General features: G+C 46.3%; 2 protein-coding genes and 1 non-coding gene across 4 annotated transcripts; 1 reads left to right on the top strand and 2 right to left on the bottom strand.

Annotated features, from left to right (window-relative positions):
- Positions 1 to 4,850: 4,850 nt before the first annotated feature.
- On the top strand, positions 4,851 to 4,988 carry LOC119924597. Its single transcript, XR_005449302.1, has one exon. It is a non-coding gene; the product is annotated as a small nucleolar RNA SNORA7 (small nucleolar RNA).
- Positions 4,989 to 36,025: 31,037 nt separating this feature from the next.
- Positions 36,026 to 95,006, bottom strand: ZC3H12D (zinc finger CCCH-type containing 12D). Its single transcript, XM_038760659.1, has 8 exons — positions 94,859 to 95,006; positions 88,510 to 88,837; positions 80,346 to 80,506; positions 72,488 to 72,891; positions 46,611 to 46,750; positions 41,575 to 41,809; positions 40,654 to 40,760; positions 36,026 to 37,485 (listed from the first exon to the last, which is right to left on the bottom strand). The coding sequence occupies exons 4-8, from the start codon at positions 72,793 to 72,795 to the stop codon at positions 36,443 to 36,445; spliced, it is 1,833 nt and encodes a 610-aa protein (XP_038616587.1). The 5' UTR covers positions 72,796 to 72,891; positions 80,346 to 80,506; positions 88,510 to 88,837; positions 94,859 to 95,006; the 3' UTR covers positions 36,026 to 36,442.
- Positions 95,000 to 140,952, bottom strand: PPIL4 (peptidylprolyl isomerase like 4). Of its 2 annotated transcripts, XR_005454917.1 has the most exons (15): positions 140,883 to 140,952; positions 133,526 to 133,593; positions 133,383 to 133,447; positions 130,384 to 130,501; positions 129,129 to 129,271; positions 128,062 to 128,158; positions 126,201 to 126,317; positions 124,212 to 124,336; positions 122,300 to 122,366; positions 115,636 to 115,747; positions 111,794 to 111,890; positions 108,724 to 108,862; positions 95,909 to 96,534; positions 95,230 to 95,358; positions 95,000 to 95,074 (listed from the first exon to the last, which is right to left on the bottom strand). XR_005454917.1 is itself a non-coding variant. In XM_038760675.1 (13 exons), exons 1-13 carry the CDS (start codon positions 140,950 to 140,952, stop codon positions 96,289 to 96,291), a joined length of 1,464 nt encoding a protein of 487 aa, XP_038616603.1. In that variant the 3' UTR covers positions 95,881 to 96,288. The 2 variants fall into 2 exon arrangements, 1 of the variants encoding a protein (XP_038616603.1); XM_038760675.1 differs by lacking the exons at positions 95,000 to 95,074; positions 95,230 to 95,358 and having other exon boundaries at positions 95,881 to 96,534.
- Positions 140,953 to 144,179: the final 3,227 nt, after the last annotated feature.

Here is a 144,179-nt window from a genome sequence, read left to right as displayed (position 1 = left end):
AATAGATAAGAGCAGAGCTCTGGGATTCAGAAGGTCATGGGTCCTGATCCCTGCTCGGCCACTTGTCTGCTGTGCATTTTACTAAGCGCTAGATAAAAGTGAATCAGGTTGGACAAAGGCCCCATTTTACAGATAAAATAACTGAGGCACAGAGAAATGCCAAGGTAACAGCAGATAAGTGATGGAGCAGGATTAGAACACAGGTCCTTCTGACTCCTACGTCCTCTGAGCCATGCTGCTTCTCTCCCCCATCCACCCTCTCTTCTGCATCAACTATGCACATGGCGGTGTACCTCTTAAGTCCTTTGTTGTTCCCCACAGCACCTAATGAAAATAATATCCTTACGCTTTCCTATTTCTCCGACCTGTAATTCATTTCAACGTGAGCAGGGATTGAGATTTCCAACTCTATTATATTGTAGTTTCCAAACTGCTTATACAGTGCTCTGCACGGTTAGTGCTCAATAAATTCCGTTGATGGATTGGCAAGACTTCGCATTGAGGAAACCGCTCTGTGTGAACCTCCCCCATTCCCATGCCTTGTGTGTAGTTGATTTTGATAATGTATCACTGAGTCCAGATAATAATAATGATGGCATTTATTAAGCGCTTACTATGCGCAAAGCACTGTTCTAAGCACTGGGGAGGTTACAAGGTGATGAGGTTGTCCCATGGGGGGCTCACAGTCTTAATCCCCATTTTACAGATGAGGGAACTGAGGCACAGAGAAGTTAAGTGACACAGCTGACAGGTGGCGGAGCCAGGATTTGAACCCATGACCTCCGACTCCCAAGCCCGTGCTCTTTCCACTGAGCCATGCTGCTTCTCTTTCTCTGTCTTTCTCCGTCTCTGGCAGGGTCAGAGTGCAATCGGTTATTTAGGGTTAAAAGGCCCATTTCTGGCAGTTTATATAATTGTCCTTGGGGTGGTTGTAAGAAACTGGCCCTAAACTATGTTTGTGATCAATTAATCAATCAATCGTATTTATTGAGCGCTTACTGTGTGCAGAGCACTGTACTAAGCGCTTGGGAAGTACAAGTTGGCAAGTTGGCAAGTGGTCCTCAGAGAAGCTCTATCCTGCTCAAGAAGCTGCCGTCAGCATCACTGCTTCTTGAAGGATTCATTGAGGAAGTGCTGCTCGCTGATTTTAATGAGGGCTGGAAACACCACTGCACAGAGGAGGGGGAGACTTTGCGATTCTAGAGCATCAACTCTTGCACTGCCCATTGAACACTCATGTCCTGTGCCAGGTTGCACTAGGGAACCTCCATAAGCAGCCAAAAGGTGGTTTTGGCAATAAAAAAAAACCCCAGAAGCCGTTAGGCCTAGTGGAAAGACTCCCACGGCCTTGGGAGTCTGAAAGACCTGGGTTCTAATTCCGGTTCCATCATCTGTCTGCTGTGTGACCTTGGGCAAGTCAATTAATTACTCTGTACTTCAGTTCCCTCATCTGTAAAATGGGGATTAAGATGTGGGACATAGACTTTGTCCAATCTGATAAACTAGTTTCTACCCCCGTGCTTAGTACAGGGCCTGGCACACAGTCAGTGCTAAACAAATACCATGAAAAAATCAAAACTGAAGAGCTGTCCCCAAAGCCTGCTTTGTCAAGTAATATACTGAGAAGGAGAGAATTAGATTAAGAAATCCAAGATCCTATTTCTGTATGTGAGCAGTGTGTGTCTGCGTGCCAGTCTAGCTGCTATATCTTGGATTGTAAAATCTTTGGCAGGGATTACGTTTTCTCTAGACTGTAAAATTGCTATGGCTACCATAGCCTGCTGAATGATATCACTGGCAGCTTCATCTTCAAAACTGAATGGCAGCTATGTATGTGGAGGGATCATCCAAAGGGCACTTATATTTAATGGATTTTTGTAGAATCTTTGTTAAGCAGGTAGCAAAGTGTCAACTTGGTTGGACAGAAGGCAACACTGAAGCTGAACTATTGTGGTTTCTTATCTTTAGGGTCTAAATCTTCTTGTGGGCAGGGAATACATCTACAAATTCTGTATTGAACTCTCCCAAGCCCTTAGTACAGTGCTCTGCACACAGTAAGTGCTCAATAAATATCATCGTTGATGACGATAAAGAAGTCAGCATCCAAGCTGGAATCGGAGCTGTAAATTTCCTGATTGTTGCCTCACTTTAGTTCTTTTGGAAAGACATAACTTATATGTCTTAGAAGCCAAAGTCAAACAGTTTGCCACATTTTGACTCTGAGGAGAGCAAGTTCTTTATTAAACTGAGTATCCTGGACATCCGATCCTACTCGGGAAGGCTAGAAGAAACCACGATAATTTAGCTTCACATTGACCTTTGCTGAGTCAGAATTTGGGGCGCTCGTGAATGAACTAGAGCTGACATCCTTACCAGTGGTTACTGTTCTTCATTCTGGTCAAAGAAATTGTTTTACATTTATTTATAAAGCTTGTATTGAGAAAATCTTGGTCCCAGATGCTCACTCTCAACTAATCAATTGCCACTGATCTCAGCAGTGCATACCAGAAAAGATCCCTGAGGCCTGTGTGCCCTCCTCCTCTTCCCTTTCCTTCCCCTTCCCCTCCTCCTCTCCCTTCTCCCCCTCTTCCTGCCATTTCTCCTCCTCTGAGCTCCATGTGGGACAGGGACTGTGTCCAACCTGATTATCTTGTATTAGTACTTAAAACAGTGCTTGGCACTTAAAAAATGCCATAAGAATAATAATCATCAATCGTATTTATTGAGCGCTTACTATGTGCAGAGCACTGTACTAAGCGCTTGGGAAGTACAAATCATCATCATCATCATCATCAATCGTATTTATTGAGCGCTTACTGTGTGCAGAGCCCTGTACTAAGCGCTTGGGAAGTCCAAGTTGGCAACATATAGAGACAGTCCCTACCCACCAGTGGGCTCACAGTCTAAAAGGGGGAGACAGAGAACAAAACCAAACATACTAACAAAATAAAATAAATAGAATAGGTATGTACAAGTAAAATGAATAGAGTAATAAATATGTACAAACGTATATACATATATGCAGGTGCTGGGGGGGAAGGGAAGGAGGTAAGATGGGGGGGATGGAGAGGGGGACGAGGAGGAGAGGAAGGAAGGGGCTCAGTGTGGGAAGGCCTCCTGGAGGAGGTGAGCTCTCAGTAGGGCCTTGAAGGGAGGAAGAGAGCTAGCTTGGCGGATGGGCAGAGAGAGGGCATTCCAGGCCCGGAATTCCAGCACAAAACAGTGCTTGGCACTTAAAAAATGCCATAATAATAATAATAATATCCTAATGCTTAGTACAGAGCAAGGCACTTAGTAAGTGCATAGCAAGTACTATCATCATTATTCTAATTATCATTATTATTATCACAATGGTCTCTCTCTCTCTTTTTCAGTGCCAAGAGCATCTGAGATGCAACTCCACCAATCGGTCCTCCTCACCTCTCCTCTCGTTTACCCTCCAGCCTGGAAAAACTACTTGCTGACCTTCAAACATGTTTTGCCCCCTCTCACTGCTAAGCCATCATACTTGTTACCCTTCCAGGAATGCTCTCTGCTAAACCATCTCCCTGCCCCCCTTGAGCACCTGCTAAATATTTGCTTCCATGGAACCTCTCCAGACTCATTCTTCCCAGCTTCAGGCTCTCCACTCACAATGGTAACTAACCACCTTCTTGTTCCCCACCCTTGTCTCTCTGATATATTGTGTTTATTGTGTTAATGATCACTTCTTTGTGTGTGTGTTTGCCCTGTTTACTACAGTATATTTAAGCTCCTGAGGCCAGGGATTTTTTTTTAGAAGGTGGAGGAGGGTTAATTTACCCCAAGAATCAATACATTCAGATTCCACTGATATAAAATTGTGACATTTCAGACCAATATCTGATTTCTGATCTCTGATAGAGAAGCAGTGTGGCTCAGTGGAAAGAGCCTGGGCTTGGGAATCAGAGGTCAGGGGTTCAAATCCCGGCTCCACCAATTGTCAGCTGTGTGACCTTGGGCAAACCACTTAATCAATCGTATTTATTGAGCGCTTACTGTGTGCAGAGCACTGTACTAAGCGCTTGGGAAGTACAAGTTGGCAACATATAGAGACAGTCCATACCCAACAGTGGGCTCACACCTTCTCTGTGCCTCAGTTACCTCATCTGTAAAATGGGGATTAAGACTGTGAGCCCCTTGTGGGACAACCTGATCACTTTGTATCCCCCCCACCCCGTGCTTGAAACAGTGCTTTGCACATAGTAAGTGCTTAACAAATGCCATTATTATTATTATTATTATTATTATTATTTCTTCCATTCCCCTGTCTACTGCTGCCAAAGGCAAGCAGGCTTTGGTCTAAAAGGGATGTTTGATCTACAGTGGGGTCCAAGTCTGTGTTAAAGTGCAAACAGCAGGAGATATGTAGGAGCAGCAGAGAGACACTGGGCACTTCAATCTCCTGATGCATTTTTTAAAAAGAGAAATTGAGAAGGAGATGAAACAGTAAGGACACTGGGAAGCACCTCCACGAGGAGGATACATTTAAAAAAAAATTTTTTTTTTAATTCCTCTTGGAATTTTTCACAGTAATACCCTGAACCCTTGGGATTCACTGCAACACCTCTGGCTCTCAGTCTGTGCTGAGAAGAGTGAGATCAAAGATGATGCATGCAGGAATAAATTGAAAGTAAGTCAATCAGAATTTATACGACATGACAAGGTACTAAGGCTAGGGAGAGCAGGAGTACTGGGTAAGGGAATAAAGGGAGATGAGTATCTGCTGCTGCCGTTCTTTATGTGGCAGTTGTGTTACCTTGAAGCCTGAGAGACAGTTGTGAGAAGGTGTGTATCTCTGTATATTTATGTGCCAATCTTTCTATATCGATCCCCTCTTGGGATCCCACCTGGAGAGTTTCCAGTTCTCTACCAGTCTCAGCTACGGGAGAGAGAGTCAAGCAGAGGCCTACCCATTCCATTCCTAGCTTGGGCAGTGGCTAGCAAGTGGAAGGCAACCTGCTACAAGTCAGAACTCACCTGTGCTGGGCAGCAGTGGCAGGGGTGGGATTTAAGGGCAGAGACTCAAGTTGATTGCGCTGAAGGAGGCAATGGTAAACTACTTCCTTATTTTTACCAAGAAAACTCTGGATATACCATCGGAACAATTGCAGATGGAGGAGGGGCGTTCTGGGAGAGAGGTGTCCAGGGAGTTGCTATGGGTTGGAGACAACTCAACAGCATAAGACAAGACAAAATCTGTAGGTAGGTAGGCACGTATATGTTGAGAGCACACTGACCTCCACGTTCAAGGTTGTTAGTCTGGTTAGATCCTGACCATATCCATGATTGCTCACGTATATTACATTGAAAAATCCAGATAATCACTGCTTTCCCCATTCTTATTTACTAGTGTCTGTTAGTCTGGGCTGTATTGCAAAAGAATTAATCCAATTTCCTGATGGAGTTGGTCAGTGGACTGCAGTGAAGAAAAGCAAAAACTTTCCTTCTTGCTAGCCAAAAGGGCCGGCTTAACACGCTCTCTGCAACCAGAAGAACTGGTCTGAGTGAAGCAAAGCTCTCAATTCTCCTGTAGGGCCCATGCAAGGGTTGCACTCAGTCCTTTGCTCTTGTGGGTCAAAACCTTGTTCCCTGAGGCTACGCGGTGAGTCTTCCTGGTTAGACCACTTAGCATCAAGTAGTTTCTGGGTTTTTGCATTGTCTTAGCTTTTCCTTTTGACTTCCAGGCCTGTTCTGAGTAAATGTCCTCTGACTAAATTAGTGTTACTTGCAAATATTTCGTCTGTTAATCCCCTCTTCAAATTGCTCCCCGAAAAGCTTTGCAGCTGCCTAAAAGGGCTGCTCAGGGTTGCAGGTTGACTCCTGCTCAGATTTCTAAATCTGTAGTTCTTTTGACCGTCTCGAGTGGAAGGAAACTTTAGCTTCTCCTTCAAGGTCCTTTGTAACAGATCTCACAGTGTCTCTGACTGGTTGGATTGGGATTCTGGAGTGTCTACACTCCCCTCCCTTGCACCTCCCCTCACACTGCCCCCACCCTCACCACTGGGATACTCCTGGGGTAGGAGGGACCCTCAAGGCTCGGTGGAAGACTTCTAGACTGTGAGCCCACTGTTGGGTAGGGACCGTCTCTATATGTTGCCAACTTGTGCTTCCCAAGCGCTTAGTACAGTGCTCTGCACACAGTAAGCGCTCAATAAATACGATTGATTGATTGATTGATTGGAAGAGGCTGGCCCAAACCCCCTGCCCCCACACCCCACACCCCCAGGCTGTGGGGGGAATCATTCTGGATGCAGGGGGAGAGGTGGAGAAGGAAAATGGCTCCTTCTTGAAGGTTTCTGTTCCCCTACTTGACAGGTAAAGGATGGAGTGTTGGGGGCTTCTACTCTTCAACCCCCAGTGCTCTCATCACATGACGTGATGAGAGAGAAGCAGCGTGGCTCAGTGGAAAGAGCCCGGGCTTTGGAGTCAGAGGTCAGGGGTTCAAATCCCGGCTCCGCCCCTTAATAATAATAATAATGGCATTTGTTAAGTGCTTACTATGTGCAAAGCACTGTTCTAAGCGCTGGGGTGGGGGATACAAGGTGATCAGGTTGTCCCACGGGGGGCTCACAGTCTTAATCCCCATTTTACAGATGAGGGAACTGAGGCTCAGAGAAGTGAAGTGACTTGCCCAAGGTCACACAGCAGACATGTGGCGGAGCTGGGATGCGAACCCACGACCTCTGACTCCAAAGCCCAGGCTCGTTCCCACTGAGCCACGCTGCTTGTCAGCTGGGTGACTTTGGGCAAGTCACTTCGCTTCTCTGGGCCTCAGTTCCCTCATCTGGAAAATGGGGATGAAGACTGTGAGCCCCCCGTGGGACAACCCGATCACCTTGTAACCTCCCCAGCGCTTAGAACAGTGCTTTGCACATAGTAAGAGCTTAATAAATGCCATCATTATTATTACTATGACGCTGCAGGTCTGCCGTTATGTGGGTGACATCATGGGCACCCAAGTCAGAAATATTTAATAGTTTGAGCTCTGGCTTTATGTGACAATCTGAACAATTTCCTTCCTCCGTTGTCATTTTCCAGGTCCGGGCTGCTCCTTCCCAGTCTCCTGTCCCTTCCCTCTGCTCTCCACAAGCAGCTGAGCTCCCCGAGGTGAGGCAACATCTCCTCCCCTGGGTTGTGTTGTTGTAGTGTTATCATTGTTGTTTTTTTTGTTTTGAAGAGCAAACTACTGGCCACCGCAATGCTTCCACCCTTTCCATGGTCCCTTGTTGTCCCTGGGAACGGGCCTGTGAGATCCCAGTTTGCCAGGGGCTTCCAAAATAATAGTGCCGGCCAATTTAAGCAAATCACTTAGATTTGATCGTTCAAAAGTATTTTTTGAGCATCTGTTGGTGCAGATTGGGAAACACAGTAGAGGTAAAAAGGATTTTCATTCAATCGTATTTACTGAGCGCTTACTGGGTGCAGAGCACTGTACTAAGCGCTTGGGAAGTACAAGTCGGCAACATATAGAGACAGTCCCTACCCAACAGCGGGCTCACAGTCTAGAAGGGGGAGACAGAGAACAAAACAAGTAGACAGGTGTCAGTGCCATCAGAATAAATGGAATTATAGCTATATGCACATCATTACACACATGTCTTGCACAGTCTTTTAGACTGTGAGCCCACTGTTGGGTAGGGACTGTCTCTCTATGTTGCCAACTTGTACTTCCCAAGCGCTTGGTACAGTGCTCTGCACACAGTAAGCGCTCGATAAATACGATTGATGATTAATAGAGTAGTCAATATGTACAAGTAAAATAAAGTAATAAATATTTTCCCTGCCCTCAAAGAGCTTACAATCTGAGGGGAGGCACAAAACGATTTGCAATTTAAGAGATAAAACTGGTTAGAACAAAAGAATGGACAGATGGATGTGGCAGCGTATGTAAATAATAATAATAGTTGCGGTACTAGTTAAGCGCTTACTGTGTACTAAGCACTGTACTAAGCACTGGGATGGTTCCAAGGAAATTGGGTTGGACATAATCCCTGTCGCACGTGGGGCTCACAGTCTCAATCGCTATTGTACAGATGAGGTCACTGAGGCACAGTGAAGTGACTTGTTTAAATTCACAGAGCAGACAAGGGGAGAGCGGAATTTGAACCTATGACCTTCCAACTTCCTGGCCCGTGCTCTAGCCACTAAGCCATGCCACTTCTCCTAACAGTCAAGTACTGTAAATATGCAACTACTAAGGAAGTAATTGGGAGGATTTAATAATAATAATTATAATAATAATGGCATTTATTAAGCACTTACTATCAATCAATCAATCATATTTATTGAGCGCTTACTGTGTGCAGAGCACTGTACTAAGCGCTTGGGAAGTCCAAGTTGGCAACATCTAGAGACAGGCCCTACCCAACAGTGGGCTCACAGTCTAAAAGGGGGAGACAGAGAACAAAACCAAACATACTAACAAAATGAAATAAATAGAATAGATATGTACAAGTAAAATAAATAAATAGAGTAATAAATCTGTACAAACATATATACATATATACAGGTGCTGTGGGGAAGGGAAGGAGGCAAGATGGGGGGGATGGAGAGGGGGACGAGGGGGAGAGGAAGGAAGGGGCTCAGTCTGGGAAGGCCTCCTATGTGCAAAGCACTGTTCTAAGCACCAGGTGAGATACACGGTGATCAGGTTGTCCCCCGTGGGGCTCACAGTCTTAATCCCCATTTTACAGATGAGGGAACTGAGGCTCAGAGAAGCTAAGTGACTTACCCAAGGTCACACAGCAGACGCGTGGCGGAGCCGGGATTCGAACCCATGACTTCTGACTCCAAAGCCCGTGCCCTTTCCACCGAGCCACGTTGCTTGGACCTGTCTGGAGAAGAAAATTAATTGGGAAAAGTCTTCTGGAGGAGGTGGGATGTCAGGAGAGCTTGGAGCAATGATCCAAGTGTTTACTGAGCACTCACTGTGTGCGGTGCACTCTACTGAGCACTTGGGAGAGTTAGACACGATCCCCGCCCCCAGGGTGGGCTTCCTTAGTCACGTTCCCCATGGTGGGTGTTAAAATCGGGGATTCAGATCCAGGATCCACTTGGGTGGCCCCGAGTGTAGACGCTGTCTGTGGAGCCAGGGTTACAACCCAGGTCCTCCAACTCCCAGGCCCGAGTTGTGATTGTCATTACTACCGTTACTACTTGGAGAAGCAGCGTGGCTCAGTGGAAGGAGCCCGGGCTTGGGAGTCAGAGGTCGTGGGTTCTAATCCCGCCTGGCTCCACCGACATGTCAGCTGTGTGACTTTATTTATTATTTTATTTATTTATTTTATTTTGTTAGTGTGTTTGGTTTTGTTCTCTGTCTCCCCCTTTTAGACTGTGAGCCCACTGTTGGGTAGGGACTGTCTCTATATGTTGCCAATTTGGACTTCCCAAGCGCTTAGTACAGTGCTCCGCACACAGTAAGCGCTCAATAAATACGATTGATGATGATGATAGTAAGCGCTCAATAAATACGATTGATGATGATGACTTTGGGCAAATCACTTCACTTCTTTGGGCCTCGGTTCCCTCATCTGTAAAATGGGGATGAAGACTGTGAGCCCCATGTGGGACAAGCAAGGTGAACACTTGCATGTTGCTCACAAGGGTGTGATAACCTTTTTCTTTTTTAACGGTATTTCACAGGCTGATCAGGTTGGACACAGTCCCTGTCCCACGTGGGGCTCACAGTCTTAATCCCCATTTTACAGATGAGGTAACTGAGGCACAGAGAAGTGAAGTGACTGACTCCCAAGCCCGTGCTGTTGCCACTAGGCCACACACCTGCCCTTCCTTCAGTCAGTCAATCGTATTTATTGAGCGCTTACTGTGTGCAGAGCACTGTACTAAGCGCTTGGGAAGTACAAGTTGGCAACACATAGAGACGGTCCTTACCCAACAGTGGGCTCACAGTCTAGAAGGGGGAGACAGAGAACAAAACAAAACATATTAACAAAATAAAATAAATAAAATAAAATAAATAGAATAGATATGTACAAGTAAAATAAATAAATAGAGTAATAAATCCGTGCAAACATATATACAGGTGCTGTGGGGAAGGGAAGGAGGTAAGGCGGGGGGGATGGAGAGGGGGAGGAATAAAATAAATAAAATAAAATAAATAGAATAGATATGTACAAGTAAAATAAATAAATAAATAAATAAATAGAGTAATAAATACATACAAACATATATACATATATACAGGTGCTGTGGGGAAGGGAAGGAAGTAAGGCGGGGGGGATGGAGAGGGGGAAGAGGGTCACCCCGTCTTCCCACTGAGGCTGCGGCTCCTGGCCTCTCCTCCTTGGCCAGACGACTGGGACAGGACAGGTGAGCATGTTGGGGTTATTATAAAAATAATAACATTTTTATTATTATCACTGGCATTTATGTAGCACTTAGTATGTGTTAAGTACTGGGATATATACCAGGCTATAATTGGATCCCTATACCACATGTGGTACAAGCCTCTGTCCACAGTAAGCACTCAATAAATACGACTGACTGACATGTGAACCGCAATCTACCTTTTCCCCATTTTGCTGATGAGGAAACTGAGGCCGAGAGAGGTTAAGTGACTTGCCCAAGGCCACCCAGACCCCTGGTGGAGGGGGGACCAGGGATCGAACACACTCTGCAATTTACTTGGGGTTCTCAATCTAATTGGTAGAGAACAGGCATAATAATAATTGCGGTATTTGTTAAGCGCTTCCTGTGTGCCAGGCACGGTACTAAACTCTGGGGTGGATACAAGCAAATTGGGTTGGACACAATCCCTGTCCCACAGGGGGCTCGCGGTCACAATCCCCATTTTACTGATGAGATCACTGAGGCACAGAGAAGCTAAGCGTCTTGCCCAAGGCCACACAGCAGACAAGTGGTGTAGCCGGGCTTTTGACTCCCGGGCCCCTGCTCTATCTACTTACTAGGCTATGCTACTTCATCTCCCCATTTTACAAAGGTGGAAACTGAGGGACAGAGAGGTTAAGTGGATGGCCCCAGTTCACACTATCCAGAGATAGGACTCGAACCCAGGTCTTCTGACTGTTAACCCCCTGCCTCTTTCTACTAGGCCATGATGCTCCCATTGCCTCAAGCCACACTCCAACCATCATCAATCATCAATCGTATTTATTGAGCGCTTACTGTGTGCAGAGCACTGTACTAAGCGCTTGGGAAGTACAAGTTGGCAACATATAGAGAAGGTCCCTACCCAACAGTGGGCTCACAGTCTAAAAGATAATAATGGCATTTATTAAGCATTTACTATGTGCCAAGCACTGTTCTAAGCACTGGGGAGGTTACGAGGTGATCAGGTTGTCCCACGGGGGGCTCACATCAATCCCCATTTTACAGATGAGGAAACTGAGGCCCAGAGAAGTGAAGTGACTTGCCCAAAGTCACACAGCTGACAACTGGCAGAGCTGGGATTTGAACCCACGACCTCCGACTCCAAAGCCCGGCCTCTTTCTGCTGAGCCACCCTGCTTCTGTAGGAGTCAGAAGGTCATGAGTTCTAATAATAACGGTATTGGTTAAGCGCTTACTATGCGCAAAGCACTTTTCTGAGTGCTGGGGGCTGCAGTGTAATCAGGTTGTCCCACGTGGGGCTCACAATCTCAATTCCCGTTTTACAGATGAGGTATCTGGGGCACAGAGAAGTTAGGTGACTTGCCCGAAGTCAAACAGCTAATAAGTGGCGGAGCTGGGATTCGAACCCATGACCGGTCTCTTTCCACTGAGCCACGCTCAGCACCAAGCACCAACGTGTCACCTCAACAACTACAGAAATAGAAACAAAATTCACCCCGAAAAAGCCGACTCCCAACCGCCCCAAGCATATAGTAATGACACGCCATTGAAATCCCCGCCTAAAACCTCTACCCCTCCTAAAATCCAATAAATCGTAATTAATTGACCCCTAAATCAACTTCCCCAGAAAACCCCTATCAAACTACCCCTAATGTCCCAACCAACCACCCTCCAACCAACTAACCAGGGTCGCTGGTTATTTTAGTAGCTCTGTTTTCTGTGCATCCTTGATGTCTTCTGGGTGAAAATGCAAAGTCAAGCCAAGGGTCTCTTTGCTTTCTCCTGTGGAACAAATGAAAATATTGGGCGCCAGAAGAGGGTTTCCTTAGTTTCGTGTTCAACTTTACAAGTCTCATTTGATAATCAGTCATATTTGTTGAGCGCTTAATAATAATAATAATAATGATGGCATTTATTAAGCGCTTACTATGTGCAAAGCACTGTTCTAAGCGCTGGGGAGGTTACAAGGTGATCAGGTTGTCCCACGTGGGGCTCACAGTCTTCATCCCCATTTTACAGATGAGGTAACTGAGGCCCGTGATGTGCCCAAAGTCACCCAGCTGACAATTGGCAGAGCCGGGATTTGAACCCAGGACCTCTGACTCCAAAGCCCGGGCTCTTTCCACTGAGCCACGCTGCTTCTCTGATAATAATAATAATAATCTAATAATAATAATGATGGCATTTATTAAGCGCCTACTATGTGCAAGCACTGTTCTAAGCGCTGGGGAGGTTACAAGGTGATCAGGGTGCCCCACAGGGGGCTCACAGTCTTAATCCTCATTTTACAGATGAGGGAACTGAGGCCCAGAGAATAATAATAATAATAATAATGATGGTATTTGTTAAGCGCTTACTATGTGCAAAGCACTGTTCTAAGCTCTGGGGGGGGGATACAAGGTGATCAGGTTGTCCCATGTGGGGCTCACAATAATAATAATAATAATGGTGGTATTTGTTAAGCGCTCACTATGTGCAAAGAACTGTTCTAAGCGCTGGGGAGGTTACAAGGTGATCAGGTTGTCCCATGTGGGGCTCGCAATAATAATAGTAATAATAATAACAGTGGTATTTGTTAAGCACTTACTGTGTGCAAAGCAGTGTTCTAAGCGCTGGGGAGGTTATAAGGTGATCAGGTTGTCCCATGTGGGGCTCACAATAATAATAATAATAATGGTGTATTTGTTAAGCGCTTACTATGTGCAAAGCACTGTTTGAAGCGGTGGGGGAGATACAAGGTGATCAGGTTGTCCCATGTGGGGCACACAATAATAATGAATAATAATAATGGTATTTGTTAAGTGCTTATTATGTGCAAAGCACTGTTGTAAGCGCTGGGGAGGTTACAGGGTGATCAGGTTGTCCCATGTGGGACTCACAATAATAATAATAATAACAAATGTTATTTGTTAAGCGCTTACTATGTGCAAAGCACTGCTCTAAGCGCTGGGGGGGGATACAAGGTGATCAGGTTGTCCCATGTGGGGCTCCCAATAATAATAATAATGATGGTATTTGTTAATTGCTTACTATGTGCAAAGCACCGTTCCAAGCGCTGTGGCCTTGCCCAAAGTCACACAGCTGACAATTGGCAGAGCCAGGATTTGAACCCGTGACCTCTGACTCCAAAGCCCGGGCTCTTCCACTGTTCTAAGTGGTTGGGAGAGTGATACAGTCGGTAGGCATGCACCCTGCCCACAATGAGCTTACAGTCTAGAAGGGTAGACAGACATTTTATAAATAAATAAATGACAGCCATGTACATAAATGTCGTGGGGCTGAGGGAGGGGTGAGTAAAGGTGCAGTGATGAGCAGCTAAAATGTTTCCCTTTCAATGTGTAGGCTAGTGCTAGGTCAATCAATCAATCAATCGTCTTTATTGAGCACTTACCGTGTGCAGAGCACTGTACTAAGCGCTTGGGAAGTCCAAGTTGGCAACGTATAGAGACGGTCCCTACCCACAGTCTAAAAGGGGGAGACAGAGAACAAAACCAAACATACTAACAAAATAAAATAAGTAGAATAGATATGTACAAGTAAAATAAATAGAGTAATAGATATGTACAAATATATATACATATATACAGGTGCTGTGGGAAAGGGAAGGAGGTAAGATGAGGAGGTCCCTATCAGAAGTCAAATCCGTGTTTCCCTGACACATCTGCTGCACTCTGGGGAGTGGTTATATGTTGCCAATTTGTACTTCCCAAGCGCTTAGTACAGTGCTCTGCACATAGTAAGCGCTCAATAAATATGATTGATTGATTGGTTATGTTGAATCCTACTAAGGAATTTCAAGGTGTACTAAGGCTAAGGACAAGTGACTCGGAGTGGGGGAATCAATCGTTCAATCAGTGGTATTTATGGAGTGTTCACTGTGTGCAGAGCACTATACTAAGCGCTTGGGTGAATTCAATACTAGAGAATTAGCAGACACGTTCTCTCCCCAAAACAAGCGTACAGACCAGAGGATGCACTGAGCTTGTTATCTCCAATGTCCCTACTTTGGTGGCCTTATCGTTCCCGTGAAATAAGGACCGACAGCTTCTCAACTTTCCCCAAATCAGAGAATTCCGGCTCTGGCTAAAATGTTTCCCTTTCAATGTGTAGGCTGGTGCTAGGTCCCTATCAGAAGTCAAATCCGTGTTTCCCTGACACATCATCATCATCAATCGTATTTATTGAGCGCTTACTATGTGCAGAGCACTGTACTAAGTGCTTGGGAAGTACAAATTGGCAACATCTAGAGACAGTCCCTACCCAACAGTGGGCTCACAGTCTAAAAGGGGGAGACAGAGAACAAAACCAAACATACTAACAAAACAAAACAAATAGAATAGATATGTACAAGTAAAATAAATAGAGTAATAAATGTGTACAAACATATATACATATATACAGGGTAAACTCCAAAATCCCAGCAAAATCTCAACTTTCCCTCTAAATCCTGATTTTACTAGAAGCAGCAGCTTGGGAATTTAAAAACAGTGCATAAAAAAGTTCAATCTGAGACATTAGAGAGGCTATAGGTAATGACGTTTTTTTCCATTGGGGAAGATTACATTCTTAGAATCCCAAGTGGGAAGTGTGGGAGGAAATCCCATCTGTCAATCACTGTCCCAAAGCCCAAATCGTCTGTTTCAACCCCAATCTATCTTCAACATTTCCTTGTCCTAACACCCAACATCTGCTGCACTCCGGGGAGTGGTTATGTTGAATCCTACTAAGGAATTTCAAGGTGTACTAAGGCTAAGGACAAGTGACTCGGAGTGGGGGAATCAATCGTTCAATCAGTGGTATTTATGGAGTGTTCACTGGGTGCAGAGCACTATGCTAAGCGCTTTGGTGAATTCAATACTATCATCATCATCATCAATCATATTTATTGAGCGCTTACTATGTGCAGAGCACTGTACTAAGCGCTTGGGAAGTACAAATTGGCAACATATAGAGACAGTCCCTACCCAACAGTGGGCTCACAGTCTAAAAGGGGGAGACAGAGAACAAAACCAAACATACTAACAAAACAAAACAAATAGAATAGATATGTACAAATAAAATAAATAAATAAATAAATAGAGTAATAAATATGTACAAACATATATACATATATACAGGGTAAACTCCAAAATCCCAGCAAAATCTCAACTTTCCCTCTAAATCCTGATTTTACTAGAAGCAGCAGCTTGGGAATTTAAAAACAGTGCATAAAAAAGTTCAATCTTAGACATGAGAGAGGCTATAGGTAATGGCGGTTTTTTCCATTGGGGAAGATTACATTCTTAGAATCCCAAATGGGAAGTGTGGGAGGAAATCCCATCTGTCAATCACTGTCCCAAAGCCCAAATCGTCTGTTTCAACCCCAATCTATCTTCAACATTTCCTTGTCCTAACACCCAACATCTGCTGCACTCCGGGGAGTGGTTATGTTGAATCCTACTAAGGAATTTCAAGGTGTACTAAGGCTAAGGACAAGTGACTCGGAGTGGGGAATCAATCGTGCAATCAGTGGTATTTATGGAGTGTTCACTGGGTGCAGAGCACTATACTAAGCGCTTGGGTGAATTCAATACTATCATCATCATCATCAATCGTATTTATTGAGCGCTTACTATGTGCAGAGCGCTGTACTAAGCGCTTGGGAAGTACAAATTGGCAACATATAGAGACAGTCCCTACCCAACAGTGGGCTCACAGTCTAAAAGGGGGAGACAGAGAACAAAACCAAACGTACTAACAAAATAAAATAAATAGAATAGATATGTACAAATAAAATCGAGTAATAAATATGTACAAACATATATACAATACTAGAGAATTAGCAAACACGTTCTCTCCCCAAAACAAGCTTACAGACCAGAGGATGCACTGAGTTTGTTTTCTCCAATGTCCCTACTTTGGTGGCCTTATCATTCCCGGGAAATAGGGACCGACAGCTTCTCAACTTTCCCCAAATCAGAGAATTCCGGCGCTGGCTTGTCTGTGCCGGAGAAATGGGTGGAGGTGCTAAGCCTGCTGGCCTGTTTTAAGCCCCTTTACACTTCCTCCCTTCTCCGGGAGACTGTTCAGAGAACTTAAACCAACAGCGGGAAGAAGGTGGAAAGCTGAGAGGCCAACGCTAGGGAAGCTTGGGAGCTAATTCCGGGATCAATTGAGAGAAGCAGCGTGGCTCGGTGGAAAAAGCACGGGCTTTGGAGTCAGAGGTCATGGGTTCCAATTCTGGCTCTGCCACATGTCTGCTGTGTGACCTTGGACAAGTCACTTCTCTGAGCCTTCGTTACCTCATCTGTAAAATGGGGCTTAAGACTGTGAGCCCCCTGTGGGACAACTTGATCCCCTTGTATCCCCCCAGCGCTTAGAACAGTGCTTTGCACATAGTAAGTGCTTAACAAATGCAATTATTATTATTATTATTATTATTATTATTATTATTATTATTATTATTATTATCCTGAGTGTGAATTAGTCCTCAGCTTGGCAGGCTGATTTAGATCCGAAGTCCTGAGGGCAGTAGGTACACATGACACCGACCCTTTATGGAAAGCGGCTCCAGTTCCGCAGCATGGCCCGGTGGAAAGAGCCCGGGCTTGGGAGTCAGAGGTCACGGGTTCTAATCCCGCCTCCGCCAATTGTCAGCTGTGTGACTTTGGGCAAGTCACTTCACTTCTCTGGGCCTCAGTTACCTCATCTGTAAAACGGCGATTAAAACTGTGAGCCCCCCGTGGGACAGCCTGATCACCTTGTCACCTCCCCAGCGCTTAGAACAGTGCTTTGCCCATAGTAAGCGCTTAATAAATGCCATTATTATTATTACCATTCATTCATTCATTCAATCGTATTTATTGAGCGCTTACTGTGTGCAGAGCACTGTACTAAGCGCTTGGGAAGTCCAAGTTGGCAACATATAGAGACGGTCCCTACCCATATGTGTCACGGTCTATGTCCCAACTAGCACCTTGCATCAGAAACATTAAGCATAAAGGATTGTGCAGCCCAGAGCCAAGCTCTGAATCCCATATGTTTATTTTGTGGGGCAATAATGAAGTCTTGGCTGCCAGCGTGGGCCTCCCGCAGGTGATTAAGCTGGTTTTTTTTTACAGCATTTGATGACCTAACACTGCTGCTGTTCTCAAAACTGAAACCATCCTTGCAATCGATTCACACACTGGAGCAGTCTACAGAAATTCAAATTACACTACTACCATAACCTCGTGGATTGTATCAAACCCCCCGCTCCCACCAAAGGCTCCCTTTACCAAGAGGTTTTCAGGCCGTGCCCCCCGGCCGCGGTTGGAGTGAATAACCGGAGCCGCTGCCCAGCCAGAATCGTCCGCTTGTTAACGCTCTTATTTTTCATCCGCCGTTGGAATTCCCCAGCCCCCTATTTGGGTGTAACAGGGCAGACAAAATATTTTGAAAGAGCATAATGACTAATTGGGTACCAGAACGTCATACAGTGCCGTCCCGATGTGACGACTCGGAAATGAAAATGGCAGAGAAAGGAAAAATGTAGACACTCTGTCCGTTACGTTGGATTTCCATATTTTAGCGGCCGTGGTAGAGCCGTAGTATTTATTAAGCACTTGCTGTGGGTAGAAAACCGTTATGGTTCTCAGGGGGCTCACGATCTGAAAAGGAGAAGAGAGGATTCTTCTCTCTTCAGATGAAACAAAACTATGTCCAGCTAGTTATAGAGTAACTGAATAATCTCAGGTAGTTGTGACTCTTATCAAATTATTCCACTTTTCCTCGTGTGTTAAGGGCTTTGATATTAGAATTGACACTGGAGTTCATCCACGACAGCATCTTTCATACTGTGCTAACTCTAATGTGTTGTTATTTTTAATAATAATAATGATTTTATTTGTTAAGTGCTTACTATGTGCAAAGCACTGTTCTAAGCACTGGGGGGATACAGGGTGATCAGGTTGTCCCACGGGGGGGCTCACAGTCTTCATCCCCGTTTTACAGATGAGGTAACTGGGGCCCAGAGAAGTTAAGTGCTTAGAACAGTGCTCTGCACATAGTAAGTGCTTAACAAATGCCATTATTATTATTATTATTATCATTAAGTGACTTGGCCAAAATCACACAGCTGACAATTGGCGGAGCCGGGATTTAAACCCATGACCTCTGACTCCAAAACCCATGCTCTTTCCACTGAGCCACGCTGCTGTAGTAATAATAATAAATACGATTGATTGATTGATTGATTAATAACATGGGTGTTTTAAGGAAACTGCAGGATAATTTGGCATGTTGGGGTGAAATAAACATCGCCCAAAGGATACGTGTCCATCTTTCAAAAACCCGACAACAACTGTGTTTGTCTTTTAGACTGTGAGCCCACTGTTGGGTAGGGACCGTCTCTATATGTTGCCAACTTGTACTTCCCGAGCGCTTAGTACAGTGCTCTACACACAGCAAGCGCTCAATAAATACGATTGATGATGATGATGAACTGTGTTTTGGGTTCCAGATGAAAACCCGGTAAACAGTGGAACGAAGAAGCCACTTAGTGGTGCTTCTGTGGAGAGAAATTGGGTGTCCCCATTGCCATTTTTTTCTGCAAAAGGGTGAGGGGAACCGTGGGCCAAGCTCCCAATTCTGCGGCCAGTCCCCTGCCGTGGTGCTAGGGCAGTTGGGCTATCTCTTTGGGTGGATGTGGAGTCTATTTTCACCAAAAATGGACTCTGCCTTCCAGAGGCAGACCTGCAGTTTGCCCCCTGAAGATGAAACGCCCTTTTTGTGTGAGCCCCATCCACTCTGATGACGATGGTGGGTTTTCCCGTGGATAATAGTAATAACGATGATGGCATCTATTAAGCATTTACTATGTGCCAAGCACTGTTCTGAGCTCTGGGGAGGTTACAAGGTGATCAGGTTGTCCCAGTCTTAATCCCCATTTTACAGATGAGGTAACTGAGGCCCAGAGAAGTGAAGTGACTTGCCCAAAGTCCCCCAGCTGATGAATCTCAGCGTTCGGGCCCGAGGCCCTGCGTGGAGGAATCGAGTTAGTGGCTTGTGCATTCCCTGTGGTCCCCACCAAAAATTGAGCAAGGGCACCCCCACTACATGCCCTGCGGTGGCAAAGATCGAATCCCTTTGACCTGTACTCGCCTGGCAGTATGAGGAAACTGTAGTGGGAAGTTCTGCGTAGTCCAGGAATAATAATAATAATAATAATAATGGCATTTATTAAGCGCTTACTATGTGCAAAGCGCTGTTCTAAGCGCTGGGGAGGTTACAAGGTGATCAGGTTGTCCCACGGGGGGCTCACAGTCTTAATCCCCGTTTTACAGTTGAGGTAACTGAGGCCCAGAGAAGTTAAGTGACTCGCCCAAAGTCACACAGCTGACAATTGGTGGAGCCGGGATTCGAACCCATGACCTCTGACTCCAAAGCCCGGGCTCTTTCCACTGAGCCACGCTGCTTCTCGTGTCAGGAAGTCAGTCAGTCAGTGGTATTAATTGTTTACCTGTCTCTGTATGTTGCCAACTTGTACTTCCCGAGCGCTTAGTACAGTGCTCTGCACACAGTAAGCGCTCAGTAAATACGATTGATTGATTGATTGATTGATTTACCGTGTGCTTGCTGTGTGTACTAAGTGTATGAGGAAACTGTAGTGGGAAGTTCGGCATAGTCCAGGAAGTCAGTCAGTCAGTGGTATTAATTGTGTACCTGTCTCTGTAGGTTGCCAACTTGTACTTCCCAAGCGCTTAGTACAGTGCTCTGCACACAGTAAGCGCTCAGTAAATGCGATTGATTGATTGATTGATTTACCGTGTGCTTACCGTGTGTACTAAGCGTATGAGGAAACTGTAGTGGGAAGTTCGGCATAGTCCAGGAAGTCAGTCAGTCAGTGGTATTAATTGTTTACCTGTCTCTATATGTTACCAACTTGTACTTCCCAAGCGCTTAGTACAGTGCTCTGCACACAGTAAGCGCTCAGTAAATATGATTGATTGATTTACCGTGTGCTTACCGTGTGTACTAAGCGTATGAGGAAACTGTAGTGGGAAGTTCGGCATAGTCCAAGAAGTCAGTCAGTCAGTGGTATTAATTGTTTACCTGTCTCTATATGTTACCAACTTGTACTTCCCAAGCGCTTAGTACAGTGCTCTGCACACAGTAAGCGCTCAGTAAATACGAGTGATTGATTGATTGATTTACCATGTGCTTACCGTGTGTACTAAGCGTATGAGGAAACTGTAGTGGGAAGTTCGGCATAGTCCAGGAAGTCAGTCAGTCAGTGGTATTAATTGTTTACCTGTCTCTGTATGTTGCCAACTTGTACTTCCCAAGCGCTTAGTACAGTGCTCTGCACACAGTAAGCGCTCAGTAAATACGATTGATTGATTGATTGATTTACCATGTGCTTACCGTGTGTACTAAGCGTATGAGGAAACTGTAGCGGGAAGTTTGGCATAGTCCAGGAAGTCAGTCAGTCAGTGGTATTAATTGAGTGTTTACCGTGTGCGGAGCATTGTACTAAATGTTTGGGAGAGTACAATATAACAGACACATTCCCTGCCTCTTGTCTGAGGGAACACTGCTGGCCCTGTAACTTTATTATTTTAAAGGTTATGGAGTAATAAAGGGAATTTGAAACCCAGAGGCAGGTCATGTTCTCCAGTCATGGCGCTGGCTATCTCCAGTCTCCAGAACTGGCTATCTATTCCCAAATTGAGTCACCGTGTGATTTCCATGACTCTGAGGTTCACTGTCTCTCACGTGAAGGACTGGGAATAAAAATTCTTCCCTCGTTGGTGAACATGGTCGTGGCCCTGGGTGGGGGAGCGGCTGGGCCTGGGTGACAGAACCTGGTAATAATAATAATAATAATGGCATTTATTAAGCGCTTACTATGTGCAGAGCACTGTTCTAAGCGCTGGGGAGGTTACAAGGTGATCAGGCTGTCCCACGGGGGCGGGGCTCACAGTCTTAATCCCCATTTTACCGATGAGGTAACTGAGGCACAGAGAAGTGAAGTGACTTGCCCAAAGTCACACAGCTGACAATTGGCGGAGCCGGGATTTGAACCCCTGACCGCTGACGCCAAAGCCCGTGTTCTTTCCACTGAGCCACGCTGCTTCAAGGCCTGGTGACAGCAGGCCTCCTCCCTGTCATTCATTCATTCACTCAGTCGTATTTATTGAGTGCTTACTGTGTGCAGAGCACTGGACTAAGTGCTTAGTACAACCGACTTCAACCTTTGTTTCCTCGTCATTAGGTCCTGTGGGCTTTCCCCACCTGCTCCCAAGAGAGAGTGACAATCCTGCAGTCCCCTGATTGTATTTCCTCAGATCTTTCCTGATTCATTCATTCATTCGCATTTATTGAGCGCTTACTGTGTGCAGAGCACTGTACTAAGCGCTTGGAAAGCACAAGTTGGCAACAGAGACAGTCCCTACCCGACAGCGGGCTCACAGTCGAGAAGGGGGAGACAGACGACAAAACAAACCATATTAACAAAATAAAATAAATAGAATAAATCCCTCCTCCCCATCTTTCCTCCCTTTTCCTCAGTGCTGCCTTTGGACACGGGATTGGCCAGAAACTCCCGACACTAGAAGCCGTCATCTCAATAGCCACCGGCGTCCGTGCTGCGGAATTATTTTGTGTACGGTGTTCGGGGCTTACTGGGTGTCTGACACGGTAACAAGTACTGGGGTAGATATACAAGTTAATCAGGTCACTGTCCCACTTGGGGCTCACGGTCTTAATCCCTGTTTTACAGATGAGGCAACTGAGGCACAGAGAAGATTGCCCAAGGTCACACAGCAGACGAGTGGCAGAGCTGGGGTGAGAATATAGGATTTCTGATTCTCAGGCCCATGTGCTTTCCACCGGTTCGTGCTGCTTCTCGGCATCTGAGCCTCAGCCTGGGACGGATCTGATTGCAGTTTCAAGGTAAGCCGGCTAATTAGTCAATTATTCAATTATTTATTGAGTAATTACTGTTTATAGAGCACTGTACTAAGTGCTAGGGAAACTACAGTGCAATAGAGTTGGTTTATACAATACCTGCCCCGACAGAGCTTACGGTCCGGTGGATTGTCACTTATCTTTTTCATGGTGCCAAAATAGCAGTGATAGTATTTATTAAGCGCTTACTCGTGCGGAGCACTGTGCTAAGCACTGTACACAGGTGGGAATGAGGCACGATTCCTCTCAGGGGGATAGCAATCGAAGACTAGCGTGACTTTTCGGAGAGGTCAAGGTATGTTCTCTTGGGCTTCAGTGAAACGTCATTTCTAGAGCACCTCGAGCAGGGCGAGTTTTTAGAGGGCTCCGTAGAAGATGGTGACTTTGGGGAGAGCCGGAGGTGCCCTTCATCATCATCAATCGTATTTATTGAGCGCTTACTATGTGCAGAGCACTGTACTAAGCGCTTGGGAAGTACAAATTGGCAACATATAGAGACAGTCCCTACCCAACAGTGGGCTCACAGTCTAACGCCCTTCTTCACAGTCCCCCAGCTCTTTTCTCCCCTCCCACTCCCCTGAGCCCCCACAGAATTCTCTGTTGTGCTTTTTCATTCATTCATTCATTCATTCAATCAATCGTATTTATTGAGCGCTTACTATGTGCAGAGCACTGTACTAAGCGCCCAGGGACCTGTTTCTCACAACTGCAAGAACGTCAGCATCTCCTGCTGTCAGATGCACCCCTTCTCGATGCCCGTCTCGAGACTGTCAGTTTGTTGAGGGCAGGGAACATGCCTACCAACGCGGTTCTACTGGACTTCCCCAGGTGCTTAGTACAGCGTCCCGCACACAGTAAATGCGATTGATCGAATGCATGTTCTTCTGAAAGGGCAGGAACCGAACCCACCCAGACTGTTCCCTGCATGTCTGCAATGCTTCACTTCTCCCCTCCCACCCACTCCAAGTTAAGCACCTGTTGACCCTCCAAACCTGTTGTGATTCCTCTAGAGGCTACCCTCGATCCCTCAGACTGTAAGCTTGTTGTCGATAGTAGGTCTGCCAGTGTGTTGTACTCTCCCAGGCGCTTAGTGTAGAGTGCTCTGCACACAGTAAGTGCTCAATAAATACCACTGATCGATTCACTCGGGTGAAAAGATAGACGAACGGATACAGGATAAAAGAAAATTAATTGTTTTCATCCGACTGTGACCTAAGGGATACTTACCCAGGACGCAGCAATCCAGATAAGACAGCGAGGATGGCTCAGTGCAAACCATCACCATTACTGCAAAACGACTCAAGCAAGCCCATGCCCCGCTGACGGTAGGACGTACCTTTCCCCTTTTAACCTTCGATGTCTAAGCGATGCTGAGCTGAGTGCCAGGGGACCACGAAAAGCTCCCCCGCCACCCACTATATTTTCGAGGACACAGTGTGCATGAGATATCAGTCAAAGATTCTCCATCCATCATCAGGGTCATGGATTCTCTCTTTTATATTAGGAGGATTTCAATACCTTCATAAGTACAAGAGATTTCACAATACCCATGGTAATGAAAATTCTTCTTCAGAGACTAAGACCCAGCTGCCTCTCTCTGTTGTTTATTCATTCAATCGTATTTACTGAGCACTTATTTTGTGAGGGAGATATGTGGGCTTGCTATCATAGTTTGTTTATAGCTGGTCAAAAATCGCCTCTAACATCTTACGCTTTTGCTTAAGACTTTCTAGAATGTTAAACAGTTTTCAAGTGTTAGTCTAACCTCTTTTTTCAGCCCCTCTGGCAATGCCAATTTGTACTTCCCAAGCGCTTAGTACAGTGCTCTGCACATAGTAAGCGCTCAATAAATACGGTTGATGATGATGATGATGATTTGAATGTGAGAAACATATGCATCGGAACAAAGTCTTGATTTGCACTGACCTCGCCAGTGGTGTATTGGGAATGTATTTGCCTTTTTTACTGATCCACCTTGGAATCTGGTCTTCCTGTTCCTTTCCTAAAGCGGGGACTTTTCAGGGTGAGCTTTGACGATGGGCGGCCGCGGAGTGCTTGGAGATGCCGGTGGGGGTGCTTGCTTGGGAAGAGAAAAGGAAGAGATGCCCAGGGAACTAGTTTGGGAGTCTGACTCAATCAATCAATCAATCAATCGTATTTATTGAGCGCTTACTATGTGCAGAGCACTGTACTAAGCGCTTGGGAAGTACAAATTGGTATCACATAGAGACAGTCCCTACCCGATAGTGGGCTCACAGTCTAAAAGGGGGAGACAGAGAACAGAACCAAACATACCAACAAAATAAAATAAGTAGGATAGAAATGTACAAGTAAAATAAATAAATAAATAAATAAACAGAGTAATAAATATGTACAACCACTCGGAGAGGATCCTGTCAGGGTGGGTGGGTGGAACACACAGCAGGGTGAAAGAGCTCTTGTCTGAGCAGCTGAGTGAGGGTGAAAAAGAGAACGTGGTTATCATCATCAATCGTATTTATTGAGCACTTCCTGTGTGCAGAGCACTGTACTAAGCACTTGGGAAGTACAAGTTGGCAACATATAGAGACAGTCCCTGCCCAACAGTGGGCTCACAGTCTTAAAGGGGGAGACAAAGAACAAAACCAAACATACTAACAAAATACAATAAATAGAATAGATATGTACAAGTAAAATAAAGAAATAGAGTAATAAATATGTACAAACATATATACATATATACAGGTGCTGTGGGGAAGGGAAGAAGGTAAGATGGGGGGGGATGGAGACGGGGGCGAGGGGGAGAGGAAGGAAGGGGCTCAGTCTGGGAAGGCCTCCTGGAGGAGGTGAGCTCTCAGTAGGGCCTTGAAGGGAGGAAGAGAGCTAGCTTGGTGGATGGGCAGAGGGAGGGCATTCCAGGCCCGGGGGATGACGTGGGCCGGGGGTCGATGGCGGGACAGGTGAGAACGAGGTATGGTGAGGAGATTAGCGGCAGAGGAGCGGAGGGTGCGGGCTGGGCTGGAGAAGGAGAGAAGGGAGGTGAAGTAGGAGCGGGCGAGGTGATGGAGAGCACCTATGATGGAAGCCGAGGGTGAGGAGTTTCTGCCTGATATGCAGATTGGTAGCCACTGGAAATTTTTGAGGAGGGGAGTAACATGCCCAGAGCATTTCTGGACAAAGACAATCCGGGCAGCAGCATGAAGTATGGATTGAAGTGGGGAGAGACAGGAGGATGGGAGATCAGAGAGAAGGCTGATACAGTAGTCCAGACGGGATAGGATGAGAGCTTGAACGAGCAGGGTAGCGGTTTGGATGGAGAGGAAAGGGCGGATCTTGGCAATGTTGTGGAGCTGAGACCGGCAGGTTTAGGTGACGGCTTGGATGTGAGGGGTGAATGAGAGAGCGGAGTCGAGGATGACACCAAGGTTGCGGGCTTGTGAGACGGGAAGGATGGTAGTGCCGTCAACAGAGATGGGAAAGTCAGGGAGAGGGCAGGGTTTGGGAGGGAAGACAAGGAATTCAGTCTTGGACATGTTGAGTTATCATTGCAAACTGAATGCCACAGCTCAGCTAGACCAGTCGCCGAAACCTCCTCCCCTCACCCTGCTGTACACCTAATCTTTACCCGGGATTGTTCTCAAGTAGCTTGCCCGAAGTCACACGGCTGACAAGCAGCGGAGCCAGGATTAGAACCCATGAAGCGGCGTGGCTCAGTGGAAAGAGCCCGGGCTTGGGAGTCAGAGGCCAGGGGTTCAAATCCCGGCTCCGCCGATTGTCAGCTGGGTGACTTTGGGCCAGTCATTTAACTTCTCAGTGACCTCATCTGTAAAATGGGGATTAAGACTGAGCCCCCCCAGGACAACCTGATCACCTTGTAACCTCCCCAGCGCTTAGAACAGTGCTTTGCACATAGTAAGCTCTTAATATGCTATTATTATTATTATTATTATTTTATTATTATTACCTCCGACTCCCAAAGCCCAGGCTTTTTCCACTAAGCCACGCTGCTTCTATCTGTTCTCTTCACCCGCTATTCCCCAGGTCTTTGTCTTTACTGCTGCCAAGCCAACCTTCTGGCTGGGCCTCGCCCTCGACTCTACTGCCTCCATCCCCTCACTCACGTTGTTCCCCTAGCATGGAACTCCCTCCCTCCCCTCATCAGACAGACCACAGTTCTCCCCACATTCAGATCCCTCCTAAAATCCCACTTCTCCCAATAAACTTTTCCTGATTATTATTATTATTATTAGCAATAATAATAATAATGGTACTTGTGAAGTGCTTAATATGTTTAAAGCACTGTTCTAAGCACTAGGGTAGATGCAGGTTAATCAGGTTGGACACAGTCCCTGTCCCACATAGGACTCATTTTCTTAATCCCCATTTTACAGATGAGGTAACTGAGGCCCAGAGACTAATAATAATAATGATGATGGTATTTGTTAAGTGCTTACTATGGACAAAGCAGCACTGGGGGGATACAAGGTGATCAGGTTGTCCCACGTGGGGCTCACGGTCTTCATCCCCATTTTTACGGATGAGGTAACAGGCCCAGAGAAGTGAAGCGACTTGCCCAAAGTCACACAGCTGACAACTGGTGGAGCCGGGATTCGAACCCGTGACCTCTGCCGCCAAAGCCCAGGCTCTTTCCACTGAGCCACGCTGCGAGTTAAGTGACTCGCTCAAGGTCACACGGAAGACCCGTGGCAGAGCAGGGATTAGAACCCAGGTCCTTCTGACTTCCGGGCCCGGGCTCTAGCCACTATGCCATGCTGCTTTTCAGCGCCCTGAGTGACAATATCCCTTGGGTTAACTCTAGCACTTATGAACGTATGTACACCTTCCTTAGCACTCGTGTGTATATCTGTTCAATGTTTATATAGTGTATATATAGTATATAGTGTATATATAGTGTATATCTGTTCAGTGTATTTATTTCAATAACTCTAGTTATTGTTTAATGTTAATGTTAATGTTTAGAAGCAGCGTGGCTCAGTGGAAAGAGCATGGGCTTTGGAGTCGGAGGTCATGGGTTCAAATCCTGCCTCTGCCACATGTCTGCTCTGTGACCTCTTAACTTCTCTGAGCCTCAGTTCCCTCATCTGTGAAAGGAGGATTAAGACTGTGAGCCCCACGTGGGACAACCTGATCACCTTGTATCCCCCCAGCGCTTAGAACAGTGCTTGGCACATAGTAAGCGCTTAACAAATGCCATCATCATTATTATTATTATTATTATTATTAAGAGAGCTAGCTCTCTTCCTCCCTTCAAAGCCCTACTGAGAGCTCCCCTCCTCCAGGAGGCCTTCCTAGACTGAGCCCCCTCCTTCCTCTTCCCATCTCCCCCGCCTTACCTCCTTCCCCTCCCCACATCACCTGTATATATGTATATATGTTTGTACATATTTAGTACTCTATTTTACTCATACATATTCTATTTTATTTTGTTAATATTTTTTGTTGTCTGTCTCCCCCTTCTAGACTGTGAGCCCGCTGTTGGGTAGGGACCGTCTCTATATGTTGCCGATTTGTACTTCCCAAGCTCTTAGTTCAGTGCTCTGCACACAGTAAGCGCTCAATAAATACGATTGAATGAGTGAATGAATGTTCTGTCCCAACCATTAGAAGGCAAGCTTCTCATGGGCAGTGAACTTGTCGCGTGGCTAGACTGCATTTCCCAAGAACCTGGTACAGTGCATCACACCTAAAACGCTACTACTCGGGGGAGATTTGGGGAGCTTGCCCCTCCTATTATCAAGGTCATCACGTGCAAGAGAGGGAGGTAAAGATCTGCAAAAGTGGGTGCGGGCACTAAGCATGGCCGTTGATGGGGATGGAGATATATGTATATATGTATATATGGTTGTACATATTTATTACTCTATTTTACTTGTACTTATCTATCCTATTTATTTTATTTTGTTGGTATGTTTGGTTTTGTTCTCTGTCTCCCCCTTTTAGACTGTGAGCCCAGTGTTGGGTAGGGACTGTCTCTCTAGGTTGCCAATTTGTACTTCCCAAGCGCTTAGTACAGTGCTCTGCACATAGTAAGCGCTCAATAAATACGATTGATGATGGAGAAACATTGCCGGGCGGAGGAAAGGCCAGAGATAAAGCAGGGGAGGATGAGATTGAGGTGGACGAGGCCGGCCCGGTGTCCGGATTACCGCCAGCAGCACTCTGTGGCGGGCGCACAGGAGTTGGGGAAAGCGTAATGTAAGCAGGGCAGTGCCGTTTGATCCTCATCCTTGCTCACCGTACTGTTTTCATTTAGATTTATAAACCCTTATCTGCCCTTTATCTTCGAAAGTGGCACTACCGACACTGAGTCCTACCCGTGTGTGCCAGAGGGGCTGAAGAGACTGGTGGGCATCGACGCAGCCTCCCGCGCTCTTTCCGGGGACGCCGTTCTTGGACCGAGGCGTCGGCCACCAGCGGGTCTGGTCTTCTGCTGTTGCACCTCACAGAGCCTACGCATGGAGAAGCCACTCGGGTCTCACACATCAGAGGTAAAATGACCACTTTCCCGAACCACCTACTTCCAGAGGAGTTTGGTTTTCGGGTTGGTGAAAGGGCTGTTTGTCGGTGCGCTTCCCGTTTTCCAGTAGGACGTGGGTTGTCTTCCTGCGGTGGTGATGCTGTGAGTGGCTGTCTTTCTCTCCGCCCCATCCATGTTCCAAAGCAGCAGGCGCTGCAGGATGGCTGATCGGGTTTAGGGGTGCAGTCTGGGGTCAGAAGGGAGAGTATCTTCTGGGTGCCTCCGCAGCGGCAGGTGCCGCGGTGCCCTGGTTTCCTTTTGCCACTTTGAGTGTGGCACTCACGTCCCCCCCACCAAACCACTGTAGTTTTCTTCATCCATGAATGTACTTTCTTTTTATCATCTTGCCAGGAGCCCATTGAAAAACAGGGGAGAGCAGGGATAGTGGAAGTGTAGCACGGTGCTTGGAGAGGAGGAGTGGAAAGAGCAAGAGATACAGAGAGCTAGAATTTCAGAGGTCTGCACACTATTCCTCACTATTCCTTCTCCATTGCAATTCCGCTTTAACCTTCCAGGCCCCCAAGTCCGCTTCCTTGGAGTGTGTGTGTGTTTGTGTTTGTGAGGGAGGTGATGAGGATGTACCCCCACCAAAGAGTGGGACCAGGACACCCCAAGCCTGGGCTTCCCCATACCAGGCCAGACACCCCCTCTCACACTTCCCCAATACAGAAACCCCAGTTTATCCCTGTCACAGCTCTTATTTATTTATTTTGCTTATACATATCTATTCTATTTATGTTATTTTGTTAGTATGTTTGGTTTTGTTCTCTGTCTCCCCCTTTTAGACTGTGAGCCCACTGTTGGGTAGGGACTGTCTCTATATGTTGCCAACTTGGACTTCCCAAGCGCTTAGTACCGTGCTCTGCACGCAGTAAGCGCTCAATAAATACGATTGATTGATTGATTGAGCGCTTACTGTGTGCAGAGCACCGTACTAAGCGTTTAACCAGGGAAGAACCATGCCCAGAGCGGTGGAGGGACTTGTCCAAGGTCACACAGTAAATAAGGAGCCGAATTCTGTCCCAGCACTTAGAACAATATTTGACGCGTGGAATCAATCAATCGTATTTATTGAGCGCTTACTGTGTGCAGAGCACTGTACTAAGGGCTTGGGAAGTCCAAGTTGGCAACATATAGAGACAGTCCCTACCCAACGGGGGGCTCACAGTCTAAAAGGGCATAGAAAGCATTGAACAATTTTTTTTTTTTAAAAAAAGGGAGCCCTAGCAACAAATTGGGTGGGACATCTGGTCCTTTGGCCCCTTGGGGGGGAACGCCGGAGGCCCTGGGATCAGCGCTGAGTCACCGAGAGCAAGGTTATCTTCCGATTATCTCCGGAATGGCAGAAACCACTTCCTCTTGCCGGCAGCCGTTGCTCGGAGGCTTTCCAGCTGCCGAACGGTCGCCCGGGCCAGCCCGGCAGGGCGACGGCGGGGACGAGTGGCGGTTGTCATCATCATCATCATCATCAATCGTATTTACTGAGCGCTTACTATGTGCAGAGCACTGTACTAAGCGCTTGGGAAGTCCAAATTGGCAACGGCGGTGGGGGCCTGGGACCCCCGCTGCCACCTCCGGCGGGGTTCAGGAGGCTGAGCCTGCAGCCTTGCAGGGCTCAACCCCAACACCTGAGAGCAGATCCTAGGGGTCAATCAGGACCATTTACTGAGCACCTACTGTGTGCGCCAAGCACACCACCTTGTAACCTCCCCAGCGCTTAGAACGGTGCTTTGCCCGTAGTAAGCGCTTAATAAATGCCCTCGCCATCATTACTAAACGCTCAGGAGTAACAACAGTGATAATTTGTCGTATTTGTCTTCTTGCTTCTGAGGGACTCTAGAAGACCTTACAGTCCGACGGGACCCAGCCACTCAACCTCTTGTGGGAGGAGGAAGAAGAGGAGAAAGGGCTACGGAGAAAGGAATCGGCATTTTTCCCAGAAGACTTCCCGAGGGGGAAACGGGAGCAGCAAGGATGCAGGAAGCCTTAAACATTTCGGCTGGAGGCCTTTCCTTCGTGCTGCTCGTATCCCGCCTGCACCTGGGCACTGCCTTCGTCTCCGGTAACGGCCCCTCCATCTGGTACAGTGCTCTGCACATAGTAAGCGCTCAATAAATACGATTGATTGATTGATTGGTAGGCCCGCCTTTTACTACTTTATCGGTGTTGGGGTGGATCATTGAGGCCTGGCCTAGTAAGGTTTGGACTCTCTGTCCTTTTGTTGTTGTTCTCTGAATTTCCGTTCCCTGACTGTCGTCCGTGAGCGTTGCGTTCGGAGGTGGCCTCGTTCCAAGTGTGTCGTGGAAGGTTCACAGCAACCTAGAGCCATTTTAGAGTCTCTGTCTCGGAACCGGGATTTCAAATAGCGGAGATGTTTCAATCATTCATTCAGTCGTATTTATTGAGCGCTTACTGCGTGCAGAGCACTGTACTAAGCGCTTGGGAAGTACAAGTTGGCAACGTCTAGAGACGGTCCCTACCCAACAGGGGAGTCACGGTCAAATCTAGCACCTCCCATTTTTTGGCTCCTTGAGAGCCGGGGCTAAACCCAGCACCCATGCCCACCCACAGTGGGGCTCAGGGTAGGGACCTGATCTGCCCCGATGGCAGCACGATTGCTAAATTTCAGTCATCATCAATTGTATTTATTGAGCGCTTACTATGTGCAGAGCACTGTACTAAGCGCTTGGGAAGTACAAATTGGCAACATATAGAGACAGTCCCTACCCAACAGTGGGTCGCAGCCACAGTGCTGACAGCTCTGGCTGGGGTGAACGGTTTGAAATGGGGGTAGCATTTTGGAAGCCAGAATGGCAACCCCCACCTTTGGCTTCAAATCTTCCTTCAAAGACCCATCAATCAATCAATCAATCAATCGTATTTATTGAGCGCTTACTGTGTACAGAGCACTGTACTAAGCGCTTGGGAAGTACAAGTTGGCAACATATAGAGACAGTCCCTACCCAACAGTGGGCAAGGCTTCCAGTCTTCCATGTGGAAGAGCTCCCCAGGGTCTCTGGTTATGTTGCCAACTTGTACTTCCCAAGCGCTTAATGCAGTGCTCTGCACACAGTAAGCGCTCAATAAATACGATTGAATGAATGAATGGTTGGCTAAGAGATGGCCCCTGGATTCCGAGCGGGGTTTGAACAAGAGGATCCATTTTCATGAGCCTTCCATGAGCAGAATACCCAGTTTTTCTTCCAATAATGTGAATTCCCAAGTGCTTAGTACAGTGCTCTGCACACAGCAAGCGCTCAATAAATACGATTGAATGAATGAATGCTGAGAGCTCACCTCCTCCAAGAGGCCTTCCCAGACTGAGCCTCCTCCTTCCTTTCCCCCTCCCCATCCCCCCCCGCCTTCCCTCCGTCCCCCTCCCCACAGCACCTGTACATATGTATATATGTCTGTACGTATTTTATTACTCTTTTTATTTATTTTATTTGTACATATTTATTCTATTTATTTTTTGTTAATATGTTTTGTTCTCTGTCTCCCCCTTCTAGACTGTGAGCCCGCTGTTGGGTAGGGACCGTCTCTCTGTGTTGCCGACTTGTACTTTCCAAGTGCTTAGTACAGTGCTCTGCACACAGTAAGCGCTCAATAAATACGATTGAATGAATGAATTAAAAATGTGTAGGAACCAGGCTGGCCTAGCCACCTGCTCTCGAGCCTCAGCGGCCCTTTAGGAAACGGGGAAGCTTTTGCCCTGAGAAAATAATAATAATAATAATAATGATGGCATTTATTAAGCGCTTACTATGTGCAAAGCACTGTTCTAAGCGCTGGGGAGGTTACAAGGTGATCAGGTTGTCCCACGTGGGGCTCACAGTCTCAATCCCCATTTTACAGATGAGGTAACTGAGGCCCAGAGAAGTTAAGTGACTCGCCCAAAGTCACACAGCTGACAATTGGCAGAGCCGGGGTTTGAACCCATGACCTCTGACTCCAAAGCCCAGGCTCTTCTCCACTGAGCCACGCTGCTTCTCCAGAAGCAGCTGAAGGGGAGAAGGAGATGGAAGGAAGAGAAATGGAAGCTACTGCAGTTGCTTTTCAGCAAGCTGGAGGGGTAACAAACATCCCAAAGGACTGAGTGGGAAAATAAGGTTGGAGGGGAGGGGTCAGGGCAGCAGGAAGATGGGAGGAGTGGCCACCATCTGTTCTATTGTTCTCTCCTAAGCGCTTAGTACCATGCTCTGCATACAGTGAGCGCTCCAATGCCATCGATGATCGATGACGATCCACATGCCAGGAGCTTTGATCCCCCTGCCCCACTTTCCAGGAAAGGCGTCGGGGAAATAACCAGCATAGAGGGGTAAATGATATATTCGCTTAAAATACAGTAACGGCCGAACAGCACGGGACCCTTCCTTGATCAGAACCATTCTTAACTACGTGTCACAAAGACATACAGAAACTTTGGAAAAATTCCAAAGGGGATTTGACACACTTCTTTAGTCGAGAGACTTTACGAAATAGCTTTACAGCTTACCCCCCCCAAAAAAAAAAAAATCAAACCTGTTCCTTTAAGGACCCAGTTTAAACACTCCCTCCTCTAAGCCGGGGCTACTGGCATCCCCCCAGAAAAACCACACCGTCACAATGGGAAGTATGAGCTTTACAGTCGTTCTCGTCCGACACGGGGGCCAAAAGACATCAGCGGTTCCTTAGGGATCTTTTTACATAATCAGCAAAGGGTTTTAAGCAACTGTTACACAGGAGGAAGAACCGCCTGTCTATCTAGCAGCTGGTAACAGTTATTGTACTACTGCAGGATGGGGAGAAGCTAACACTGTTCGACGCATGCCCTGTGCTGAAACCAGGAATGCATATAATACTGATTGTGGTATCGATTAAGCACTTACGGGGAGCTGGGGTATCTAGACGATCAAGATAGATCTCGAAGATCATCAGTTCAAACACAGTCCCTGTCCCTCATGGGGCTCACAGTAAGTAGGTGGGAGAACAAGCCCCTACTGAGAGCTCACCTCCTCCAGGAGGCCTTCCCAGACTGAGCCCCTTCCTTCCTCTCCCCCTCTCCATCCCCATCTTACCTCCTTCCCTTCCCCACAGCACCTGTATATATGTTTGTACATATTTATTACTCTATTTTACTTGTACATGTCTATTCTATTTATTTTATTTTTTAGTATGTTTGGTTTTGTTCTGTCTCCCCCTTTTAGACTGTGAGCCCACTGTTGGGTAGGGACTGCCTCTGTATGTTGCCAATTTGTACTTCCCAAGCGCTTAGTACAGTGCTCTGCACATAGTAAGTGCTCAATAAATACGATTGATGATGATGATGAGAACAGGCATCAAATCCCATTTTTACCGACGAGGGAAATGAGGCACAGAGAAGTTAAGTGACTTGGCCAAGGTCCCACAGCAGACAAGTAGTGGCACCGGGATTAGAACACAGGTCCTCTGACTCACAGGGCCATTTCTTTTGGTGGTGGTGGTGTTTTCAGTGGTATTTTAGTGCCCACTGTGTGCCAGGCACCGAACTAAGTGCTGGGGGAGATACAAGCTAATGAGGTTGGGCACAGTCCATAGTCTACATTCTACAGCCACAGTCGTAATTCCCATTGTACAGGTGAAGTAACTGAGGCAGAGAAAAGTGACAAGGTCACACACAGGAGCCACGTGGCAGAGCCAGGGTGAAAACCCAGGTCCTCTGACTTCCAGGCTGGTGATCTTTCCACTAGGCCCCTCCGTTGTTTGGCACAGGACTGTTTGGAGAAACGGACGCCTCCTCAGCAGCCCTTTTCCGGGCAAATAAATTCCCCTCACACCCGTGCCACGACTAGACGCAGCGGTGCTGAGTGTTTCTTTCTATCCTCAGGCCGAGCTTCAGCGGTTAAGCCCTCTTTCCAACAAGCAAGGCCGACGTCCTTAAGTCCCTTCTACTGACCGCTCTGCTGCCCCTTCTGCCCTCTACACCCACCAAGGGAGCCTAAAAGATCCTCCTGACTGAAGCTGGCAGCCAATCAATCAATCAATCGTATTTATTGAGCGCTTACTGTGTGCAGAGCACTGTAGACCAACAAGTCTCCAACTACACAAGGCCTCCAGGTGAGCTGGCTCCTCACCCGCTTCACTCGTGTCTGCTTAGAACAGTGCTTTGCACATAGTAAGCGCTTACAAGATGCCATCATTATTATTATTCCATTTCTCCCACCTTCAAATGAGCCGGTACAGGGGGAAGGGGGGAGAAAGACGAGCCCACCAGCCCGCAGTGTCCTGGGGAGACCTCGGTCGAAGCAGACGGTGGTATCTGCTTCGGTGGCATCCGATGGGTCGCCCGGCTAAAGAGGAAGGACAAAGAAACTCACCGACTTGATCATTCCGTCTCAGGTCAGCCCAGCAAGCCTGGAATATTTCAGGCAGGGTGCCCTAGGAGACTCCCCTCCTCCGGAGCTCCCCGAGTTCGGCACGGGTGCAAGGAAATAGAACTGAAGGAGTGAAAGAGTCCACATGCGAATCATGTATTGCTCAGTCTCTGTTACCGAGAGGGGGGCACCCGTCGGGCGGCTTCACCCGCACAAGGAAGGCAAAACTAGTTTTCTTCTGAAAAATTATCCCCAAACACGTCCCCGCCCTGTGGTGCAAACGGGTCTTTTGAGTCCTCGGGGCACGCGGAGCTTCTTGGGGCCGCCTCGCTTTTTCACCTGTAAAATGGGGAGTGGGCAGATACTAGGCACGAAGGCACTCAACCCGTTGCGGAGGCTGCTGCCGAGGAGGGGGATGTTATGATGACAAACGCTGGAAAGAGCTAGGTAAGAAAGGGGTTTGGTTAATGGGGGTGAAAGGCTACAGGGGGAAATCAGTGACGGGGGCTGGGCAGGGGTCAGGCTAGAGAAATCCCTCCGAGAGACCCAGGCCCCACTCAGGGGCCGAGGATGGTTCTCAGGGGGTGTAAATGAAAAGGGAGCACGTATACAGCATTCAGTCGAGGGCCACGACTAAGGAACTGAAATTGGAGCCTGGGAGGAGATAGTCCAGAAAGCAGGACTTTTTGTCGCTCAGCACGGGTCGCCAGGGAGCAAATGGAAGCTCGGCAGGGCAGAAAAAAGCACCGGCCCCCGCCTTTCCTTTGCCTTGGTTTCCACCCACGTCTGCAGTAGTGAGGGGAGTTCTCCAGACCAGATCCATCTTTTAGGCTGTCAGCGGACAGGGACTCCCCTCTGCCTTCTCTCTAGCACTGGCTCAAGCACCATGACGACAAAACGCAACAAGGCGAAAGACATTCGGAGTTGAACGATATAATCCGGAGACTCAGGTTCGGAGATGAGAAGGTGCAGGGATGACCTACGGAAACTTAAGAGGAAACCGGTTAAAACTACGGCCTGTGGGAAATAGGCTAGAGAGGAGGAATGAGGAGTTAATGGGGGGGAGGGGGTTACATGGGAGGCTGCGGAAAAGTCGGTAAGAGCAAGATCGAGATCCACTAGACTGGGGTCGCTCCGATGTTGCCCAGCCTCACAAGGGAAAACCTTTTCCAGCTCAGCTCAATGATGGGGAAGCTCTAAAAAACGATACCTCCAGCCTCAGCCGTCCCGAGGTGGGGGATGACAACACCGATCCCTAAATGTCCTAGGAAAACGATTGCGACCGTGGGATTTCAAATGCATTCACACGGACGCCCCGCCGCCCAGCCCCCGAACTATTCTTGGGAGGTCCCCATTAAGCGGGACGAGCTCCCGTGCTCCTGAATCAGCTCAATGATACTAGTCACGTCGATGAGGTTGGGACGCGAGGCCATGGCCCGGTCCACCTCCTGGTGGGGAAAGAGGTTGTAGAGAGCGGTGCGGGCGCGCTCCTGGGCCGGCGCCGTGGAAGCGAGGTACTCGTACTCCACGGCAGGCGAGGGGTCGTGCCCCCAGTTGGCCTCCTTCAAGAAGGCCATCCCTGGAGGCTGGACGTGCCCCGTCTGGTCGTCGGCTCGCCGCTGACCGGAAAACAGGTCCAGCAGGAGCCCGCGGGAGCCGTACGGGACCTGCGGCCGTGGAGGGCGACGATGCCACCGCCGCCGCTCAGCCGGCACTCCTGCTTTGGACGAGAGGCACGTGGCGACCAAAGAGTCGGCCTGGGCGGCCGGGCCGGGACAGGGAGCCCAACCGGGAGGGACCCGTCGGCAAGCGCCCGCAGCGGGTTGGGGCCTGCTTCGGAGGAAGCAGCTGCAGTCCGGGCCGGGCCTCCGAGGGAAGGGGGCTTGGCGGTTGCAACCCGGGGCGCCGTCGTCTAGCCCCAGAGGAGTCCCGGGGCTCGGCCGGCACCGCCCGGGGCCCGCCGCCGCGTCGCTCAACTCCAAGCGGGACAGCTGCAGTTCCACGAGCCCGAGATCTCCAGCGTGCGACGGCGGGGACAAACCCCGCTCGGGCTCCCATCTCCCTCGGGCGCCGTCCGCCCAGGTGCCCGCTGCCGGCGCCCGGCACCTCTCCTCCGTCCAGCCGGGCCCCAGGCCGCCGCCGCCGCCAAGACTGCTGCCGCTGCTTCCTTGGGAAGCCCAGGCTCCTGGCGGGTGAGTCCCGGGCAGCAGGCTGACCGCCTCGGGCTTGGCCGCCCCGTCGCCCACCGGCCGCTCCTCCTCGGCGCCGGAACAGGCCTTTGTTTTGGCTCGGAGCTCGTCCGCCACCGACAGCTGGGCTTGATTGAGTCTCTCCGGGTGGTAAAACTTGCACTTGACACCATAGGTGCACTTCCTGCCTGAAACAAGGAGGGGAGGCGACCTGAGATTTACATCAAGGACCCATTGGATCGGCCTCTTTGGCCCCCCGTTTCTGGCAGAGTGACTGTGGCGGGGGCCACGGGTGGTCGGCCTGGCGGGAGGTAAAGTCCCAGTGAACCTCACGTTATAATAATCATTATAATCGTGGCATTTGCTAAACACTTACTATGTGTGAGGCACTATACTAAGGGTCGGGGTGGGGCTCACAGTCTTAATCCCCATTTTACAGACGAGGGAACTGAGGCACACAGAAGTGAAGTGACTTGCCCAAGGTCTTCTCTGTGCCTCGGCTCCCTCGTCTGTAAAATGGGGATTAAGACCGTGAGCCCCACGTGGGACAACCTGATCCCTTGTATCCCCCCCCAGCGCTTAGAATAGTGCTTTGCACATAGTAAGCGCTTAACAAATACCACTATTATTATCATCTTCTAGACTGTGAGCCCGCTGTTGGGTAGGGACCGTCTCTATATGTTGCCGACTTGGACTTCCCAAGCGCGCTTAGTCCAGTGCTGTGCCCACAGTAAGCGCTCAATGAATCATCATCATCATCAATCGTATTTATTGAGCGCTTACTGTGTGCAGAGCACTGGACTAAGCACTTGGGAAGTACAAATTGGCAACATCTAGAGACAGTCCCTACCCAACAGTGGGCTCACAGTCTAAAAGGGGGAGACAGAGAACTAAACCAAACATACTGACAAAATAAAATAAATAGAATAGATATGTACAAGTAAAATAGAGAAATATGTCACAAACAATGAATATGATTGAATGAATGAAAAGCAGACCAGTGGCGGAGCTGGGATTAGAACCCAGATCCTTCTGACCCCCGGGCCCTTACTCTATCCACTAGACCACGTATGTTATAGAAAACTCAAGGCGTAAAAACTCGAGGTACATTTCTGTGCCTCTTACCACATCACACTGTATCCATGTGCTCTGGCGGGGGAGAGAGTTCCCCACTTCCTCAAGAGTGGTCTCCTCCCCAGACGTATCAATCCATCGTATTTACTGAGCGCTTACTGTGTGCAAAGCACTGTGCATATTGAAAACATAGGTTACATAATTCCCTTTATTGGCTTGTGGGACTGAATTAGTAACTGTCTACCCCCACTCACGCTGGGTGGAGACCTTGTATTTAGCCCGGGGCCGAGCCCATCGCGGCTTTATAAGTGTCATAGTTGCCCTCTGCTCTGCTTTTTCATCATTCCCTTTGACCCCCTCGACATTTCAAGGCTTAGGAGCCGCTGGCCCCAGGGGTGGTCTACAGGTGGGGGAGCCTTGTCCGGCCTGCAGCGTCACCCTAGCATGGAGGGGACCACTGCCACCCTGGGCCTTGTCACCGACGGGGCCAGGAGGAAACCGTGAATTTACACCCGCACAGACCCAACAGCTCTGTTCTGGCCGCGGGCCTGGGTTTCCAAGGAAGCAGCTTGGTGAAACGGACAGAGCACGGGCCTGGGACTCAGAAAGTCATGGGTTCTAATCCTGCCTCTGCCACTTGTCTACTAGGTGACCTTGGGTGAGTCACTTCGATTCTCTGGGCCTCCTCTGTAAAAGGAGGATTGAGACTGTGGGCCCCACGTGGGACGGTGACTGTCCAACCCGCTTTATATGTGGCCAACTTGTACTTCCCAAGCGCTTAGTACAGTGCTCTGCACACAGTAAGCGCTCAATAAATACGATTGATTGATTGGATTTACTTGTATCCACCTCAGTGCTTAGTACAATGCCTGACACACAGTAAGCGGTTAACAAGCACCACAATTATTATTAATTATTATAGTTAAGGTACCCCACACAAGAGAAGAGCCGCAACGGAATGGGAAAGTTAGAGAAAGATAAAAGAAGGAAATACCGAGGAGGATAGGGAGGTAGGAAAAAAATAAGAGTGATAGAAAAAGTGAAAGGAGGAAGATTAGGAACCACTGAAGAAGGTAATGTTAAACAACTTCTGTATTTTTTTTCCAAGAAAACTCCACGGATACACACGCCAGAACAACAAGCAGCTAGATCATCATCATCAATCGTATTTATTGAGCGCTTCCTATGTGCAGAGCACTGTACTAAGCGCTTGGGAAGTACAAAATGGCAACATATAGAGACAGTCCCTACCCAACAGTGGGCTCAGCTAGATGGATGGAGACCATGACTACGCTGCCAGAGGAGCCTTTGGTGGGCTGCGGATTATAATAGAGGATGGGACATTGTGGAGATGATTGTGGGATCACCTTGTAACCTCCCCAGCGCTTAGAACAGTGCTTTGCACATAGTAAGCGCTTAATAAATGCCATCATTATTATTATTATTACTTATAAAGTCGCTCTGACTCGGACACGACTCGACAGCAGTCGAGAGAGAGAGAGAAACAAAAAGAGGTGGGAGAGAGTGTGACAGTTGGGTTGCTGGCGTGGGGGTGTGAGGGTGGGATGGAGAGAGAGAGGGTACAGTCCCCTTTTAGACTGTGAGCCCACTGTTGGGTAGGGACTGTCTCTATATGTACTTCCCAAGCGCTTAGTACAGTGCTCTGCACATAGTAAGCGCTCAATAAATACGATTGATGATGATGAGGGAAGTGAAATAGGAACCTGGGTGGCTTTAAAGGTCAGGGGTAGGTATTAGAGGCGCTTAGGGTTCTTGTGATACCGGACTTGGCTTGAGATGGCGGATTGCTTAGCCACTCCTTAATCCCTACCATGAATCCATCTGTATTTTGCTATTATCCCTACACAGAAGCCCTGCCCCGAGCCCGTTCCTGCAGAGGAAGCCGCCGTAAAGGGGCCTTCGGTCTATGAGAAGCTCAAACCACACTGTCAACTCACCGGTTTTTCTCTCTCATCATCAATCGTATTTACTGAGCGCTTACTGTGTGCAGAGCACTGTACTAAGCGCTTGGGAAGTACAAATTGGCAACATCTAGAGGCGGTCCCTACCCAACAGTGGGCTCACAGTCTAAAAGGGGGGAGACAGAGAACAAAAGCAAACGTACTTAGCGAGTCCTCGCTGCTCTCAGCTAGCGTGCAGCCACCCGCTCTGACGCTCCACTGGCCGTACCCACCACCCACCCTGCAGACCCCTCAGCACCCCCCAACCCCAGAAAGTACCAAATCCGAACTCTCGGCGCTACGGGTATCTTGTCAACCTACCATATGGGCAGTGCTGCCAGGAGGGCTCAGGAAGCTTTGGCTTTCTGCTCAGAAAATTGGTGAGCGTGGGTCCACGGCGGCCTAGGGGATCATCAGGAGGCATGAACCTGAAAAACAGATGCCCCCCCACCAAAAAGCCACCCTTAGGGGGTCAATCGGTCCCCACCCTCGCTAGCCCGGGATCACTCCCAGTGAGAGCCAGTCTCTTTGTCCATCATCATCATCATCATCATCAATCGTATTTATTGAGCGCTTACTATGTGCAGAGCACTGTACTAAGCGCTTGGGGACGTACAAATTGGCAACATATAGAGACAGTCCCTACCCAACAGTGGGCTCACCGTCTAAAAGGGGGAGACAGAGAACAAAAGCAAACATACTAACAAAATAAAATAGAATAGATATGTAGAAATAAATTAGAGTAAAAAAAATGTACAAACATATATACAGGTGCTGTGGGGAAGGGAGGGAGGTAAGATGGGGGGATGGAGAGGGGGACGAGGGGGAGAGGAAGGAAGGGGCTCAGTCTGGGAAGGCCTCCTGGAGGAGGCCACAACACACGTTTTGGCCCCCTCGCTCTCCAGCGTCCACAGAGCGTTCTCGCCCAAGGCAGCTTGGCCTGGTGGAAAGAGGCCCCTCCTGGAAGTCAAAAGTTTCTGGGTTTCCCTCTCGAAAGGGCTCGTCGCCCTCCCCTCCGCTCAGGCTCTCGTCTCTGACCAAGCAGATCTCCTTGCCCCCTGCTTCTGGCTCTTCCTTTTAGACTGTGAGCCCCCCGTTGGGTAGGGACGGTCTCTATATGTTGCCAACTTGGACTTCCCAAGCGCTTAGTACAGCGCTCTGCACGCAGTAAGCGCTCAATAAATACGATTGATTGATTGACTGATTCTCCACCCCGGCCCGGCCCTCGGCGCCCCTGCCTACTTGTCGTTGACGAAAGAGTACATGAGGAGCCGCTGCTCGATGAACCACTTCCACTCGGGGTTCTCGCTCTGGAGGTCCCGGTAGTTGTCGTTGGAGACGATGACGCCGTCCTTCTCGTAGGCCACCTTGACGATGTAGCGGTCGTCGTAGCAGACCACCCGCTTCCCGTTCACCCTGCGGGACGGGGTGTACACCAGGATCGTCTGTTTCTCCAGCTCCTCCAGCACGTGCTGCTCTGAAATCAATCAATCCATCAATCAATCGTATTTATGGAGCGCTTACCGTGTGCCGGGCGCTGTACTAAGCGCTTGGGAAGTACAAGTTGGCAACATATCATCATCAATCGTATTTATTGAGCGCTTACTGTGTGCAGGGCACCGTACTAAGCGCTTGGGAAGTACAAATTGGCAACATAGAGAGACAGTCCCTACCCAACAGTGGGCTCACAGTCTAAACACATAGAGACGATCCCTACCCAACAACAAGCTCACAGTCTAAAAGGGGGAGACAGAGAACCAAACCATACGAACAAAATAAAATAAATAGAATAGATATGTACAAGTAAAATAAATAAATGAAAGCAAGGAGGTGGGAGGGAGGGACAGGGAAGTACCTGAGTGACAGACCCACTGATGGAGTATGGAGTCCGATCGTACCAGGTCTTTAATAATCACCGTGGTTATTGTTAAGCGCTCGCTCCGGGCCAAGCGCTCAACTAAGTGCTGGGATAGATATGAGATAATCAGGGTGGACACCGTCTCTGTCCCACATGGGTAGGAGGGAGAACAGGTATCTCATCCCCGTTTTTATTTTTTTAATAGAGCGGGAAGCCGAGGCCCAGAAGTCCGATGTCTTGCCCGAAAGTCACCCGGCGGGCAGAGCCGGGATCAGAAGCAAGATCTTCCGAGTCCCAGGCCCGGGCTCTTTCCACTAGGCCCCACTGGGACCGGAGGCAATCAATCAATCAATCAATCAATCGTATTTATTGAGCACTTACTGTGTGCAGAGCACTGGACTAAGCGCTTGGGAAGCACAAGTTGGCAACATATAGAGGGGCAGTTACGGGAGGACACAGCGTGGCGTAGTGGAAAGAGCCTGAGTCGGAGATCGTGGGTTCTAATCCCGGCTCTGCCACTAATAAGCTCTGTGACTTGGGGCAAGTCACTTCAATTCTCTGTGCCTCAGTTGCCTCATTTGTAAAATGGGGATTAAGGCTGTGAGCCCCACAGGGGAGAACCTGAGCAGTGCTTGCCACATAGTAAGCGCTTAAAAAATACCATTATTATTATTATTGTTGGCCGCCCTAATCCTGGCTTTGCCTGAGCCTCACTGAAGCCACAGTGGAACTGATGGTCTTTTCCTCATCGGGGCTGGTCATCCTCACCAGGCATTAGCCTCAGAGTCAATCAATCAATCAATCAATCGTATTTATTGAGCGCTGACTGTGTGCAGAGCACTGCACTAAGCCCTTGGGAAGTCCAAGTTGGCAACATCTAGAGACGGTCCCTACCCAACAGTGGGCTCACAGTCTAGAAGGGGGAGACAGAGAACAAAACCAAACATACTAACAAAATAAAATAAATAGAATAGTCAGGTTCTAGGGGCAGCAGAATTTAAAGGGGATGTTTGAGGGCACCAGTGAGGCCACCTCCCTCCGCACATCCACCAAGCTAGCTCTCTTCCTCCCTTCAAGGCCCTACTGAGAGCTCACCTCCTCCAGGAAGCCTTCCCAGACTGAGCCCCCTCCTTCCTCCCCCTCTCCTTCCCCTCCCCATCCCCCCCACCTTACCTCCTTCCTCTCCCCACAGCACCCATATATATGTATATATGTTTGTATGTATTTATTACTCTATTTTATTTGTACATATTTATTCTATTTATTTTATTTTGTTAATATGTTTGGTTTTGTTGTCTGTTTCCCCCTTCTAGACTGTGAGCCCACTGTTGGGTAGGGACCGCCTCTACATGTTGCCAACTTGTACTTCCCAAGCGCTTAGTACAGTGCTCTGCACACAGTAAGTGCTCACTAATAATAATGATACTAATGATGGCATTTGTTAAGCACTTACTATGTGCAAAGCACTGTTCTAAGCGCTGGGGGGATACAAGGTGATCAGGTTGTCCCACGTGGGGCTCACAGCCTTAATCCCCATTTTACAGATGAGGGAACTGAGGCTCAGAGAAGTTAAGTGACTTGCCCAAGGTCACACAGCAGACATGTGGTGGAGCCGGGATTCGAACTCATGACCTCTGACCCCAAAGCCCGGGCTCTTTCCATAAATATGATTGAATGAATGAATGAATGAATACTGAGAGCTCACCTTCTCCAAGAGGCCTTCCCAGACTGAGCCCCCTCCTTCCCCTCCCCCTCCTCCCCCTCCCCCTCCCCCCGCCTTACCTCCTTCCCCTCCCCTCAGCACCTGTATCTATGTATATATGTTTGTACGTATTTATTACTCTTCTTATTTTATTTGTACATATTCATTCTATTTATTTTATTTTGTTAATATGTTTTGTTTTGTTGTCTGTCTCCCCCTACTAGACTGTGAGCCCGCTGTTGGGTAGGGACCGTCTCTATGTGTTGCCAACTTGGACTTCCCAAGCGCTTAGTACAGTGCTCTGCACACAGTAAGCGCTCAATACAATTGGATGAATGAATACTGAGCGCTCACCTCCTCCAAGAGGCCTTCCCAGACTGAGCCCTCTCCTTCCTCTCCCCCTCCCCATCCCCCCCGCCTTACCTCCTTCGCCTCCCCACAGCACCTGTATATATGTACATATGTTTGTATGTATTTATTACCCTTTTTATTTATTTATTTTATTTGTACATATCTATTCTATTTATTTTGTTTTGATATGTTTTGTTTCGTTGTCTGTCTCCCCCTTCTAGACTGTGAGCCCGCTGTTGGGTAGGGACCGTCTCTATGTGTTGCCAGCTTGTACTTCCCAAGCGCTTAGTACAGTGCTCTGCACACAGTAAGCGCTCAATAAATACGACAATGAATGAATGAATACTGAGAGCTCACCTCCTCCAAGAGGCCTTCCCAGACTGAGCCTCCTCCTTCCTCTCCCCCTCCCCGCCGCCTTACCTCCTTCCCCTCCCCACAGCACCCGGATATATGTATATATGTTTGTACGTATTTATTACCCTTCTTTTTTATTTATTTTATTTGTACATATCTATTCTATTTATTTCATTTTGATATGTTTTGTTTCGTTGTCTGTCTCCCCCTTCTAGACTGTAAGCCCGCTGTTGGGTAGGGACCGTCTCTAGGTGTTGCCAGCTTGGACTTTCCAAGCGCTCAGTACAGTGCTCTGCACACCGCAAGCGCTCAATAAATACGATTGAATGAATGATTGAATGAATGATTGAATGATTGATTGATTGATTGATTGATTGAATGAATGAATGAATGAATGAATGAATAAAAACCAAACCTAACAGGGCCTTTGGTCCAATAGTTTCCATGAACAGTAAGTACGGGCTTCCCCCCGGTTTTACTTCCAACTTTCTGCTACCACCTCAGGGAGGAGGACAATTCCTGGCTTTCCCAGAATTCCTGGCTTTCCCGCCCAGGACACAAAGCTCAGGGTTTGGCGGGGAAGGAAGCGGGACAGCACTGGGCCACTTCTGCAGGCCCGCGGACTATGGAGAGGACGCCCAGCTCCCTCATTTTCTCTTGGGCTTTGTCCCGGTCTCCTCTGCTTGCGTGCGGGGCCACGGGTCCCCACAGCTACAGGACTAACTCACCAAGCCGGGGAGCTGGAAGCTTCGAGACGCACACTTGGCCAAATATAAATCCTGTTGCTAAAATTTGCTTTTACTAAAAATTTTGACCAACTTGATGTCGGTTAGCAGCACGGGCCTGGGAGAGTCAGCAGGTCAATCAATCAATCAATCGATCGTATTTATTGAGCGCTTACTGTGTGCAGAGCACAGGACTCCAAGTTGGCAACATGTAGAGACGGTCCCTACCCAACAGTGGGCTCACAGTCTAGAAGGGGGAGACGGAGAAGAAAACCAAACATACTAACAAAATAAAATAAATAGAATAGATATGTACAAGCAAAACAGAGTAATAAATATGTACAAACATATATACATATATACAGGTGCTGTGGGGAAGGGAAGGAGGTAAGATGGAGGGGATGGAGAGGGGGACGAGGGGGAGAGGAAGGAAGGGGCTCAGTCTGGGAAGGCCTCCTGGAGGAGGTGAGCTCTCAGTAGGGCCTAGAAGGGAGGAAGAGAGCTAGCTTGGCGGATGGGCAGAGGGAGGGCATTCCAGGCCCGGGTTCTAATCCCGGTTCTGACATTTGCCTGCTGGGTGACCCTGAGCAAGTCACTTGACTTCTCTGGGCCTCAGTTCCCCTATCTGTAAAATGGGGACTAAGACTCTGAGCCCAATGTGGGACACAGAATGTGTCCAATCCGACTATCCTGTATAATAATAATAATAATAATGTTGGTATTTGTTAAGCGCTTACTGTGTGCAAAGCACTGTTCTAAGCACTGGGGAGGTTACAAGGTGATCAGGCCCACTGTTGGGTAGGGACTGTCTCTATATGTTGCCAGCTTGTACTTCCCAAGCGCTTAGTCCAGTGCTCTGCACACTGTAAGCGCTCAATAAATACAACTGATTGATTGATTGATCAGGTTGTCCAACGTGGGGCTCACAGCCTTAATCCCCATTTTACAGATGAGGGAACTGAGGCACGGAGAAGTAAAGTGGCTTGCCCAAGGTCACACAGCTGACAAGTGGTGGAGCAGGGATTCGAACCCATGACCTCTGACTCCCAAGCCCTTGCTCTTTCCACTGAGCCACGCTGTCTCTCTGTGTCTACCTCAGCACTTAGTGCCTGATACATAGTAAGTGCTTAATACCGTAATTTTTTTTTTTTAATTACAGAGCCTTGGGATGTTTCAGGAACGGAAGTATCTTACAGGTCTACGAGTAGTAGCCGTAAGGCTTCGTTATTGCAATTTTGGGCCCACCCCTTAGTCCCGAGAAAATCAAATCACGTTGGCCGCAGGATACCTGTAATGGGGGTATCGGAGCGTGGGGGGTCCTTTCTCCAGGATGGGACAAACACCTTGATGTAAGTGTGTCCTCTCTCCTTGAACCAGTCCACGGCCAGCTGAATTCCACGGCAAGAGAACGCTTCCTTGTTTCCGTGACTAGCGGTAGAAAGCAAAGACAGAGGTGAAGAGTCCGCGGCAAGTTCCTCTGTCCAATCAATCAATCAGTCGTATTTATTGAGCGCTTACTATGGGCAGAGCACTGTACTAAGCGCTTGGGAAGTACAAATTGGCAACGTAAGTAGAATAGTCGAATCAGCCTGAACGGCAAATGGTTTGAAGTGGAAGCAGCGTAATCCAGAGGAAAGAGCAAGGGCCTGAGAGCCAGAGGACCTGGGCTCTAATCCGGCTCTGCGACCTTGGGTAAGTCACGCAAAGTCTCTCTGTGCCTCAGTTACCTCATGTATAAAATGGGATTAAATACCTGTTCTCCCTCCTACTTAGACTGTGAGCCCGGGGCCATGTCGAACATAATTAAATTGCACCTACCCCAGCGCTTAGAGCGTGACAAGTGCTTAACAGATACCTTAAAAAAAAAGGTGAAGGGATTGATGTAAATGTGAACCTAATACGGCCTCTGAAAAAGGAAATGTTCCACAGTACCATCTGTTATTTTGATTCTTTTGTAGGTCACTCAAAAGATTGAGCCCGCTGTTGGGTAGGGACCATCTCTATATGTTGCCAACTTGTACTTCCCAAGAGCTTAGTACAGCGCTCTGCACACAGTAAGCGCTCAATAAATACGATTGAATGAATTACAACTGAGAGTCGCCGTTCTGGACAATTACCTCCCCATGGGCATTTTTCTGAGGCCACTTGTGGATGGGTTCACTGTACTACAGGGGTGAATACAAGCAAATCGGGTTGGACGCAGTCCCAGTCCCACATGGGGCTCACGGTCTCAATCCCATTTAACAGATGAGGTAGCTGAGGCCCAGAGAAGTAAAGTGACTTGCCCAAGGTCACGCCGCGGACATGTGGCAAAGAGTCAGGATTAGAACCCACGACCTCCTGACTCCCAAGCCCGGCTTCTATTACGTCACACTTGCTTCTCAAATAACAAATACCACAATTGTTAAGTACATGCCAGAACAGTAGGGGAGGAGGGACATACCTACAGTCAGGTATAGGAAAAGGAAAATGTTGAAAATCATAGTTCATTCATTCATTCAATCGTATTTATTGAGCGCTTACTGTGTGCAGAGCACTGGACTAAGCGCTTGGGAAGTACAAGTCGGAAACATATAGAGACAGTCTCTACCCCACAACGGGCTCACAGTCTAGAAGGGGGAGACAGACAACCATGCAAAACATGTAGATAGGTGTCAAAACTGTCAGAATAAATAGAATTACAGCTCTACGCACATCATTAATACAATACAAAATGCCACTTTTTTTAGGCCAGGATCTCATTAAATCTTAATCAGAATACATTCCTACAAAATGGCAAAAGCAAATACAGGTCTAAGTCATGTATACGCTAGTCAACACCTCTGCAAAATTTACTAATCCTGAATAAGGTTTATAGCATCAAACTGTCCTTGCGCCAGATTTGTAGCCCTGTTATTATTTTCCACCGCCAAACGATTTAAGCAGTGTGACAGTATAAAAGCACTTTTAGGAGCGTGAGAAGATTGGGGCACCATCAGGAGGTTGGGAAGAACTATGAGTCCTCATCAAATTGAGCAGTGGGAGAGGGTGAAAAGGTAAAATAGTTCACTCCATCCCAGAAGATTGTTCAGTTCTTCTACTGGTCTGGTTGTACTCTACCCCTCCCGCCAATGTTTTCACTGCTACCTGCCAGGCAGGGCTGTAATCAGTGATCTGGCCAAGGGCCCGGGGTAGTTTCACCCCCAGACTGAGCCCCTTCCTTCCTCTCCCCCGTCTCCATCCCCCCATCTTACCTCCTTCCCTTCCCCACAGCACCTGTATATATGTATGTATATATTTATTACTCTATTTATTTTACTTGTACACATCTATTTTATTTTGTTAGTATGTTTGGTTTGGTTCTCCGTCTCCCCCTTTTAGACTGTGAGCCCACCGTTGGGTAGGGACTGTCTCTATACGTTGCCAACTTGGACTTCCCAAGCGTTGAGTACAGTGCTCTGCACACGGTAAGCGCTCAATAAATACGATTGATTGATTGATTGATTGAGACCAGCGGGGCAGAGTTCCCTTCCCGGCGTCTCCGCTGGCTGCCAGAGATGCCGTGCCCGCCTTCAGGCCTGCATGCTTGCCCCATTATGGTCTCTGGGGAAGAACCGGGGCCACCAGGTAATAACTACCACCCTCCCTCCCCGTCCGGGCTCACCATGGCAAAGTGGGCATGACGGGTAGGTGGCAGAGACAGGGAGTCGGGTCCTTTGAGCAAGGGTCAAGACAGCCACCAACGGTATTTAAATAAATCTGACCCGAGGATTTATTCGGACTACATATAATGAGCCAGTGGCCCAAGTGAAGGATGGCTGATTTGATCAGAATATCATTCCTTTTGTTTCCATCCAATCGGATCACAGGCGGTCCGGGATTGACAATGGTCCGAGGCAGTCGGACGTGGTGGATGGCGATTTCGACGTTTCTAAATGTGAACGGTGCCACATAAGCAACATCAAGTTCGGACTTTCCAACACTTACTTCCCCTACGGCTCAGTTCCGGGAGCGAGAGGGGCGCGTGGGAGCCCCGGGAAAAGGGGGAATCAATTTCAAAAGTGGTGGAATGGGAGAAAGGGAAGGGAGAGAAAAGTTAAGCGAGGCAGGGGGCAGGGGTGGAGGGAGGAGCGGTTGAGGCCGGGGCGCTTACCCATCGCTAGATAGACACACCGCTGAGAGTCCACGCATCCAGTTTGATGAGGTAAAACCCGGTTACCCTGTCACGGAACCTCTAGGACTCAATATATGTTGCTGTATTATTCATCTATAATTTACTGTTTTCAGGGTAATTTTAGCTAAAACGTGGTGGCTGTCCTGGGTTCGGCGACCAAGCCCCCGTTACTAACCGGCTCCAACCGTCATCAATCGTATTTATTGAGCGCTTACTGCGTGCAGAGCACCGTACTAAGCGCTTGGGAAGTCCAAGTTGGCAACATCTAGAGACAGTCCCTACCCAACAGTGGGCTCACAGTCTAAAAGGGGGAGACAGAGAACAAAACCAAACATTCTAACAAAATAAAATAAATAGAATAGATATGTACAGGTAAAATAAATAAATAGAGTAATATGTATAAACATATATACATATCTACAGGTATCCAAATCCAATCGGCATTTTAAGATGCGATTTTCAGGAAGCAATTGTACGATAAGCCCAAGGACTGCCTGAGAGGGGCATTTGGATTGCCTCCATTCATTCAACCGATAATTTCCTTCCTTCCTCTCCGTCCAGAGCTCCCGTGTGGCCTCTCTCTCCCATCCACGCCCCCGGCCCTGCGTGTGATTGGGGAAAACTCGGGTGTTTTGGGCCAGTGTCCCATCCCCGTTACCCGGGGGTCGCTCCGAGGGCCCTGCGCATCCTGCCGCCCCAGCATGGCTTAGTGGAAAGAGCACAGGATCCCAGATTTCTGCAGGGATCTAGTCCTTGTCTCTTTCGCCTGCTGAGAGATCTACAGTAAGTCACTTACCTTACCGGATCTAAGTTTCTTCATCTGTAACATCAATCAACCACATTCATGCAGTCATTCAATCGTATTTATTGAGCGCTTACTGTGTGCAGAACACTGTACTAAGCGCTTATGGATTGAGCACTCGCTGTGTGTAAAGCACCATGCTGAACACTTGGGAGGGTTCAGCGTAACAGATTCGGCAGGCAAATACTCTGCCCACAATGAGTTTACACTCTTAGAGGGGAAGAGAGACATTAATACAAACTCTTTTAATCAATCAATCAATCAATCAATTGTATTTATTGAGCGCATACTATGTGCAGAGCACTGTACTAAGCGCTTGGGAAGTACAAATTGGCAACACATAGAGACAGTCCCTACCCAACAGTGGGCTCACAGTCTAAAAGGGGGAGACAGAGAACAGAACCAAACATACCAACAAAATAAAATAAATAGGATAGAAATGTACAAGTAAAATAAATAAATAAATAAATAAATAGAGTAATAAATATGTACAACCATATATACATATATACAGGTGCTGTGGGGAAGGGAAGGAGGTAAGATGGGGGGATGGAGAGGGGGGCGAGGGGGAGAGGAAGGAAGGGGCTCAGTCTGGGAAGGCCTCCTGGAGGAGGTAGACTGTGAGCCCACTGTTGGGTAGGGACCGTCTCTATATGTTGCCAACTTGGACTTCCCAAGCGCTTAGTACAGTGCTCTGCACACGGTAAGCGCTCAATAAATACAATTGATGATGATGATGTTGATAAAGTAAGGGTTTGAAGGTGGGGAGAGTGATCGTCTGTCGGATATGAAGAGGGAGGATGTTCCAGGCCAGAGGCAGGTCGTGGGCAAGTCGTCGTCATCGAGATAGGTGAGATGGAGGTACAGTGAGTAGGTTGGCATTACAGAAGACAAGTGTGCGGAGTGGGTTATAGTAGCAAATCAGGAATCAATCAATCAATCGTATTTATTGAGTGCTTACTGTGTGCAGAGCACTGTACTAAGCGCTTGGGAAGTCCAAGTTGGCAACATATAGAGACAGTCCCTACCCAACAGTGGGCTCACAGTCTAAAAGGGGGAGACGGAGAACAAAACCAAACATACTAACAAAATAAAATAAATAGAATAGATATGTACAAGGAAGATAAATAGAGTAATAAATATGTACAAACATATATACATATATACAGGTGCTGTGGGGAAGGGAAGGAGGTAAGATGAGGGGGATGAAGAGGGGGATGAGGGGGAGAGGAAGGAAGGGGCTCAGTCTGGGAAGGCCTCCTGGAGGAGGGAAGGTAGAGAGGGGCAAGGTGATTGAGGGCTTTGAAAAGCCTTGTAACAAGTTTCTGTTTGATGAGGAGGAGGAGAGGCAACTGCTGGAAGTTCTTGAGGAGTGGGGAAACGCGGAACGAATGGTTATGCAGAAAAACGATCCTGGCAGCAGAGTGAAGTGCAGACTGAAGTGGGGAGAGACAGGAAGGTCAGCAAGAAAGTTGATACAGTAAACAAGGTGGGATAGTAATCCATCAATCAATCAATCAATCGTATTTATTGAGCGCTTACTGTGTGCAGAGCACTGTACTAAGCGCTTGGGAAGCACAAGTTGGCAACATATAGAGACAGTCCCTACCCAACAGTGGGCTCACAGTCTAGAAGGGGGAGACAGAGAACAAAACCAAACATACTAACAAAATAAAATAAATAGAATAGATATGTACAAGTAAAATAGAGTAATAAATATGTACAAATGTATATACATATATACAGGTATTACCAGAGAAGCAGCGTGGCTCAGTGGAAAGAGCCCGGGCTTGGGAGTCAGAGGTCATGGGTTCAAATCCTAACTCTGCCACTTGTCAGATGTGTGACTTTGGGCAAGTCACTTCACTTCTCTGTGCCCCAGTTCCCTCATCTGTAAAATGGGGATTAAAACTGTGAGCCCCACGTGGGACAACCTGATCACCTTGTATCTTCCCCAGCACTTAGAACAGTGCTTTGCACATAGTAAGCACTTAACAAATGTCATTATTATTATTAAGGTGGTAGCAGTGTGGATGAAGAGGAGAGAGCAGATGTTAGCAATGTTGTGAAGGGAAATTGAACTTCCCAAGCGCTTAGTACAGTGCTTTGCACACAGTAAGCACTCAATAAATGCGATTGAATGAATGAATGAACCAACAGGATTTGGTGACAGATTGAATACATGGGTGGAATGAGAAAGATAAGTCACGGATCACGGCAAGATAACAGGCTTGTGAGATAGAAAGGATGATGGTGTCATCCACAGTGATGGAAAAGACAGGGTTTGGGTGGCAAGAAAAGAAGTTCTGTTTTGGACGTGTTAAGTGTTAGGTGTCGGCAGGACATCTGAAGGCAGGAGGAAATATGAGACGGCAGAGAGGGAGAGAGATTGGGGTTGGAGGTGTAGACTTGGGAATCATCCGCATAGAGGTGGTAGTTGAAGCCAGAGGAGCAAATGAGTTCTCCAAGGGAGTGGGTGTAGAGGAAGACTAGAAGGGGACCCAGAACTGAGCCTTGAGGGACACTCACAGTTACGGGGCAGGAGGCAGAGGAATCGGTGAAAGGGATTGAGAAGGAGCAGCCGGAGAGATAGGACGGGAACCAGGATTGGACCACGTCGGTGAAACCCAAGGTTGGACCATTTTTCCAGGAGAAGGGGGTTGGACGGCAGTGTTGAAGGCAGCAGAAAGGTCAAGGAGGATTAAGATGGAGTAGAGGGGATACTCTTAGTCCCTCTTACACTTCAAGCCCCGAGTTGGTAAGGGGCTGTCTGACCCGATTATCTTGCACCTACTCCAACACTTAACCCGGTTCTTGGCACTTAATAAACACCATCATTATTCTGACAAGTTGTGTTGCCGACTTGTACTTCCCAAGCGCTTAGTACAGTGCTCTGCACACAGTAAGCGCTCAATAAATACGATTGATTGATTGATTGATTGGCTACCCTTGTTCACATTTCACGAATCCCAGGCCAGTGAGCTCCCCACTGTACTCACAGTGCTCTGCACACAGTAAGCACTTGATACTATTACTACTTCTTGTTTGACTTAGAAACTCATGCTGTGGAGCTTTAAAGAAATCCTGCTAAAATCTAATGATTTTTTTTTGCCTCGCTTGGGGGTGTCATAAATCAAGACGGAGGATAATGGGCTCAAAATCACCTAGTGACGAGAATTCTGGATTCAATCACTATCCCTCAACTAAGGCCCCAGAATAATAATAATGATGATGGCTTTTGTTAAGCGCTTACTATGTGCAAAGCACTGTTCTAAGCGCCAGGGGGGATACAAGGTGATCAGGTTGCCCCACGTGGGGCTCACAGTCTTGATCCCCATTTTACAGAGGAGGGAACTGAGGCCCAGAGAAGTGAAGTGACTTGCCCGAAGTCACACAGCTGACGAGTGGCGGAGCCGGAATTCGAACCCATGACCTCTGATTCCCAAGCCCGGGCTCAGAAGGATGTGAAACCATCAGGCTCACTCCCCCGCCAGGCTCCTTGGTAAGAAAAATGACCAAAACCGTTTCCCTGAATTTGCTTGCCCCGGCACAAGGAAACGTGTGCACTATTTAGTGCGAGATAATGTTAAGATAAACTCCCGCCAACAATCTTGAAGATATACGAATGACTTCAATGAAAGCCTCAGTTTCCTTCTTTGACCCTGGCTGCTTAATCCCTCCAAAGCCAAGTTTTTGATAACACAGGCGATCGGGTGAGGGTCTGGGCACGTGTGCATGCATAATAACACTAATAATAGTGGCATTTGTTATACGCTTACTGTGTGCCAAGCACTATACTAATTGCTGGGGTAGATACAGGTAGATACAGAAACGCTCTGGACATATTACTCCCCTCCTCAAAAACCTCCAATGGCTACCGATCAATCTGCGCATCAAGCAGAAACTCCTCACCCTGGGCTTCAAGGCTGTCCATCACCTCGCCCCCTCCTACCTCACCTCCCTTCTCTCCTTCTACTGCCCAGCCCGCACCCTCCGCTCCTCCACCACTAATCTCCTCACTGTACCTCGCTCTCGCCTGTCCCGCCATCGACCCCCGGCCCACGTCATCCCCCGGGCCTGGAATGCCCTCCCTCTGCCCCTCCGCCAAGCTAGCTCTCTTCCTCCCTTCAAGGCCCTGCTGAGAGCTCACCTCCTCCAGGAGGCCTTCCCAGACTGAGCCCCTTCTTTCCTCTCCCCTCGTCCCCCTCTCCATCCCCCCGTCTTACCTCCTTCCCTTCCCCACAGCACCTGTATATATGTATATATGGTTGTACATATTTATTACTCTATTTATTTATTTATTTATTTTACTTGTACATTTCTATCCTACTTATTTTATTTTGTTGGTATGTTTGGTTCTGTTCTCTGTCTCCCCCTTTTAGACTGTGAGCCCACTGTTGGGTAGGGACTGTCTCTATGTGATGCCAATTTGTACTTCCCAAGTGCTTAGTACAGTGCTCTGCACATAGTAAGCGCTCAATAAATACGATTGATTGATTGATTGATTGATACAAGCAAATAGGATTGGACACAGTCCCTGTCCCACATGGAGCTCACAGTCTCAATCCCCATTTTGCAGATGTGATAACTGAGGCCCAGAGAGGTAAAGTGACTTACGCAAGGTCACACAGCCGAACAGTGGCAGAGCTGGGCTTAGAACCCATGACCTTCTAATTCCCAGGCCTATGCTCTACTATGCCATTCTCTCTCTCTCTCTCCCTCATTCATTCATTCAATCGTATTTATTGAATACGATTGATGATGATGATGATGATGATTTATTGAGCACTTACTGTGTGCAGAGCACTGTACTAAGCGCTTGGGAAGTCCAAGTTGGCAACATATAGAGACAGTCCCTACCCAACGGTGGGCTCACAGTCTAGAAGGGGGAGACAGAGAACAAAACAAATTAACAAAATAAAATCAATAGAATAAATATGTACAAATAAAATAGAGTAATAAATACATACAAACATATACATATCTCTCTCACACTCACACACACACTTTCTCTCACTTATAGGATTGTTCCTTAGAAATCTCTCATTGCCTCGATAAGCAGAACTGCTGAAGTCTCCCTGAGCGACAAAAATGGCTCAGGGGGTTCCGCAACCCATCCTGTTGGTCTCAAAACATTCCCAAATGACCTCTGTATTTCCGTATTTCTGGCCTCTGAAACACACGAGCAGAACACAGAACCAAGCTACGCTTGCTCCAAAAGCCAAATTTCCAATGGCCTAGTGGAGAGAGCACAGGCCCGGGCGTCAGAAGGACCCGGGTTCTAATCCCAGCTCCGCCACTTGTCAGCTGGGTGACCTTGGGCAAGTCATTTCACTCCTCTGTGCCTCGGTTACCTCATCTGTGAAACGAAGATTAAGACTGCGAGCCACATGTGGGACCAGGACTGAGTCCAACCTGATTAACTACGATAATAATAATGGCATTTATTAGGCGCTTACTATGTGCAAAGCACTGTTCTAAGCGCTGGGGAGTTTACAAGGTGATCAGGTTGTCCCACGGGGGGGGCTCACAGTCTTCATCCCCATTTTACAGATGAGGGAACTGAGGCCCAGAGAAGTGAAGTGACTTGCCCGAAGTCACGCAGCTGACAAGTGGTGGTGCCGGGATTGGAACCGATGACCTCCGACTCCAAAGCCCGGGCTCTTTCCACTGAGCCACGCTGCTACCAGCTCGCAGGGAATGTGTTTTGTTTATTGTCACTTCGTACTCTCCCAAGCGCTTAGTACAGTGCTCTGCACATCATAAGCGCTTAGCAAATACTATAATAATTTTAAAAAGGGTGGGGATGCCTGGTGTGCTGTTGCTAGGTAGCAGGGGATGGTCCCACCCCTGCCTATCTCCTGGCCCTGGGCCTGCCCCTCCCCATCCCCTCCTCTCCTTCTTCCCTGGCCACCAGACAAGTAATAATAATAATAATAATAATAATAATAATAATAATAATAATAACAATAATAATAGCATTTATTAAGCGCTTACTATGTGCAAAGCACTGTTCTAAGCGCTGGGGAGGTTACAAGGTGATCAGGCTGTCCCGCCGGGGGCTCACAGTCTTAATCCCCAGATGAGGTAACTGAGGCCCAGAGAAGTTAAGTGACTTGCCCAAAGTCACACAGCTGGCTATTGGCAGAGCCGGGATTTGAACCCACGCCCTCTGACTCCAAAGCCCGGGCTCTTTCTACTGGGCCACGCTGCTTCTCTAAGTGCCCCCATCCCCTCCGGGCTAACCCATCCTCAGGGGTGACAGCAAGCTCCACTCCGGCAGGGACCCAGCCCCACACTGTGGGGCTCAACTAGCTTGTTCATTCATTCATTCAATTGTATTTATTGAGCGCTTACTGTGTGCAGAGCACCGTACTAAGCACTTGGGAAGTACAAGTTGGCAACATATAGAGACAGTCCCTACCCAACAGTGGGCTCACAGTCTAAAAGGGGGAGACAGAGAACAAAACCAAACATACTAACAAAATAAAATAAATAGAATAGATATGTACAAGTAAAATGAATAAATAAATAAATAAATAAATAAATAGAGTAATAAATATGTACAAACCTAATATGTACAAACAGCCTAACAGCCGAAAGCCGGCAGGGGCTAATCTATCAATCAATCATACTTATAAAGTACTTACTACGTGTAGAGCACTGTACAAAGCGCTTCCATTTGCAGTTTAAAAGTCATACAGTTCAATCTACCACAAAATGCAGAGGGCTTCAAAAATGTATACCATTCCAACAACAGTGTATATAAGCTATTAAAAATGATCTGATTTAAAAGGATATATTTCAAGCCTTTAAGTAGGAGGTCTTCTCTACATGCAGTATTATCAATCATATTTATTGAGCACATACTGTGTGCAGAGCTCTGTACTAAGCGCTTGGGAAGTACAAGTTGGCAACATATAGAGACAGTCAATCAATCAATCATATTTACTGAGCGCTTACTGTGTGCAGAGCACTGTACTAAGTGCTTGGGAAGTACAAGTTGGCAACATATAGAGGCAGTCCCTACCCAACAGTGGGCTCACAGTCTAAAAGGGGGAGACAGAGAACAAAACCAAACATACTAACAAAATAAAATAAATAGAATAGATATGCACAAGTAAAATAAATAGAGTAATAAATATGTACAGACATATATACAGGTGCTGTGGGGAAGGAAAGGAGGTAAGATGTGGGGGATGGAGAGGGGGATGAAGGGGAGAGGAAGGAAGGGGAGGGGGAGAGGAAGGAAGGGGAATTATTCCTCATTAAAGAAAAAAATGCAAAAAGGCCATTGGTAATTGCTTTGTTAACAGTGTGGAAAACGCCAGTTCTCTAGTCAGACTCCACTGGTTTAGCACTTAAGGTCTCTGCAGTGTTATAAATGCGATTATTTTAAACTACTGTTAATTCTAGAATTCCACTGGTGTTCCACTGTACAAAGCGCTATATCAGAGTCGATAAACAAGTTCCCTGCCCACAGCGAGTTTACAGTCGAGGGATGGAGACATTAATATAAAGAAATAACTTACAGATATATAGATAAGTTCTGTGGGGCTGAGGGAGGGGTGGATAATGGGTGCAATGGTAATTGCTTTGTTAACAGTGTGGGAAAACGCCAATTCTGTAGTCAGACTCCACTGGTTTAGCACTTAAGGTCTCTGCAGTGTTATAAATGTGATTATTTTAATCTACTGTTAATTCTAGAATTCCACTGGTGTTCCACTGTACAAAGCGCTATATCAGAGTCGGTAAACAAGTTCCCTGCCCACAACAAGTTTACAGTCGAGGGATGGAGACATGAATATAAAGACATAACTTACGGATATATAGATAAGTTCTGTGGGACTGAGGGAGGGGTGAATAATGGGTGCAAATCCAAGTGCAAAGGTGACCCAAAAGGAAGTGGGAGAAGAGGAAATGAGGACTCAGTCAAGGAAGACCTCTTGGAGGAGATGTGCTTTTAATAAGGCTCTAAGGGTGGGGACGGTTGATCGGCAGTTGAGTGCCAGGCCAGAGGCAGGATGTGGGCAACGGTCGGTGGCAAAATAGACGAGATCGAGTTCGGCGAGTAGGTTGGCATCGGATGAGCAAAGTGTGAGGGCTGGGTTGTAGTCGGAAAGCAGGGAGGTAAGGTAGTATCATAATAATAAAGATCATTGTGACATTCCAGCCCTTACTAGGTGCCAAGCACTGCAGTAAGTACACCAGGATGGATACAAGCTAATTGGGTTGGACACAGTCATCATCATCATCATCATCATCAATCGTATTTATTGAGCGCTTACTATGTGCAGAGCACTGTACTAAGCACTTGGGAAGTACAAATTGGCAACATATAGAGACAGTCCCTACAGTCCCAGTAAGAGGGAGAACAGAAACTGAATGCATCACCTGTGAGGGACAGCAGGAAACAGTGTGGATAACTGGAAAGAGAATTTGATGGGCGGTCAGGAGATCTGGTTCTAATCTGGCTTTGCCACCTGCCTGCTGTAGTCATTCATTCATTCGATCGTATTTATTGAGCGCTTACTGCGTGCAGAGCACTGTACTAAGCACTTGGGAAGTACGCCCTTAGACGAATCATCTACCTGCCCTGTACTTGTTCCCTCAACTGCGAAATGGGGATAAAATACCTGTTTCTCCCTCCCTCTTAGACCGGGTACAATCTGATGATCTTGGATCTTCCCTAGCACAGAGCTTAGCCCAAAGTAAGAACTTCATAAAAACCACTCGTTTACCTCAACACTTCACCCCACTTCCTCTCATTCATTGACCCTAATCGGAAGAGAGGCAAGAGGGGCGGCTTGAGCCAACTCACCCCAGTCTGAGTCTTTTGGGCCTCGTCCGACCCAGCCCAGAGCCCAGTCAGGCGGTGACAAACCCCAGGCTGCTGAGTCCTATCATCATTAATTCTGTTTACTAAGCACTAGGAAAGTACACTCCGACAGCGATCCCTGCCCTCAACGAGCTTCCAGTCTTGCGCGGCTCAATCATCCATCCGCCGCATCTCTCTGCCTGCGGCCAAGACCACACCTCTCCTATCCCAAACGGACACGCGAGAACCTGCCCCGCCGGTAGCAATCTCTAGCGAGAGAAATTCCGCAACCTTCAACGATCGGGATAATTCTTCCCCAGATTTGTACTTCCCAAGCGCTTAGTACAGTGCTCTGCACATAGTAAGCGCTCAGTAAATACGATCGATTGATTGATTGATCTTACTTGATCCTTCACGCTGCGGCTTCTTTACGTCTTGGGCAGAAAAGATCCTGAACAGGAAAAATGAAGGGGAAGGACGGGCCCTTAGCCCAATAAAGTCTGCGGTGACAGAAGTGGGTATTCTTGGTGTTAATAAACAGTGGCATGGCAGGTGGGTGAAGATAATAATAATAATAATGGCATTTATTAAGTGCTTACTATGTTCTAAGCACTGGGGAGGTTACAAGGTGATCAGGTTGTCCCAAGGGGGGCTCACAGTCTTAATCCCCATTTTACAGGTGAGGGAACTGAGGCACAGAGAAGTGAAGTGACTGCCCCAAAGTCACACAGCTGACAGTTGGCGGAATCAAGATGTGGGGGGAGAAGGGGAGAGCCCGTTCCCTTCCGCCCAGCAAAGATGCTCTAGGCAGGGGAGGAAAAGACCTCACCTACAGATCTCAGTTCCTCAAATGAGAGGTCTCACAGGGGGCTAAGGGGAACTTGGGGAGAAAACCCCCAATGTACAATACAAGAGTCTGAAAAACTCCCAAGGAAATCATTTACAAAATCCACCTTGGCTGAAGGAGAAAGCCCCATAAAACCCAGCTGCCTCAGTTCCTCCTGTTTCCTCCGAACCTTCAGCCTCTGACTCTAGCTCAGGGAGTCAAAGACGGGCTTTACCGTGGCCCAAAGCCGTCTGACTTCTGCGGGCTTGCGCCTCGCTGTCTCTAATCAATCAACCAGTTTATCGAGCACTACTGTGCGCAGAGCACCGTACTAAGCACCAGGGAGGGTGTTGTCAGGCACGTTCCCTGCCCACGATGAGTTTCCAGTCCAGGAGGGGAGACAGACATGAAGGGCGTGAATCCAAAAATCAAGGGTGACACAGAAGGAAGTGGGAGGAGAGGAAATGAGGGATTAGTCAGGGAAGGCCTCTTGCAGATGTGCTTTAAATAAGGTTTTGAAGGTGGGGAGACATTGTCCGGAGGTGAGAGGACATTCCACGTCTATTTGGGGAAAGTCACGCCTGCCACCAGGTACGTACCCTCAGAGACCCTTAGAGGAGCAGGGCAGAGACCATACACAAAAACAGTCTCTAGACTGGAAGCTCATTGGGGCAAGAAGAATGTCAACCAGCTCCACTGTACCGTACTTTCCCAAGCGCTTAGTACAGAGTTCTGCACACAGTAAGCACTCAGTGAATACCATTTACTGACTGCCAGAGAGCCCCACAACTGGGTTGACTCTCACCAGGGGTGAAGGGGAGGGAGAAGGCCTTCTATCCTGCTTTCCCATCACCATTCCCAGACTGAGCCCCTTCCTTCCTCTCCCCCCTCTCCATCCCCCCATGTTACCTCCTTCCCTTCCCCACAGCACCTGTATATATGCTTGTACATACTTATTACTCTATTTATTTTACTTGTACATATCTATTCTATTTATTTTATTTTGTTGTTAGTATGTTTGGTTTTGTTCTCTGTCTCCCCCTTTTAGACTGTGAGCCCACTGTTGGGTAGGGACTGTCTCTATATGTTGCCAACTTGGACTTCCCAAGCCCTTAGTACAGTGCTCTGCACACAGTAAGCGCTCAATAAATACAATTGATGATGATGATGCTGCTGTAGCCATTTTCCAGCCCAGGAGAAGGATTTGGGGCTGCATCAGGTGACACTCTCCTCCCTCCCCCAGCCCGCCCACCCTGAGTGACCTTTCTGGGCTCCCTAAATGCTGGGGATGAGGCTTGTATTTTTCTCAAATGACTCACTTAACTAGTAGCCTGTCATTTCTCCCCTTAGGGAACACTGAGCTCCTCTTAGCCCCCTCTAGACTGTAAGTTTATTGTGGGCAGGAAATGTGTCCGTTATATTGTGTTGTACTCTCCAAGCAGTGTCCTGCACACAGTAAGCGCCCAGTAAATACGACTGATTGATCTTGCAGCCAACCATCATTTAATATTAAGGAACAACTAGACGTAGCCATTGCACGATCCAACGTAAACATCCCGCAAACAAAGTCACATTTACCCCCCTTCGTTCATTCATTCAATCGTATTTATTGAGCGCTGTGTGCAGAGCACTGTACTAAGCGCTTGGGAAGTACAAGTTGGAACAGTAGCCCTTGAAAGCTGCCCTTTGTTTTTCTTTACTTCGTCTCTCGCCTCCCGGCAAGAACCGGGGAGGAAAGAGCAGCCCCATCCACTCCTTCCTGTCTTCCCCCGCTGAAGCGGACGTGCCTCGGTTGCCTCGACGGTAGCGCCGACCCCGGCCTTCACTGGGGAGCCAAAGTGGAGCTGCGATGGGAGGGATGGGCTGCCACCCTGAAGCCACAACTCGAGTGAGTCCAGCACCCTGTAGCCGGCCGGGACTAGCGCCGTCCCAAAGAAGCTGACGGAAATCCTGAACCCGACTCCGCCTTCCTTCTCTAGACTGTAGGCTCATTGCGGGCAGGGAATGTGTCTGTCTATTGTCATATTGTACTCTCTGAAGTACAGCACACAGTAAGCACTCAATATATATGACAGACTTCTATATATCCCGCTTCTCAAGGCCCTGCTGAGAGCTCACGTCCTCCAGGAGGCCTTCCCAGACTGAGCCCCTTCCTTCCTCTCCCCCTCGTCCCCGTCTCCATCCCCCCCATCTTACCTCCTTCCCTTCCCCACAGCACCTATATATATGTATATATGTCTGTACATATTTATTACTCTATTCTATTTGTACATATCTATTCTATTTATTTTCTTTTGTTAGTATGTTTGGTTTTGCTCTCTGTCTCCCCCTTTTAGAATGTGAGCCCACTGTTGGGTAGGGACTGTCTCTATATGTTGCCAATTTGTACTTCCCAAGTGCTTAGTACAGTGCTCTGCACATAGTAAGCGCTCAATAAATACGATTGATGATGATGACAGACTGACCGACTCTGCCTGGAGGTTGCCCGACGGCCTGCCTGCCTCGCCCGCCTTGAGCGGGGCTGAACTCTCCCGTGGGAGGAGGCCCCGAGCCTTCCTGCCAACCATCACCAACTGCCCCGCTCTGCTCGGGCAGAGAGTTGGGCTTCTGGAAGAGGAGAGGAGGCGGCCCGGCCAGGCTTGGAAAACCGTCAGTTCCCAATGACATATGGCAGGGAGTCATCCTGGGTCGGGGAAGGCGTCGGAGCACGGGCCTGGGGCTCCCGCTTCTCAAGGTTGGCATTATAATAATAATAATGATAATAACGATGGCATTTATTAAGCGCTTCCTCTGTGCAAAGCACTGTTCTAAGCGCTGGGGAGGTTAATCAATCAATCAATCGTATTTATTGAGCACTTACTGTGCGCACAGCACTGTACTAGGCGCTTGGGAAGTCCAAGTTGGCAACATATAGAGACAGTCCCTCCCCAACAGTGGGCTCACAGTCTAAAAGGTGATCAGGTTGTCCCCCGGGGGGGCTCACAGTCTTCACCCCCGTTTTACAGATGAACTCACTGAGGCCCAGAGAAGTGAAGTCACTTGCCCAGAGTCACCCAGCTGACAATGGGCAGAGCTGGGATTTGAACCCCTCACCTCTGACCTCAAAACCCATGCTTTTTCCACTGAGCCACGCTGCTTCTCTGGGTCAGGGAGGGCGGGAGAACGGCCGCCTCCACGTCCCGGGGTCCGGCCGATCGCCGAGTCCCTGCTCCTGACTGGTCTCAGACCCGCTTGTAATCATCATCATCATCAGTTGTATTTATTGAGCGCTTACTGTGTGCAGAGCGCTGTCCTAAGCGCTTGGGAAGTACAAATTGGCAACATATAGAGACGGGCCCTACCCAACAGTGCTTGCAATGTCTCGACCCAGGAACCTGCGCTGTCGGGAGGCCACCTGGCTGAGGCTGCTCCCAATCAATCAATCAATCGTATTTATTGAGCGCTTACTGTGTGCAGAGCCTGTACTAAGCGCTTGGGAAGTACAAGTTGGCAACATATAGAGACAGTTCCTACCCAACAGTGGGCTCACAGTCTAAAAGGGCCTGCTCTCCCTCCAAGTGGACCGAGGCTCCCTGTCTCAGGAAATTGGCGGGGGCCGAGCCCTTCATCCCGTCTAGCAGGGTGTTGGAGGCGGCTACTGGGTGCGTTGGCTGTCCACCTCTCTCAGGAGAGAGAGAGAACGGGCTAGCTGCAGAGGGTGGGCAGATTCCCATCGGTTTAGGATAGCCTCTGTAGTACCCCCAATGGATTTTAATAACTGTCTTGCCCACTTAGATGGTCAGTTCCTTGGGGGAACCTACCAAGAGCCTAGCAATGCTCTGCATACAATAAGCAATCAATCAATCAATCGCATTTATTGAGCGCTTACTGTGTGCTGTATATATGTTTGTACATATTTATTACTCTATTTATTTTACTTGTACGTATCTATTCTATTTATTTTATTTTGTGAGTATGTTCGGTTTTGTTCTCCATCTCCCCCTTTCAGACTGTGAGCCCACGGTTGGGTAGGGACCGTCTCTATATGTTGCCAACTTGTACTTCCCAAGTGCTTAGTCCAGTGCTCTGCACACAGTAAGCGCTCAATAAATACGATTGATTGATTAGTAATGAGCTCTCCTAAGTACTTTTCAATCCATCAAAAAATAGTATTGATTGAGTGCTACTCTTGGGAAGAGCACTGTACTGTGAACTTGGGTAAGTACAAGAGAGTTAGCAGACACTCTCTAACCTCAAAGAGCTTACAATCTGGCAGGGGGAAACAGACACTAAAAATAACTTACAGAAAAGGGGAAGTGACAAGCTTTAAAATTGTACTTCCCAAGCGCTTAGTCCAGTGCTCTGCACACAGTAAGCGCTCAATAAATACGATTGATGATGATGATGTGTGCGGAGCACTGTACTAAGTGCTTGGGAAGTACAATTTTAAAGCTTGTCACTTCCCCTTTTCTGTAAGTTATTTTAGTGTCTGTTTCCCCCCGCCGGATTGTAAGCTCTTTGAGGTTAGAGAGTGTCCGCTAACTCTCTTGTACTCACCCAAGTTCACAGTACAGTGCTCTTCCCAAGAGTGGCACTCAATCAATACTATTTTTTGATGGATTGAAAGGTACTTAGGAGAGCTCATTATTAATCAATCAATCGTATTTATTGAGCGCTTACTGTGTGCAGAGCACTGTACTAAGCGCTTGGGAAGTCCAAGCTGGCAACATATACAGTCCCTAACCAACAGTGGGCTCACAGTCTAAAAGGGGGAGACAGAGAACAAAACCAAACATACTAACAAAATAAAATAAACAGAATAGATATGTACAAGTAAAATACATAAATAAATAAATATGTACAAACATATATACATATATACAGGTGCTGTGGGGAAGGGAAGGAGGTAAGATGGGGGGGATAGAGAGGGGGACGAGGGGGAGTGAATTATTAGTGAATTTGTTGACAGACACTTCAGTGGAACACAAAATACATTCCCATACTCTCAATCAACACTATCAACTGATTGAGAAGAGTCACTACAGTGATAGTCAATGCACTGAGCAGCTCCATTCAAACCTGGGCTCCAGATCGCTCATCTTCTATTGGCGCAATTTTTTTCTTTTAAATGGCATTTGTTCAGCACTTACTATGTGTACTAAGTGCTGGGGTAGATATGAGCTAATCAGGTTGGACACAATCCGTGCCCCACACGTGGCTCACAACCTTAATCCCCATTTTATAGGTGAGGGACCGGCACAGAAAAGTTTGCGTGACTTGCTCAAGATCACATAGCAGACAAATGGCAGAACCAGGATTAGAGCCCAGGTCCTCCTGGGCTTCTCTGAAGAAGCAATTCACTTCTTCACACTCAAATTTCACAAATACGGTGGCAAGGTTCACAGGAGAATGATTTAAGAGAAACAACAAATCAAAAGAATAGAAAACAAAAAAAAAAAGAAGGAAAGAATTGCGGTATTGTGGCCATGTACATTATATATATCAGCCACAGAGCAAGAGGGCGGGTGGGTGAAATGTGAACTCATCAGCAAACACGTGTTGGTGTCTGAAAGGGACGTGTGTGTGTGTGTGTTTTCATGTGTTTTCCACATTATTGTTTTTGCTTTACTGCATTTCAGTGAACAGACTCCCTAAAAGCAGCATGAAAAAAGCAAGGATTATCTCCATCAACAAAGAATACTAATAAATAAAAGTACAGATCGGGGGTCAATAGGGAGTTTGGTGGTGAGTATTTTGTGTTCCATTGAAGTGTCTGTCAGCAAATTCACTACTAAGGAGCTCTCCTAAGAACTTTTCAATCCATCAAAAAATAGTATTGATTGAGCGCTACTCTTGGGAAGAGCACTGTACTGTGAACTTGGGTGAGTACAAGAGAGTTAGCGGACACTCTCTAACCTCAAAGAGCTTACAATCCGGCAGGGGGAAATAGACACTAAAATAACTTACAGAAAAGGGGAAGTGACAAGCTTTAAAATTGTACTTTCCAAGCGCTTAGTACAGTGCTCTGCACACAGTAAGTGCTCAATAAATACGACTGAATGAATGAAAAGGTATGTGCATTAACAATAATAATAATAATTTGGGTATCTGTTAAGTGTTTTATTAGGTGCCAGTCACTGCACTATGTCCTGGGGTGGCCATAAGCAAATCAGGTTGGGCAGAGTCCCTGTCCCACATGGGGCTCACAGTCTCAGTTCCCATTTTACAGATGAGGTAACTGAGGCACAGAGAAGTGAAGTAATTTGCCCAAGGTCACACAGCAGACGCACGACAAAGCATTAAATGCTATGGGCAGGGAGGGAGGGGAGGAAAAAGGGTATCCAAGTTCTTCGGCATGTTTGTTGCCTTTAAAGAAGTTCTCCTTTCACATGCTGCTGCTGCTGCTGCTGGACATGAGTTCTCCAACAAAAGGAAATAATGAAAGAAAAAACGAAAGAGAATACATCTTAATATGATGAGGGAGAAAATAAAAAGAATCAAACAGTAAAGTGAAAACCCTGTGGAAGAGATGAAAGCGAGAGAGGAACAAAGAAAGAGAATAAAAATTTTAGAGAGGCGATTACTCGGGGAATAAAGAGAAGGAAAACAGAACAAGAAATAAAATACAGGACAGGAAATAAGAGAATGGCACGAGAGAAAAGGAGGTGGGGAAAAAGAAGAGACAGGTGAGGAAAACAAAGAATGAGAAAGAGAAGTCTCAGAGAAGCAAGAAACATGAGAGAACATGGAAAGGTGAGGGAGTGACAAATTGAAAAGCGAGGGCAGAGAGAGAGAGTGGGTGAGAACGTGGTGGGAGACTGATTGGAAAGACTGATGCGAGAGAGATGGAGTGGGTGGAAGGGTAGGTCCATTGTAGGGGAAAAAGGGTGACAATCAAGAATGCCCAAGAAAATGCCCAAACAGGAAGCCAGAACACAGTGAATTTCATTCATTCATTCATTCGCATTTATTGAGCGCTTACTGTGTGCAGAGCACTGTACTAAGCACTTGGGAAGTACAAGTTGGCAACAGATGGATACGGTCCCTATCCAACAGCGGGCTCACAATCTAGAAGGGGGGGGGGAGACAGACGACAAAACAAAACGTATTAACAAAAAATAAATAGAATACGTACAAGTAAAATAAACAGAGTAATAAATATGTACAAGCATATATACAGGTAATATATGATGGTAATGCCATCATTCATTCATTCATTCATTCAATCATATTTATTGTGAGCCCACTGTTGGGTAGGGACCGTCTCTATCTGTTGCCAACTTGTACTTCCCAAGCGCTTAGCACAGTGCTCTGCACACAGTAAGCGCTCAATAAATACGTTTGATGGATTGATTGATTGACTGATTGAGTGCTTACTGTGTGCAGAGCACTGCACCAAGCGCTTGGGAAGCACAAGTTGGTGACATCTAGAGACGGTCCTTATTGTTGGCCTAATTCTGTTACCGTTCTGCAACATTTATACTACTAAAAATGATGGGTTTTAGGCCAACAATAAACCTGTCACTAACCTTTTCAGTGAATCTGTAAACGGATATTTTGAAGTCCCAGCTTCAAAATAGACAGCAAGTTTGGTAAAAATGACCTTAGCAAGATGGTAGTTCCACTTCGGTTACTATAAGAAAATAAGCACAGAGAAATGCCAGAGTGACAGTTTGGATCAACTCAATGATCCATCCTGCCCAGAACTGCATCTCCAAACAGGTATTAAGGATGCCGGATGGAACAGCATGGGAGCTATCTCCCTTAACACACCCAACACCACCATTAGACCCTTAACTTTCCTATCGCGGATCCACCGTCCACTGAAATCTTCCTCAAAGCCTCCAACAGCTTTAACTTTTCCCTCCAACATTCCCCACTATGGCACGATCTAGCAAGTTATTCTAGCACAGAATTTCCCAACTCCTACGAACCCATTAAGGAACTCTCGGTCATCAGTCTTCCCAAACTTAATTTTCAGCCCGCACAACTTCTCGTGGTTAATAAATGCCGCTGACTTCTCCCTCTCTGCGAGGGGAAGTTTTTCCTTTAGCTTCTTTTGAACCCAAAGCCCTGCTGTCACAAGGTCTGACGATCCCAGATCCCGTTGCCATGGAGGTCAGGGAGGTCCCTTCTCGGCCTGCCTATCTCCGGACCAAAAAGTCCTGTCATTTTCCAACTATTTTCATTCAGAAGCTGCTCCAGTCAATCCATCCATCGATCGATGGTATTTGTTGAGTGCTTACTGTGTGCAGAGAGCACTCTGCTAGGTGCTTGGGAGAGAACAATGCACTAGGGTTATAGGTTCCCCACCCACAAGGAGCTTATAGTCTAGAGGGAGAGGTGGACATTAAAATAAACTACTCACAGGGGAAATGGGAGAGAGAACAGGATCACGTCCACAAGCAGCCACCAGAACTCATTCATTCATTCAATCGTATTTATTGAGCGCTTACTGTATGCAGAGCACTGTACTAAGGGCTTGGACAGTACAATTTGGCAACAGATAGAGACAATCCCTACCCAATAATGGGCTCACAGTCTAGAAGCTAATTCTGTTGTATTCTACTCTCTCAAGCTCTTAGTAAGTTCTCAATAAGTACTACCGATTGATCAATTGATTGATGAAGCGCTGGGGTAGATACGAGTTAATCAGACTGGACACAATCCCTGAACCGCACAGGGCTCACAATCTAAGTCGGGATGCTGAATTAATTGTTCTTCTAATGTTCAATATTTATTTTAAAGACAAAACCTAAACTAATCCATTTTGAACTGAATAGTATTCCAGATGCAGACACATCCGCATAATGGAAGAACTGTGCTTGCTGATTCATTCTTCTCTACCTTTCCCAAGGATGCGTAGCATTTTGCTGCCCTCTTGTCCTATAGATAGGCCTGTCCCTCTTGCCCAACCTATAGATGAAGACAAACGAGGGCCTGAGTAACTCGCTAGTTCATGCCACAGATCTGTACAGCCAAAAATAAGGACGAACTTTTCCCGTCTATTGCTCTATCTGCTAAACCACCGCGCTTCTTCGAGTCCCAATTAAAGCTGACCTTCCATTTGCGAAAGATAAATGAAGTCATGACTCCTGCTTGTAAGATCCAAACGTATTCCGTTTGGCTATAAAAGTGAGCAGACGGAAAATTTTGTTAGGTACAGGGTGTAGCAGTTCAGTATATAAAATTTTCCTTGTTTATTTGGCTCTTGGCCCCAGTGTATTTAAAATTAGCTGATTGTTCTTCTGAGGGAGCCTGGGCAAATTGACTCATTTCTTTTAGCAACCCCTCTACAATAAGCTGATACCCAAAGCATAAATCCAGTCACTGTTATTATTCTGGGGGTAGAGGGCTTAAAATTGTCTGGTCAAATCCACCAAACGGTTGAGAGAAAGGAAGCCAAAGCAGTTTTTCCGAGATTCAAGGAGAACAATCATAGTAATCGGGGTATCTGTCAAGCGCTTACTACGTGCCAACCACTAATCGCTGTGTTAAACAGGTCACAGTCCCCATCCCACATGGGGCTCAGTCTAAGGGGGAGGGAGAACAGGCAGTGAACCCCCATTTTACAGATGAGGACACTGTGGCACTTGCCCAAAGCCACACAGCGGGCACATGGAGAGGCAACGTTAGAAGCCGGGTCCCCAGCTTTCCGGGCCCCTGCTCCTGTCACTAGGCCACATTGGAGTGCCTCTTGCCAAACAAAACCAAAAATTGAGTGTGGGATCACGGTGGCTCCAATCAGCAAGGTGGGCAACTTCTGACAGCTTTCTGGGCCGGGCCTGGTTTGGGTGGAGTACCTCAGTTCTCAAGCACCTTCTCTGCCATTACCTCTCTGCACCCTCAAAACATCCTAGAGAGGTAGAGAGTTGCATCAGGAAATTGTACATTTGAAGCACACTAAAGGTCAGGGGCCCACAGTTGGAACCAAAACTTCCAAACTCCCCATCTACTTCTTGTAGTAAATTTTAACTATATCACCTTACCTCTTCCCCCATACTTCCCTTTTCATGACCAAGTGTGAGGAGGCTTCACCAGGGTATCGAGGGTGTTTCATGGTCGCGCATGTAATACACGAACACACACAAAGTTGTGAAGTCTTTGAGGTATATGAATGCCCACACAATCTTAGGCACCTATTTTTCCACTGACTGTAAGCTCCTTTGGGCAGGGACCATATCCACCAACTCTGTTATACTGTACTCTCCAATGATTGATAATAAAAGTATTTTTAGCTATCTACACATCCAGTTAAGAACAGGAAAATGCAGCAGGAAATCTACGATGTCTGTAAGCAGGTCCAAAGGATCATCTCAAATCTGGCACCGGGGAAAAGAGAAGAATAAATACTGACTTGACTAACTTGGATCCATCCCAGTGCTTAGAACAGTGCTGGGTATATAGTAAGCACTTCAATACCTTAAAAAAAAAACACCTTATGGCAAAATGTTTCAGAAAAGTGATGAGGGGCAAGGAAAGAGATGGCTGAAGAAGGCAGAACTTGGAGTTGGTTGAGTTGGGAGCTTGAAGATGGAAGGAGGAAACTGGTGCTCAGAGAAGCAGCCTGAGAGAACTTGGCAGGAGAAGAGAGGCAGAAAGTCCGATCAGGGAGAAAGGTATTGGGTTCCTGGCTCTCCTGCCCCATTCCTAACTTCCAACGGCCCTCCTGCTCCGCAGTCCGGGAGCTTTGGTGTGCTTCTCCCCTTTCAGTTCTTCCGCTATTTTTTGGAAGTGCAGCCGGCTGGCTGGAAATTCCCTTGCACTGAGGATTAGGGCAGGGAAAAGGAATATCTACTTGATTTTGCGAGTGAGAAGGAGCAGGCCAGAAAACAGGAGGAAAACCATGCATCCTCACTCATTTTACTGTGAGGAGACTTAGCATCCTGTGCTTGGGAAGTTCATTCATTTATTCAATTGTAATTATTAAGCACTGACTGTGTGCAGAGCACTGTACTAAGCGCTTGGGAGAGTACAATACAACAATAAACACACATTCCCTGCCCACAACAAGCTTACTTTCGGCCCCCGTATCCTACATTTAGACTGCAGAAGGTGCCACGCTCTGGGATCTCCGACCAAAACAGGCCTTTCAGCAGAACCACCGGGCTGAGGGCAATGGTTTTTCACTGGCGGTTTCATCCAGTTTCAACTCGGAAAATAGTGCCAACTGAAGCACCTACTTCGAAAGACACTATCATTTTCAAGATGAGAATAAAGTTGATCCCCAAAAACCTTACCTTTGCTGATGGTCTAGTGGAAGCAGTGGGGAACAGGGTCGGGTGACCCTGTTTCTACACCCAATTCTGGCACTGGCCTGTTTTGTGACGTTAGTCAAGTCACTTGACTTCTGAGCCTCAGTTTTCTCATCTTTGAAATGGGGACAAAACAGACCCATAGTGGGGGCAGACACTGTGCCTATTCTAATAAGCTTGTACCTACCTTAGTACTTAGCACCTAATGAGTATTTAATGAATGTCCTCATCATGCACAATTTTAATTTAATGCGCGTGTGCACACACACACAGCAGCATGTTGAGAGTCCAGCAAGGGTGCCAGCCACTAGAACCAGAAACTGGCTCTAACGGCAGCGCACTCTCCATTCTTCAGCTTGTTCCCTTGAGATCTCACCTCCAAAATTCTCCCCGACTTTCCATTCCGCCTCGAGTCCTTTGGCTTCTGATACGAGCTGCATCATTCAGGATCTCCCAGGACTAGAAGACCTCAGATAGGTTTTTCTTTTTGCTTGGGGTCAAGGCTGGGGAGCAGAAGCTCTGAACCTTCCACATTCCTCCTCTCCCTCCCGCTGGCAAAGGGAAGAGATCTCCCCTGCCCCTGTTTTAATAGCCCCCGTTTTAGTGAGCCCTGGTTCAAATACTCCCAACCGTCCGAATTCAGTCTGGCCCAACCAGCTCCTGTGGTCCCAGGGCTGTTTCCACTGATCTGATCTCTAACCTTTCATCTTCATCCACCTGATCCCTAATACCTCAGCTCTAATCAACCGATCGTATTTACGGTGTGCTTACCGTGAGTCGGGAACTGCACTAATTTCTTGGGAGAGCATAATGCAACACAGCTGATAGACACATCCCCTGCCCACATCGAGTTTACAGTCTAGAGGGACATCTATTTGGGCACCTTGACAATCTGATGACACACAGGGTCCCATGGGCTGCTTGTCTATCTAGCCGCGATCCTGTGACTCAGCTTCAGCGGGGGGAAAAGAGCAGCATCTTACTAGCTGCTGGCAAACAGTTTCCTATGGCTGGTTCTTGGTTCCCGGCAGTGACTAAGCAGACCGACCAAAGAGCCGCTTGTCCTGGAAGGGTGCAACCCCTCTGAACCACGTGTGTACAAACAAGGGACACGGGGCTCAGAGAGATGTGAGGCACTGGCAATAGGTAAGATGATGATAGGATCATTTATATTTTTCAGCGAATAATTCCGCTCTCCCTTGAAGCCACCCAGAAACCTTAGGGAGCGGACGCGTAAAATCATCCCAGCTATGATAGAGGGGCATTTTAACTGGGTGGGGGGAGGGAGGAAAGAGGAGGGAAAGTTTCAGGAGACAAGCAAACGAGTAATACCTCATCGCCACGTTGCTGCCGTCAATCACGATGGGTCTCAGGGAGGCGGTGGTATCCCCTGCCTCCTGTTCGGGATCGGCACCGCGGTGCTGCTTGGGCAACGCTCCGGCGCTGCCGCAGGCGCCCCGGGCGACGAGCTGGGGCCCGGGACTCCCTTCGGCACGAGGGCTGCTGCCCATCTGAATCAGTTCCTGCAGGACGTCGTTGACCAGCGCCCTCGGCCCCAGCTTGGCCAGCACTTTGACGGCATCCTCCTTAGCGTACCCCAGCTTGCAGAGGAAGTCCAGCTTCCCCGGAGGGGACCCCATCTCCGTGGCAACCCTGCAGGCCGACTAAGCGCTGCGGCCCAGCCGCTGGGACCGGGACTTGGCTCGGATCGAACCGCCGAGAAACGCAGACATGAGCTGAAGGAAAGAAAGTCATCAGAGCGCGGTGAAGCTGTCGTACCAGAAAGGACAATATATTTATACCCTTGCTCTCCAGCCTTATCTCTCAGGAAATCACGGTCCCACTGGGGATTTTGAACTGCTCGCTGTGGTTACTGAGCCACAGATGCAATCGCTTTGCTTTTACTAGTGCAATCTGAAAAGTGCACCACCACCAACAAATGCAAACTTCATTAAGCAAGTGGGGGGAGACTGGGGGGGAAGGGAGTGTAATGTGGGAGGGAGAGCACGACGGCTTTACATATCTTTAGTATGCAGCAGAAACCAGGTTCTAAGTGCTCGGGCAAAATCGACATGAAACCGAAAAACTGAGGGGAAGTCTACTCCTGGCCAAAGCGCTCTCCAGATCCTATTCCCGATCCATCCCCGAGACGGATAAGGAAAGAGTTTACCATGATTGGACCTGCATGGTTACTGAGCCATCTAAGTGGTGGCAGGGGACTGAACCGGATGACCTCTTGGGGTTCCTTCTAGAGTTCAGCGTTCCTAGGATCCACCTGCTGCTTCACGTTTTTTTTTCTTTTTCAGTTCGGTGTTCCTTGGATGGCAGCGCGAGCTTTTTTTTGCAAGCCCAATCCAAACTTGCTCTACTAGCCCAGGAAAGCGTTGTTAGCCTTAGTTCGGGAGCGCTCGGATCACAAGACTGGGCTTTCCGGGTACATGTTGGCCCAAGGTGTGAAAGAACTCGCGCTGATTTCCAAGTGAGAAATAAAAGCCCCTTTTTCTGCACTGTGTTCCTTTCCACACACTCATGCGGTTAGGAAAACACCTTATTGGCACCTGGAAGATGAACATACTGGCTTTCCAGGGGAAAACAAAGGGAAGTCCGGAGCACCGGAAGCATGCCGGGTTTAGTGCCTTCTTCCTGGCTCTCGCCTCTATCCCAAACGCTCTCTACCTTGCAATCTGCAGGTTCTTTATCTTCTTTTCCCCCCGGCCCCCCGACTATGATTCAGTCCAGCTTTCCCTGTCCACGTCACGATCCTCCGAAGCAGAACTGTGGAATCAGTACCGGGACAATCACTGGACGTAATGATGCCCAGAATTCCAATGACAACTCTTTTCTCCCCAAGGATTGCTAAGTCTTTAATAATGATGATAATAATGATGGCATTTGTTAAGCGCTTACTGTATGCGAAGCACTGTTCTAAGCGCTGGGGGGGATACAAGGCGATCAGGTTGTCCCACGTGGGGCTCACAGTCTTAATCTCCATTTTACAGATGAGGTAACTGAGGCCCAGAGAAGTTAAGTGACTTGCCCAAAGTCACCCAGCTGACAAGAATTAGAACTCATGACCTCTGACTCCAAAGGCCATGCTCTTTCCACTGAGCCACGCTGCTTCTCACGCTGCTTTGCCCACACTGGGTCATATTTCTTTCTGGACTTGAGGAGGCAAATTGGGAGGTGTGTTCCTTCCTTTACATCTTCCCCCACCGACTCTACGGAAGGAGTAACTTGCTCCCCCTGGGTATCCCAAACCGCCAGGGAACCACCTCTGGGATTCCCACCTTACACCGCCGTGTAATTTGCTCTCTTCAAATTAATTTTCCCACGACCCCTTTCCGGAAAGGGATGGGGCAGAAACTCAATACGGCAAGCTCTTTTTGACTACAACTCAAGATGTCTGAAAATGTATTTTTTTTATGAACTGACTGATTAGGTTAGAAGCCCATTTAGCCATCTTTTAAATGTCCTTTTATAAGGGGACTTGTTGCAATGAAAGCTGGTTAAACTTGTGAGAAGACCGAGGCACAGTTAAATGTGGTGACTTATCCAAGTTCACACAGTCTGTCAAGAGCCACAGAAACATAAGTCTTTCAACTGAGAGGTTTAATTACTGGTTTAACATGCTGGTTGGCTGATTTTCATGATATATCAGCACTTTAAATTGAATGAGTCTAAGGTATTGCAACAACCTTATCGTAAGGTGCTTATTTTTTTAGGGGATTTGGTTTTTACAGTTACCTTGGGATGCTATTCTCTAGAACTCTACCCTCAAAATAAAAGACAAAGCCAGCATTCCCATGAGATAGACCAAGTTGCATGTGACCTTAACAGTAGACTAGTTGTTGCTACAGAAATTCTTGGAAAGGGCTGTTTCCCTTCCAAATTTCTTTAGAAATATTCTTCAGCACTACAGAGCATCCCAATGAGTTTGCCTCCACGGAACACCATAAAAAAATACCTTCTTGCAATTTTTTTTTTCTTTTTGCCTTCACTAGGCAAAATTACTCCTGACTTTCAACTTTTAAAGCAAGAAAGAGCAGACAATTTCACTTCTGTTCTTTCCCATACTACGGGCTGAATTTGGTAAAGAGGATTAGGCTGACTTCATATTTTCCATCTTCTGAGCAAATTCTGAAACTGCCTGCTAAATCCTTGTAACTCTCTTCAGCGTTATCTTAAGAATCACTCTACTACAGGAAGTGAACGAGGGGGAAGTGAAGGTGGGTTCAACCTGCCTTTAAGGTTATTAATTTTTTAAAAAATCTGGAAAAAATTAGTTCCCCGTGAGGTTCTAACTGGAATGGTGTTGATGTGGATTTCCTCTGTCATCATCAGGAAAGCTTTGGCAGCTGTCCATGGAGCAGAACGAACTAGAGAAAGTCTTAACATCAAGGGGCTTGAATAATAGAGCAGAGAACGAAAGCCTGAGATGATGCAGTGTGGCTCAGTGGAAAGAGCCCGGGCCAGCGCTTAGGACAGTGCCCAGCGCTTAGAACAGTGCTTTGCACATAGTAAGCGCTTAATAAATGCCATCATTATTATTACTGGGAGTCAGAGGTCATGGATTCTAACCTCAGCTCCACCACTTATCAGCTGTGTGACTTTGGGCAAGTCACTTACCTTCTCTGTGCCTCAGTAACCTCATCTGTAAAATGGGAATGAAGACTGTGAGCCCCACATGGGACAACCTGATTACCTTGTTTTTAGACTGTGAGCCCACTGTTGGGTAGGGACAGTATATGTTGCCAACTTGTACTTCCCAAGCGCTTAGTACAGTGCTCTGCACACAGTAAGCGCTCAACACGATTGATTGATGATTGATTGTTTCTACCCTAGTCCTTAGAACAGTGCTTGGCACATAGTAAGCGCTTAACAAATACCAGCATTATTATTACACAGTAAGCGCTCAATAAATACGATTGATTGATTGATGATTGATTCTCTGAGCCTCAGTTACCTCATCTGTAAAATGGGGATTACGACTGTGAGCCCCACGTGGGACAAACTGATCACCCTATATCCCCCCCCCAGCGCTTAGAACAGTGCTTTGCACATAGTAAGCACTTAACAAATGCCACTATTATTATTATTATTACCTATTGGTTATTATCTGGACTAGATGACGACTTCAAAAAAGCAGTTCCATAAATCCGTGTCCTGTTCTGTTCTGCAATCAATCTTACTTTTTGAGCGTGTACTGTGCGCAGAGCACTGTACTAAGCACTTGGGAGAGTACAATATAGAGGAGTGGGTAGATCCATTCGCTGCCCACCATGAGTTTACATGCTAGAGGGAGAGAAAGGCATTAATATAAACAAGTTACGGATTACAACAGTAATGATAATACACTGAAATCGAATAGCGCTTTATTTTTCCAAAGATATCTCATTTTACCTGGACAAAGTCCCTGTGAGGCAGGGAGAGACAGGTAACTGTTATGCCATTTGACAGATCATCATCATCATTCGTATTTATTGAGCGCTTACTATGTGCCGAGCACTGTACTAAGCGCTTGGGAAGTACAAATTGGCAACATATAGAGACAGTCCCTACCCAACAGTGGGCTCACAGTCTAAAAGGGGGAGACACAGAACGAAACCAAACATACTAACAAAATAAAATAAATAGAATAGATATGTACAAGTAAAACTGGAGGAGGTGGGCCTTCAGTAATAACTGAAGTCACAGCGGTTAAGTGGCTGTCCCAGGTCACCCAGCAGGTCAAAGGCAGAGCTGGAACTCAAACTCCCTGGCTCCCAAGACGTTTCTCCTTTCCCTCGACTACGCTGCCTCAAAACGATGAGCCCTCCCTGATAAATCTTTCTGATACTCAAAATTAGCAATACGAAACTTAGCGGAATTTCAGTTGCGTTTCCACAGCTGACGCTTAGGGTGGCATGCAAAGTTAAAGACTTATCAGAAGAAGTTTGGGAATTTGCATGTACTGCTCTATGTTGCAGCATTTGCGGTATATATCAGCAGGACCCTGATTTGCTAAATCGGAAAACATCTCAAAGGGGAATACAATTCCTGAAACCGCTGCCGTGACTAGCGTTCCAGATGTTAGAGCCCGCTAGGGCTCCGGCAGACTCTTTTCCTCCACAGCCCAGGGAACTTCAGTCTCTCAAATGTTCCAAATCCCAGTCGAGCTTCAGCCCTGCTGAGGGAAATTAGTGAATGGAATTTGGGGAAGGTGGTTTATGCCATCTCTGGAATGCTTGTCTTTTCATTCCGTATTCAGGAAGGGGCGTCCTGAATTTCTGGAAAGATGTGATTTCAGTCCTAAAAGGTTATTCTGACGACGTGACACCTGTCCACGTGTTTTGCTTTGTTGTCTGTCTCCCCCTTCTAGACTGTGAGCCCGTTGTGGGGTAGGGACCGTCTCTATATGTTGCCGACTTGTACTTCATCATCATCATCATCATCATCAATCGTATTTATTGAGCGCTTACTGTGTGCAGAGCACTGTACTAAGCGCTTGGGAAGTACAAGTTGGCAACATCTAGAGACAGTCCCTACCCAACAGTGGGCTCACAGTCTAAAAGGGGGAGACAGAGAACAAAACCATACTAACAAAATAAAATAAATAGAATAGATATGTACAAGTAAAATAAATAAATAAATAGAGTAAGCGCTTAGTACAGTGCTCTGCACACAGTAAGTGCTCAATAAATAGGATTGAATGAATGATAAAGTCTCTAGTACTTGGCAGTTATTACTTAGGGCAGGTGACTCCGGGGCTGATGCTGATATTGCTTTCGTTCAACAAATTAGGCATTTTTAAAGGAATATCTACAGGCAAAACATTCTAAAGGATATTTCAAGTTGCAAGTTCTAAGTCCAAAATGTGACTAGGAATTTTACCCCGAGACAGCCCTGAAATATGCATTTTGAGAGCTGACACATCTGTCGGTCATCCTTTTACCGCATCTCAAGGCGCTCCTTTGAGTCATTTTTCTTCTGAAAAAAAGTACACTGTCCATTAAAAATGGCTTGTCTAAGACATGCAAATATTTTTTCCCCTAGAAAACTAAGTTCCTTATTTTCAAGCTGAGCTTGTCTTTTGACAGTTGAAGATTGCTCGGAGCAATTGTTCCAGCCCCCAAAACACACAGTGGGTGTTTAGGTAGGCTGGGAGGGAGGGAAGGCAGCCTCTGCCTTTCAATTGGCCTTAATGGGGGTGTGCCACTGTTCATTCCTTCATTCAATCATATTTATCGAGTGTTTACCGTGTGCAGAGTTCAGCGCTTAGAACAGTGCTTTGCACATAGTAAGCGCTTAACACCTACCAAAATTATTATTACTAAGCCATGGGAGAGTACAAAATAATAAACGGACACATTCGCGCCCCACAGTGAGCTTGCAGTCCTGAGGGGGAGACAGACGTTAATTTAAATAAATAAATTACCGATATGTAATTTACAGAAAAGTGCTGTGGGGCTGGGACGAGGCGGAGGGCGAATAACGGGAGCAAGTCAGGGTGATGCTAGACTGTGAGCCCACTGTTGGGTAGGGAATGTCTCTATATGTTGCCAACTTGTATTTCCCAAGAGCTTAATACAGTGCTCTGCACACAGTAAGCGCTCAATAAATACGATTGATATTTATTTTACTTGTACATTTTATTTCTTTTATTTATAAATATGCTATTTATTCTATTTCGTTAATATGTTTTGTCGTCTGTCTCCCCCCTTCTGGACTGTGAGCCCGTTGTTGGGTAGGGACCGTCTCTAGATGTGGCCAACTTGGACTTCCTAAGCGCTTAGTACAGTGCTCCGCACACAGTCAGCGCTCAATAAATACGATTGAACGAACGAATGAATACTATGGAATGAATGAATGAATTTCTCCTCCTCCATCTCCCCCACTCCCTGGGTGCGTTTGTTCGTATTCATTACTCCATTTATTATAGTGATGGCTTTACCATCATATATTACCTGGATATATGTTTGTGCATATATATTATTCTATTTATACATATTTATTCTATTTTGTTAATATGTTTTGTTGTCTGTCTCCCCGCTTGTAGACCGTGAGCCCGCTGTTGGGTAGGGACCGTTTCTAGATGTTGCCAACTTGTACTTCCCAAGCACTTAGTACAGTGCTCTGCACACAGTAAGCGCTCAATAAATACGACTGATGATGATGATGATTGATTGATGCAGAAGGGAGTGGGAGGAGATGAAAGGAGGGCTTAGATTTCTCTATTTTTATTCCCTGCCCGGCCTCCAACAGTGAGTGTGCTTTCTGGGGGTTTGTTTCTCCCCTGCTTCCTAAGCATTCGGAGAGCAGAGAAACAGCGTGCTACTGGAAGGGACACAAGCCTGAGAGCCCTAATCTTGGCTGTGTCATTTGTCTGCCGTGTGACCTTGGGCAAGCCATTTAACGTCTCTGTGCCTCAGTTCCCTCATCTGAAAAATGGGGATTAGGACTGTGAACCCCACGTGGGACAACCTGATCAGCTTATATCTACCCCAGTGCTTAGAACAGTACTTGGCACATAGTAAGTGCTTAACAAATACCATTATTATTATTATTCAGTTACCTCATCTGTACAAATGGGGATTATGACCCCCATTGGAGAAGCAGCGTGGCTCAGTGGAAAGAGCACGGGCTTTGGTTCAAATCCCGGCTTTGCCAATTGTCAGCTGTGTGACTTTGGACAAGTCACTTCACTTCTCTGTGCCTCAGTGACCTCATCTGTAAAAACGGGGATTAAGACTGTGAGCCCCCCGAGGGACAACCTGATCACCTTGTAACCTCCCCAGCGCTCAGAACAGTGAAAGCACATAGTAAGCGCTTAATAAATGCCATCATTATTATTATTATTACGATGACCGTGAGACCCATGCGGGACAGGCACTGTGTCCAACCTGACTACATGGTACCTCAGTGCTTAATACAGTCAGTCGATCGTATTTATTGAGCGCATACTGTGTGCAGGACACTGCACTAGGAGCTTGGGAGAGTATCAATCGTATTTTCATCAATCGTATTTATTGAGCGCTTACTGTGTGCAGAGCAGTACAATACAACAGTACAACAACAATATAACAGACACATTCTTTGCCCACGATGATCTTAGAGGCTAGAAGTACAGTGTCCGGCACATAGTAAGCGTTAACCGATGCCACAAAAAGAAAAAGCACATCCCACCTCGGAGCAAATAAGGCTTTTTACTTACAGAGGAGTGTAGAGGCTGGTCCTTCGTGCCGCTAGGTCCAATGAGAGAGCTTAGCCAGTGAACGGCGGAGTCGACCCACAGCCGCACGGCAATCTCCAGATTGAGCAAAAATGATCTCAAGAGGAAGTGAGGCCCGCATTTATAGGCTTAACTGATGTTCACTAAAAGCAAGAGAAAGCAAATAAACACAGGGTGGCAAACAAGTGTTGTGTGGCAGTTACCGGCCCTCATGCCGGCGCTTTACTTCCTTATCTCTCTGGCACAAACTCAACCGCAGAAGTTGTACTTTGGCTGCAAAAAAAGGGAGAAAATACAAGAGGAGAGCTGGAAAGTCTCAACTTCGGCCTGCGTCAGGGAGACGGAGTTCAACGGTCACTTGCAAAACTGACCAGTTCGCAGCAATGCCAGGCTGCGCCGACGCTTTGCCCGCCAAAATGGGGACTCGGCAGCGGTTGACTCAACCGACAAACCCTCCTGAAATTCTGAGAATCGCAGTCTTGGGTGTCAGCTTCTGCTCAGAGTCCCAAGAAGAGAATGACAGGTATGGGCTCTGCGACTGAAAGAAATGATGGAACTGGAAGGGGGTGGAGACGCGTGACGGGGGTCAGGCCGGGGACAAAGAAAGTGAAGCCACTGGTCCTACGGGTCTGGTCTACCAGCAGGACAGACAAGCGATTAATTCACAATGGTTCCTGGCAGTGAAGTTAAAACAAAGGTTGTGGGCACTCTCTGGAGCTCAAAAGGAGCCAGAACGAACCGGGGTGGGAGGACAGCGTAGGAGAACACAGGGATATTACACACCCAGTTCTCCTATATGTTATTGCAAAGCTTTATGTTAAGGAAAACTCGCACTGAAACACTCCAATGCGTGTCTCACACGCACACACAGTTCTTCTGAAAATGCAATGCACTTGGCCCAAAATAAGCTTGCACTGTCAGAAGAACGCTCCCTAACTCAGACACATTTTAGCCAAAATACGGATTAAAAAACCACGCATTGTGCCAGAACTGGGCGTGTTTGAAAAAATCTTATAAAACACGCTCCTGCCCACTGACTCTTCAGCCTCTCACTGGGATTTAGAGAGTTGTTCAAAAGAACTCGTCTCTTCCATGTGCCAAATGGCAGGTACTCCCCAATTCACCTGGAAGTTGCCTCTCCAGAAACGCTTCCCCATCAGATGACAGCAGACGAGTAATGCCAGAGGAGGGGCTCTAGCAGACCCCTGAAAGGTTCACATCCAAACCTACCTGGGTGACTGAGGTGGTTATTGCCAACATCAAAATAATTTATTGTGACCACCACAGGTTTGGGAGTCAGAAGGTCATAGGTTCTAATCCTGGCTCCACCACTTGCCTGCTGCGAGACCCTGGGCAAGTCACTTCACTTCTCTGGGCCTCAGTTATCTCATTTATTCATTCATTCATTCATTCGTACTTATTGAGCGCTTCCTGTGTGCAGGGCACTGTACTAAGCGCTTGGAAAGTCCAAGTTGGCAACCTATAGAGACGGTCCCTACCCAACAGCGGGCTCACAGTCTAGAAGGGGGAGACAGACAACAAAACAAAACATATGAACGAAATAAAATAAATGGAATAAATATGTACAAAATGGGGATTGAGACTGTGAGCCCCATGTGGGACAGGGACTGTGTCCAACCCGATTTGCCTGCCCAACCTCAGCTCTTAGTATGGCTCCTGGCACATAGTCGATGCTTAACAAATACCATTATTATTATTATTAATACTATCAATCAATAGTCTTTACTTAGTACCTTCTCAGTCCAAAGTCCTGAAGCAGGCACTTGGAAGACTCTGTGCCTGCACTCAAGGAGCTCACAATCTAGTGGGGGAGATCAAATTGTTCGACAAAGTCCAAGTTGGCAACATATAGAGACGGTCCCTACCCAACAGCGGGCTCACAGTCTAGAAGGGGGAGACAGACAACAAAACAAAACATATGAACGAAATAAAATAAATGGAATAACTATGTACAAAATGGGGATTGAGACTGTGAGCCCCATGTGGGACAGGGACTGTGTCCAACCCGATTTGCTTGTCCAACCTCAGCTCTTAGTATGGCGCCTGGCATATAGTCGACGCTTAACAAATACCATTATTATTATTATTATTATTAATACTATCAATCAATAGTCTTTACTTAGTACCTTCTCAGCCCAAAGTCCTGAAGCAGGCACTTGGAAGACTCTGTGCCTGCACTCAAGGAGTTTACAATCTAGTGGGGGAGATCAAATTGTTCGACAAAGTCCAAGTTGGCAACATATAGAGACGGTCCCTACCCAACAGCGGGCTCACAGTCTAGAAGGGGGAGACAGACAACAAAACAAAACATATGAACGAAATAAAATAAATGGAATAAATATGTACAAAATGGGGATTGAGACTGTGAGCCCCATGTGGGACAGAGACTGCGTCCAACCCGATTTGCTTGTCCAACCTCAGCTCTTAGTATGGCTCCTGGCACATAGTCGACGCTTAACAAATACCATTAATATTATTATTATTAATACTATCAAGCAATAGTCTTTACTTAGTACCTTCTCAGTCCAAAGTCCTGAAGCAGGCACTTGGAAGACTCTGTGCCTGCACTCAAGGAGTTTACAATCTAGTGGGGGAGATCAAATTGTTCGACACGAGGGCTGTATTTAGTTTCATTTAAGGAAAAAACGCGGGTCTCTCCTAAAGCTTGGAGTTTGGCCCCAGTTGCCATTCGAAGGGCTCTTGCCAAGGCTGCAGGCTTGTGAGGCAGGGAGGATGGTGATGCCGTTTACAGTGATGGGAAAGAAAGTCAAGGGGAGGACAGGGTTTGGGTGGGAAGATAAGGAGCTCTGTTTTGGACATGTTCAGTTTGAGGTGTTGGTGGGACATCAAAGGAGAAATGTTCTGAAGGCGGAAAAAAGTGTGAGATGGCAGAGAAGGAGGGAGATCAGGGCTGGAGAGGTAGATTTGGGAATCAACTGCAAAGAGATGGCAGCTGAAGCCATAGAAGCAGCGTGGCTTAGTGGAAAGAGCACAGTCTTGGGAGTAGGAAGATGTGGGTTCTAATCCGGCCACTTGCCTGCTGTGTGACCTTGGGCAAACCACTTGTCTTCTCAGTCACCTCATCTGTAAAACGGGAATTAAGACTGTGAGCCCCAGATGGGAAAAACCTCATTACCTTGTATCTACCTCTTTAGAACAGTGCTTGGCACATAGCGCTTAACTAATACCATTATTACTGTTATTACTGTAATTATTAAGGAGAGATTATTACTGTTATTACTATAATTTTTAAGGAGAGAGATCAGGGCTGGAGATGTAAATTTAGGAATCATCTGCATTCATTTCATTCATTCATTCAATCGTATTTACTGAGCGCTGACTGTGTGCGCAGCACTGTACTAAACGCTTGGGGAGTACAAATCGGCAACATATAGAGACGATCCCTACCCAACAACGGGCTCACGGTCTAGAAGGGGGAGACGGACAACAAGTAGACGGGTGTCAATGCCATCAGAATAAACAGAATTATAGCTATATACACATCATTGATCTGCACAGACATCACATGCACTGTGCATAGCACAGTACTCGGCAATGGGGTTATACGAAGAAGATCGCAACTTACGATAGCCCGTGCCCAGGAGGAGCTTACAGTCTGGAAGGTGGGAGGAGAAAGAGAGGGAGAAACAGAAATAATCAATCAATCAATCGTATTTATTGAGCACTTACTGTGTGCAGAGCACTGTACTAAGCGCTTGGGAAGTCCAAGTTGGCAACATATAGAGACAGTCCCTACCCAACAGTGGGCTCACAGTCTAAAAGGGGGAGACAGAGAACAAAACCAAACATACTAACAAAATAAAATAAATAGAATAGATATGTACAGGTAAAATAAATAGAGTAATAAATATGTACAAACATATATACATATATACAGGTGCTGTGGGGAAGGGAACTAACCAACATATGAGCTCACACACCCAATTTGAGCTAGACCCTGCCGGGGCAGCCTTCTGATGCCACTCTTCCTTCTTCATCCCCACTTCCACATCCGGTAAGCCCCAATATCCCAATGACGCTGAGGCAAAATTTAAATCAATCTGTTGGCAGGCTTGATAGGTTTGGTTGGGAAAGAGGATGTGACAACTGGCTGAAGTGAACTTTGGGGGTTATCTGTGCTTAGTACAGTGCTCTGCACACAGTAAGAGCTCAATAAATATGATTGATTGATTGATTGATTGATCTGTGGCTTCTCCACCCCCATCCTCCATTAGCACAGCCAACTCAACTTCAACACCCCAGGAACACGGAAAAACCGACTTTACATAACTCAAGATCATCATCATCAATTGCATTTATTGAGCACTTACTATGTGCAGAGCACTGTACTAAGCGCTTGGGAAGTACAAATTGGTAACATATAGAGACAGTCCCTACCCAACAGTGGGCTCACAGTCTAAAAGATCAATCGGTTCAGATTGGGGCAAGGGCAGGGAATAGGCCTTCCCAGACTGAGCCCCCTTTTTCCTCTCCTCTTCCCCATCCCCCCCGCCCTACCTCCTTCCCCTTCTCACAGCACCTGTATATATATATATATATATATATATATATATATATATATATATATATATGTACCGATTTATTACTCTATTTATTTTACTTGTACATACTTACTATTCTATTTATTTTGTTAATGAGGTGCATTTAGCTTTAATTCTATTTGTTCTGACGACTTGACACCTGTCTACATGTTTTGTTATCTGTCTCCCCCTTGCAGACCGTGAGCCCCTTGTTGGGTAGGGACCGTCTCTCTATGTTGCCGACTTGTACTTCCCAAGCGCTTAGGACAGTGCTCTGCGCACAGTAAGCACTCAATAAATATGATTGAATGAATGAATCCAAAGCCATCTTACACCTAAAACCCAATGAAAATGAACTGGATCATTTAAGGGCTCTTCCACTAAGGTTTCCAGGGATATAACCAAGAAGGAGCGCAGCCTGATGGATAGAGAACGGGGCTGGGAGTCAGAAGGACCCGGGTTCTAATCCCGGCTCTTCCACTTGTCTGCTGTGTGACCTTGGGCAAGTCACTCCACCTCTCTGGGCCTCAGTTACCTCGTCTGCGAATGCACCAGCATTCAGTGACGCCGCTGTAATACTTGTTTTGCCTAAAATTATGGTTCTCCTCTAGGATGGCCTATTTCCATCTCATCTGTCTTAGTGCGTAAGCAACCCACAATATTTATTGGGACAACCCACAATATTTATTACTCTATTTATTTATTTATTTTACTTGTACATATCTATTCTATTTATTTGATTTTGTTAGTATGTTTGGTTTTGTTCTCCATCTCCCCCTTCTAGACTGTGAGCCCACTGTTGGGTAGGGACTGTCTCTATATGTCGCCAACTTGTACTTCCCAAGCGCTTAGTACAGTGCTCTGCACCTAGTAAGCGCTCAATAAATACGATTGATGATGATGATGACAACCTGATCACCTTGTAACCTCCCCAATTTGTTGCCAATTTGTACTTCCCAAGCGCTTAGTACAGTGCTCTGCACCTAGTAAGCGCTCAATAAATACGATTGATGATGATGATGATGACAACCTGATCACCTTGTAACCTCCCAAGCGCTTAGTACAGTGCTCTGCACCTAGTAAGCGCTCAATAAATACGACTGATGATGATGATGATGATGACAACCTGATCGCCTTGTAACCTCCCCAGCGCTTAGAACAGTGCTTTGCACATAGTAAGCGCTTAACAAATACCACCATTATTATTATTATTATTATTATTATCCTCCACGTTGCTGCGGGGTGCTCAGTAAGTAGCAGATCAACAGTGGCAGAGTGGGGGAAGAAAAGAAACCCCAGCCCTCACTACCACCACCAGAGAGAACCACTGGAGCCTCATCCATCTAAAGGGCAGGGTAAGGAGGGGATGCAGTCGGCACCCTCATCCTTCTACGGCAAGTACACGCGTGCACGCAATCGGAGGGACACGGGGAGACCGCCACTTTCTTCTACTTGTACACGTGTTCTGCACTGAGTCCCGGGAGACCCATAACTTCTATTTTTAGAAATGTCAACGCAAGAATCAGTCCCAACCACAACCCCCGCCGCCTCCGGCCTGCTTTAACAGCCTTCGCCCTCCGCAAACGTTCCCCCGAGTTGGTTTTTGTCACTGAAGAGGACACCCGTGGGGCAATTTTATCAATGGGCGCCCGGCCCCCATTCAGCCACACTCGGGTGCCGGGGGGAGGGTGTCGGCGGATTGGGTTTTTTTGTTCCTTAAAAACCTAGAATGGTTTCTTTACACAGTGGATGCTTCCGTATTGCGGGTCCCAACCACACCAAACACGTCCAAAGACCACCCCGCCGGGGGCAGACGCTTTCCTGCTTGTCGCCTTTAGTTGCTGTTTGAGTTTGTCCTTCCCCGCTCCTCTGCAAACAACCTCTTTTTCGCTCAGCAAGCCATCTGCTTAAAACCTCTGCACCCAGTAAGCGCTCAATAAATCCGATTGATTGATTATTTAAAACCTCCCTTCCACATTCACCACCAACTCCTTCCCGCTGCACTCTGCAGACAAACCCTCTCCCACAGTCCTCCCCTCCCTGGGTTGAAAACTCCTCTGATCTCTGCTTATTCATTCATTCATTCGCCAATTTGTGCTTCCCAAGCGCTTAGTACAGCGGTCTGCACATAGTGAGCACTCAATAAATACGATTGATGATGATTTATTGAGCGCTTACTCCGCTGTACTAAGCGCTTGGGAAGTCCAAGTTGGCAACAGATCGAGACGGTCCCTACCCGACAGCGGGCTCACAGTCGAGAAGGGGGAGACAGACGACAGAACCGAACATATTAACAAAATAAAATAGAATAAATATGTACAAATAAAATCAATAAATAGAGTAGGGCTTTGAAGGTCCTGCCTGAAGCAGAAGAGAAGCATGAGAAGGTAAGAGGAGAGGCAGGAGCTGGGCGGTGACATGGCTCAGTGGAAAGAGCCCGGGCTTTGGCGTCAGAGGTCATGGGTTCAAATCCCGGCTCCGCCAATTGTCAGCTGTGTGACTTTGGGCGAGTCACTTCACTTCTCTGGGCCTCAGTTCCCTCATCCGGAAAATGGGGATGAAGACTGAGCCCCCCGAGGGGCAACCTGATCACCTTGCTACCTCCCCAGCGCTTAGAACAGTGCTAACAGAACAGTAGAGAAGCAGCGTGGCTCAGTGGGAAAGAGCCCGGGCTTTGGAGCCAGAGGTCATGGGTTCAAATCCGAACTCCGCCAATTAGCTGTGCGACTTTGGGCAAGTCACTTCACTTCTCTGGGCCTCAGTTACCCCATCTGTAAAATGGGGAGGAAGACTGTGAACCCCTCCGTGGGACAACCTGATCATCTTGTAACCTCTCCAGCGCTTAGAACAGTGCTTTGCACATAGTAAGCGCTTAATAAATGCCATCATTATTATTATTATTTGCACATAGTAAGCGCTTAACAAATGCCATCATTATTGTTATTATTATTATTATTATTCTCCACAGAGTAGGCACTTAACAAATACCACAATTACTACTGTCATTATCATATAGTTTTACAAATCACTCCTTCCCACCAACCCTTCTTCCAACGGCCCCCGAACTCGGTAAAGTCGGAGCCCACTGTTGGGTAGGGACTGTCTCTATATGTTGCCAACCTGTACTTCCCAAGCGCTTAGTACAGTGCTCTGCACACAGTAAGCGCTCAATAAATACGATTGATTGACGCATGGACCGACAAACTGCTGACCCCACCCCAGTCTGGCTCCCTGAATGAATTGCACCGCCCCCACACCCTCCTTTAAATCCCCACTGACTGCTGATAATAATTAGAATAATAATAGTAATTACAGTATCTGTTAAGCGCTTACTATTTGCCAGACACTGTACCAAGCGCTGCGGTGGACACAAGCAAATCGGGTTGGACACGGTCCCAGTCCCACGTGGGGCTCCCGGTCTTAATCCCCATTTTACCGATGAGATCGCCGAGGCCCGGAGAAGTGAAGTGACTTGTCTAAGGTCACACAGCAGGCTAGTGGCGGAGCCGGGATTAGAACCCGTGACCTCCGACTCCCAAGCCTGGGCTCCGTCCATTATGCCACGTTCTCCGGCCCACAAGTACCTTTTCTCCCGGGCAAACTGGGCTGGTAAAGCTGCACGTCAGGACGTCAGGCTGGGCGGTGGCATTCCTTGTGTCGCGCTGTCTCCGTCATCCCACTTTACCATTCCCGCCCATGCTCTCCAGCTTGAGATCTCAATGCCGCTGTCCCAACTCCTTCCTTTAGCTGCCCCCTCCTCACCGGCGGGAGAATCCAGAAAACTGGAACGCCACACCACGGTAGAGGCCAAATCCCCAGTCCTAAAGTGGGGTGTCCTCCTCCTTTCCTTCAGCCGGTTCCAAAGGTTCTTTACACAATCCAGGTCAGTCCACAGGCACGTGCTAAAGGTTGCTAGAGAAAGAGGAGATAAAACCCTAGGGAGTACTTTGTGACACATTTCAGTCATTAAGCAACTTTTCCTGTAAACTCAACGCATGATTTCCCCTAAGCACTAAGGGGGAAAAGAGGTTTGTTTTCTTTTTCAGAGAACGAGAACTAGACGAGAGGACGGTGCCAGCAATAATGAAACATCACTTATGGCGACGAAGGGAAAAAAGATACATGACCCGACGGGCACCTGCTGAGATCACGGTGCATGTGTGGGTTACGTTACGCAGGGCCCTAGAACAACAGACGATCCTCTATCCAGAACAAAACAGTGCTTTGCACATAGTAAGCGCTTAACAAATACCATTAGTATTATTATTATTATTTCCACATTTCTTTCTGTTCCTCTCACATCATCAGAAATTTTGCTGCAGGGCAAAATGCAGTTGAGGCAACTTACGGCGGTACGGAAAGTCTTCTCTGCCCTTTTCGGGATCAGCACGGAGTAAAGGCATAGTATTAATTCAGGACACTTGCATATTCTCTAGACTGTAAGCTCATTGTGGGCAGGGAATGTGCCTACCAACTCCTCTAGACTGTAAGCTCGTTATGGGCAGGGAACATGTGATTGAATGAATGAATGAATGAATGATGGCATTACCATCATATACTACCTGTATATATGCTTGTGCATATTTATTACTGTATTTGTTTTACTTGTACATATTTATTCTATTTATTTTATTTTGTTAATACGTTTTGTCGTCTGTCTCCCCCCTTCTAGACTGTGAGCCCCCTGTTGGGTAGGGACCGTCTCTAGATGTCGCCGACTTGGACTTCCCAAGCGCTTACTACAGTGCTTTGCACTCAGTCAGCGCTCAATAAATGCGAATGAATGAATGAAAAGCCCTACTGAGAGCTCACCTCCTCCAGGAGGCCTTCCCAGACTGAGCCCCCTCCTTCCTCTCCCCCTCCTCCCCCTTGCCTTACCTCCTTCCCCGCCCCATAACACCTGGATATACGTATATACGTTTGTACAGATTCATTACTCTACTTATTTTACTTGTACATATTTAGTATTCTATTTATTTTATTTTGTTAATATGTTTTGTTTTGTTGTCCGTCTCCCCCTTCTAGACTGTGAGCCCACTGTTGGGTAGGGACCGCCTCTATATATTGCCGACTTGTACTTCCCAAGCGCTTAGTACAGTGCTCTGCACACAGTAAGCGCTCAATAAATGCGAATGAATGAATGTCCGCTAATTCTGTCGCACTGTGCCTTCCCCGACGCTCAGAACAATGCTCCGCACCTTGTAGACACTTCATAAATACCATTGATTGTACTTTCACAAGTGTTTAGTAAAGTGCTCCATACATAGAGAGTGCTCAACAAATAAAATTGATTGATACCCGTTCTGCCATTTTCTCGCTATTATCCCCCTCGACTGCAGAACTCACAGGTCAGGTACTATTTGCCTCTATTTGAGTGATGGCTGTGGAGGCAAGTCGAACCATGAAAACCCGTAACAGTGGGTGGTCTAGGGCTTCTCCCCGCCACGGGCAGGGGCCTCGCTCTTCCCACAATCGTATTTATTGAGCGCTTACTGTGTGCAGAGCACTGTACTAAGCTCTTGGAAAGTACAAGTTGGCAACATATAGAGACAGTCCCTACCCAACAGTGGTCTCACAGTCCGCAGGACTCTTGAGCCTCCAGGGATCACGTCTACCAACTCTGTGGTACTGTACTTTCCCAAGCGTTTAGTACAGTGCTCTCCACACAGTAAGCACTCAATTACCAATGCTGAATTCCTTCAAATGTTTTTATTCAAGGTTTAATATGCACCCACGGGGGCCAGGCCATGCATAATATCCCTTGATTTCTATATTTTCTGGTTAAAAACTACTTGCTCACCCCCCTCCACATCAAATAGAAACTCCTTGCCATCAGGTCTGAGGCACTCAGTCAGTTTGCTCCCTCCTCTATTACCTCACTGATTTCTTACAACAACCCAACCCACACATTTCGCTCCTCTAATGCCAACCTACTCAACTATCAAGCCACCTGCCCCTCGCCCACATTCCCCCTCGGTTCTGGGACTGAGTACAGTGCTAAGCGCTCAGTACAGTGCTCTGCACACAGTAAGCGCTCAGTAAATACGATTGATTGATTGGAACTCCCTCCCCTTTCATATCTGCCAGTCTCTCCACCTTCAAAACCCTCTTAAAATCAAATCTCTTCCAAGAGGCTTCCTTGACCCATTACTCACTTCCCCCTGATAGCTTTCCCTTCTGCCTCGCCCATGTACTTGGATCTGTGAGATTATTTATTTATTATTTATTTATTCTACTTGCACATATCTATTCTATTTATTTTATTTTGTTAATATGTTTAGTTTTGTTCTCTGTCTCCCCCTTCTTGACTGTGAGCCCACTGTTGGGTAGGGACTGTCTCTATATGTTGCCAACTTGTACTTCCCAAGCGTTTAGTACAGTGCTCTGCACACAGTAAGCACTCAATAAATACGATTGATTGATTGATTAAGACCAATAATAATATTACTTAAGCGCTTACGATGTGCCAAGTGCTGTACTAAGCACTGGGGTAGATAAAAGATCATCAGGTTGGACCCAATCTGTCTCACATGGGGCTCACAGTCTAAGAAGGAGGGAGTTGGATTTAATGCACATTTTACAGATGAGGAAACTGAGGCACAAAGCAGTGGCTTGCCCAAGTAACTTAACCCCTTTAAGCACTTGATATTCATCCCACCCCCAGCCCCACAGCACTTACATTCATATCTGTAATTTATTCTAATGTCTGTCTCCCCCTGTGAGTTGCAAGCTTCTTGCGGTAAGGGATCGCGTCTACGAACTCTGTTGTAGCGCACCCTCCCAGACAGTGAACACTCCATGTATACCACTGCTTGAATAAAACATTTTCCCATTTTAAACCCTGAAGAGAGTAAAATGGACTTTCAGAGGGAGCCCAGGCAGTCCTGGTTTGAGGTGGACCCGTAGCACTTGGAACAATTCTAAATTTACACCGCTTCGGTTTTACGTCACGTGGGTTTAATTTTATAATGCCAGTACCCATTTCCCCACTCCTCAAAAACCTCTAATGGTGGCCCATTCTTCATCAATCGTATTTATTGAGCGCTTACTATGTGCAGAGCACTGTACTAAGCGCTTGGGAAGTACAAATTGGCAACATACAGAGACAGTCCCTACCCAACAGTGGGCTCACAGTCTAAAAATCACATCAAGCAGAAACACTGCGACGTTGGCTGTGAGGCGGCAGTCAGTTCTCTCACCCCTCCTTATCCTCCTCCCACCTCTCCCACTGCATCCCAGCTGGTGTTCTCCGCCCCTCTCAAACCAACCTGCTCACTGTGCTTTGTTCTCATCTCTCTCGCTGTTGACTTCGGGCTCCCACCCTCCCTCACGCCCGGAACCGGCTCCCCATTCCCATCCGGCAGACTACTGCTCCCGCCACCCTGAAATCCCTTCTGAAATCACCTCTTCTCCAGGAAGCTTGCCTAGATTCGCCTCTCATCTCCTGACCCTGTTTAATCTCTACATCGGCCCTCTTTCATCCCCTAAGCAGTTAGATCATCATCCATCTCCAGCCCGGTAACACTCTGCACGTATCTTGAAACCGTTGCTTCCTCCTACTGCAATTTATTTTAGCGTGTGCTTCCCTCATTATTTCCTCCTCTCCTCCTTGACGGCAAGGAACACGTCTACATACTCTGTTGCACTCTCCCAGGCACTTGGTTCAGTGCTCTACACAGATTAATCAATACTGTAGATTTATTAGTCTAAGGCACTAGTCTTAGGGCACATTCATTCATTCAATCGTATTTATTGAGCGCTTCCTGTGTGCAGAGCACTGTACTAAGCGCTTGGGAAGGACATCCCGGCTCTGCCACATGTCTGCTGTGTGATCTTCACTTCCCTTCTCTAAGCCTCAGTTACCTCATCTGTAAAATGGGGATTAAGACTGTGAGCCCCATGTGGGACAACCTGATCACCTTGTATCCCCCCCAGCGCTTAGAACAGTGCTTTGCACATAGTAAGCGCTTCACAAATGCCATTATTATTATTTTTATTATTACAAGTTGGCAACATATAGAGACGGTCCCTACCCAACAGAGGGCTCACAGTCTAGAAGGGGGAGACAGAGAACAAAACACGTGGACAGGTGTCAAGTCACCAGAATAAAAAGAATAAAGCTGGATACCCATCATTAACAAAATACATAGAATAGTAAATATGTACAAGTAAAATAAATAGAGTAATAAATCTGTACAAACATATATACAGTTGCCGTGGGGAGGCAAAGGAGATAGGGCAGGGCACAGGCAAGGGGCAGAAGCAAGAATGGGAGAGAGTACAGGCTAGAAGGCCAGAAGTTACTGGGACTGAGGCAAAGCATTCATTTTACTTCTCATGAAGTGGAAAAAAAACCTGTGCTTCACTATCGTGGAACCTCTCACTAAAAACAAATTCACAAGTTCAGTTATATTATTCCTCTATGACTGAGCTTGCAATTCTAGGCAATTTGGGTAAAAACATGAGAAAAATGGTACCGACAGTGCTGCACCTTGAGACGCAGTTTTCAGGAACCAGTTGTGCCATACGCCCGAGGACTGATACAGTGCCTTTCTAGACTGTGAGCCCACTGTTGGGCAGGGACTGTCTCTATATGTTGCCGACTTGGACTTCCCAAGCGCTTAGTACAGTGCTCTGCACACAGTAAGCGCTCAATAAATATGATTGATTGATTGGATTGATTGCCTTTCTGCCCTTAGCCTCGGAGTACTTCCGCCCTCATTTTCTGAATAGAAAAACCGAGGTAAATGGACCCGTTTCATCCCGAGGTTTCAAACCGCAGAGGCAGGAACAGAATTTAGGACTGCGTCCTCCTCTAATCGCTAGATCTCAAGTGGAAAAGCTTAGTCAAAAAATGGCTCACATAATGCAATTAAGGAATGTTCAAAACTGTCACCTTCCCTCCCTTGTCTTGTGCCGTCATCTCCGACCCACGGTGACTCCATGGGCACATCTCTTCCGCCACGCCCCACCTCTCTATGCGATCGATCCCGTAGCGGATCCACAGTTTCCTTGGTAAAAATATGGAAGTGGCTTTCCACTTCCATAATGGAGACTGGGAGAGTACTGGAAACTCTCCAGGTGCGATCCTGAGAGGGGCTTTCCTCACTCCCTAAATTCATTCACGAATGAATATGCACAGGCCAAGACACCAAAAAGCCCTCTACACAGGCAATGATGGAGCAGCGTGGCCCGGCAGAATGAGCACAAGCCTGAGAGTCAGAGGACCTGGGTTCTAATAATCCCAGCTCTGCCACTTGCCTGTTGGGCCTCAGTTTCCTCATCTGTAAAATGGGAATTAAACACCTGTTCACCCTCCCCCTGAAGCTGTGAACCCCACGGAAGACAGGGACTGCCTCTCATTCCTTCAATCTACCCTGGCGCTTACTACAGTGCTTGGCACAGAGTTAGCACTTAAATCCACTAGTATTATTCCTTCATTCACTCAATCATATTTATTGGGCGCTTACTGGGTGCAGAGCACTGCTCTAAACACTTGGGAGAGTGCAATAAAACAATAAACACATTCCCTGCCCACATCATCATAAAGCAGCACGGTGGAGCGGATAGAGCACAGGCCTGGGAATCAGGACACGGGTTCTAATCACAGCTCTGCCGCTCGTCTGCTGTGTGACCGTGGGCAAGCCACTTCACTTCTCTGTGCCTCGGTAACATCTGTGAAATGAGACTGGAGCCCCACGTAAGACAAGGGACCGTGTCCAACCTGATTTGCTGTATGCACCCCACTGTTTCGTACAGTGCCTGCCTCATATTAAGCGCTTAATACCATAATAATAATTATTGTTATTATTAAGAGATGGCCGAAGGGAGACGGGAGAGGTGCAGGAAGTATATCTGGTATAGACGCCATTTCTAATATACCGTGGCTATAGGAAGAACTTGAGGTTATTCCAGAGGAAATGGTTTTTTTACCTGTAACTTGGGTTATGTTCTCCACGGCAGGTGAATATCACCGGGTGCTTCTGGCCACCTTTAAGGATCGTTAACTTCAGGAGTTAGTTGTTTGAGCCAGGGAGGTCACTGACTCTCTTTAGCCTTCTCCTTCAGGAGGCACCCTGAAGCTCTTTCATCCATTCCTCAGTTTCTTGATGGTCTTCGGAGAGACGGCGTGCCGGGCCAGGCCAGAGTCTGGGAAGGGGCACCGGAAGAGAAAGAGTGAGAGAAAACAGCACGAAGAGCTGGATTGCGTAGGAATGAAGGCAAATGGCAAGGAAAGAGGGGAAAAATAGACAAAGCGTGCCCTCTCCTCCCTCTCAATCGCCCTCAAGATGACTTAATCCTACCTCAAGGGGATGGCAAGGGAGGCGACGCTCCTTCGTGGTTCCGACTTCTTTAAGGAACTGCTGTTTCAGGCGAAAAGTTCCTGTCTCTCTAACCTTCATTATCTCTCCGGTGTCGGCCTCGGCGGCTTACTGTAAAGGGAAAGGAAGAGGATTCCAGAGGATCCCAAGAGCATCAAGAGGCAATTGGAAGGAAAAAGGTTCTAGGCCCAGCCCTGTCACTGGGCTGCTGAGTGGATTCAGACAACTCAACATTTCTATGACTCAGTTTCCTCACCTGAACAATGAGGATGATTTCTACCATACAGGGAAGTTATGAGGGCGAAATGAGACACTTATCATGAGAGCACTCTGAAATTGCTCCCTGATTCCACAGTATGCCACACGTCACCATTTTGTGCCTCACTGCTCCACGTGATTTTCCCACTTACTGTGATGTTTCCTTAACTAATAGTAAAATAATTCGCTTATCCCCAATGCTTCCTTACTTAGGAGGAAAATCTGATCCAGGCGGTTTTCCCTTCCCAACTGAACTGTGCTACTGAGTCCGCAAGAAGAACGGGAAAATCTGAATTCTTTAGGCAGGAAGCTTTGAAGAGGAAACGAGAAGGGAGAGAGGGGGGAAGAATCAATGCGACTGAAAAGATGCACAAAGAAAATGCAAAATCCTTTATTAATTCACCTATTAAAACGGCGGCGATCATCTTGAACATCCATATAACCCAAGAGAAATAAATCAAGCATGCTGGTGGCAGGAATGGTATTTAACTGCTTTGATTCAGTGACTGAAGAGCTGCTCTGATAGCTCCAGGGAGTTGGAGGGTGCAGTAGGGCTTTCCTATAGGTGTTCTGGGACCGATCTGTCCGGGAGATTTTGACAGGTGCCACTATCTTGGAATTTATTGTGTGGGAGTAGTAGGGTCCCTTGTTTGGAGGCAAGTCCACCCACAAATGGGGCCATCAAAGGTGGGGGCCAACAGTTCAGAAAATCCACCAGCAGGACGATGACAGACACGGGATTAGAATTCATATACCAGCCACCTTCTTCCACGTCCTTTTTCCTCATCTGTTCTTAGATCGTTCTTTGTCTTTGGACTTCTTAGGGGTTCTACTTCTGTCCCTCCTCTTCTCTCTCTCTCGGGGTTCTTCTTCGGCTCTGTCTTTAGATTTACCGTAGGCATGTCGTTTGTCTCTGTCCCGAGATCGGCTGCGACTGCGGCTTTGATGCCTGTTTTTCCTTTCACCTTTTCGTTTCTCCCGAAAACATTCCTCATCGTAGTTCCGGCGTCCCGGCTCTTTACCCGCGTCCTGGCGACATAACACGGGGAAGTAATCACGTGAGAAAAGACAGAACCGCTTACAACAGCAGATCTGGGTTCAGGATACAGCCTCCAAGAGTACCCCTGCTCAATAAACACCACTGACTGATTGGTTGATATGCATTCTTATCAGGAAATTAGTGTTATTCGATAATAAATTTGAACATTATCACAAAAGCTATTATACTTTTCTGTCTGATTGACATCGGCTAAGGGTATTGCAGTCTTATATATGGTTAGCACTTTTAGTATTCAATACTGAATATAGCTAGAGAAGCATGATATCAAAAGAGAAGCAGCATGGCCTACAGAAAAGAGCATGGGCCTGAGTTCTAATTCCAGGTCTGTCACTTACCTTCTGTGCCTCAGCTTTCTCATCAGTACAACAGAGAATACCTATTCTCCCACTGAGATTGAGCACCCCATACGCTGGGCACATAGTAAGTGCTTAAATACCACAATCATTATTATTATTATTATTTCTTTTGATTGTAAGTTACTTGAAGGCCAGGGATGTGCCTTTTGCTTCTGGTGTATTATTCCACTTCAAGGACTCAATAAATACCACTGAAATTACACACCAACGTTTGAAATTGGCGGCTGGAATGGTAAAACTCTGCTAGACTGTATGCTTCTTGAAGGCAGGGACCATGTCTGCAATAATTATGACATTTATTGAACACATATTATGTGCTAAGCACTGGGATGGAGACACTTATGGCATCAGACCCTGTCCCTAACCCAACTGGGGCTTACAATCTAACTTTTCCCCTTTCTACAGATGAGGAAACTACGACCTAGTAAGTTTAAGTCACTTACCCAAGGTCACAGAGTAGGCCAGTAGTGGAACTGGGACAAACCAGGGTTTCCTGACTCCAAGTACCCTAAGACAAGCTGTCTGTTTACCCTATTGCACTCATCTAAATGCTTTATGCTCTGCCCACAGTAGGAGCTCAATAAACACTACCGATCGTTTCAAGATTATGCACCTTCAAAGCAAAACTAATTCCAAAGACTTTTAGTATCCGTGGAAGGGTAATTTCTCGTCTGATATATGGGCACACTTGACAGAAACAGAAGTGAAAGTGGCTGAACTTCCCTGGAGAATCTTGTGAAGAAAATGGCTTCGCACAACAGGTGTAATATAGAGTCAAGCTAGAACGACCAAAGCAAAGAATGTTGGGACCAGAAGAAGTGCCAGAGAAATTAGGAGCATAAATCCAGCAAATTTATGAGGAAGCTATTTAACCATTCTTCCAAAGAGGAAATAACAGTAAATCTGAGACACTTCTCATTTACTAAAGAGCATCCACAGCTCCAAACAGAAGAAAACCAGGCCGAATGATTTCTTAGCACCCACGGCCTCCGTCAAATCAAGTGTCAGCAAAATGGAGCAAACAGACCCAATCACACAATTTCCTCTTAGTCCTTGGTGCTAACGATTTGCAGTCAGAAAAGGCTAAAGTATCTCCCCTATAAACACCCTGAATTTCCAAGAAAGAAGTGGGAATATATTAGTAAAGTGTTCACTAAATCACCTGACTTCATTCAGTAGAGATGCCCAAATAAAACAAAAAGAGATTTACAGTTTGCAGGTAGTTCGGCAACAAGGTATCACTCAAAAGGGCCCGTACAAAAATATTCCGACAACACCACTCCAGCCTTCCCATAAAAACTGACTACAAACCTTTCTCCTTTCTTCCTCCATCTTATGCTTGGGTTAAGCTAATCCTTTATTTTGGGCAATTTTGGCACAAGTCAATCATTCCACCCCACTAACAATTTCCCATATTAACTTAGAGAAGCAGCTTGGTGGAGTGCATAGAGCACAGGCTTGGGAGTCAGAAGGTCATGGGTTCCAATTCCGGCTCTGCCATATGTCTGCTGTGTGACCTTGGGCAAATCCCTTAGCTTCTCTGTGCCTCAGTTACCTCATTTGTAAAATGGGGATTGAGACTGTGAGCCCCATGTGGGACAAGGGATTGAATAACTTGTACTACCCCAGCACTTAGTAATAATAATAATAATAATAATGTTGGTATTTGTTAAGCACTTACTATGTGCCAAGCACCGTTCTAAGCGCTGAGGTAGATAGAAGGCAATTAGGTTGTCCCACATGGGGCTCACAATCTTAATCCCCATTTTACAGATGAGGTAACTGAGGCCCAGAGAAGTTAACTGACTTGCCCAAAGTCACACAGCTGACAAGTGGCGGAGCCGGGATTAGAACCCACAACCTCTGACTCCCAAGCCTGTGCTCTTTCCACCAAGCCACGCTGCTTCTCTTACTACAGTGTCTGGCACACAGTAAATGTTTAACAAGTACCATAATGATAATACTAATTATTATTATCATCAACTTACATCTCCATTTATCATTCAGATGGGACAGACCATGTTTTCATTTCATCATAAAAATTGTATTCTGCATCGGCCTCCTCAGTATTACAGTTTCTCTGTCAACAAAGCTCACCAACCAAGGGTTACTCTCTACACTTTCCACCCTTCTTCCTTCAACACTAAACCTGCCATGACTTTCACAGCAAAGCAAAGTATTTCCAAAATCCAACTTTTCCATTTCCCTGGCAAAAATCTCTCATTCGTAATCTCCGGCTTACTAAACCAACCTCTGACATTGCCTTTTGCTTCTCATTTCCCCTATCATCCCTGAGTGGAACAGATAAAAATTAACAAGGCACAAACTCAATAGGCCACGATCTCCAGCGGAAGGAACGGAAACATTCATTCAAGGGTCCGTTCCACGGGAAGGACGGCACCCTACACGTAAACATCGAAGGTGTCGTGGAGATGATCACAAAACACTTGACTGACTCGGGCTGGGGCTAAAAACTGATGATAAATTTGAAGGAAAGCAAGGTTACATACCAGTCCACACCAAGGCAACACTATCACAAATGAAGATCTTCACTGACTCCATGGAACCGTCACCTAGACTGAACACAGTCATATCAATGGTATTTATTGAGCACTTACTGTGTTCAGAGCACTGCACTGAGTACTTGGGAGAGTTTACACACGTTCTTGACCCCATAGAGGACAGTGAGACGAAATAGAGAACTGGATTAAGAGGTCCAACGAGCTTTTAGGAAGCTTTCAGAGTGTGGCAAGGAAGTGGAATCAGGCTGCAGACTAAATGCTACAATTCTGGCCTCTCAGGCTGAGCTCTCCCCGGGTCCTCACCTTGCCTACAGCAAGAAGGGCATGGAGAACTAGCAACACATGTGATTCAGGGCCATACGGACCAGAGGATATCATATAAGCAAACATCACTTTCATCTCTTTCAACTCAGAATGCGTCCACTCCTCCAAATTCTTCATCATCAGCCCCTCATCCACTACCTGGCCCCATGTTCCCGGTCTCCTCTGCAGAATTCTGGCTAGCAGGGTTCCTTGGTTCTCTTCATTTTCCAGTTTTCTTACATTTGCCTGTGTGGCGGAGCTATTCTAAATACTAATAATGCAAAAGAGCCAATCATAAAAGGAAATCCAAGACACTGCACTTATTGCTGATAAGCCCTTATTGCTAATAATTGCTAATAATAACATTGCTAATAAGACACTGCACAGACTCTTACAGATGCTCTTGTTGAAAATGAAAACGCTTAAAAAAATACAAACAACTCACTAGAATACCCAACAGAAATAGGAGGTGGAAAACTCGGATGATATATCTACTATATTCAAAGTATCCCAAGATGGTACCCAGAAAGCAGCAACAAAAAAAACGTTGTTTCACCCGACAAAAACTTATTTGAATCCGTGGGCTAGGATAAAACTTCAAAAGGGCGGCAAAAACCTAACTGGGCAGCAGTGTGGACTAGTGAATAGAGCACAGGCCTGGGAGTTGGAAGGACCTGGGTTCTAATCCCAGCTCCACCACTTAGCCGCTGTGTGACCTTGAGCAAGTCACTTCACATCTCTGTGACTCAATTACCTCATCTGGAAATTGGGGGCGAAGACTGTGGGCCCCAGAGAAGCAGCGTGGCCCAGTGGGAAGAGCACAGGCTTGGGAGTCAGAGGTCATGGGTTCTAATCCCGGCTCTGCCGCATGTCTGCTGTGTGACCTTGGGCACGTCACTTAACTTCTCTGAGCCTCAGTTACTTCATTCCTAAAATGGGGATTAAGACCGTGAGCCCCACGTGGGACAACCTGATCACCTTGTATCCCCCCCCCAGGGCTTAGAACAGTGTTTCACACATAGTAAGCGCTTAACAAATGTCATCATCATTATCATCATCATGTGGATCATGGCCTGTGTCCAAAACCTGATTAGCTTATCTCTACCTCAGCACTTACTACAGTGCCTGGCACACAGTAAGCATTTAAATGCCATTTTTTAAAAAATGACAAAAAGTAAAAGAAGAGGAAGAAAGAAATGAAATCCCTTCACCTCAGCTACCAGTGAAAACGACGGTAGGGAAAACAGAACTATTAATAAAAACTGACAGCACTAGACACCACTCTCCCTTGCTGGCACAACCCACAGGTAAGACTCATATCCTGTAATCTGAATCAAAGAAGAAAATAAAACCTCAACAACACATTAACCTGCTTTGGAGCTGAGGCAGGGGGTGGAAAAGTCAGGTACAGGCGTTTTGAAACTGAACAACAAAGTTCAGAAAACAAGCTGCAGAGACGACCTGAAGAAATGAGTAAAGTCACTTTTGGGAAACAACACTCACCAACGTAGTCTCAACAAGAATTAGGAAAAAATGAGTTACACAGACATCTGTGCAAGCAATTTTCAAAAAAACTAACTTTTATTTCAACGAGCAAAGGATGCAAGTTTGAGCTACTAAAATCTTTTAACTTGGTATTGAGTTTGGTTGGGTGATCAACGGGTGGAAGAAACTTTATCCTACCTTGGCTTCACTGACATAGCCCCCCTCTTAGTTCTCCTACCTCTCTGACTTTTCCTCAGGTTCTTTTTCTGGCTTCTCTTCTGTGTCCTACCGTCTGACAGTGGGGGTCCCCTCAAGGCCCAGTTCTAGATCTCCTCCTATTCTCCATCTACATTCACTTTCTTGATGAACTCATTAGCTCCCACCGCTTCAACTACCATCTCTACGTAGATGATTCCCAAATCTACATCTCCAGTCCTCACCTCTCTCCTTCCCTGGAATCTCCTGCCTTCAGGACATCTTTTCCCCTTCCTTCCTCTCCCCCTCGTCCCCCTCTCCATCCCCCCCATCTTACCTCCTTCCCTTCCCCACAGCACCTGTATATATGTATATATGTTTGTACATATTTATTACTCTATTTATTTATTTATTTATTTTACTTGTACATATCTATTCTATTTATTTTATTAGTATGTTTGGTTTTGTTCTCTGTCTCCCCCTTTTAAACTGTGAGCCCACTGTTGGGTAGGGACTGTCTCTGTATGTTGCCAATTTGTACTTCCCAAGCGCTTAGTACAGGGCTCTGCACATAGTAAGCGCTCAATAAATACGATTGATGATGATGATCTTTACTTGGATGTCTCGCTGGTACCTCAAACTAAACATGTACAAAACGACTCATCTTCTCACCCAAACCTTGTTCTCCCCATGTCTTTGTCATTTCTGTAGACAATATCACTATTCTCCCTATCTGATAACCTTGGCTTTGTCCTCGACTCATCTCTCTCATTCCACCCACATATTCAATCTGTCAACAAATTCTGTCAGTTCTACCTTGGCATAATTGCTAAAATCCACCCTTTCCTCTCCATCCAAACTGACACTCCACTGATCTAAGTACTCATCCTTTCCTGCCTCGATTACTGCATCAGCCTCCGTGCTGACCTCCCTGTCTCCTATCTCTCTCTACTCCAGTCCGTACTTCACTCTGCTGCCTGGATCATTTTTCTAAAAAAATGTCCAGTCCAAATCTCCCCACTCAAGAACCTTCAATGGCTGCCCATCCACTTCAGCATCAAATAGAAACTCCTTACCACTGGCTTTAAAGCACTCAATCAGCTCATCCCCACTCATCTCACCCCACTATTCTCCTACTCCAGTCCAGCCAGGGCACTCCTCATGTGCCAGCTTACTCACGGAGCCCCGATCTCATCTATCTCGCCGCCGACCCATTTCTCACATCCTCCCCCTACCCTGGTTGCCCTCCCCTTACATACATGGCAGACCACCCTCTCCATCTTCAAAGCATTATTAAGGTCACACTTCCAAGAGCCTTCCCTGATTAAACCCTCCTTTTCCCAGCTCCCTCTCCCTTCTGTGTCGTCTATACACTTGGATCTGTGACTTTTGAGCATTTGACTTTCGCTCCATCCTCAACCCTAAAGCACTTATGTACATATCTTTAAATTAAATATATATATATATATATATATATATATATATATATATATATATATTAATGTCTGTATCCCTCTCTAGGCTGTAAGCTCATTGTGGGCAAGGAACATGTCTGTTACCTCTGTTGTACTGTACTCTCCCAAGCGCTTAAAACAGCTCTGTACATCGTAAGTGCTCGATAAATACGAACCGAATGATTGACAGAACAGAGAAGCTTGCAGCACTTGCGCGGTATAAATTCAAAACAATGTTCTCTGGATACCATTTGGGGTGGAAATAGGATGCAGAATTCCTATTATTATAGACAATGCCTTTTTTTTACTTCCTAGGGCCTTGAAAATTAAGACAGTGCTAATAACAGCCTGACAGTGTGGCAGGTCATAGTGTCAAACTACGCAAGATGTCACAGACCCCCTAGCTTGCCATTCTGATGCATTTTCTTCATTGGTCCTGGTCTGTATAAAGGAAAATAGGATCATGGCTAGATTTTCTAATTCCTCTTGTAAAACCTGATTTCACTCATGACAGATTTCCATTTGTAGGATTTCTACATACTGTGTGCCTCATGTCTTCTCCCCATCTAGGTTTTCATCCATTTTCTTATAATTATAACATCGGGACAGAAGATAAGCGGCAATCTTCTTGGGACCAAACAGACTAAACTTCTGGGTGGGGTCTTAAAGACTGAACTGAGGTTGAATAGGAAATAAAATTCCACTGTCATCACAAATGTATGCCACACATTATGCTTTTACAGCAGTCATTTTATAATGTAGGGCTTTTAACTTCACATGTTTGAAATGAACTTAGTAACCAAGCAAGTTTCAGTTTTACATTCCTCTCCTTTACCTGAAGGCTAAGTTACCTTACAGAAAATGTGACTCACTTCTTACTGATAGAGGTAATTTTCTAATGCCAAATTGTTTAACATGGTTCAAAAAGAAAGAGTTTCTGAGATGACTCAAATGTCAATACTGGTATTTAATCTATTTCACAAAAAAGCTATAGGAAGCTGAATTGAACTTTACATTCAGAGCTGTTTTCTGAGGTAGCTGAGATCACAACTGAGAAAATTCAATTTAAACAAGAGTTTCTGATAGAAGAAAGCTATCAGAAGAAATGCTTTGACTTCCCCTTTTCCATGAAAATCCACACTCTCTGCAGATGTTAAAGTGGGTTGTTTATCATTATCATTATTTGAGTACTTATTATTTGCCAAGCACTGTTTCTAGCCTTGGAGTAGAAACAAGTTAAGGTCAGATACAGTCCTTGCCCAACATTGGGCTCACCGTCTAAGAAAGAGGGAGAACAGATATTGAATTTACATTTTACGGATGAAGAAACTGAGGCCTAGAGAAGTTAAGTAATTGCCCAATGCCATACAGCAGGCTACTGGCAGAGCTAGGCTAAGAGCCCAGTCCTGTGATTTCCAGGGCCAAGCTCTTTCCACTAGGCCATACTGCTTCTCAAAAAGCAAAAACAATCTGCCATTCTAGGTCCTTAAAGTTTAATGTTCAAACACACTTTTTGCTTCAGGTTCTACAGCCAAAAATCTAAGCGTCTCAGTTCACAAAGGAAAACTTCAGAAAAGTCAGTACTGGGTAACAGCAATGGCCAAACAATGCCAGGATTCGGTGGCCAGTGGTGAAAGCCAAAAACTTGTAGGAACAGCATTCTGGCTACTCACAGACACCCACCTAAATTCTCAATTTTACCCTCTACAACTTAAACTCTTCTTCCAGAAAGCCATTGGTTTTGGCAAACATTTCTGGAGTCTATTTTTGGCTTACACAACTTCTTGAGGTAATGAACCCTTCATGTTTATCATATGCTCTTGGAAAAAATATGGATGCTGCCTCACCTTTCTTTGTTAGTAACTTTCAATCTTGTTCCCCCTTTTAGATTTAGTCTAAAGGAAAGGCTTAGATATGTTCAATCTACATTGAGAAACTTGATAACCCAGACATCCCCTCTGTACCTTTTCCACATCTCTTACGTCTCACATGAGATACTGCTAAGTAAATCAGTCTTAAGAAAAAGGGTGCAAATGGATTAAATCTACTATTATTTAATCTTTTGGAACAACTATTAATTTTGCTTCTATACTCTTCCCAGCATTTTGTTGGTCTTTTGGCTGCTGATGCATTTTGGTCAGATGATTTGAAGGGTCCTTATTTATTTAATCATATTTCTTGAGCAACATGGCCTAATGGGAGCACGGGCCCGGGGGTCAGAGGACCTAGATTCTAATTCTGGCTCTAACACTTACCTGTTGTGTAACCTTGGGTAAATCACATAACTTCTCTGTGCCTCAGTTGCCTCATCTGTAAAATGGGGATTCAATGCATGTTCTTCCTACTTTGACTGTGAGCCCCATTTGAGGATAGGGACCATATCCAACCTGATTAACTTGTAGCTACCCCACCGTTTAGAATAGTGCTTGACACAAAGTAAGCGCTTAACAGATATAAAAACAACAATTATAATAATAATCTACTGCATAGAAAGCACTGAACTAATCACTGGAGAGTACCACATAATTTGAAGACATGATCCCTGCCCCTAAGGAGCCAACAATCTAGCGGGGAGACAAACACTAAAATAAATTAGAGCATGGGGGAAGAAGCAATGCAGAAGATATGTGCATAGTCATAAGGAGGAAGAGTGGGTGAGTATATCTTATCTGAGGTGACATAAAAGTGCTGAAGGGGTGATGCAAAATTAATCAGGGAAGGATCTCTGGAGAAGTGATTTCAGAAGGGCTGTGAAGATGAGGGAACAGTGGTCTCCTGGATGTGAAGGGCCAAGTCCAAGCAGGAGAGGAAACATTATTCACTTCAGCTTCACTGACACTGTCCTCTTCTGATTCTCCTCCTATCTCTCTGGCCACTCATTCTCAGTCTCTTTCAAGGGCTCCTCCTCTGCCGCGCTTTCAAGAAATGTGGGTGTCCCTCAGGGTTCAGTTTTGGGTCTCCTATTCTCCATTTACACCCACTTCCTTGGAGGACTCATACGCTCCCCTACCTTCAACTACCACGTCTATGTGGATGATTCTCAAATCTGCAACTCCAGCCCTGATCTCTCTTCTTCTCTGCAGTCCCGCATCTCCTCCTGCCTTCAAGACACCTCTACTTGGATATCCCGCCAACACCTCAAACTGTGCAGGTCCAAAGCAGAACTCATTATCTTCCCATCTAAACCCTGTCCTCTCCCGATTATTCCGTCACTGTAGACAGCAGAACCAACCTCCCTTCCTCACAAGCCCCAAACTGTGGCATCTGTCCTTGACTAATCTCTCATTCAACCCACATATTCAATCTATCACTTAATCCTGTCAGTTTAACATTCAAAACACCACTAAAATCTGCCCTTTCCTCTCCATCCAAACTGCTCTCATGTTACTCCAAGCACTTATCCTAACCTGCCTTGATTACTATATCAGCCTCCGGGCTCACCTCCCTAATAATAACAACAATGATGATGGCATTTATTAAGCGCTTACTATGTGCAAAGCACTGTTCTAAGCGCTGGGGAGGTTACAAGGTGATCAGGTTGTCCCACGGGGGAGCTCAGTCTTAATCCCCACTTTACAGATGAGGGAACTGAGGCGCAGAGAAGTTAAGTGGCTTGCCCCAGGTCACACAGCTGACAAGTGGCTGAGTCGGGATTCGAGTCCATGACCTCTGACTCCAAACCCCGTGCTCTTTCCCACTGAGCCACGCTGCTTCTCTACCTCGTGTCTCTCCCTACTCCAGGCCATACTTCACTCTGCTGCCCAGATCATTTTCCTACAAAAACGTTCAGGCCATGTTTCCCCACTCAAGAACTTCCAGCGGTTGCCCATCCACTCCTGCACCTAACAAAAACAACTCCTTGCCATCGGGTTTAAAGCACTCAATCGTCTTGCCCTGTACTACCTTAACTCCCTGATTTCTACTCCAATCCAGCCCGCACACTTTGCTCCTCTAATGCCAAACTATTCACAGCACCTCCATCTCGCCTATCTCACCGCCGACCTCTCGCTCACGTCCTGCCTCTGGCCTGAAACCCTTCCGTTGCACGTGGATTTTCACCCTTTCTTTATTCACGCCTCCCTCAGCCTCACAGCACTTATGTACGTACCCAAAATCTATTTATTCATATTAATGTCGGTCTCCCCCTCTAGACTGTACACTCGACGTGGGTGGGGAACGCACTTACCAACTCTCTTATACTCTCCCAAGTGCTTAGTACAGTGCTTTGTACACAGTAAGTGCTCAATAAATACGATCGATTGAGGGAGGGTGTGAGATACATGCTGTCTGTGGGAGAAATGAGGATGAGGCACAGTAAGTAAGGTTGGCTTGAGGAGAACAAAGTGTCCAGGCTGGGGTGCAGTGTGAGAAAAGATAAAATAAGGAGGGGAGAGAGAGAGCTGATTGACTGCCTTGAATCCAATGGTCAGGAGTTTCTGCTTGATGCGGAAAGGAATGGTCATCCACTGGAGATTTCTGAGGGGATATGTGTGCAGACCACTGTTTTAACTAAAATGATCTGGGCAACAGAGTGAAGTTTAGACTGGAAAGGGGAGGGACGGGAGATAGGAAAGTCAGCGAGGAGGCTGAGGCAGCAGTCAAGTCAAGCTATGCCAGGTACATGGAGCCAGGTGGGGCAGGGATGAATGCAGAGGAAGGGGTGCTTTCTGGAAATACTCTGGAGGAAGAACCAAAAGGATTTTGGTGACAGACTAAATATGGGGACTGAAAGACCCAGGAGTCAAAAATAGTTTCACTGTTTTGGGCGTGCAAGACAGGGAGGATGGGTTTACTGCCAACAGTGAACAGGTCAATCAATCAATGGTATTTATTGAGTCCTTACTCTGTGCAAAGCACTGTATTAAGCACTTGGGAGAGTACAATATAAACGAGTTCGTAGGCATTCTCTGACCAAAATGACTTTACAGTCTAATGGTGGAGACAGACATTACTATAAATAATTTACAGATACGTACATAATGCTGTGGAGATGAGGGTGGGGTGAATATCAAGTGCCTAAGGGTGGGGTGAATATCTAATGCCTAAAAGGTACAGATCCAAGCGTACAGTGATGCAGAATGGAGAGAGAGTTGGGGAAAAGAGGGATTAAACAGGAAAGGCCTCCGGGAGGAGATGTGACCTTAATAAAGTTTTTGATGGTGGGGAGAGGTGGTGGCATATATGGAAAGGGAGGGAATTCCAGGCCAGAGGGAGGATGTGGGAAAGGAGTCAGTGGTGAGATGGACGAGATTGGGGCACGGTGAGCAAGCTGGTGCTACAGGAGCCAGGTGTGTGGGCTGGGTTGGAGTAAGAGATCCAGTGAGATGGGTAGGAGGGGGCAAGGTGATTGAGTGCTTTAATGCCGACGGTAAGGAATTTCTGTTTGACGAGGGGCTGAAGGGCCAACCACTGGAGGTTCTTGAGGAGTAAAGGAGACGTGGACTGAATTGTTTCTAGAAAAATAACCAACGGAGCAGAGTGACGTATGGACTGGAGTGGGGGGAGACAGGAGGAAGGGAGGTCAGAGAGGAGGCGGATGCACTAGTCAAAGTGGGATAGGATTAAGTGCTTGGATCAGGTGGCGGAGAAGATCTGTAAGGGAAGATGGAAAGCTCAGTTTTGGACACTGCTGAGCTTGAGCTGCTGGTGGGACCAATGTGTAGAGATGTACTGGAAGCAGGGGAGAAATAAAGAGAGCACAGAGAATGGGGCTACAGAAGTGGGTTTGGAGTCATCTGCAAAGAGGAGGATGGGGAGGTCAAGATCCCCAGGACAGCTATTAGGAATTATAAATTAGCTATTATCACAAGTTACGACTACACAGAGGGAAACAGAATAGATACCTTGTGCTTCCTGATTTGCCCGACATCCTCCTCTTCATCAGAATGGGAGTGTTTTTTCTTCTTGTGTTTTTTGCCTGGGCAGGAGTGATGCGTTCTGGAATCTTCCCTCTCTTCATCCAGAATAAGGTCATATTTTGCACTACAGCAGTTAAGGGCAGATTTCACATCCGGCATTGGCATGAATCAAAATAAGAAACCTCAATTATCAACAAGACTGCATAACAGCTAAAGTAGAAATGAAAAATACAGCATGGGCCCGGGAGTCAGAAGACCTGGGTTCTAATCCCAGCTCTGCCAACTGCTTGCTGTGGGACCTCGGACAAGTCACTTAACTTCTCTGTGCCTCAGTTCTCCAGTTCCCCCTCCTACTTTCATTCACTCATTCAATCGTATTTATTGAGCGCTTACTGTGTGCAGAGCACTGGACTAAGCGCTTGGGAAGCAGAAGTTGGCAACATATAGAGACGGTCCCTACCCAACCGTGGGCTCACAGTCTAGAAGGGGGAGACAGAGAGCAAAACAAACCATATTAACAAAATAAAATAAATAGAATACGTACAAATAAAATAGAGTAATAAATACATACAAACATACATACAGGTACATATATATATACTTAAACTGTGAGCTCCACGTGGGACAGGGACTGAGTTCAACCAGATTAACTTGTATTTTTCCCAGCGCTTAAAACAGTTTGACACCTAGTAAGCACTTAACAAATACCATAAATTTAAAGAAAAAAAAAACCTAAAAAATCTTCTGGAAGAATAACAGTTTACTTCTAAAATAAAAACCACCTCACAGTCTCTCTCACTGAACGGCTGCTGAAGAGGAGAAAATAGACGTTGCCGCTCGGTGAAACGATATGGGGTCAATATTCTTCAGATGACCCGTACAGCCTCAGAATGAAAAGTGCTAGGGAATTAGCTCTGTGGAAAACTGTGCACCCTGAGTGACGCAGACAGACTCTCTCTTGATGCTCTGCAGCCTACCCAATACTAGGACTCGGCTTTTCGGTCTGAGAAATCCCACCCGAATACACCGAATAGTATAGTCCCTCTCCATTCAGATCCCCTGCAACAGCCCCATCTCCAGTCCCTTCCTCTCGAACATTAACACATCACCACAGAGTAAACCCCGCTAACCCGGCGTAGCAAGGCTCCTCCACAAAAGCCGTGACCTCTGCCTCCTTTGCCAACTGCTGTAGACAGTGCTACCCTTCTGGTGGGTGCTTTCCTCTTTCCTCTGGGCTCAACGGCCTCTGATTCCATTTTTCACTTTTCTTCTCATATTCTACGTTGCGTTACTCAATAATGTTGCTTCTGGCTCTAGAGTCTCTCAGATCTGTCCCTTCTCCATTTCCTCAGTCTTCATTCAGGTATCAAGTCGTCTAGATTATTGCCATTTCCCCGTAGCTAGCCTGCAACCCCCACCCACTTTCCATTTCCAGTCCTTCCTAAAGCCAAATGCCAAAAGCCAAAATCACTTTTGCTGAAAGACTTTTGCTGTAGTCCTTACTTCAAATTAATCAATCAATCAATCATATTTATTGAGCGCTTACTGTGTGCAGAGTACTGTACTAAGCACTTGGGAAGTACAAGTTGGCAACATATGGAGACAGTCCCTACCCAACAGTGGGCTCACAGTCTAAATTACTACGATGACTCTAAAACTCCCCCTGAAGAAAAAAAGGTAAGTTTAAATCTCTCCCCTCTTGCCAAACCTCTTGTCCTTCTAGTTTATGCCCCACCCAGCCAGTTAACCTACTTTCTGGGCCCTTCCCTCTGCCCCTTCCAAACCGTTTCCCAGTCACCTGGGCCTTTGGACTACCTTCCCTACAGCCTCTTCCTTGCATCTCAAGACTATTCCTTTTGACCATCAAGAGCCACTACCTTCATCGAGTTTCCCCAACTAATCTAAACCGTGGCCCAACTATCTCTGCCACGAACCTTCTCCTTTTTCAGCCCCTTTCTCTCTTACCTAACTGCATTTAGGGAAGGAGCAGGGCCTAGCGAAAAGAGTACAGAAATAGGAGTCAGAGGCCCTGGGGTCTAATCTTGGCTCTGCCAGTTTCACTGTGCAACCTTGGCCGAGTCACTTAACTTTTCTGCCCCTCAGTTCCCTCATTTGCAAAATGGGGGACTCAATATCTGTCCTCCCTCCTACTCCTTCACATGTGGGACCTGATTATCTTGTGCCTGCCCCAGGGCTTAGAATAGTGTTTGGCACATAGTAAGCACTGTGATATAATAATAATAATTTACATATTTAACCAGTTTGAATATTTCTTTCCACATCTTACATTGTCCTGTCCTTAAGGCAGGGTCCCTCATCTCCACATGTATTCCGCTCCCAGGACTTATTACTGTTCCTGGCACACTCTAGATACTTTACAAAATATTGACAATTAAGGCTAGAATCCGAAGAATACTGGGGGGCTAGACGGCCTATATGTTTTGAGCAAGAGAACTGATGAAACACCAACAGAAGCTTGGAAAGTCCAGGAAACAAAAACGGCATTTAGCTAAGGGCGTCAAAGAAGGAATAGTCTGCTGATCTGGAAGTGATGATTGATAGCCAACGAGTAAGTAAACTTTAAATGACCTAATAGGAACGACATGTTTTATGCTCTTCGACTTGTCGCAACCTAAAGGGGCATAAATCAGTGCTTTAATAAGACAAACAGATTTCTTCTCAATTCTATAACGTTACTCGATTGAGAATGAGAGGACGTCTTCAAGAACACGAAGACCGTTTACAAGGAGAAAGGTAACTAGATGTTCTCTCTCTCCACCAAGATCGGAAGAAGGAGTCAAAGTTAAAATGCAATGTGAGGGAGTTAGTTCAAACAGAACAAAAACTAATTTCGTAACAGCGAAGGTTACTAAACATTGGTATTGATGACAGAGGGAAATTTCAGAATCTCCTTGGGAGCTTTAAAGAAATTAGGATAGAGTCTTCTCTGCCTTGGAAGGCTTAAGTAGGAGGAAAACAGATGAAATCTCAAGTCTCAAGATCACTTTCAGGACTGCGTTTTTAGACTACAAAGAATGTCACCTATTAAGGATACTCCTGTTTGGGCTTTACTTTCTCCTTTAGAGCTAATTTGGAAGTTTTGTCACGTTCCTTTTCGTAATCCTTGAAATCATCTTTTGTGTATTTCCCACCTGTTAATTCAGAAAACAAAACAGACAGCTGTTAGGTCAAATATCCAAACTCCTGTAAAATGAAAGAATGAACAGCCAACCATTTAATTATTTCAATATTAATTTTACACATAAAACCAGGGAAAGCTTTTTTTAATGCACGGAAACATTTCACAGAAGCAGCATCAATAGTTAGTCTGCTAATGTCCTTTTCTGATTTTAAAACACGTTGGCAAATTTTTCTGTGGGCTGTAACTTGGGAAAAAAACTATTATCAGCTTATCATACTCCTTTTTAAAAATTCCTTCCTAAGTTTAGATTTACAGAAAAGAGGAAAAAATAACTGCATTTCATTCTCTAATAACAATTTAAAGGAAATGAAATAGCCACAATGCTAGTCAAATGCTGCCATCTAATGATTCAGGCTACCGTTACAACCTCTTCCTCGCACCCACCTTCTTGCCTGGAAGTCCCTTCCACTTCGTGTTCATCAAACCATTGCCCTCCCCAATTTTTAAGGCCCTCCTGACATTCATTCAATCGCATTTATTGAGTGCTTACTGTGTGCAGAGCACTGTACTAAGCGCTAATGACATCTCCTTCGAGAGATCTCTCTCATCCATTTCCTTCCCCTATAGCCACTTCAGCACCTCCGCCTCTCGGTGACTATCCCTTCTCCTTCCCCAGGGCACTTATGTACATATTTGTATATTAATTCATTCAATCGTATTTACTGAGTGCTTACTGTGTGCAGAGCACTGTACTAAGCGCTTGGGAGAGTACAACACAACAGTAAAAAAAAAAACCTCATTCCCTGCCACAACGAGTTTATGGTCTGGGGGGTGGGAGGGAAGAAAGACATCAATATAAATAATATGTACTTAAGTGCTGAGAGGGGGGAAAAATAAATGGAGCAAGTCAGGGCAACGTAGAAGGGGGTGGGAGAAAAGGAAAGGGAGCACTTAGGGAAGGCCTCTTGGAGGAGATGTGTCCTCAATCAATCAATTGTATTTATTGAGCGCTTACTGTGTGGAGAGCACTAAGGCTTGGGAGGTGGGGGAGAGTATACACTCATCCTTCCCGCTATTGCTTGTAACTTATTTTAGTGTTGGTGGCCTCCTCTAGATGGTAAACTCCTCAAGGACAGGGATCCTGTCTACTGCCTTTATTGAACTCTCCCAAGCCTTTAGTACAACAGTGACTGATTATTATAAATAACAGATCTCTTTAAGTCAGTACCTCACCTAAGAACCACTAAAGTCATTCACTTGACATTTTGCCTTTATCAATCAATCAATCAATCGTATTTATTGGGCGCTTGCTGTGTGCAGAGCACTGCATCAACACCACCGTCACATCTGAGGCACGTGAAGCCAACTTAGTTTCTGTTAAGTTCTAACTAGAGACCTGCATGCCAGACCTGGCCCGAGGGTACGTACCTTTTGCAAAGATGTGGGTCAGGTCAGGTAATTAATAATAGGATACAGACAATAATAATAATGGCATTTATTAAGCGCTTACTATGTGCAATGCATTGTTCTAAGCGCTGGGGAGGTTACAAGGCTGTCCCACGGGGGGGCTCACAGTCTTAATCCCCATTTTACAGATGAGGTAACTGAGGCACAGAGAAGTTAAGTGACTTGCCCAAGGTCACACAGCTCTGACTCCCAATCCCAGGTTCTTCCCACTAAGCCACCCTGCTTCTCAACTTGACCGACTTGTATCTATCCCAACGCTCAGAACAGTGTTTGGCACATAGTAAGTGCTTAACAGGTACCAAAATTATTACAAAGACGGTTGCCCTACTCCTTTGACTAAGAGATCTGCTACACTTACCTTACCGAACAAAACCCTCAGGGACCCAGAGCAAGGTTGAGAGTCACTTTAGGCTCAGGAGTATGGTCTCTCTTTGGGAACGGGTGGAAAATCAAAATATCTATGCGGGCTTAGTCCTAAATTACACATCTTGTGACTTAATAAAGATGGTATTTATTAAATGCTACGTGCCAAGTACCGTGCTGAGATCTGAGGCTGCTACACGATAACCATAGCCACTCACACGGCTTACAATTGGCAGAGCCGGCATTTGGACCCGTGACCTCTGACTCCAAAGCCCGGGCTCTTTCCACTGAGCCACGCTGCCGGCTCCGCCAACTGTCAGCTGTGTGACTTTGGGCAAGTCACTTAACTTCTCTGTGCCTCGGTTACCACATCTGCAAAAGGGGGATTAAGACTGTGAGCCCCATGTGGGACAACCTGATCACCTTGTATCCCCCCCAGTGCTTAGAACAGTGCTTTGCACATAGTAAGCGCTTAAATACCATCATCATCATCATCATCACTTGATGTCTGGAATGTGAGAAAGATTCCTCAAAGCGAAGGGAACTCTGAGCCTCCCCTGCCTAATCCTGCTACTCAAATGAGGCCCTTCCGGTGGCCGCGGGAATAAGGAAAACCACCAACATCCTGAAGAATCAGCCGGCTAAGCTCAGCTGGAGAAGCAGTGTGGTCTAGTGGATAGAGCACAGTCTTGGGAGTCAGGAGTACCTCGTTTCTAATCTCAGACCTGCCACTTGTCTGCTCTGTGACCTTGGGCATGTCGCTTCACTTCTCTGTGTCTCAGTTACCTCATCGGTAAAATGGGGATTAAGACTCTGAGCCCCAGGTGGAACAGGGACTGTGTCCAACCGGCTTAGCTTGTATCTACCCCAGAGCTTAGTACAGTGTCTGGCACCAAGTAAGTGCTTAAAAAATACCACAAAATAAAAGTAAGTGCTGATTAAGCCATCTCTAACCTCTCATCTTCTTCACACTTAGGGGCAGTGAAATTTTTTCCCTTCCCCTCAAGGAGCACCAGAGAAGGGCTGGAGAACTGGCTACGGCATTAAGCAGGAGTAATTCATACAGGTGTTTTCCTATTGCCAGGGAGATTCATTCATTCATTCAATCGTATTTATTGAGTGCTTACTGTGTGCAGAAGCACTTGGAAGTACAAGTTGGCAACATATAGAGACGGTCCCTACCCAACAGTGGGCTCACAGTCTAGAAGGGGAAGACAGACAACAAAACAAAGCATGTGGAGAGGTGTCAAGTCATCAGAATAAATAGAAATAAAGCTAGATGCACATCATTAACAAAATAAATAGAATAGTAAATATGCACAAGTAAAATAAATAGAGTAATAAATCTGTACAAACATATATACAGGTGCTGTGGGGAGGGGAAGGAGGTAGGGCGAGGTGATGGGGAGGAGGAGAGGAAAGTGATGCACAACTCCCATGCAGCATTCCGGTCTCCTATTGGATTTTTAAATAAAAAGTGTTAAACTTAGTACATCGTCTAGACTGAAAGCTTGTTATGGGCAGGGGACGTGTCTACCAACTCTGTTACACTGTACTCAGGTGCTTAGTACAGTGATCTGAACAAAGTAAGCACTCAATAAATATGATTGATCCTTCAAAATTGTGAAGCAAGGGCACTCAAAGAGCTGTCCCTAAGGAGCTGTTTCAACAATTTTGTGATTAAATTACGTTACCTTCGAAGTGGATATTTTAATAAATCCAAAATGTGCAAAGTATTCACCCACAAAATGACCCAAAAATTATTCTTGAAGAGAAATAGGCAGTGGCCAGGTTTTCCTATGTGGATGTATCTATACGTGACAGGCATAACATTAAGAACTGTTTCTCCTATCAATTTCCACATTCAAATTTTTCACCTCTCATACAAAGCAAAATCTAAACAAAGAAATGTAATGCGAAAGTACCTTTCCCTCTCCATTTGATCTTTGCAACGGACTGGCTAAAATCTACATGAATTCTTCTGTCATCTATAAGCACGTTATCCATCTTGAAGTAGGCTTTCTCACAATCTTCTTCCTATTGGCAGTTTTATATGGAAATTTCCAAAAATAAAAATAAAAAATTTACTCAATACACTGAAAGCCAATGTTAGCAAATTTCCATAATTAAAATAAACCCTGATGAACGAGTCAAAGAATACATGTGATGATACTTAAGTCCTGGAAACAAGATGTCCAGAATGGCACAGGGCACTAGGGGCCTTGTCTCTTTGAACCTACTGAAAGTTGGGGTTGTGCGAAGGAGTGTAAGCAGTTAAATACCACATTTATCATTATTATTCCACTTCCAACAGAAGAACCCAATAAATGGTGACATCACGTTTTTTACCCTTATTTACAATTATGATCGAATGAACATACCAGAAAAAAAGATCTAGGAAAGAAGCTTTACTCAATGATAAACTTGGGTTTCAGTACAAGCCCAATGTCACCAAATAATTCCTAAGTGTCCCCACTCCTAATTAGTTGTCTGTTGCAGATAGGTTATTTGAGAAAACTCAGATTTGGAAGAAGTATTCTGGTCACAAAAAGCAAGAAAGGATTTTGCTGTATGAGCCTTAATCTAAAAGGCCTTGTAGCGACAAGTTCAATTAAAACAGCCAACTCATTTCCGAAGTTTAAGAATTATTGCTAATTAGTGCTAATCTCTGAAGTTGTACAATCAGCAGATGAGTTAGTCAGCTGACACTGTGGCCCAGGGTCTGGAGCATCCCACAGCTGGAATCCCCAAACTAAATGAGAACTTGCTTTTACATCCATTCAGAATGAGAGAATTTCTGTTTATCAGCGCGGATGTGAATGCCAAAAGTTCCTGCACAGTCAGAGCTGTTTTATTTTCCGACCACATTTTGGATAGTTCCCAAAGAGGACTGATCCTCTAAGGGAAACCCCTCCCTCCTAGCGAAGGAGTTAACAGTGATCGGAAGGTAGTTATGGCCTCCCCGTGTTAGGGAGAGGGCTATTAGAGTTATATTATATATTATATTATAGATTATAGGGGGGATGTCCTAACAAAGCCGTGTGCCCTAATGGAAAGAGTACCGGCCTGGGAGTAGGAAGGATCTGGGTTCTAATCCCGGCTCTGCCACGTGTCTGCTGTAAGACCTTCGCAAGTCACTTCACTAAATTACCTCATCTGCAAAATGGGGATTGACTTAATACAAGCGCTTAGTATAATGCTCTGCACACAGTAAGTGCTCAATAAATACCATTGAATGAATGAATGAATGAGTGGATGACTGTGAGCCCTGTGTGGACTGTGTCCAACCTGATTAGCTTACATCTACCCCAACTCTTAGTTCACTGCCTGGGGCATAGTAAGCGCTTAACAAATACCTTGAAAAACAAAGCAAAAAACAGTCTTGGGCAGTGGGCAAGCCCAGCACGGTGTTTAACTGGGATGATTAGGAAATGGCTACAGAAATGGGACAAAATTTCTGCCACCCTATTCCAGGAGGATTGTGGAAATTCTAGCTACCTTAAAGGCTGAGAAACAGGTGTAACGGGCAAAACACTTGAAGTGAGCTAGAGGTCTCTGGAATATGACGCCTCCACTGGGACCCAAACTATTAATAATTGAGGAACTAGAGGTAAAGGAGGGCATAGAAGAGGGAAGGAGGTGGAAATTAAAGGTTGAATGTCGTGCTGAGACTTGAATGTCACCGAAGCCCAGCTAAAGCCCAGAATTGAAAGTAACTTTGAAAGTTTTAAGACCCTAGATTCACGCTCAGGGAAATATACACAGCACTTTGCAGCTGAATTTTATTTTAAGCTCTTTTGGCCTTATATTGGTGGAATCATGTTGATTGTTCCTAACTTTCTGAATATGGGTTGCTCTTTAAATACCCACTCTATTTTGAGCGTTAGGGAAATATCATTTCTTTTCTTCTATAAAAACTTACAGCCTAGGCACCTTGAGTTCTGGGCACCCACATCTATATCAAAAGCACATTATCAAAAGCAGGATGGGATCCTGAAAGGTCCTCTGAGAACAGCTACCTGCTTCCGCTTCAAGCAGGGCAAATACCAGAATTCCAACTGATTGCTGTGTCAGTTCAGGGCACCGGAACTTTCCGTTGCGGGACAGCGGTAGCTTACCAGAGGAATCTTGGGGTGTTTAGCTACACAACGTTCCCCAAATGAGTAGGGAATTCCCCTGTCTCCCCCAGTGGCCATGCCAACTAATTTGACAAAATCAAAACCATCAGAATTGACTTCCCTGACATCACCCCCTCATCTCTCCACACATCTGCCGTCGCTATCTTAAATGCTCTCAAAAGCTCTGCCTGCTTTCAAAATCTAGCCCCTCCACCTGGGCCTCCAACCCTATTCCTCCTCAACTCATAAAACAACTACGCCCGCTCTTCTTTCCTCCATGACCAGCTTCATCCACTCACTTTATTGGTTCCTTCCCCCGCTGCCTTAAAGCATCTGACATCTCCCCCATCCTAAAAAACCTTGCACCATTCAGAAATCATCCCATCTCCGTCCTGCCACACTCTTAGGACGGGTTGTTTATACCCGCTGCCTCTACACTGTTCTCCTCTCCAGTCACTTCCATTTCCTTCACTCCGCTGAAACCACTTTCTCCACAGTCACCAATTACCTACTTCCCACATATCCAATGGACTACCTTCTACCCTATTTCTCCTCAGCCTCTGGGCTGTCTTTGATATGATCCTCTCCTGTCTTTCCTGTCTCCCACTTAACTGTGGATAATAATAATAATAATAGGCATTTAAAAGCACTTACTATGCGTTAAGCACCAAATTAAGTGCAGGGGTTGGTACAAAGGTCAGACACAGTCTCTGTCGCTCATCAGGCTCACAGTCTACGTACGAGGGGGAACAGGTATTCAATCTCCATTTTACACATGAGGAAACTGAGTCATAGGGAAGTTAAATGACTTGTCCAGGGTAATCTGCAGACAAGTGGCAGAATCAGGATTAGAACTCAGGTCTTCTGATTCCCAGGCCCTTCCTCTTTCAACCACACCACAGTGCAACTTGAGGCTCAGGTCTGGGTTGGTCCCCTTCTCTTCTATAACTATATCCACCCTCTTACCGAGTTTATTCGCTCCCTCAGCTTCAACTATCACCTCTAGGCAAATGACTCCCAAATCAACCTCACCTGTCATTTCCTTCGTCTCCAGGGCCTCTCTCCCTGGATGTCCCTCCTGCCACATCACGCTCAACACGTCCACAACTGAACTCCTCATCTTCCCTTCCGAATCCCACCATGAACAGAACTTTCCTTAACAGCTGACAACACAGTCACCCTCCCTGCCTCTCAAATCTGGAACCTTGGCACTTTCTTTGATTCTCCCTCTTTTTCAGTGGCTGCACATCCCGTCTATCAATAAATCCCGTTGTTGGTTTCTCCAGAACGTTTCCAGAATCCACAACTTTCTCACCACCCATATGGCCACCACCCAGGTCCAGGTACTTCTCATATCGCAGTTTTACTACTGCATCGACCTCCTTGATGATCTCCCGGCCTACAACCTCTCCCATCTCCAGTCCACACTTCATTCTGCTGCTCCTCTAGACTATAAGGTCACTGTGGGCAGGAAATGCGCCTACCGACTCTATCGCGCGGAACCGAAGCGCTTAGTTCAGTGCTCTGCACAGTAAGTGCTCAGTAAATGCTGCCACTTCAGCAATTCTACCTCACTTAGGCATTAAGATACCCAGGTTCTCCTACCCTGTAGCACTTACAGACATATCTTGGCACAGCACTACTTCCTCTTACCTTTAATTCACTCACATATCCCGCTATCCTGCAAGACCGTAAGCCTCGAGTACAGGGATCGTGTACGCTCATTAGTCTGATGAGACTGATGATTAGACCCAAGACGCTTAGGTTAGTGTCCTTCACCTAGAAGGTGCTTAAGAAATGCAATTGACTGATTGCTGAGGATCCCGTTGGACTTGAATATGCAGGCTGAAAGAGGGGAGTCAAGCTTATGACAAAGATGTGGGTTTGAGAGACACTGGCTGGGATTACAGCACACTCCATCGGATCAGGGTGGAAAAAATTCCTGGCCGGGTTCAAACAGCACATACCCTGGACACGGATGCGGTCTTCTGTGGGTGGGGGTGAGGTGGCATTAAGGAAGCACCAGGGGTAGAGCAGTAACTGTTACACGCGACCAGGGCTCTCTTCCTAATTCCATGACTCCTACCGCTCGTCTTTAGGACTCAGCAGAGCCCAAATGCCCCATCTCTCTGCACGCTGGCTAACAAAGCTTTAACTGGCGTATTCTTCCAAATCCTTAGCTATTGGTTTAGCAGCAGAGAGACAATATTGGGAACGGTGGATAGGAGTGCTTCACACAACAATGGCACGTGAAAGATAAAAGTTTAACAGGAACAGAAGGAATACAAAAAAATTAATCAATGAATGCCACCTGGCATCCTGCCCTGCATGATGCTGGTTTCCTGATGACCAAGCTCAGCGCTACTCATTTCCCCTTATATGACTGTCCTAAATTATCTCAGCAACCAGTCATTCAAGACTACTGACCACTCTGGCCTCAAAGAAGCAGTAACTCCGTTCGGCATGCACCCTGGATATCTGAATGGCCCCAAATTAAGATGCCGGATTCTCTCAAGCCTGCAACTTTGGCATTAGCTTGACTTCCCTCTTTCAACCGGCATATTCAATCAATCACCAAATCCTTTTAATTCTTCCTTGATAAGATCATCACAATCTCCTCTTCCCTCTCCATCCACGCTGCCATAGCCTTGGCATTCATTCATTCATTCAGTCGTATTTATTCACTCATTCATTCAATCGTATTTATTGAGCACTGTACTAAGCGCTTGGAAAGTACAAGTTGGCAACATATAGAGACGGTCCCTACCCAACAGCGGGCTCACAGTCTAGAAGGGGGAGATAGACAACAAAACAAAACATATTAACAAAATAAAATAAACAGAATATGTACAAGTAAAATAGAGTAATAAATACGTACAAGCATATATACATATATCCAGGTGCTGTGGGGAGGGGAAGGAGGTAAGGCGGTGGGGATGGGGAGGGGGGGGAGGGGGAGAGGAAGGTGGGGGCTCAGTCCGGGAAGGCCTCCTGGAGGAGGTGAGCTCTCAGTAGGGCTTTGAAGGGAGGAAGAGAGCTAGCTTGGCAGATGTGCGGAAGGAGGGCATTCCAGGCCAGGGGGAGGACGTGGGCTGGGGGTCGACAGCGGGACGGGCGAGAACGAGGCATGGTGAGGAGATTAGCGGCAGAGGAGCGGAGGGTGCGGGCTGGGCTGGAGAAGGAAGGAAGGGAGGTGAGGTAGGAGGGGGCGAGGAGATGGACAGCCTTGAAGCCGAGAGTGAGGAGTTTTTGCCTGATGCGTAGGTTGATTGGTAGCCACTGGAGATTTTTGAGGAGGGGAGAAACATGCTCAGAGCGTTTCTGCACAAAGACGATCTGGGCAGTAGCATGAAGTATAGATTGAAGTGGGGAGAGACACGAGGATGGGAGATCAGAGAGGAGGCTGATGCAGTAGTCCAGTCGGGATAGGATGAGAGATTGAACGAGCAGGGTAGCGGTTTGGATGGAGAGGAAAGGGCGGATCTTGGCAATGTTGCAGATGTGAGACCGGCAGGTCTTGGTGATGGATTGGATGTGAGGGGTGAACGAGAGAGCGGAGTCGAGGAGGACACCAAGGTTGCGGGCTTGTGAGACGGGAAGGATGGTAGTGCCGTCAACAGTGATGGGAAAGTGAGGGAGAGGACAAGGTTTGGGAGGGAAGACAAGGAGCTCAGTCATTGGCAGCTATGAGAAGCATATGAGAAGCATAGAGAAGCAGCGTGGCTCCGTGGAAGAGCGCGGGCTTTGGAGTCGAGAGGTCATGGGTTCAAATCCTGGCTCTGCCAATTGTCAGCTGTGTGACTTTGGGTCAGTCAGTTAAATTCTCTGTGCCTCAGTGACCTCATCTGTAAAATGGGGATTAAGACTGTGAGCCCCACGTGGGACAACCTGATCACCTTGTATCCCCCCCAGCGCTTAGAACAGTGCTTTGCACATAGTAAACGCTTAACAAATACCATTATTATTATTATTATCGCCTGAAACAACTACTGCAGCAACATCAGCCAATACTTCTCCCCATCTTCAGAGCCCTTCTAAAATGGCATCTTCTCCTCCAAGCTTTCCCTAACTCATTTCTTCACCCCCTACTGCAACTGCAGCAGTTCCGTGTCATCTGTGCATGACAGTACTCAACTCCCATGCATTTGGGTACTCCCCCAGTAGCCCTTGCCCTTATGTACATATCTTTGAACTCTGTTGCTTCCTCCTGTGTGAAATTTATTTTAGTCCTTATCTCCCCAACCAGATCACAAGCTCCTCGAAGGCAGCTGCTGGGTCCACTGTAGTCTCTCCTTAGTAACACTGCTTGGCACAGAGTCGCACTCGAATACTACTGGTTGATTAAGATGAACTGGAATGTCCTTTTCTGAAATTCAAACTCTGGTCTGCTGGGTGAGAACTCAAACTTTAACAAGATTTTTCGCACTCTAAAAGAAACCTAAAATGAAAACAACGAACAGCATAAATGTACCTTTTCAAACTCAATAAAGGCATAACAAAGAGATTCTCCTGTCTTCCAGTCTCGAATAACTTCACAGCTGGAAAGGCAACAGAAGAGGGATATAAATCATATCGAGTCAAAAAGACACCACACCTACTCTTCAACTGACAAATTCCTTTACGGGTAGCAAAATAAACTATTTTCTTAAGGAAAACGAGGGATTACTTGAGGTGTATGTAGTACTTCCTGTATTTATTTAACAATATCTCTACTGAGGGCCACACATCACCTCAACATGGGAAATGAAGCCTCCAATTGCCTACTCATTCTACAGTCCCACGGTACTTACTGAAAGGTTAAAGGAAGAAAAGTAAGTGTTTTATGTTTATTCTTCGTCGTTCAGGGAGACTAATTCAGTCAAGTCCTAAGTGATTAAAATTCTGTCTCTTGAAATTAAATTTATGTAGCAGGGTTTTTTTTAAGAACTGGATTAAAACCAGTTAAAAGAAGGCATGTGTAGACTAGCTGCATCCCAAAACAGAATTCTGCAAGGAATAAGGAGTGTATATTTTTCCTGGTATGGTTATGTTTACGGGTGATTTAGGGTGTTTTTCATCCGGGTTCCGCTAGCCGACTACTCCCTATCGCTTTCCACTGTAACTGGCCTCTGTGGAGCTTTTACAGAAGTCTGCTTTTTTATGACCTTCATACTTCTGTTTTTCATTCATTCATTCGCATTTATTGAAGTTGTTAGGTTCGCTGTATTTCTGGGATTAAGTCTGTCTCCATTTTCAGCTTCAGGGTGTGAGAAGTTTAACACTTTGATCCTTTTCACTTCTTTCCCTACAAACTGCACCATCTCTTTTAAATTACACTCTTTAAAGAATGTACTTCTTAACTGCGGTAAATGTAGCTGAGAATGCGACGGTGAACTTTTGTCATCACCAGTCTACCAATGTGCTTTTGATTGAATCGGCTAAGGTTGCTGGGCAATGCGTTAACCACAGAGCTACAAGAACAATTTATGCAATCTTTTCTAAATGGCTTCATAGTTTAATTTGACAATTTCTTGCAACATAAAATGATCACAGACTGTTCTACTTTGGAGGGAGGAGGTTACACCAAGTGATAGCTATGCAAACTGCTATACTGGATTTCCAAAGAAGGGTATTTTAGATAAAAAGAAAATTACGGGATTCCTAAATTCACACTGACACAATGGCATGCCTATCATCAGAATCTGTTGCTCAGCTGGTCAAAATGCAACAAACACCAGCCATGAGAAACCCTTGAAATTGAATCCCTAAATCCACTCCAAGGGCTCTGTGGAAAGTAATTACAGACTGGGGAAAGACAAAGTTTGGTTGAAATAACCTTAATAGAACTATGTTGAAATTCAAGAATTCCAGGATAATCCAGTAGAACCGCTGCAGAAAAAATCATGTTATAACCAATTCTCCATAACAGAAAGGTTAGTCACTGTGTCACTTTTGGGGATTCGCTTTAAAAAAAGCGCTTGGTACAAACAACTCTCCTTTAACAAAGTCCTCCTTCAATTTCCTCATAAGAAAGCTTTAACTGGAATAAAATCACAAAATGTACAATTAGTTATTACAGGTACGGGTACCTATCCCAGAAATCTCTAAGCACAGAAAGAATAGGTGGGGAAGAAAGGGAATACTCAAGAACACAGTTTGGGGATTTCTCAATCCCACCAGCAAGCAATCACTGACAGAATGGTCACAACAGAAAGGAAATTTAGTCTGTCAATTTTATCTCTCTTTTAGCCCTGCCTTTTTTATTATTACATCAAATATACATTTAAGATTTACCAGACAATCCCAATCATACACTTAGTTTATAGAATGAACAAATTTAAGACTTTTAGAAAACTACAACTAGTCCTCTTCTTCTACTATTGCACTAAGTTTTGAGGATTTACCTTTTTATGGACCCAAATCTTGAGAATATTATCTCTAGGTCTTCATCTGTAGTCACAGGATTCAATTTACACACAAAAAGCACATTTTCTGGAGGTTTTATATCGGCATCCGGTAAATCCCCCACCTAAATTACAAAGAGACAGGAGTACAAGTTCATAATTATTTTCCTTATTTAAATTTCTTGTATTTACACAACAGTATGTTTCTGTGGCTCGACACTATGCATTTTGTGAGAGGGGTAAGAGTTCAAGAAAATAATTCAGAACAGCATTTTAACACGCAGATTTTCTAGCAGAAGGAACAAGAAATACGGATTTAAGGTCCTCAGAGCTGTACTTAGCCTTGCCATTCTATTTTGCCATCTTCCACATCCTTACTCAGCCTTGACTTACCTGTATATATGTATATATGTTTGTATATATTTATTACTCTACTTATTTATTTATTTATTTTGCTTGTACATATCTATTCTATTTATTTTATTTTGTTAGTATGTTTGGTTTTGTTCTCTGTCTCCCCCTTTTAGACTGTGAGCCCACTGTTGGGTAGGGACTGTCTCTATATGTTGCCAACTTGGACTTCCCAAGCGCTTAGTACAGTGCTCTGCACACAGTAAGCGCTCAATAAATACGACTGATTGATTGATTGACTTCTTCAATTTCCGGAAACCTTGATTTTTGGACAAACCACTCTGCTCGTTTCTTACGGCTGATAACCACTGAAGAAATAGCTCTATGCAGGGACATTGCTACGAGTGAAAGTCCTAGTTTGGGTCCCTAATAGACAAACATTTTTTGGTATTAGGAAAAAAAAAACCACAATAGCAGGCCCGTTCGCTGCTGCCAATTTTTTTAACATATTTGCACATTAGTAAGCAAGCGCTTACTGCGTGTCAACCACTGTTTTAAGCTCTAAGGTAGATGCCCCATAATCAGGCCAGTTACTGTCACTGTACAACACGAGGCTCAGAGTCCAGTAGGAAGGGGAGCAGGTATTGAATCCCCATTTTTGCAGTTGAGGAATCTGAGGCACAGAGAAGTGACTTGGCAGAAGTCACACAGCAGGCAAGTAGTGGAGCCAGAATTAAAACTTAGGTCCTCTGGCTTCCATGCTCATGCTATGACGCACTAGGCCACGCTGCTTCCCAATTGAAGCCAAAATAGCTCACTACTTCCATAGGGTTAGACCCATTCATATTAGGGCCCCAGGCAGCTACAATGAGCCAACGCTGGGTAGAGGAGAAATGAGAAGCCCACTCCTTGGCTCCTCCACCCACTATAGTTTAAACTTCTAACCTGTGAGCCCGTTGTTGGGTAGGGACCGTCTCTATATGTTGCCAACCTGTACTTCCCAAGTGCTTAGTACAGTGCTCTGCACAGGGTAAGCGCTCAATAAATACGATTGAATGGTTTACTCCTTCACTACCATCATTCAGGAATACAGTTGCTCCAGATGGAGTTTGGAGCGGTGGCCACTAATCTTGCCCGGATGCCGGGGGATCTGGGGAGACGCAAGTACCCACCATCAGCTATTCATTATTTTCAGTTCCGTCTCTAAACTCTCTTCGAATCTTCATACAATTCCTCATTACTCTAGTTAAAAAATTCAGGTGACCTATTTTTTTTAATAGGCTTCCCCGTCAACTAGGATGGTACTTCATAAATACATCTTGACTCAGTGAGTTCAGTCGAAAGATGGGCCTGCCTCAGGATCTGTTTCATCTCACACTCTAGGTTCTGTGGGACGTGTCTGTAAAACTTGAAGAAAAAAATTGAAGGCTGAGGTGCGTGTACCTCTCAGCCGTGTGAGCCGTGTGTTTGTGTGCGTGTATGTTGGGCGCGATAGGGTGAGGGTTTTATCACATAAAGAAAAGAGGTGCATTTATAGGGGCACAAATCTCCCTCCTTATAGAGAGGGAAGGGATGGCTTGAAGTCTTGCTGTTCGTAGGCCTATTTGGTAATACAAACTGGACAAAAAATTCTCTTACCATTTCCAAAAGAATTGCCTGGGTCTTTGCCTCTTTCTCTGCCATGATTTCTTCCACTTCTTCAACGGACTTTCCTTTGAAATCATCGATCTCTTCATCTGCTCCTATTCGGCCACTCTACAAGACAAAAGGCACTTTAAAAATAACAAAGTGCACTTCAGAGGGAATTTTTTCAGGCTCTGCCTAGAGCATCTGGGCCCTGAGATGGGAGTTCTAACTTGGGAATCTTGGAATTTAGGATTATCCATCCACTGCCTAATAACACCCCACAAAAGTCAACAAAAAACGGGCATTACCATGAAGGGTAATGGTAACAGAACATAAAACGGTGTTACTACTGCAGAAAACCCATGATACCGCCGTACCTGAAAGACCGAACGCAGCTATCGTCCCACCATCTCAGACGGACATACGGATGCTGGAAAAAGAACAGAAAGGGGCACCTAAAACTAAGACCCTCCTCCTGGTGAGGAGACTAAAATGAGTCAGGCTGGAAATTGGAATAGGAGAGAGCACTGAAGTCTACTCTATAATGAAAGAAGGGCACAGAACCAATGGAGCTTTTTATTAAAATTTTTTGTTTGTTTTTATGGTATTTTTTAAGTGCTTATTACTTGCCAGGTACTGTAATAATAATAATAATGATAATAATAATGATAGAATTTATTAAGCGCTTACTATGTGCAAAGCACAGGTCTAAGCGCTGGGGAGGTTGTCCCTCAGGGGGCTCACAGTCTTAATCCCCATTTTACAGATGAGGTAACCGAGGCCCAGAGAAGTGAAGTGAATAGGAGAGAGCACTGAAGTCTACTCTATAATGAAAGAAGGGCATAGAACCAATGGAGCTTTTTATTAAATTTTTTTGTTTGTTTTTATGGTATTTTTTAAGTGCTTATTACTTGCCAGGTACTGTAATAATAATAATAATGATAACAATAATGATGGCATTTATTAAGCGCTTACTATGTGCAAAGCACAGGTCTAAGCGCTGGGGAGGTTGTCCCTCAGGGGGCTCACAGTCTTAATCCCCATTTTACAGATGAGTGAACCGAGGCCCAAAGTCACACAGCTGACAAATGGCGGAGCCGGGACTTGAACCCATGACCTCCGACTCCAAAGCCCGGGCTCTTTCCACTGAGCCACGCTGCTTCTCTACTGTACTAAGCACTGGGGTAGATACGAGCTAATCAGGTTGGACACAGCCCCTGTACCACACGGAGGGCTCACCGTCTTGATCCCCATTTTACAGAGGAGGTAACTGAGGCCCAGAGAAGTGAAGTGACCTGCCCAAGGTCACACAGCAGACAAGTGGCAGAGCCAGGAATAGAAGCCTAGAAGCCAGGTCCTTCTTACTCCATGATCCATGCTATTTCTTGCTGTTTGCAGTCCACCAAACCCCTCAATTCCAGAACTAAGCTTTCCCTCGTCGGCTTAATGGTGACAGCTCTAATAAAGGACACTCTCCAAACAGCAGACAACAAGAGCAGGGAACGTGCTAACGCAGAAATTTATCTGATTCCCAGGCTTGGTCCCAAACTGGTATCCCTGAGATCTAACATAGGTGGAATTTGGGGGCGGCCTGGTGAAAAGGAAGGTCTACCTCTGCGAGGTGGAGTATGGAGGGGAGAGACAGTGGAAAACCAGGGGAATATGAGTAAACAACCAAAGTCTTTAACAGAGAAAGCTGGCCCCCAAAAGACTTTAAATTTCAAGCCTCCCTAGTCAGCAAGCAGACCGAGTCAATTACAACAGGGCGGGTAGGAACAAAGACAAAAGACCACACAAAAAAATACCTAAGCCACAGTAGCCTCGACTCACTGACTGCCCACGATGACATTTACCTTAAAAAGGTATTACTTACGTTTAATTGCTCCTTGGTGGGATCCGGTGAGCGATCAGGAATTGGTAAGCCGGGTGGATCATCAAATGGGTCATCTAGAATCACTGTATGGTTTATCCTGCAAATCAAATTCACAAAGAACATTGGATTACGTTGGCTTTAATATCAAAATGTTTCCACATTTAAAAAAGCAATGACGAAAACCCACTCTACAATTCACAATAGAGTTTGCTTCAAAGGCTCTCAGTGTACATAACAACAACTGGGGAAGTTATTATTCTACCTCATTTTGTGCTTTAAAGTGTCTTTACCAGTGTCTAGAACAGTGCTTAGCACATAGTAAGAGCTTAAATACCATCACTGTTATTAAAGAAAAAAAAAACACAAGTCTTGAAATGATTGGCTTTTCTTCCTATTTCTCCAGTCCCTCCCACGTCCTTCCTCTCTCCCCCTGGGATTCTCAGCAGGCAAGCAAATAATTGTATTTTCCTTTCAAAGTTAAAAATGGATCGATGCTAATACAGTGAACAACTTTTTGGATTCTCTTTCCACAATTACAGTAATTCCCTATTAGCTTCATTAAGTTTACTAATAGTCCTAATTGTGGTATTTGGTAAGCACTTATGTTCCTAGCACTGTACTAAGCACTACGGTAGATGCAAGACAGTCAGGTCCCACATGGAGCTCACAGTCTAAGCAGGCCGGGGAACAGGCACTGAATCCCCATTTTGCAGGAGAGAAAACCAGGATTAGAACTCAGGTCCTCTAACTCCCAGATCCATACTTTTATCCAGCAGCATGGCCTAGCATGGCATGGCATCTCCTATCTTTTCCTTTTATTGATATCAGTAATAATAATAATAGTATTTAAGCACTTACGTGCAAGGCAAGCTGCTATCAATGTCAATTTCCTAAAAATACTCCAATAGAGAGTACGATCATTAATTACTACTGCGCTGGTAAATGTACCGCTGACAGTCCCAGAAAGTGATGACACTTTTTTCATTTAATACATCCTTCAGAAATTCCAAGATCTCATTCCTAAAGCATCAAAACATATGAGGAAATTGTAGTAAAAGTTAACTTACCTTATGTCCTGATAAGGTACGAATTCCTTATCCACAAAGGTCTCATTTATTTTCATCAGTACATCCATGCCTTCCGTTACCTCACCAAAAACTGTGTGTACACCATCGAGGTAATCAAGATTTTCCCCTGTAGTAATAAGAAACTACAAGAACGTGGTATTTATGTAGTAATTAAAAAAAACACACACAGCTCTGTCAAAGTTACTAGGGACGAATCCACAGAAAGCAATGGGTATCTATTTATAAAACAGAAATGAACATATATTCCTACCTCTCTCCTGCCATCAGTGGGTAGGAGTTTAAATAAGTTGTAAAAAATTATTTGAGTGAGGTGGAAGAAAGCATTTTCCAAATCCAGACAACGTAATTACTGTATAATCTTCATTAAAAAAAGGAAAACTCATCCTTCTAGCACCTCTCCGGGATGCACCTGGAGAGTTTCCAGTACTCTATGGGAGGGAGAGTCAAGTAGAGGTGCTTGGGAACTTTTCTCCCCCAGCGCTTAGTACAGTTTAATCTCCACCACCCCCCGCCTTACCTCCTTCCCTTCCCCACAGCACCTGTATATATGTATATGTTTGTACATATTTATTACTCTATTTATTTTGCTTGTACATATCTATTCTATTTATTTTATTGCGTTACTATGTTTGGTTTTGTTCTCTGTCTCCCCCTTCTAGACTGTGAGCCCACTGTTGGGTAGCGACCGTCTCTATGTGTTGCCAACTTGGACTTCCCAAGTGCTTAGTACAGTGCTCTGCACACAGTAAGCGCTCAATAAATACGATTGATTGATTGATTGATTCTATTCCTAGCTTGACCAGTGGCTACCGAGTGAAAGGCAACCTGCTACGAGTCAAAACTCCCCTGTGCTGGGCAGCGGCGGCACAGGAGAGAGTCGAGGATGGAAACTTAACTCGCTTCTGTATTTTTACCGAGAAAACTCAATGGATACACTACCGGAACGATTGCAGGTGGAGGTGGGGCGTTTCGGGAGAGACGCGTCCATGACGTCGCTATGGGTCAGACACGACTCGACAGCGTACCACAACAACAACATCCTTCTGGGATAATTTTCCAAGTGGCCCTGCCCGAAGGGAGCTCACTAAAGGGACCATTTCAGGCTTTTGAGCCCAACCCCATTTGCTTGTATCCACCCCGGCGCCCAGTCCAATGCCTGGCACACAGCAAGCGCTTAAATACAAATATCATTTTCATAACTTCGCACAACTTTTACTCTCAATTACTGTCCTACCTGAGACCCGTGTTGATCACTGCCATTGTTCACCATTGACACAGTGCCCTTTTTCTTGTGCTTAATACGCGGCACTTTTTCCGCTTCAAAAAAGCTAGCCTGGTCACCGTACAGTTTACTGAAAATAAATGTAACAAAAATTAGACATGGACATAAACAGCAGAGAAGCTGATATCTTATTTAAGAGACCCAGGGTAGTGGTGAGAGCAGCTTTGGGGTTTCCAATCAATTATTCAATGGATTTTATAAGTACTAACTGCGCACAGGGCACTGTAGTAAACACTTGTGTGCTCCTGCTGACCCACCTCTGGTAAGTCTCCCTAGAGATCACACCTATCCCAGAACACCGGGAAGAGAAAAGAATTCAAACTCCAGCTGCTGCTATCTCCACCATGCCAAACCCTGCAGCTCAGTTCCATATAAAAATAATAATAATGGCATTTATTAAGTGCTTACAATGTGCCAAGCACTGCACTAAGCACTGGGGAGGTTACAAAGTGATCAGGTTGTCCCACGGGGGGCTCACGGTCTTCAGCCCCATTTTACAAATGAGGTAACTGAGGCACAGAGAAGCGAAGTGACAGCTGATAACTGGCAGAGCCGGGACTTGAACCCATGACCTCCGACTCCAAAGCCCGGGCTCTTTCCACTGAGCCACGCTGCTTCTCTGTTTTGAGAACATAACACGCATTTGAGAACTGCACATATGTTTTGAGCAGTAGGGCATACCCAGGGAGATGATCTCAACAACTATTAGACAAATTCTACAACGAAAACTGCCTGACTCCACAAACGCAATAATGAGAATTACTGATTCCGAAATCATCAAATACCAGGCAACAACTCCTTCAAAAACGTTTATAATAATAATAGCTGTTGAGGGTTTCTTTTGTGCTAAGCACTGTATGAAGCTGCCTCTCCCTCTAGATTGTATGTTTGTTAAGGGCAGGGAACGCGTATTCATTCGCTCATTCAATCGCATTTATTGAGCGCTTACTGTGTGCAGGGCACTGTACTAAGCGCTTGGAAAGTACAATTTGGCAACAACAACCGTGCGCAATTAGTACTTACAAAATCCATTGAATAACTGATTGGAAACCCCAAAGCTGCTCTCACCACAACCCTGGGTCTCTTAAATAAGATTTGCTATTTGTTAATAATAGGACAATCCCTGCCCAATAATGGGTTCACAGTCTAGAAGCTAATTCGGTTGTATTCTACTCTCCCAAGCGCTTAGGAAGTCCTCAATAAGTACTACCGATTGATCAACTGATTGATGAAGCGCTGGGGTAGATACGAGTTAATCAGACTGGACGCAACCCCTGAACCGCACGGGGCTCACAATCTAAGTCGGGATGCTGAATTAATTGTTCCTCTAATGTTCAATATTTAAAGACAAAACCTAAACTAATCCATTTACTTGGGTCAGATTCAGTGCCATTTTCTAGGCCAACAGGCAAGCAAAGCAAGGGGGCAAGCAGGCTTATTCCTGGATCGGTGTACTGAGCTTCCACATCCAGGCCCCTACGAAAACCGACCTCACATCGGGAAGAGGAGGACGGGGCCGGTACTTGCCCGGCTTTGGGAACCGAAAGCCCCAATTCCGACGCCCTGAAGTTCAGGGTTTAAAAACAGGGAAGGCAAGACATGGGGTACACGGGGCAGAACTGGGAAAACTGGAGGAGCTGGAGAAGCAGCGTGGTTTAAGTGAAAAGAGGACAAGCCGGGGGTGGTCAGAGGAACCTGGGTTCTAATCCTGGCTCCGCCACTCACTTGTCCACTATGTGTGACTGCAGGCTAGACACTTAACTTCTCCAGGCCTCAGTTTCCTCACCTGTAAAACTGGAATTAAATCCCACTCCCTCCTACTTAGACTGTGAGCCCACTGTTGGGTAGGGACTGTCTCTATATGTTGCCAATTTGTACTTCCCAAGCGCTTATTACAGTGCTCTGCACATAGTAAGCGCTCAATAAATACGATTGATGATGATGACTGCAAGACAGGGGCCGTGCCCAATCTGATTACCTTGTAACTACCCCAGCATTTACTACGGTGCTTGGCACAAAGTACTAAACAAAGTACTTTGTTTGGCACAAAGTAAACGCTTCACAAATACAAAGACTGCGGGCTGGATACTTAACTTCTCCGGGCCTCAGTTTCCTCACCTGTAAAACTGGAATTAAATCCCACTCCCTCCTACTTAGACTGTGAGCCCACTGCTGGGTAGGGACTGTCTCTATATGTTGCCAATTTGTACTTCCCAAGCGCTTAGTACAGTGCTCTGCACATAGTAAGCGCTCAATAAATACGACTGATGATGATGACTGCAAGACAGGGGCCGTGCCCAATCTGATTACCTTGTAACTACCCCAGAGTTTAGTACGGTGCTAGGCACAAAGTCAGCACTTAACAAATACCATTAAAAAAAAAAAATAAAGCAAAAAGTAAAAACTGTACATGACTCCGAAAGGGAAGGTCTCTGGAATACCGGGGGTGGGGAAAAGTTCCGACTCGGGAGAAATAGGCTAGGGAGGCAACATTCCCAGGCCAGAGCAGGGAATATTGACATATATGAAGGGAAGGTTTTAATCCGGGCTGTCACTGGATTGCCATGGGTTCAATTTTTCATGGCTGTCAGAGGGGTGCTACACATACTTTTGGCACAGGGAAGACTTCGAAGTAAATTCAGATACGCTCTCTACCATTTCTTCCATAAAGAAGCAGCGTGGCTCAGTGGCAAGAGCCCGGGCTTTGGAGTTCGACGTCATGGGTTCAAATCCCGGCTCCGCCAACTGTCTGCTGGGTGACTTTGGGCAAGCTTCTCTGGGCCTCAGTTCCCTCATCTGTAAAATGGGGACTAAGACTGTGAGCCCCCCGTGGGACAACCTCATCACCGTGTAACCTCCCCAGTGCTTAGAACAGTGCTTTGCACGTAGTAAGCGCTTAATAAATGCCATCATTCACTCCGTTTGCCCTTTCAAAAACAAAGCCCACTTACCAAAACACCGACTCGCCTCCTCGGCCCGTCCCCAAAGGGTCACCAGTTTGAATGATAAAATCTCTCTGCAAAGGGAGGTCACAAATTAGCTGACGTCCAGTGTTAAAAAGGTAGACACCCACGGAAACACACTACCAACTTACCTGAACATTATGAATCAGGCAGTAATTGTAGTATTTTATTTTGCACAACTTCAGAAAATTCAAACAAGCTGGAAAAAAAAAAATGAAGACATCCTAATTAACCGCCGCTGTCGAGGAAAAATTTTGTAAACGGTAAAATACGGAGACTCTGCTCTCCTCTATATTACTATGAAAATGGCCAACGCATACGTAACGATAGGAGTATCCTTCCTCTCCCCCTCGTCCCCCTCTTCATCCCCCCAACTTACCTCCTTCCCTACAGCACCTGTATATATGTATGTACATATTTATTACTCTATTTATTTATTTATCTTACTTGTACATATCGATTCTATTTATTTTAGTTTGTTAGTATGTTTGGTTTTGTTCTCTGTCTCCCCCTTCTAGACTGTGAGCCCGCTGTTGGGCAGGGACCGTCTCTATATGTTGCCGACTTGTACTTCCCAAGTGCTTAGTACATCATCAATCGTATTTATTGAGCGCTTACTATGTGCAGAGCACTGTACTAAGCGCTTGGGAAGTACAAATTGGCAACATATAGAGTACAGTGCTCTGCACACAGTAAGCGCTCAATAAATACGATTGATTGATTGAGTAAACACAGGGCCAGGAAGGTGGCCGCCCACAAGGCAAACCACGCACGGTCCTTCATCATCATCATCATCATCATCAATCATATTTATTGAGCACTCACTGTGTGCAGAGCACTGTACTAAGCGCTTGGGAAGTACAAATTGGCAACATCTAGAGACAGTCCCTACCCAACAGTGGGCTCACAGTCTAAAAGGGGGAGACAGGGACCAGATGCTGTGTTTCTGTTGGGCCCTACTGGATGGAGCACGGGCCTGGGTTCTAATCCCGCTCCTGCCATTTTGCCTGCTGGGTGACCTTGGGCAAGCCGCTTAATTTCTCAGTGCTCATAGTTTCCTCAGTGGTACAATGGGGACTCGATACCCGTTCCTCCCGCTTAGATGCCTGCCCCGTGTAGGACAGGGACTGTGTCTGACCTGATTATTTGTATCCGCTCCAGCTCTTTGGTGTAGTGTTTGGCACACAGTATGCACTTCGACACCAAAACGTACTGGATCAGTAAGCATTCAGTAAACACTATTATTACAGCTACTACAACTATATAGCTGTAGTATATATACTATATATACAACTCTCTCCCCCGTTTAGACTGTGAGCCCACTGTTGGGTAGGGACTGTCTCTATATGTTGCCAACTTGGACTTCTCAAACGCCATATATACTATATATACAACTCTCTCCCCCTTTTAGACTGTGAGCTCACTGTTGGGTAGGGACTGTCTCTATATGTTGCCAACTTGGACTTCTCAAGCGCCATATATACTATATATACAACTCTCTCCCCCTTTCAGACCGTGAGCCCGCTGTTGGGTAGGGACTGTCTCTATACGTTGCCAACTTGGACTTCTCAAGCGCCATATATACTATATATACAACTCTCTCCCCCTTTTAGACTGTGAGCCCGCTGCTGGGTAGGGACTGTCTCTATATGTTGCCAACTTGGACTTCTCAAGCGCTTAGTACAATCAATCAATCAATCGTACTTACTGAGCGCTTACTGTGTGCAGAGCACTGGACTAAGCGCTTGGGAAGTCCAAGTTGGCAACATATAGAGACAGTCCCTACCCAACAGTGGGCTCACAGTCTAAAAGGGGGAGACAGAGAACAAAACCAAACATACTAACAAAATAAAATAAATAGAATAGATATGTACAAGCAAAATAAATAAATAAATAGAGTAATAAGTATGTACTATTTATTATTAAATATGTAATAAGTACAGTGCTCTGCACGCAGTAAGTGCTCAATAAATATGACTGATTGATTGATACAGCTGTAGTATATATACATACATACTATATATACAACTCTCTCCCCCTTTTAGACTGTGAGCCCACTGTTGGGTAGGGACTGTCTCTATATGGTGCCAACTTGGACTTCTCAAGAGCTTAGTACAATCAATCAATCAATCGCATTTATTGAGCACTTACTGTGTGCAGAGCACTGTACTAAGCGCTTGGGAAGTACAAGTTGGCAACATACAGAGACAGTCCCTACCCAGCAGTGGGCTCACAGTCTAAAAGGGGGAGACAGAGAACAAAACCAAACATACTGACAAAATAAAATAAACAGAATAGATATGTACAAGTAAAATAGAGTAATAAATATGTACTATTTATTATTAAATATGTAATAAGTACAGTGCTCTGCACACAGTAAGTGCTCAATAAATACAACTGATTGATTGATATAGCTGTAGTATATATACATATATATTATATATACAACTCTCTCCCCCCTTTTACACTGTGAGCCCACTGTTGGGTAGGGACCGTCTCTATATGTTGCCAACTTGGACTTCCCAAGCGCTTAGTACAGTGCTCTGCACACAGTAAGCGCTCAATAAATACGATTGATTGATTGATTGATATAGCTATAGTATATATACATATATACTATATATACAACTCTCTCCCCCTTTTAGACTGTGAGCCCACTGTTGGGTAGGGACTGTCTCTATATGCTGCCAACTTGTACTTCCCAAGCGCTTAGTACTGTGCTCTGCACACAGTAAGCGCTCAATAAATACGATTGATTGACATACAACTGTGTATATGTATATATGTTTGTACATATTTATTACTCTATTTTACTTGTACATATCTATTCTATTTATTTTACTTTAATATGTTTGGTTTTGTTCCCTGTCTCCCCCTTCTAGACTGTGAGCCCACTGTTGGGTAGGGACTGTCTCTATATGTTGCCAACTTGTACTTCCCAAGTGCTTAGTACCGTGCTCTGCACACAGTAAGCGCTCAATAAATACGATGGATTGATATACAACTGTATATATGTACATATGTTTGTACATATTTATTACTATATTTATTTAACTTGTACATATCTATTCTATTTATTTTATTCTGTTAATATGTTTGGTTTTGTTCTCTGTCTCCCCCTTCTCGACTGTGAACCCGCTGTTGGGTAGGGACTGGCTCTAGATGTTGCCAACTTGGACTTCCCAAGTGCTTGGTACAGTGCTCTGCACACAGTAAGTGCTCCATAAATACGACTGATTGATATACAACTGTATATATGTATGTACATATTTATTCCTCTATTTATTTATTTTACTTGTACATATCTATTCTATTTATTTTATTCTGTTAATATGTTTGGTTTCGTTCTCTGTCTCCCCCTTCTAGACTGTGAGCCCACTGTTGGGTAGGGACCGTCTCTAGATGTTGCCAACTTATACTTCCCAAGCGCTTGGTACAGTGCTCTGCACACAGTAAGCGCTCAATAAATACGATTGATTGATTGATTGATTACAACTACTACTACACACATACACACAGTGTGGAGAGGAGAAAACCCTGACACACACAGGTGTAAGACGACACACGCTGAGACGCCCATTCCCCTCTGAGCAGAACGAGAAGCACAAAACACTACAGGGGCACAATTAAGTGCTTCACAACCCACAGTTATCATCATCATCAATCGTATTTATTGAGCGCTTACTGTGTGCAGAGCACTGTACTAAGCGCTTGGGAAGTACAAATTGGCAACATATAGAGACAGTCCCTACCCAACAGTGGGCTCACAGTCTAAAAGTTATATTTCCTAAAGTGCACGGGCCCCCGTAGCGTCTCCCTGGAGTCGGCCCCGCTGGCACCAGATGGTCCTGTACGCTTTATGGGGGCAAGGCTTATTTGTGCTGGAATAATAACTACTTGCAAATCTGTGCCTTTAATAATAATAATTGGCATTTGTTAAGCGCTTACTACGTGCAAAGCACTGTTCTAAGCGCTGGGGGGGATACAAGGTGATCAGGTTGTCCCACGTGGGGCTCACAGCCTTCATCCCCATTTGACTGATGAGGTCACTGAGGCCCAGAGAAGTGACTTGACCAAAGCCACACAGCTGACAAGTGGCAGAGTCGGTTGAAGACTGTGAACCCCACGTGGGACAACCTGATCACCTCGTATCCCCCCCGCCCCGCAGCGCTTAGAACAGTGCTTGGCACATAGTAAGCGCTTCAACCAGTACCATCCTTATTATTATTATCATCTGTAAAATGAGGATGAAGACTTTGAGGCCCACGTGGGCCGACCTGCTGATCTTGTAGCCCCCCTAACCCAGCGCTTAGAGCAGTGCTTGGCACAGAGTAAACGCTTACTAGACGCCATTATTATTATTATGATTACAATCCGGCAGCAGATAGAGACGGCCCCTGCCCACAAGGGGCTCCTGGTGTAGAAGGGGGAGGCGGACAACAGAATAATAATAATAATAATAATGATAGCATTTATTAAGCACTTACTATGTGCCAAGCACTGTTCTAAGCACTGGGGAGGTTACAAGGTGATCAGGTTGTCCCTCGGGGGGCTCACAGTCCCCGTTTGACAGATGAGGGAACTGAGGCCCATTCATTCATTCATTCATATTTATTGAGCGCTTACTGTGTGCAGAGCACTGTATTAAGCACTTGGGAAGTACAAGTTGGCCCAGAGAAGTGAAGTGGCAGGCCCAAAGTCACACAGCTGACAAGCGGCGGAGCCGGGATTTAATAATAATAATAATAATGATGGCATTTGTTAAGCACTTACTATGTGCCAAGCACTGTTCTAAGCGCTGGGGAGGTTACAAGGTGATCAGGTTGTCCCTCGGGGGGCTCCCAGTCTTCATCCCCATTTTCCAGATGAGGGAACAGAGGCCCAGGGAAGTGAAGCGACTTGCCCAAAGTCACACAGCTGACGGTGGAGGCGGGATTCAAACCCACGACCTCCGACTCCCAAGCCCGGGCTCCTTCCACAGAGCCCCACTGCCTTTCATTCATTCATTCAATCGTATTTATTGAGCGCTTACTGTGTGCAGAGCGCTGTACGAAGCGCTTGGGAAGTACAAGTCGGTGACATATAGAGACGGTCCCTACCCAACAGTGGGCTCACAGTCTAGAAGGGGGAGACAGAGAACAAAACCAAACATACTAACAAAATAAAATAAATAGAATAAATATGTACAAGTAAAATAGAGTAATGAATCCGTACAAACATATATACATATATCCGGGTGCTGTGGGGAGGGGAAGGAGGTAAGATGGGGGGGATGGGGAGGAGGAGCAGAGGAAGGAGCGGGATCAATCTGGGAAGGCCTCCTGGAGGAGGTGAGCTCTCAGTAGGGCTTTTCATCCATTCACTCACTCATCATATTCATTGAGCGTTTACTGTGTGCAGAGCACTGGACTAAGTGCTTTGGAAGTACAAGTCGGCGACATGTAATCAAAAGAACACATTCGTTTTCTGTCCAGAAAAGAAGCCTCTCCTATTTTGCATCCCATACAGACACGAGAAAATTGAACTCGAACCTGGTACCATTTCTGTAGCATCAAATTCCCACCCGTCAGACCTCTTTCTGACAAGTTATTCCCCACTTCTGAGAAGTCTGGTCAGGTGCTGCTGGCTGCCTTCCATCTGCCGTGCGGGGGAAGAGGGGCAGGGGCTGCTCCTTGACCCTTAATGGCCCAGAGGCGGCTGAACAACCCCCAGGGGGGCAAGGTGGCCCAAATTCAAAGGCTAATTTTCGGCCTGGACACATGCCTTGATTTGGGGAACTAAGCATCAGACTTTGGATGAGCCCAGCGGCACCTTCTACCCTCCCCAACGGAGGACACCGGGCTTGCTTGGTCCCCCGGATTTTGACGTCAGCCGCAGCAGGTTGTCAGAAGGAGGAACTTGTACTGCCCGAGCGCTTAGTACAGCGCTCTGCACACGGTAAGCGCTCAATAAAAACGGTTGAATGAATGAATGAATGAATATAGAGACGGGCCCTACCGAGCAGCGGGCTCACAGACGACAAAATATACTAACAAAATCAAACAGAGTAGCAAATAAGCACAAGTAAAATAACGGCTAATAAATCTGTACAAACATATATACAGGGGCTGTGGGGAGGGGAAGGAGGTAAGGCAGGGGGGATTCATTCATTCATTCAATCGTATTTATTGAGCGCTGACTGTGTGCAGAGCACTGGACTAAGCGCTTGGGAAGTCCAAGCTGGGAATGTAGAGAGACGGTCCCTTCCCAACAGCTCTGCGCACAGTAAGCGCTCAATAAATACGATTGAATGAATGAATGAACAGCAGGCTCACGGTCGAGAAGGGGAAGACAGATGACAGAACAATACATATTAACCAAATAAAATAAACAGAATAAATATGTACAAGTAAAATAAATAACTAGAGTAATAAACCCGTACAAACGTATATACATAGATACAGGTGCTGTGGGGAGGGGAAGGAGGTAAGGCGGGGGGCACGGAGAGGGGGAGGAGGGAGCTCAGTCTGGGAAGGCCTCCTGGAGGAGGTGAGCTCTCAGTAGGGCTTTTCATTCACTCATTCATCCAATCGCATTTATTGAGCGCTTACTGTGTGCAGAGCACTGTACTAAGCGCTTGGGAAGTCCAAGTCGGCAACATGTAGAGACGGTCCCTACCCAACAGTGGGCTCACAGTCTAGAAGGGGGAGACAGACAACAAAACCAAACATGTTAACAAAATAAAATAAACAGAATAGATAGGTACAAATAAAATAGAGCACTAAATACGTACAGACATATATACATAGATACAGGTGCTGTGGGGAGGGGAAGGCGGGGGGGATGGGGAGGAGGGGGCTCAGTCTGGGAAGGCCTCCTGGAGGAGGTGAGCTCTCAGTAGGGCTTTTCATTCATTCATTCGCATTTACTGAGCGCTGACCGTGTGCAGAGCACTGGACTAAGCGCTTGGGAAGTCCAAGTTGGCAATATATAGACAGGGCCCCTACCCAACACAGTGGGCTCACAGTCTAGAAGGGGGAGACAGAGAACAAAACCAAACATATTAACAAAATAAAATAAACAGAACAAATATGTACAAATTAAATAGAGTAATAACTACGTACAGACATATATACATAGATACAGGTGCTGTGGGGAGGGGAAGGAGGGAAGGCGGGGGGGGATGGGGAGGAGGGGGCTCAGTCTGGGAAGGCCTCCTGGAGGAGGTGAGCTCTCAGTAGGGCTTTTCATTCATTCATTCGCATTTACTGAGCGCTGACTGTGTGCAGAGCACTGTACTAAGCGCTTGGGAAGTACAAGTTGGCACCATATAGAGAGGGCCCCTACCCAACACAGTGGGCTCACAGTCTACAAGGGGGAGACAGAGACCAAAACCAAACATACTAACAAAATAAAATAAATAGAATAGATATGTACAAATAAAACCAATAAACAGAGTAGGGCTTTGAAGGTCCCGCCTGAAACCGAAGAGAAGCGTGAGAAGGTCACCTCTGGGCCGCTCCTCGCTGTACAAGTCGACGACCAGGTCGCCCAGGGTGGTCTCCAGCAGCACCGCCATGGCCGCGCCCGCAGACGTCATCAACGCGCGACGCCGACACCGCCCCCCGTTCCCCCTCCGCACACACCTCACTGCGCCTGCGCACACCGCCCTTCGGCCTCCTTCGCCGCGCCTGCGCACACCGCCCGTCGGCCGCCCTCGCTGCGCCTGTGCACACCGCACGCCGGCCGGCCCCCCTCACGGCGCCTGCGCACACCGCCCCCTCCGGCCTCATCTCTCGCCGCACCTGCGCACACCGCCCACCGGCTTTCCCCCTCGCCGCGCCTGCGCACACCGCCCCCCCCCCCCCCCCACCGCGCCTGCGTACACCGCCCCCCGGCCTCCCCCCCCTCCACCTCCCCGCGTCTGCGCACACCGCCACCCGGCCTCCCCCACCTCCACCTCGCCGCGCCTGCGCACACTGCCCTCCGTCCGACCCCCTCGCTGCGCCTGCGCACACCGCCCCCAGGCCTCCTCTCTCGGCGCGCCTGCGCACACCACCCTTCGGCCACCCTAGCTGCGCCTGCGCACACCGTCCCCCGGCCGCCCCCCTGCCGCGCCTGCGCACACCACCCGCCGGCCACTCCCTCGGCGCCTGCGCACACCGGCCCCCGGCCTCCCCCCTCCCGCCTCTTGACGCGCCTGCGCACACCGCCCCACGGCCTCCCCCTCCCCCACCTCTTGCCGCGCATGCGCAAACCGCCCGCCGGCCTCCCTCCCCCTCGCCACGCCTGCGCACATCGCCCCCCTCTGCCCCCGCCCACCCGAACCCCACGTGACCGGCAGCGCCGCGCCTGCCCAGAAGAGGCGCGGCGGACGGCCACCGCCTAGCGGGGCTCCCCGGGACTGCAGCCCTCACTTTCTCTCTTTCCTGATACTATAATATAACAACCACAATAATAACAGTGATGATGATGATGGTATTTATTAAGCGCTTACTATGTGCCAAGCACTGCTCTAATCGCTGGGGGGATGCAAGGTAAAAATAATAATAATGATGATGATGGTATTTGTTAAGCGCTTACTATGTGCCAAGCACTGTTCTAAGCGCTGGGGGAATGCAAGGTAAAAATAATAATAATAATAATGATGATGATGATGGTATTCGTTAAGCACTTACTATGTGCCAAGCACTGTTCTAAGCGCTGGGGGGGATGCAAGGTAATAATAACAATAATAATGATGATGATGATGGTATTTGTTAAGCACTTACTATGTGCCAAGCACTGTTCTAAGCACTGGGGGGATGCAAGGTAATAATAATAATAATAATGATGATGATGGTACTTCTTAAGCACTTACTATGTGCCAAGCACTGTTCTGAGCGCTGGGGGGATGCAAGGTAATAATAATAATAATAATAATAATAATGATGATGGTATTTCTTAAGCACTTATTATGTTCCAAGCACTGTTCTAAGCGCTGGGGGGATGCAAGGTAATAATAATAATAATAATAATGATGATGATGATGATGATGGTACTTCTTAAGCACTTACTATGTGCCAAGCACTGTACTAAGCGCTGGGGGGATGCAAGGTAAAAATAATGGGGGATGCAAGGTAATAATAATAATAATAATAATGATGATGATGGTGTTTGTTAAGCACTTACTATGTGCCAAGCACTGTTCTAAGCACTGGGGGGATGCAAGGTAAAAATAATAATAATAATAATGATGATGATGATGATGGTATTTGTTAAGCACTTACTATGTGCCAAGCACTGTTCTAAGCGCTGGGGGGATGCAATTTAAAAATGATAATAATGATGATGATGATGGTAGTTGCTAAGCACTTACTATTTGCCAAGCACTGTTCTAAGCGCTGGGGGGATGCAATTTAAAAATAATAATAATAATGATGATGATGATGATGATGGTGGTGGTCGTTGTTAAGCACTTACTATGTGCCAAGCACTGTTCTAAGCGCTGGGGGGATGCAAGGTAATAATAATAATAATGATGATGATGATGGTGGTACTTCTTAAGCACTATGTGCCAAGCACTGTTCTAAGCGCTGGGGGGATGCAAGGTAATAATAATAATAATAATAATAATAATGGTATTTGTTAAGCACTTACTATGTTCCAAGCACTGTTCTAAGCGCTGGGGGGATGCAAGGTAATAATAATAATTATAATGATGATGATGATGATGGTGGTGGTACTTCTTAAGCACTTACTATGTGCCAAGCACTGTTCTAAGCGCTGGGGGATGCAAGGTAATAATAATAATAATACTAATAATAATAATAATAATAATGCAGCATGGCTCAGCGGAAAGAGCCCGAGCTTGGGAGTCAGAGGTCATGGGTTCTAATCCCAGCTCCACCAATTGTCTGCTGTGTGACCTTGGGCAAGTCACTTCACTTCTCTGGGCCTCAGTTCCCTCATCTGTCAAATGGGGATGGATAATGATAATAGCATTTATTAAGCGCTTACTGTGTGCCAAGCACTGTTCTAAGCGCTGGGGGATGCAAAGTAGTAATAACAATAATAACAATAATGATGGCATTTGTTAAGCGCTATGTGCCAAGCACTGTTCTAAGCGCTGGGGAGGATGCAAGGTCATAGTAATAATAATAATAAAATAATAATAATGAAGATGGTGGTATTTGTTAAGTGCCTACTATGTGCCAAGCACAGTTCTTATCGCTGGGGGGGGAATGCAAGGTAATAATAATAATAATAATAATAAATAATAATGGTATTTATTAAGCACTTACAATGTGCCAATCACTGTTCTAAGCGCAGGGGGGGAGCTGAAGTTCAGGCTAAGGGGAATGGGCTGAACGTCTGTGAGGGGGACAGTGCGGGAGAAAAACCAACCTAGGGCCTGATCGAACACACCACGGATCGCCCGGCGCCAACCCGAGAGCTGTGGACCCCTTGACTCTGAAAACCCACGAGGTCGCTGATGCTGGAGGGGTCAATGGTGAACGATATGAAACCGTGGGCCCCTCGATTCTGTCCCTCGATGTACCTGGGAGGAAGGCCTATCGCGTCCCTGCAGCAGGTGCAGGACAGCCATAACGTATTACTAATCAATCAATCAATCAGATCGTATTTATTGAGCGCTTACTGTGTGCAGAGCCCTGTACTAAGCACTTGGGAAGTACAAGTTGGCAACATACAGAGACGGTCCCTACCCAACAACAGGCTCACAGTCTAGAAGTCAAATGCAATGAGTGTGTTTTTAGCTGATTTTTAGGATGAGAAAAGAAAATTTATAAGAGTAATTTCTTCTGA

This window comes from Tachyglossus aculeatus, chromosome 2 (assembly GCF_015852505.1).
Source record: "Tachyglossus aculeatus isolate mTacAcu1 chromosome 2, mTacAcu1.pri, whole genome shotgun sequence".
NCBI classification, from domain to species: domain Eukaryota; kingdom Metazoa; phylum Chordata; class Mammalia; order Monotremata; family Tachyglossidae; genus Tachyglossus; species Tachyglossus aculeatus.
Note: the sequence above shows the minus strand (reverse complement) of the source record. Positions and strands in the feature narration are given on the sequence as shown.

What these genes read in the sequence shown, in the direction of transcription:
- ZC3H12D (XM_038760659.1), bottom strand. Translation starts at nt 72,795, where the DNA reads ATGGGGTCCCCTCCGGGGAAGCTGGACTTCCTCTGCAAGCTGGGGTAC. An exon ending in GGCAGCAACGTGGCGATGAG is followed by an intron (nt 46,751 to 72,487) that starts GTATTACTCGTT and finishes TTCTACCGCTAG; the next exon opens with TCACGGAAACAAGGAAGCGT. An exon ending in CTGGCAGCACTGCCCATATG is followed by an intron (nt 37,486 to 40,653) that starts GTAGGTTGACAA and finishes TCCTTGTTTCAG; the next exon opens with GCAGGAAGTGCACCTATGGT.
- PPIL4 (XM_038760675.1), bottom strand. Translation starts at nt 140,952, where the DNA reads ATGGCGGTGCTGCTGGAGACCACCCTGGGCGACCTGGTCGTCGACTTG. An exon ending in CAGCGAGGAGCGGCCCAGAG is followed by an intron (nt 133,594 to 140,882) that starts GTGACCTTCTCA and finishes TTTTTTTTCCAG; the next exon opens with CTTGTTTGAATTTTCTGAAG. An exon ending in AGGCAATTCTTTTGGAAATG is followed by an intron (nt 124,337 to 126,200) that starts GTAAGAGAATTT and finishes TTTGTAATTTAG; the next exon opens with GTGGGGGATTTACCGGATGC.